Here is a 141,931-nt window from a genome sequence, read left to right on the forward strand (position 1 = left end):
CCGCGCCGCAGACGGCAGCAGCTCCCGCTCCGCCCAAGCCGCCTGACCGCCGGGCCGGGGCGCTAACCGCGGGGCCCGCCAGCCCGCCGGCCGGCCAGCCCAGCCCAGCCCGCCGGCCCGCAGCCCCGCCGCCCGCCGCCCCCCGCCGCCGCCGCGTTGCCAAAACAAACGGGCCGGCCTATTTATTGGCGGCCGGCGAGTCCGGCAGCTCAGAGTCGAGGCGCCGAGGGGGACAGCGCGCCGCCACCAGCCAGGGTCCCGGGCCCGCGCCCCGCAACTGAGTCCCGCCGGCCCTGCGCCGCGCGGCGCAGCCCATGGCGCCCCCAACCGGAGCCCCCCAGAGCCACCCTGCCTCCTGAGCCCTGCAGCACGCCCGACGACCCGCCCACCCATCAGCCCGCCGGGCGCCCTGGCCCGCGGCTCGCAGGGCTACCCGGTCATGTCTCCCGCCCGACTCCGGCCCCGCCTGCGGTTCTGCTTGCTCTTGCTGCTGCTGCTGCTGCTGGTGCCGGCGGCGCGTGGCTGCGGGCCCGGCCGGGTGGTGGGCAGCCGCCGGCGGCCGCCGCGCAAGCTCGTGCCGCTCGCCTACAAGCAGTTCAGCCCCAACGTGCCTGAGAAGACCCTGGGCGCCAGCGGGCGCTATGAAGGCAAGATCGCGCGCAGCTCCGAGCGCTTCAAGGAGCTGACTCCCAACTACAACCCCGACATCATCTTCAAGGACGAGGAGAACACCGGCGCCGACCGCCTCATGACCCAGGTGAGCGCGACCCGCCCCCCAGCGCGCCGCCGCCGAAGCATCGCCACCTGCCCAGCCCTACCCGCCCCCCTGGCACCTTTTCTCGACTGCCCGGCCCGCCCCCTGGCACTTGTTTCTTTCGCTAAGTCTGGCTGCCTCCTACCCGAGATGGACAGGCCAGGGGTGTCCCGGAACCCGCCGGAGTCTGGGAGAAGAGGCTCCCGCTGCCAAGCCCCGCAGCCCCGCAGGTTAGCGGCGGCCCCTCCGCCTCCGGCGTGAATGCTAACGGCTCTGGCGTGAGGCGGCACCCGGAGGTACCTGGACCCGGCTCCTTCCTCTCGCGCCTCCCGGACCCACGCCGACCCTCCCGGCCCACCCGTCCGCGCGGCGGCGCCCCTTTCATTGTGAAGCCCGGTGAGGCGCAGACGCTCCGGGTGCAGAGGCCCCACGCCCGGCAGCCGCGCGCGCTCATGGTTCGCTGCGCTGCCCCCTCCAGGAGTACAGGGGGCGGGTCTGGGATGAAGGCTTCGCAGGGAACGGTTGAGCTAGGAGGCGGAGGTGGAAGCGAGAACAAGCCCGGCAAGCCCCCGTGTCTGAGACGCGCGGCTGCGGTTGAAGTGTGGGCTGCGGGGGCCTTCGGGCCCTGGGACCGAGCTTGGGAGATCCCTGGGCTCGGCGGCCGGGGCGCGAGAATTGGAAGACATGGACTGGGATGCCGGGGGAAGGCAGAGAACAGAGCTAAAGCTAGTTCTTGCGTGCTTGAAACAGGACCAGCGTTCGGGCTGAGCACCGGGGCACAGATTTCCTTCCCCTCATCTGGGTCTGGAAGGGGAGAGACCCACGCCCCATCCTTCTGGGGTCTCCCAGGGCTTCCCCAGCAGGCAGGCTGCGGCTTTCTAGGTCCTTTAGGAAAAGCAGCTAGATCTCCGCCTTCAGTATGCGCCCTGGAGCTGGGGCTGGCCGGCCGGTGTCGGGGCCGAAGGTTGGCTGGTGGCCGGGCCCGGCCGCGGGCGCCGAGGAATGCAGATAAGGATCCGGGCCACAGGCTGGGCAATCATTGACAGCGCGCGCCCCAGCTCTGGACCCAGGGAAGTGGGGGGAGGAGAAAGGGCGGGGAGCATGGGTCCGTGGGGCGGACATTGGTGGGGGGCTAGATGCCTGGCTGGGAGGACTAGGAAGGAGCACGCGGAGCTCCCTCCCCAGTAGGGAGCGCCCCCAGCCAGGCTCAACGCAGGGGAGGACGGGCTGGGCCTTGGGTTGTAGCCGCAGTTGGCTTCTGGGAGGCCGAGTCCAAGGGTCTGGAGGGCCCCGGGCTCCGCGGGTTGGGGGTAGGCTGAGGCTGGGCTGTCCACACTTGGCTGAGGGGACGCACCTCAGAGACACCGACTGGTGGAAGGGCCCCCTCCACCGTATGCTGAGTGCCTGGCCCCTAAGTCCCTACTCCTCCTCCCCTCTTCCCCGTCCCTTCCCCCCCCCCCCCCCCCCCCCGCCACGCAGCTGCAGGGTCGCTTGCTCCTGAGGCCCCAGGCGCTCGGGGAGGCAGCAAGGACAGATAGTTCTTCCCGTCCTTCTCCTTGGGCGCAGCTCTACCCCCCACCCCCAGTGAGGCAGAGCGTGGAGTCAGCTCCTTGATTCAAAGGCTCGGTTTCTGGGGTCCCTTTCCATGTATGGATGGCTCACCAGAGCAGAAGTGCTGAGGACGTTGGGCACAAGGAGCACGTTCCCTTGCTCCTCAATCCCGCGCGCGCGCCCCTTGGGGCGGTAGACGCTTCGCGTTGCCCCCACCGGGCCGGGTCCGGCACTAAGACCTTCACCAGCTTCCTTTGCTTGGCGAGCCCGCCACGTCCCGGGCGCGGGTGCGGGCGGGTTTGGGATCATAAGAAGGTCCAGCGAGAAGGCTCTGAAGCGCCCAAAAGATCCAGGCCGACCCGAGATTCCCCTCCCAACACACCCTCGGTGCAGCTGGGGCGTTCTGCACCTGCCGCGCCTCCGGGGCCCTCAGTCCCCGGGCCTCAGCCCTGAGGCTACGGTGACACCTACTGGGCACCTCGGGCCTTGCACGCCTAGCAGGCCAGCCGCAGGCTGTCGGCTCAGCCACAGTCCGCTCCCTCCTGGCCGCACACGGGTCCTGGTGCCTTGGCGAGGCAGAGGTGTAGGGCCTTCGATAAGTGTAGTCGCTCCTCTAGAGGGACCGGTAACCCGAGCAAAAGAGAGAGCGAGCTCAGGAGGGAAGGAGAACTCCACCTGTCGTGGAAGGGAGCCCAAAGGGTAGTGGCTCCACGCACCTTTTTTGTTTTTTTTTTAATGGGTGCGGTCCAGGTCCTTGGGGCGACCCGAATCCTAGAATGGGAGGGAGCACGTTGGGGCCCTCTGTTCCTAAGGGAGAGGGAGGGGGCGCCCTCCCCGGTTTTCCAACCCCACCCAGTGCAGTAGGAGAGTCCCGAGCGAGGCTGCACCCGCACCCCAGCAAGTTCCTCGCCTTAACTCCTCGCGCTTTCCTCTCATAGCGCTGCAAGGACCGCCTGAACTCGCTGGCCATTTCTGTGATGAACCAGTGGCCCGGCGTGAAGCTGCGGGTGACAGAAGGCTGGGACGAGGACGGCCACCACTCCGAGGAGTCGCTGCACTACGAGGGCCGCGCAGTGGACATCACCACGTCGGACCGCGACCGCAATAAGTACGGGCTGCTGGCTCGTTTGGCGGTGGAAGCCGGCTTCGACTGGGTGTATTACGAATCCAAGGCCCACGTGCATTGCTCCGTCAAGTCCGGTGAGCCGCCGCCAGGGGGCTGGGCCCGGGGCCGGGGCCGCAGGGCGTGGGCAGGCGGCACAGGGCCCACTGGGGCCCAGAAGGTGAAGAGGCTGGGCCGGGGATGGAGGCAGGGAACCCTGGGAAGAGGACGTCGGCGGCGCTCCCCGCTGCTGCTCATGACCGCCTGCTCGTCCCAGGCCTGGTAGTGACAAGGCAGGAGCCTAGGGAGACAGGGCCCTGTCCCTGAGCCCAGGGTGCTGACCTGGCAGTCCACAGCCCAGAGCCTGCAGCAGGAGGTGCAAGACAGAGCAAGCTGAACAGATGGAGGAAGCCAGAACGGCAGAGACGCCTCCCCACCCAGCCGGGTGCAGAAGGAGGCGGTTGTGGGGCCAGGGGCTAGGGTGGGCCAGATCCCAGCATGCCTCACCAGGAGCCTCAGAGGCTCGGACGCAGCTCAGGTCAGGTGCTTTAGGACGCTATGTATGCTCCTCCCGGGGGGCGCAGGCGTCCCCAACCTCTCCCCCAGGGCCCTGAAGCTGGACACTTTGGGGCCAGAAAAAAGAGTGGACTCAATAAAGTGGACTTTCCCAGATTGGCCGCCTTGTTGATCAGAATTGGCTGGAGCTGGGGCTCCTCCCCCACCCCTGAGTCTTGTCAGCGTCCTGGTCACCTACACTGAACCCAGCAATGGATGCTTCCCCTGGTTCCTATGTGACTCTCAGCCTGGTCCCGCCTGGCTTACAGACACTCCTCGCACTGGTGCCATGTAGTAATCACACCCATGCACAGACCCAGCACACTGAACCAGGCCTACTTACTGGTACTCTCCAGCCTCCCTGGGCTCCCAGGGGTGATTCCACACTGACCTGTGGCCACTGACCCTTCCCCTGAGCATGTCCCCACCAACTTCATTTACCTCAAGTCACATCAACACTTCGCCTGCCACATTGACCTCATGCCAGCTCCCAGACTGGCCACAACCATTCATTACTCCTGCCTCCAAACACTGCTCTTGCTTTCACTTGTTAATGCCACTATGGCCTGTCCCCACACAAGGACATTAACTGAAGATGGTGATTGTGTCCACACCACTGACCCACCCCCTGACCTGACCATTCATGCCAAGCTTCCCGGGAGTCTGTTTGTGTCCCACTGGCTGGTCCTCCTTTGGCTTCCATGTAGGATCACAGAAATTGGGGTGTCAGCCTGAGAAGGCAATTTGGGGGGGAGTGTCTGAGCAAGAGGTGAGAAATGATGGGACACCTGGACCCCAGAGGAGCTATGCCATCTCCCCCTCTATGAGGCTGCAGCCTTCCCTGTCCCAAGTCACAGGTGACCACTGCCTGGCTCAGCCCACCATTTGGCCCCAGCGATGCTTCCCAGCATGGTCAGGACATAAGCAGATGAGGGGCTTCACCTGGTCCTCAGGAGGCCTCTTCTTCTCTAACCCAGAGTCTTGGAGCCCCAATATGCTCATCTCATTGGCAAAGGATTAGGGAAGAAGGAAAGCAGAAGGTCAGACTGGGGGTTCAGTGGAGGATATCAGACTGCATGGGAAGTGGGGGGACAGGGGTCAGATATGGTGCCAGGAGAAAGAGGAGCTTTGGTTGGGCCGGGTGCCTGGAGAGGGGTGTTGGGGGGAAGAGAATCCAGGCTCCACAGCAGTAACACCTTCATGTCCCTTCTTCCCACAGAGCACTCTGCTGCAGCCAAGACAGGTGGCTGCTTTCCTGCTGGAGCCCACGTGCGCCTGGAGAGTGGGGCACGCGTGGCCCTGTCAGCTGTGAGGCCAGGAGACCGGGTGCTGGCCATGGGGGAGGACGGGAGCCCCACCTTCAGTGACGTGCTTATTTTCTTGGACCGTGAGCCAGAGCAGCTGAGGGCCTTCCAAGTCATTGAGACCCGTGACCCCCCACGCCGCCTACTGCTCACGCCTGCCCATCTGCTGTTCACCGCCAACAATCACACAGAACCAGCAGCCCACTTCCGGGCCACATTTGCCAGCCAAGTGCAGCCTGGCCAGTATGTGCTGGTGGCCGGGCCACCAGGTCTGCAGCCTGCCCGAGTGGCAGCTGTCTCCACACACGTGGCCCTTGGGGCCTACGCCCCACTCACGAGGCATGGGACACTGGTAGTAGAGGATGTGGTGACCTCCTGCTTTGCAGCCGTGGCTGACCACCACCTGGCTCAGTTGGCCTTTTTGCCGTTACGACTGTTTCACAGCTTGGCATGGGGCAGCCGGACCCTGGGTGAGGGTATGCACTGGTACCCCCAGCTGCTCTACCGCCTGGGGCGACTCTTGCTGGAAGAGGGCAGCTTCCACCCACTGGGCGTGTCTGGGGCAGGGAGCTGAAAGAGTCCCACCACTGCCCTCCCAGAACTGCCATACTGGGTCCAAAGACCTCCCTCCAGGAGGGCGCAGGCCCTGAAAGAGACTGGCGGGGGAAGGCACTGCTCCCACAGCCTCCTTTACCGTGGAGATACACCCTTGAGACTTGACAGGGCAATGCCATTGTCCCCCAGCCCCATCTTGGTTGGTGAAAGAGCTGCAATCCTAGAGGCCTCGATGCTGGCATGGAGGGTGCCAACACAGCCAGCCCTCGCTAGGAGTTTTTATACCCTGCCTTCCCGGATGGAGAGGGCCCATTTCATCTGTCTTAGGCCCCCATAGGTGGGCTTGCACCTCAGTTGATGCTGCTAGATTCCCTTGGAGCCAGCAAGGAGAGCTGGCTGGACTCAATGCTGCCTAGAACTTAGAAGGCCATAGGTGGGGCAGCCAGCCTGGCAATCCTGAAGAATGACCTTCCTGCCTGGCCACACTCCTCGGGACACATCCAGAGACTGTTGCTGTCAGTGGACAGAGTTCTGTGTTCCAGCCAATGTGACCATAGTGCCAGGGACCAGGGGAAGGGGACTAGATGTCCTTCCTGCCCAGGCTGAGCTCCCTTTTCTGCTGAACCATGGCCCCCACCCACTCCTCCGGTCAGTCTCCTCCCCACTTATTTATTGGCGCGGAGGAGGAAGCCCACGGGAGAATTTGGGGGATATTTTGGTCTTTTCTTCCTTTTGTAATAAAAATTATTTAAGTTGTTAGAGTCATAGAGTCCAGAACACCGACTGGGGCCGGTACATGGATAATTTGTCACCGTGGGTGGGCTTGTCAGGGGTTTGCTCCCCTCCTCGGTGAAGCCTAGCTCTCCTTCCCCCAAGATCAAAGCCTCCAGAGTCCCCACCCTCTCTGCAGGTGCTTTCTCACCCAGGAGCTCTGCAAAGTCCCAGCAGAGTTGTGCTCTGTGCCTGGCACGCTGTCACACGCTGACCCCAAAGTGTGACCTAAAAGTGGTTAGACCAGAGAGGTAACTTCAGTGACTAGTCCGTGGTCACTTTACTCATCTAGAACTCACCCCATCCTGCCCAGTCAAGGGGTTTCCCTGGCTGCTCAGTCTTCCTTGGGCCTGGGTTTCTGATTCTTTCCTGTGGGTAATGGACCACAGTATCAAAAGATTCTGTAGAATTAACATCGGTCTGTGGCCCATTCTGACTTCTTGGACAAGTCAGGGGTCCCTAACCTAGCAGTTCTCAGAATCACCTGGGCAGCTTGTTTCAAAGTGATTCCTGGGATTCTGCTTTAATAGGTCCAGAGTGAGGCTCAGGAACTTATGAACACCTCAAACACTGTAGATAGCCTGTGGGTCCCACTTTGAGAGACACTGCTTAGTCTAGAGAAGGCTCAGTTCATGGCCAAGACAGGATGATCCCCTGCTTCTCTTTCTCTTGGCCTCTCCATCCCGAGGCAGGTTTTTCTGTATTTCACCATAGATCCACTGAGGTTCCCAGGCCCAGTGTGTGCTAGAAATGGCTCAATCCAGCTTGCAAGAGGCAGTTGTTAAATTTTCAGGCATTTGCTGAGCCAGTTGACTCATGTTGTTAGCTGAGACTGTTCACACCATGGAAACTGGCAAATGCTACAAATTAGGGGTCCCCCTCACCCTGGACAGCCAGTTCCTAAAGCATTTACCAACATGCCACTGCCCAGACTCTATCCTCTTAGAGAGGTTACCAGGTTGGGAGTGGAGGGGATAACTACTCAGACCCTTTCCTCTATTCTACCTTCCTGGAGGAAAACTCCTGAGGTTTTGTGTCATCTGGGGGAATAGGCCCCCTCAGGCTATAATGATAACAATTACCATTTAGTGGGCTATCAGGTAGTTCTGAGTCAGAATCAACTGGACTGCAACAGGTTTGGTTTGGTTTTTTAACGAGTGCTGGTTTGTCACTTTGTCATACTATGGTGGCTTGTTTGTTGCTATGATGCTGGAAGCTATGCCACTGGAATTTCAAATACCAGCAGAGTCACCCGTGGTAAACAGGTTTTAGTGGAGCTTCCAGACTATGACAGACTAGGAAGAAAGGCCTAGTGATTTACTTCTAAAAGATCAGCCAATGACAAACACTTTGGATCACAAATAAGGGAAACTCTCCATGAGGTGGATTGACACTGTAGCTGCAACAACGGACTCAAGCATACCAATGATCATGAAGATGGTGCGGGACCTGGTAACATTTCATTCTATCACATGTAAGGTCAACTCGACAACTAACAACAATAACTAGTCCCAGGAGCTCTTTTAGGTGCTTTACATATAGTAACCCATTTAATTTTTGTCACTGCATGTGGTATGTACTTTTAATATTACCGTTTTCCAGATGAGAACACAGAAGCACAGGGAGGTTAAGTAACTTGCCCAACATTACACAGCAAGTGACAGAAGCAGGACTGGAACCCATGCAGTCTGGCTCTTGGGTCTACTGTTTTTGCCACAAGGCTTCTACCTTTGCTAAACTTGGGTCCTCCCTGGAAGGCACTCTCAGAACTTCGGGCCCAGAAGTCACCTTCATCAGCATACCCAGAATTGACCCATCTTTCTGGGGCAGACTCACTGACCAGGCTTGCAGGGACCAGAATGTCCAGGTACTAATTTACAGCAAGAAACATAAGGTCAAGGTCAAGATAGTCTTGTTCATTCATTTGCACATTCCCTCCCTGTAGGCAATTCTACCTGGGAGGTCAAATTATACTAACAGTTATTACTGAGCGTGGGTGCATGAAGTAGATGATTTTAGGGTCATGGAACTGAGAGAGAGACAGTGAGTAAGAGATAGAATGAGTGTGTGTCAGAGACAGTGAGGAGAAAAAGTGAGAGAGAGATAGAGAGCAAGCGCCTCTCCCCTGGGAGAGGACTACCTGCCTTTCCTAATGGCAGGTCTGGGCACGCTCTGCCTTGTAGACACAGAGCCATTTGGTGTCCCAGATCTTCCTGTCCTAGACAAACCTTCTTGAGGGACACACTGATTTTTCAGACAGAGAAGCCTGCAAAGACCCAGCAAAAACGTCATTCAAATTCCAATCCAATCATACCCTCAAAAGGCCAACCCCGGGGTAGGTGGTGCCCTGCAGCTTTTCTGGGGATCCTGGACCCATATCTGACAGCGAGACAGTGGGAGTGGGGAGACAAGGAGAGAGAGAGCCTGGAAAATCACCATCCCCCTTTGCGGTGTGATTGGCCCCAATCCCTCCCACTGGAACCAAGTTCTCCCCTCCTCCAACACTGCTGAGGCCGAGGAAGGTCAAGCACTTTGCCCTGGCCCAGGCAGCTGCTGTCCAGTGCCTCCTTTCCTCTCAGGAACAACCAAGCTCCAGCTCCCAAAGCTGCTACATTAACAGAGTAATCTTCAGTCACCCTTCAGTCCATGTTTACTGGGCACCCCTCTGTGTCAGCCACTGTGCCTCGGTGGTGGACAAGAGGCAGTCCTTGTCCTCAATCAACTCCTAGGTGTGTAGGGAACAGTGTAGGGAGACAGGGATGTCCACACCATGTGACAAGTGCTGTGACTGTCATACTCACGGGGGCTGTAGGAGGACCATGGAGGGACTGATGACTAGGAAGACACCCTGCAGACAAGAGTGCTGCAACTAGGGCAAGAAGGCACTTGCTTGGTAGGTACATGGAAGCCGGGAATCCAGGCTGGGGGTTCGGTAAATGCAAAGGCTTGGAGGCTTGAGCAAGCCTTGGGCACTGGGAACCACCACCAGCTCAGCACTGCAAAGCTCTCCAAGGCTGTGGGCTTGGCCAAAGCTGAGGTGGAGAGGTGGGCCGGACTTAGACAACACAGAGCCTGAGTTTTATGCATTTGGACTTTATCCTGAGGGCCTGGGGGAACACCTTCGCCTTTGAGGGCTTGAAGGAAGGGAGGCTCAAGACCAGATCATATTAGAAAGCTCATGGCTGCAGTGTTGGGGACAGACCAGAGGGGGCAGCAGTGTGGGCAGGTAGCCCACTTTGGGGAGGCAAGTTGGTGACTTGCACTGGGAAGGTGGCAGTGGAGCCAGAAAGAAGGTGACAGATCATAGACATGTAGGCAATAGAACCACCAAGACTTGAAGTTAGGCTGGATGAGCAGTGAGGGTAAGGAAAGGGCATGAAATCCAGCTATCATTCCAGCACACTTGACCTTGGCCCTTTTCTGCTCCTGTGCCTGCATCTGTAAGGGTGATCTCCTGGGCTTTCCCACACGAACATCCTCTCTCCTCATTTCGCAAGGCTGGTTCACCTGGGTTCAAGAGACTCTCCAGGCTCCTTTTCTCTCTGCCTAACACTCTGTACCCCTACCCCACTTCAGAAGCACAAGGGGAGAAAACTCAGAGTAGCATCTTGGAGTAAGGTCAAGACCTATGTTTAAGTTCACAGTCTGCAGGGAAAACTGGAGATAGCAAAATCTGGAGGAGCGGGGTCCAAAAGACAAAGTGGGGGAACCTCCTGGCTGTGAGGCTTCCAGATTGCCTCAGATAATTGCTCTCAACCCAAGGAGGCCACTTCATACCACTCCCCTACTTCTCTGTGCCTGGAGCCTCTGGGCAGATATCCTTCTCCAAGCCGTCCTCGAAGTCCTCTCCCTCTTGTTTGGAAACACTCATCATTGCATCCTCTTCCCCCAACACACACACACACACACACACACACACCTGCTGTTTCTCCAGATAGTGAATGGCCTTGTACACACACACACACACACACACACACACACACACACACACCTGCTGTTCTCCAGATAGTGAACGGCCTCGTGTTGGGAGGAGTGAAACGAATGCAACAGTTCTTTAGGCAGTCGAGCCTGCAGCTAGCACATACAGCACCCCCGTGTGGGAACTGGAATAAGGCACCACTCCACTGAAAAAATTAAGCAACAAGTCTGTTCCCCTCAGGGAGATGCAGCTAGAAAAGGTTTTTATTCTCGTTTTCTGCTAGAGAGGGCAGAAGTCCATTTAGGAGAGAGCTTTGCTCAGGTGGTACTTTGGCACAACTTGTAAACCCCGACTCTGACGGCTCTGGCCCTTTGCCTGGTTCAACCGACTTTACCCTGCTGACGGCTGGGAGAAAAACTCGCACCCTGCGACACCGGAGGGAGAGCAAAACGATTCTCCAGGGAGGTGACAGGATGTGAAATGATCCGGGTTTTCCTGGAGGTACCTGGGATCTAGACTTCAGTGGTATGAGTGACTTGGGCAAGGGTGGGTGCTGGATCGGGAGCAGATGCGTTAAGCGGGAAGTGCAGGGTACTCTCAGTGACTGGGAGCAGGTGTGACTGGGGCTACAGGTGCCAGCAGGAAAGATTGTGAAAGGCGGCGAGATGGAAGAGCAGACACTGCGCCCTTAGGCAGGGAAGGAACTGAGGGCTTGGCAGAAAGTTCCCAAGCAAGATGCACCCCAAAAAAGGCCGGACACCAGGAACGGAGGCCTCGGGGGAGAGCACAGTCCAAGCTCCCCACCTCAGGGGATGCCCCTGCCGCGAGGAAACCTTGGCAGAGGTTGGCGGTGGCAGCTCCCCCACCTCCTGCCCTCTGCACCTTCGGCAACTGCACCTCCTGGGACGTGGCCCCACGGCCCACACCCCAGCCAGGCTCTGAAAGCTTCTTTGTTCCAGGGGCCGAGCTGTGGCGGTCCGGATCTGATAACGCCCTGCTGGGCCGATAGCTGCCCCACCCTGCGCACTGAGCCTTCGGAGCCACGCCTGTTGGCTTTGCACGCACGCAGCGTCGCCCCAACTAGGCTTAGAAGCATGGGCTGTCCCTGCAGCCCACTTAAGCCCCTTCTCATCCGTGTGGGGAAGCAGGAAGGAGAATTATTATCCCGATTTCAGGGTTAAACAAACTGAGGCTCCCAGAGGGAAAATGACTTGCCCATGATCATTTCTTCCACAATCAGGGATATCTACTATGTATAGGCCAAGTGTGCTAGGGGTGCTATTTACATTATGTTTTTAAATCCAAAGTAGGAATTACGGTGTTCCTAATTTCTACTTTGCAGATGAAGAAACAGGCCAAGAGAGGTGAAGTCACTTTCCCAAGGTCACACAGGGGCAGAGCCTGGACCAGAACCCAGGTCCCCTGCAGAAGCAATTGGAAGAGATGGGAACAGATGAGTCACCATCCCAAGGGAATGAAAGAGGGCACCCCCCAGCCTCAACCTAAAAGATCTGTTGGGACTGAAGGTGGCCAGGACCCTCCAGAAAAGGTGGTCCTGGAGGAATAATGTCCTAGGTGCTGAGAGCAGACCAAGATATGTGTGTGTGTGTGGTTGTTAAAATACACCCATAAATTCTTTGACACCCGTTCTATGGAGAGCCAGGGTCTTGTTCCCTCCTTCTGAATCTAGTCTGAGGTTAGGTCAGAAAAAGCCATATAGCTTCTGCCTGACTTTCTTGGGTGAAGCCTGACTATCTTGAGACTGCCAGGCTGGCGAGGCTATAGATAGGTGTTTCACTCTATTGCCCAGCCTAGCTCCCAGCCACCAGCCAGCATCAACTGCCAGCCATGCAAGTGCACCATCTTGGACGTCCAGCCCAATAGAGCCTTCAGATGGCTGCAGCCCTGGCCAACATCTGCAACTGCATGACAGACCCCAAGCAAGAACTATCTGGCCAAGCCTTTCCTGAATTCCTGACCTGCAAAATAAGATAGTTGTTTGGAGTAATTTCTTACACAGCAATAGTAACCAGAAAAAAAGGACAAAGAGGTAAAGGGGACTCGTGAAGTCATCTTCTGGGGCTTTCCAGAGGCCTTTAATACAATTTTACACCAAAGGCTTTAAACACTGGGTCATCTGCATGAGGCTGGGGGAGGTATGACACCCCCTCATTCTCTACAGGGGCAACGTGAGAAGACACACTGAAATAGAATAAGTTACGGGCAGCTGGCAATTGGGAGTCCCTGAGTAGTGCAAATGGATAACATGCTCAGCTGCTAACCAAAAGGTTAGAAATTCAAGTCCACCCAGAGGTGCCTCAGAAGAAGGGCCTGCAGATCTACTACCCCAAAATCAGCCAGTGAAAACCCTATGGAGCACAGTGCTACTCTGACACACGTGGGGTCACCATGAGTAGGAGTCTACTGGGGAGGTTGGATGAGCACTTCTCACTAGGCTCAATCAACTGAAATAAAAAATGTTAAGTGTCTGCCCTGGTGGCAGGATCTCTGATGATACCAAACTCTTGCAGGAGCTATGAGCCTTGCAGTGGTTCTAGAAGGAAGGAAGTTCATGGATCTGAGCTAGTGGGCCGCAAGGAGTTATGAACAGCCAAGTGGAAAAAAATGCAACTAGAAGTTTTTAAAACCCAAATGTTAAGTGTTGAAGAAAGTACTTAAAATTTCAGACTAGACCTGGGGAAAGAGCTGGATATTCCTGTGGACAGTTTCTGGCGATATTTTGTCACAGTGCCCTTGCAAGCAAGACTAGCAGGGCCTGGATAAGAAGGTCCATGAAAATGAATCAGAAAACACCTTGTTGCCCTAATAAACTCCAGGCGCATGTGCATCTGGTGTCCGCACACACCTCTGAGCGCTGACTTAAAAAAGTAACCAGGCAGATAATAGGGTTGGGTGTAGCCCAGGGGAGTGGTCAGGAGTGTGGTGGAGAGGTTAGTGTGAGGACAGGTTTCCTGGTTTTGAACTCTTTATCCTAGAAAAGCAAAATCTGGGCATGGTCAAAATCTAATAAAGAGAGGAAAACAGCAAGTTTATAGTGGGGAATCCTGGCAGACACCCCCCAATCAAGTGATCAAGATTAACATCACCAGTTATGTATATTGACATCACATACTCCCTGATAACCACCACCCAACTGTCAGCCTGTTGTACTGTGGTGCTTACATGTTACTGTGATGTTGGAAACTATGCCACTGGTATTTCAAATGCCAGCAGGATCACCCATGGTGGATAGGTATCAGCAGAGCTTTTAGACTAAGATAGACTAGGAAGAAAGACTTGGTGATCTACTTCTGAAAATTAGTCAATGAAAACTTTAAGGTTCACAAGAGAACATTGTCCAAAGCACTTGCTTTGGATACTTCATCAGAAGGGATCTGTCTCTGGAGGAGAACGTCACGTTTAGTGACATGGAGGGCCAGTAAGGGTGAAGGAGGCGCTTGGTGAGATGGATTGGCACAATAGCCACGATGATACTCTCAGACATGCTGGTGATTGTGAGGATGACGAAGGACCGGGCAGCGATTTGTTCTGTTGTATATAAGGTCACCACGTGTAGGAGTTGACGTGATGGCAGCTATCATTCTCACCACCATTACCCTCTGATATGGTGCACATCACCTCTGTGTTCTCCTTCCCAATAATACAAAACCCATTCTAACCATGAAAAACCATGTACAGAAGAGCTATGAAACCCAGATTGAGAAACATTCTACAAAATAACTGGCCAGCCCTGGTGGTGCAGCAGTTAAGTGCTCAGCTGCTAACCAAAAGGTCAATGGTTCAAACCCACCAGCTGCTTCACAAGAGAAAGAAGTCTCTGTACTACCATGGTAATTTTTCTGTACATCTGAAATTAACTCAAATTTGAAAAAATGTGAACAAATCTAATAAAGACAGAACCCCATGGATCAGTCAAAGGTGGGTTCCTTTACCACACCTGAAGTCCAAGCTGACTTCCACATCTAAAAGAGATCAGCTGCACTAAGCCAGCGGTCACGTTATGACATGTTTATCTCAGAGTGGGCCCTGGTTTGAAATGGAAATAAATTGGAAAAGTGTTTGAGGAATTAAATAGAATGGCAAGTCACAGAATAGTGATGTTCTCCATTTATTCAGAACATATAGGGAGCCAGATACTGTGCTAAGTTCTTTACATCTGCCATCTCACTTAAACTTCATAGTCTTTGAGATAGCTGTTAAGTTTTCCCTGGTTACAGATGGGGAGACTGGTCTTATAGACATAAAGGAACAAGACCAGACAGCTAATAATAGCTGGTGGAGCTGGGATTTAAATCCAGTCTACCTGACTCCAGAGGTCTTTCTTACCCTCTCCACTGTACTATCTCTTCAGGTTTGCCCCTCTGTCTTAGATATCTAGTGCTGATATAACGGAAATACCAGAAGTGGGTGGCTTTAACAAACAGAAAATTATTTCTCTCTCTTTAGGAACTAGAAGCCCAAATTCAGGGTGCCAGCTCTAGGGGAAGGCTTCCTCTTTCTGTTGGCTCTGGGGGGAAGACCCTATCTCTTTTCAGGTTGTTTCTTGGTTCCTTGGATATCCCGTGTGGCATGGCATCTTTCTTCCCTCATCTCTGCTTTTTTTGCTGTTTGGTTAATCTACTCTTTTATATCTCAAAAGATTGACTTAAGACACACCCAACACTAATACTGCCTCATTAACATAATGAAGAAACCCTATCCCCAAATGGGATCGTAACCACAGGTATAGTAGCATTTATAACACATATTTTTGGGGGACACAATTCAATCCATAACACCCTCATTCAGTTCATACTTCAGGGTCTCTGGGCTGAGTGGGTGGGGAAAGAGAAGACAGAAGACAGGAGGGGGGGTGGTTTAGGATGGGCTGGTCAGCGGGAGCTGTCCATGGTGCTGGTCACAGAGCAATGGAGCTGGAAAGCATGCAGGAGATGGTGAGGAGGAATCAAGAGGAAGAGAGACTTCAAGTTCTGGAGTGTAATAAATAAATATGTGAGTCGAAATCGAAGTAGCAGGTGAGGTAGGGATTTGTCCTAAGGTTTGACTTACAACCAGTACTCCCAGGATTGCGGTGCTGGTTGTTAAAACCTGGAAATACTTCGGTAAACAGTTGCTGACTGAGCCCTTTACTGCTGTGACTGCTCTCAGTCCCTTACTCCCTGCTGCCCCACTCCTCCAGGCTTCCTCATGATCCTGCAACTAAAGGGTTAATGCCTGGCACAGTGGGGACTTTCAGGACCCTTCTCTGGGTCTGAGACCAGCTAATATCCCTTCTTATTGGTCAGTGCCTCTACCTCACCAGTTATTCAGTACTTTGAATACTACTCCTGTTTGTCCTCAATTTACAGACAAGGAAAGTGAGGTTCTGGGAGGTTTAACAGTTTGACTCAAGTTGTTCAGCTATTAAGTAAATACTAAAACCATGTCTTTGTTTCCTAGAACTGTCATAACAAAATACCACAAACTGGGTGACTTATAAGAACAGAAATTTATTGTGTTACCGTTCTGGAGGCTAAAAGTCCAAATCAGGATATTGATCATGTTGACTCCTGACGGCTCTGAGACAGGAACAGTTCCACATCTCTCTCCTAGCTTCTGGTGATTCTTGGAAATCCCAGACATGTAGATGTATCTTCACATGGTGTCTGCTCCCTATGCATCTCTGTATCTGGTCTCCTCTTTCGTAAGACACTGCTTAAATGGGATTAAGACACACCCTTCTTTGGTATGACCTCATGTTAACCTAAATGGTAACATGTCAAGAGACCTTATTTCCAAACAAGTTCATGTTCACACCTACAGAGGGTTAGGACTTGAACATATATTTTTGGGGGACACAATTCAATCTATAATAAGCCAGGACTTGAACTCAAGTCCTATGAGATCAAACCCCATGCCCTTTTCCCTTTACCTTTCCACTGCTGGCCTGTGTATCTTTCTGCCTTATGGTGGAGACGATGAACACAGAGGAAAAGTTATCTAGGGAGCCTGGGCTGGCACAAGACACTTAGAAAACTCCATAGGGTTCCCAGGCAGGATGTAACCTCTCCTTGAATTTTCTTACCAGATGGCAGTTTACCCCCAACCCCCTGCCATCATTTTCAGGCTGGAGGAGTCACCAATCCCTTGATGCTCCCAATGCCCCCCATAGCTACAGGAGGCCATGAGGCTCCAGCTCGGAGAGTGCCCCATGCCTGTCTCTAGGTCCAGCCCTGAACTACCCCAGTACCCTCTTAGCTGCAGCCTGATCTCACTCTCTACCCCTACCTCAGCAGGCCAGGCTTAGGAGACTTACCCTACTCATCTCTGAGGTCAGGAGTTTCTATGGGGACCCGTGCCTCCTCATTCCCTTCCCCAAATGCATCTTGGATTTCAAAACCAACATTCAAAATGGAGTCAGAGTCTCAAGATGAAGGAAGGTGGAGAGGATGTTCCAAGTGTTGGAGTTAGATTGACTTTCCAAATGGATAGCAGATCACACTACATCTTCTCTTTGTCCATCCCAGAGCAGAAAGGCAGCCTCTATCTTGGAGAAAACAAAGGAGGGGGATGTGAAGAAAATCTTCCCATGTTTCCAGTGTGCAACAAAAACACACAGAGGTGGTGGGAGGAAGAGTGTGCAAAAGACTGAAGGGCTTATTTACTCCCATTTAGGGAGTGATCTTCATGTATGAGTGTGTGTGTGTGTGTGTGAGACTAACATTTATTGAGCCCCTACCACATGCCAAGCACTTCACACATGCTTGATGGCTTGATCCTCACACCCCCCTTTTGATAATTATCCCCAGGTAACAGATAAGAAAACTGAGGTTCGGAGAGGTCATGTGACTTGCCCAAGGTCACACAGCCAGGAAGTGTCAGGGCCAGGATTAACCCCAGGTCTGCCTGATTCCCCAGCCAGAGTCTTCTCTATTCCATAGGTGTATGGAAGTGTAAGAAGATACCCAGAGAAACTGCCTAGAAAAGGATTTTTATGTCTGTGTGTGTGTGCTTATGAGCTGGACTGCTAACTAAAAGGTCAGCAGTTTGAATTCACCAGTCACTTCTTGGAAACCCTATGTGGCAGTTCTACCCTGTCACATAGGGTTGCTATGAGTCAGAATCAACTCAACAGGAATGGGTTTGGTTTTTTTGTTTGTTTGTTTTGGGGTGTGCACGTGTGTGTGTGAGCTGAAGTCCAAATCACTGATTTCCAGGCCATGGGTTTCTGTAACTATCTCTACCCATCCCTCCTCTTCCCTTTCTCCCACATCTTGGTCCTCCTCAATTTCCTGGTTCATCACCCACACTTGTTTACAGCCTTGAACCAAACATCACCCTCTCCTGTTGTCTTCCTTGGGACAATGGAGGACAGGCTCACCAGGACTCAGCACCTGTTCTCTCTCACAAGCTCTGGGTTCCTGAAAGTGAGGACTTCCAAAGCAAACCCAGAATCTTCTTCCCCCTACTCAACTGAATCCCTTGCCATGCCTCTTTCCATGTTGTGCACCACCCTGGGAAAAATCATGTTAGTCTGCCTTGTCAGTCAAAGTCACTAACCAGCAGAGCTCCCAGGGGTAGCCAGAAACCTACAGAAACAGAGCCCAGAGGGGCCCTGCTAAGAGGAGAATCATCTTTCATCATCCCAAGCCCACAATCCACCAAAGTCCAAGAAGATAAGAACTGGAGAGGGAGACTCCCCCAGTGAGAAGGCACAAGGAACGTGGCTGGTAGCATGAGCTTTTCTTCCTCCTTGGGTTTTCTCGCAGATTCGTGGCCACCACAAAATCCTGATCCCAGGGGCCATTGATCCCTATTCTTTCTGGCCGAAGAATGGACAAACAGGTCCCTTTCCTTGTTCCTAAGGTCCAGCTGAATAAGGATGACCCTTTTAAAAAGAACTTAACAAACCCAAGGGAAAGCAAAAAGGAAATCATTATAGAAACTACAAAAAGCATAAAAGTTGTCATGTCCAAAGTACAGGTTTTCAGTTTTAAGAATTCCAGTAAAACCAGTGGAAAACTCACTGAGTTCCACATTCCTTGTACTCCAGGAAAACTCCAGGCATAATGATGCCGACATAACCTAGTGCAACCCCTGGCCTGCCCCTTCCCTCCAGTGCTGCCAGCCTCTGGCCACATGATCTCACAGCCAACTCACGTGACAGTCATCTCCACCCATCTTCCACTTTTCTCGAGTAAACTCCAGCTCTCCTAAAAATATTAGTTTAGACCACAACTACCACAACCTCCACCAGACTGAGCCCAGAACAACTAGATGGTGCTCGGTTATCACCACTGACTACTTTGGCAAGGATCAAAATAGAGGGTCCCGCACAGAGCAGGAAAAAAGTGTAGAACAAAATTCAAATTCACACACACACAAAAAAAGACGAAGTTTGCTGGTCTGACAGAAACCGGAGAAATCTCAAGAATATGGCCCCCGCATACCCTTTTAACTCAGTATTGAAGTCACCCCTGAGGTTCACCCTTCAGTCAAAGATTAGATAGGTCTATAGGGCCAACAATAACACACTTGAGGGATGTGCTTCATAGTTCAATCATGTATGCGAGACTATGGGCACACCAGCCCAAAAGCAAAGACGAGAAGGTAGGAAGGGACGGGAAAACTGAAAGAATGGAAACAGGAAACCTAGGGCGGAGGAGGGGAGAATGTTGACACATCCTGGGTTTGGCAACCAATGTCATGAAACAATTTGTGTTTTAACTATTTAACGAGAAAATAATTTGCTCTGTAAACTTCCACCTAAATCACAATTAAAAAAAATGTTAGACCCATGAGGTCTCTTCCCCTAACCATGTCCCTTTCCCTCCCAAGAGGGACAAGGCTCACTGCGGAGTTCTTGGACGGTGAAACATCTTTTGTTGCCCATGAATGAACTCTGAGACTTTAAGCTTCATCTGCCTAAGGAGACTCTTTTCCCCAGCGCACATACCAACAAGTGAATAAAGAAAACAAAACAAAAACCCGTTGCCATAGAGTCTGACTCATACCGACCCTATAGGACCGAGTTGGACTCCCCAGTGGGGTTTCCAAGGAGCGGGTGGTAGATTTGAACTGCCGATCTTTTGGTTAGCAGCCAAGCTCTTAACCACTGCTCTACCAGGGGTCCAAGTGAACAAAGAGGCTCCCAAAAATCCACATTACGTGTAACAATTCCTTCTTCGTACATTAACCTTCAGAGACATCCAAAAGAGCTTGGTGCTACTAGGGCAGGAGGAAATGGCGAGAGAAAACGGCAAGGACACGTTCTCTTCTATCAGCAAAAGGAATCCATTTGAAATACAACATGCAAATAACAAAGAAAACTATGAGCTGCTTTTAAGTCAATTGCAGTCACGGAGAATGAAGTTTCGGTTGACTTTCTGGTCTTTTGTCACCAGTGCGTGTCGGGAAAGAACACGAACGACTCTCAGTGGGGTCAAGATTGGGGATCGTCACGACAACTAGGGGGCTAGACACAGTTACTATTAGCAAGGAGAGTTAGGGAACAAAAAGTCAAGGTATGCATTCAAGTGGGAGGTGCATTTGTCTTCTCAGAGCCTTGAGTCATTCGGGCTACCGTCGTTGTCCCGGGATACCAGGAGACGCCGTAGTCCGAGCGTCCTGTTCCTATGGAAACGACAACATGGCGGTGGTGTGAGTTTGTCCCAGAGGAGCGGCGCGAGAGGCCAGGGAAGGTATCTGTCCCGGGAGACTGCCTCCTCCGAGAAGTTGTGGCCGGAGGTCCCCACCATGTCCTTTGGACAGCCCCGTGAGCTGAGATTTGGGCTGGGGGGAATCAGACGTGATCCCGAAGAGAGAGTAGGAACAGCGCTGAGCGTATTTTATGTCCCCTTTCATTTTTTTTTTTTTTCATTTTACCTATTTCTTCCTCCTTCGATGCTTTTTTTTTTCGATGCTACGCGACGACCCTCCACTTTTTCCACCGGTCATCTCGGGGACTTTTTAAGCCAGAAAGTAGGCAAATAAAGGAAGCTGCTGACGATGTGGAAACCCTGGTGGCGTAGTGGTTAAGTGCTATGGCTGCTAACCAAGAGGTCAGCAGTTCAAATCCACCAGGCGCTCCTTGGAAACTCTATGGGGGCATTTCTGTCCTATAGGGTCGCTATGAGTTGGAATTGACTTGACAGCAGTGGGTTTTTGGGTGGGCTGATAATATGTATTTTTAAAGTCTCTAGACTAGAAAATTGGATTTTTTTTTTTTAATTCCACTTTCCCAGTCTCTTCACGATGATTGCAGACCAAGTCATTGGAGGAATAGTCCAGGCTAGTGTGGAAATTATGATTGTTAATTATAGTAATAGGTTTGTCTAGTGCGTTCTCAAATTCCCGATTTCATTCCAGCTACACATCAACTTGAGCGATAGTCAAGATACCCCATTATTTTGCAGGGGAGGAGATTGAGGCTTGGCAAGGTTGAGAGGGTTAGCCATCTCAACAGAGTGAGCAGACGCTGAAACCCGGCTTTCCTTGCTCCTGGTCCAGTGCTCACTCCCTTAAGCCCCAGGACCTGAGCTGGACCGGCTCTCTGCCCTTTGGTCTCTCACCTCTTCTCTGCACTCTCTGGAATAGTTTCATGTGTTGACTGGAGACTTCTCAGAGCCCTGAGGGAGGGGCTGTCTGTAGAATCCTCCAAAGTCAGAAATGTTAATAAGACGGGGCAGGACTGCAAGGCCATCGGGTGGCAGAAAAGCAAAGGGACTCTCCTCCCTGTTTCCCACCTGAACATCCCTTTCCCTATCGAAGGTAGGGACCTTGATTGTCTTGTCCAGTGCCTAGCACAGTGCCTGGTGCATAGTAGGCACTCAGTAAATGCTTTGTGAATGAGTGAATATAAGATAACCCCCTCCAGAGGTTTTGGAGACGCTGACAATTTGGAAAAATTGAACCAACAGAATCTTTTGCTTTGCTCTGGATGCGGGGTGCTGAGGGGGCGGAAGAGTGTGTGATGGAAGTGTGTAAATTCCTAAAGGGTGATCATGAAATTGTTTATATATGTATATTTTTCAGACTGCTCAGAATCCTGGGTATGACAATCTGAGTATGTCACAATAAGAAGCTGAATCCCAACTTGAAAAGAGATCATTTTAGGCCAAATAAAAGACAATTCACATCTAATCATAAACTATTGTTAGGATTAAAATACATCTGAAGGCCTTGCAACGTTGCCTGGCAGATGATAAATTCTCAGGAAGTGTCAGTAGAAATTGTTGCCATTTTTGAGATTGTTATTCCAAGAGTTGGGAAAAGATACTGAGTAGTTGAAAAATGGAGCCCTGGTGGTGCAGTGATTAAGAACTCAGGCTGCTGACCAAAAAAGGTTGGCAGTTTGAACCCACCAGCCGCTCCTTGGAAACCCTATGGGACAGCTCTACTCTGTCCTATAGTGCCACTATGAGTCAGAATTGACTTGACAGCACACAACAACAAAAACAACAGTCTGAAAAATATATGTTCAAAAAAGGTATTAGATAGATGTTGTCTAACTTGGTAGCCACTAGACACGTGTGTCGACTGAGCCCTTGAAAGGTGGTAGTCCAAATTGAGAGGTGCTGTAAGTGTAAAATACACACCAGATTTGGAAGACCTAGTCCAACACAAAAGATTGTAAAGTACCTTATTAATAGTTTCTATTCGACGGCACTGGGTTATATTTATTACACATTGAGATGATATTTTGGATCTATTGGGCTAAAGAAAATATGCTATTACAACTGATTTCACCTGTTTCTTTTTACTTTTTTAATGTAGCTAGTAGAAAATTTAAGATTGCATACTTACATTATATTTGCGGGGGGGTGGGGTGGTGGAGCGCTCCTTTATGTAATTTCCTGGATGCTGGCTCCATGTAGAATTGAAAGGGAAATCAGAGCTGAACTTTTCAAGGTGGATCATTGTAGAGGTCTACAAATCAATTGCATATGTTCCTGAGCAGGACTGGCCATTGTTAGAGTGTCTGAGTATGAAAATTGCTGTCCTCTTATGTAGGCTACAAAGCACACCTGGGTATGTGTGCTAAAGGAAACTTGCTAAGGAAGAGGGGATTTGTTGTCCCCTAGAGCAGGCCAAGCACCCTTTTAAGCATTTAGTGAAAGCTGTGGACACCTCTCCGAAAAAGAGCAAACACAACATTTGCACATAATTTCTAGCTACAGTCCATCCATGCCCCTCTAAGCCCCTCTGCTCTAGAGATTGATTCATTCATCCTTTGGTTGGCTGACTCATTATTTCAGTGTATCTTCACTTTGAACCTGGATTACAGATTGTGTAACACTGGAAGAAACCCAGAAGATCAAGAAGTTCATCTGTCTCTTCTTTGCTTCTTGTTACTCTTCTCTCAGGAGGCAAGACACACTTAGAGGAAACAAGTAGAGAGTAAAAAGCAGGCAAAGGTAATACACATGCTTCAATAATACTCACTGGGTGCTTGCTGTGTAATGCCAACTGTAAACATAGAGGGACATGGTTGGGGCGGGGGGGGGCTTTTCCTCAAGTCCCTCTTCCAAGTGCCTTTCCTGAGTGGTGAATTTCCAGATTCCCAGGCAAAGGCCTGGACCTTGTGTTCAGTCTCATTCCTCATAGTGTCACCTCACACTTGTTCCCAGAGCTGGGAGTAGTCTCTATCTTCTATGATAATGATGGCCCTGGTGAGTCTAATCCACCAATGTCTTTTTTTTATGTTTCTTCTGTCTCCAGTCTGGTCTCTTCCCAGCTCCAAACTCAGGCCAGGATCAGGAAGGAACTCCTGGCTTTACCAAAGTGCTCTCATTGAACCTGTGTTCCAGGCGCCTGATGTTCAGTGACATTAGAGACTACACCATGAACTCTGCATCGTGCCTGAGTGCCAGCACAATGGTTGTCCCCACCATCAATGGCAGCAGTGCAGCCATGAGTGCCAGGAGCAGCAGCAATGCCAGTGGCCGCATAAGAACGTGTTCAGGGCAGGTGGAGCAGGGTGCAGCCGGGCTAGGGTGGGGGGATTCTCCTGTATAAGCCTAGCACTAGACCCTGCATAGACTGAGCACCAGGTAGACTGGAATGGCGATAGCAGTGAGGAGCACTGGCAACCCTGGAGGTTAGGGGAACTCTAAGAAGGAGTGATTCAGGGGCTAGTAGGGTAGCCAGTACTTCTCTCTTCCCTTGGAAAGCTCTTCTGGTCTTGACCCCTGGAGAACTTTTATACATGTTGTTTACTTTTTGCAACTCTATGGTTCTCTCTATGTGACAGTGCAGAGGTGAGGGGGTGGTGCATAGATTGACAAGACATGACTTTATGTTTGGTGTTGTGTGTGGGTGTTGGGTACCTCAGTAGGTGTGATGGTGGGTATACTGGCCTCCCTGTGGACTGGGGATCATATTTTGGAGGGCATCTCATCCCTTCATCTGTGCCATTCTGGGCCTGTTTCCTCTCAGATCCATTCTTTGTCCTTCCCTGGCTCTGCTCTGAGCTGGTAGGAGAGTGGGAAGTGGGAAGAAGAGAGAAGCCATTGTATTTCTCTTCCTTCCTCCCTGCTTTTGGCATTGTCTCCCTAGGGGCCACATCTCCTCCATGGCTCCAGCTCCTACCAGACAGGCCCCTGGGCTCTAGAAACCCCACCTCTTCCCTTTACCTCTCTAACCTAGGTGTGGTAGCACCTTCTGGATGTGTTAACTTCTGGGTTACTTCACTAGCCCCTGGTTGTGAAAGTAATTTCCTGCATTAAATTCCCTATTTTATACACCTAGAGTGGCTTCTGTTCTCTTGCTTGAACACTAACTGATGCGCCAACTAAGTTTTTTTTTAATTGTAGTAAAAACATACACAACAAAACCTTCACCAATTCCACAATTTCCACATATACAATTTAGTGACTTTGATTACATTTTTCATGTTGTACAACCTTTGTGAATACTCTTTTCCAAATTACTCTACCACCATTAACATATATATATTTTTTATTAACATAAACTCAAAGCTCCCTAAGCAAAACTCCCCCTCCCTTCCACTCCTGGTACCCACTAATAATCTTCAGTTTCTCTGCGTTTGCTTAATTCATATAAGTGAGATTATACAGCATTTGTCCTTTTGCAACTGATGTATTTCACTCAGCGTAATGTTTTCTGGGTTCATCCATATACACCAACAAAGTTTATTGTAAATTATTCTTTGTCAGCCATGTCACTTCTCCTCCATGGGTAAATCTGGAAAGAAAAACAAAAACTATATTGGCCACTCGTGCTCTCTGTAAGTATGGAAACTGAGAATGTAAGCTGTAAGAGAGAGGGACTTGTCGGCCTTGTTCACCTTTGTAGTCCTAGCACCTAGCACAGTGTCTAGTGCATAATAGGTGGTCCACGGATATTTGTTGAATGAATGAATATATACTTATGTAATATAACAATATAAAAGCAAAAACTGGTCAAGGGTAAAATACAGTGGCAATGAGTTGAACATTCATAGTGATGACAATGGCAGGGAGAGCACCTGCTTCAGTCTTCCCACCACATTACCACCCCAGGGGGATTTTCCATAGTCCTCTCTCGTCAGATAGAGAGGAGTTATCAACTTATGAAACAATCTTCCACAATATACAGGAGCAGTGCTTGAAGTGGCCGCAGAAGACAGGGCATGGGGCAGGGCTTGATCACAGGCAAATTGGCTTCTTCTTCTTTCCCACCAGCCAGCTGAGGGAGGAGAGAGAAATGGTGGAGAATTCCAGCAGTCTGGAAAAGTGCCTGTGATAGACTGCTCTAGCTAGGAGAGGCTCTGCAAAGGAGGAGTAGGATAGGGAAGGAGAGAAGGAGGAGGCAGTACCTGAGGGGAAAGGTATCTGAAGGTACACTGAGGAACAGAAGAGGCCAACCAAGACCACATTTGTGTGCCTGATGGAATTGCTGGATTTGGTGGCCTAAGGGAGGGAATTTAGTTGGAAAACCATTCCAGTGACATTGAAATAGGTAACATCTGACCCCAACGCCTGCATGCTCCAAACCTTCTCTCTCCAGACCACCCCCAGGGGCAAGGGTGGTGTAATTTCTTACTCTTTTTTTCGGGGGGGTGGTGGAGATCTTTGCCAGTTCTCTGAGCCTTTGAATTCTACCCAACTAATGTGTCCTTTCTTCTCCCTCCTTCTCCCTGACAACTGAAGCAACCTTCCACGACCAAGGAGGCTCAGATGTGCTTCCCAAAGAAGCAGGACAAAGTGAAGAGAAGAGTCATCTGGGGGATCGAAGTTGTTGAGGAGCTGCACTGGAAGGGCTGGGAGCTAGGGAAGGAGATGACCAAGAATCTGGCTCTGAAAAACCTATCCTTGAAAATCCAGAAGATCAAGTACAGGTACCAATATGGGGTTGGGGGGTGTGTCAGGGACCCAGTTCCTGAGCTTTCAAGCTCTCAAACCAGGCACTCTTAAAATATCATATAAAGTCACAAGAGTGTTTAAAACATGTGCAGTTTGAAGAATTATAGGAAATGGAACTCATGTGACCAGATTAAAGAATAGATTAATAACTGTGTCTTGAAGCTTATCCCCCCGTTGTATGTACCTCTCCTACTGAAGCCTCTCCCCACCTCTAGAGGTAATCACTATCCTGACTCTTATAATCATTTCCTTGCTTTCGTTAAATAGATTTACCACTTACATTTGTATCCCTAAATGATATAGTTTAATTTTACCTTCTTATGAACTTTATATAAGTGAAACATTATGGTTTTCTTTTGTAATTCATTTTTTTCAACCATGTTATCCATACTACTATAGTTTACTCATTTTATTGCAACAGAGCCCTGGTGGCACAGAGGTTAACAGCTTGACTGCTAACAAAAAGATCGGCAGTTTGAATCCAACAGCTGCTCCTTGGAAACTCTATGGGACAGTTCTACTCTGTCCTATAAGGTTACTATGAGTCGGAATCGACTCAATGACAATGAGTTTGTTTTTTTGGTTTTATAGTATTCCAAAGTATGCCTATACCATAATGTATTTATCAATTCTTGTGATGGTTAAGGTTGTGTGTAAACTTGGCTAGACTATGATTCTCAGTGGTTTGGCAGTTATGATGTAGTTTGGCAGTTATGTATTGATGCAATTTGGCAGTTATGTAATGATGTAGTCATCCTCCATGATGCGATCTGATGTGATTAGCCAATCAGTCGTAAGAGGAGTTTCCTCAGGGGTGTGACCTGCATCCAATATATGTATATGGACGTTCTGGAAAAGCTCACTTGCTTGCTCTGGATCCTTTGTCCAGCTTGTCATCATCTGACCTCTCATTCTTGGGACTTGAGCCAGCAGTCTGCGGTATTACCTGCCAATCTTGGGATTTGTTGGCCTTCACAGCCTGTGAGCCAACAGCCTGCCATCTTACCTGCTGACCTTGGATTCATCAGCCTCCACAGCCCACGAGCCAGCGGCCTGTCTATATATATATACACACACACACACACACACACACACGCACACACATATACATTGGTTTTGCTTCTCTAGAGAACCCAGCCTAAGACATTTGGTACTGAGAGTGGTTCTAGAGAAACAAAATCATAAGGATGAGTTTTCTAAGTTGATTCTTAAGTCTGAATAGTCTTAAAAGTGCTGATGACTCTGCCTACAGTAGTAAAGAGGGCACAGCTAATCCATGGTGTGGATTTGTTAATCCATGAGGTGCCAATAGTAATATGCAAAATATCACTACAAATAGATCAAGCATTGGGGAGAAGTGAGGCTCTGGGTGATCGCATGTTTGATACTTTTCTACAGTTTGGTCAGAATGAGAAGTATTGGGAAGCTGGTTGGTTGGTCCTACTGTCACTAGACAAAGTGGTGAAAGAATGAGATGAGCTCAGGGCTTCAGAGTCACAGCTCAAGTGCCGCATAAAAGACCTGAAAGTTGCCACTTGTGCCCTGAAAGAAAGCCATATTTATTGTAGTAACAGCTGATATTGCTGAAAGCCAAACCCAGAGTCTTATCATAAGAGTGGCTGAATTACAACACCAACTGAATTCCCAACCTCTAATGGTGTCTGAAGTTAAAGTGAGGGTGTTAATTGAAACTTGGGATAGGGACATAAGTACAAAAAATCAGGAATATGGGGACATTGAGCCCCTAAATCCCATTGAATCACTCCAACAGAACCAATCTTCTTACTCTCATTTGAAGACATTACTCTGTTAAACCACCCTCCTCAGTAAAACTATTATATCCCCCACCCTCATCTGATGAGATTAACCCAACTGTGTCTGAGGAAACTTTGTCCGAGATATCACCTGGGGTGGCATCGGAGTGATTGCGTGGGGCATCGCCTCAGGTAGATGCCTTATAAGACATTGCTGAATATTCCCAGGACCCACCCCCATCACCCATTTTGGCTTCTAGACCTGTAACTAGACTTAATTGCCAGCAAGCCCCAAAAGGTGAAGTATAAAGTGTGACTGAGGAGAAGGTATGCTACACTCCAAAAGAACTACTTGACTTTTCCATGTGTACAAACAGAAGCCTGGGGAATGTGTGTGGGAATAGCTATTAAGGGTGTGATATAATGGTGCAAGGAACATAGAGTTGGATCAGTCTGACTTTATTGATACGGATCCACTAAGCACAGATTCTTCATTCAGTGTTTCAGCTGAAGAGGTTAAGAAAGGAACTAATAGTTTATTTGGTTGGTTCACTGAAGGATGGATTACTTGGTGGCCTATACTAAATCAAGCTGAAGTGCCACACCTGCCTTGGTATACTGTGGAAGAAGGAATCCAAAGGCTTAGAGAAATTGGCATGTTAGAGTGGATTTATCAGGTTAGACCCACAGACCCACACATGGAGTGCCCAGAAGACACACCTTTTACAAAAGCCCCAGCATCTTTGAAGACTACCGTAATTGCTATTTTATGTAAGTCATATTTGACAGTGGAAACTGCCCTAACCGAATTAAGACACCTAACTACAATGGGGCTGATTGGACCTCGTGGTGTTAAGGGCCAAGTGGTGGCACTTGGTTGACAAAGACAAGGTGGATGTGGTTCCTATAATGGACAGCAGAGTCAAAGCCATAATCGGAATAGTCTGACTCGTATAGATTTAGGGTATTGGTTACTTAGTCATGGTATCCTAATGTGAAATTTACTAAATATTTACTTGATCTGTAGAAGTGGAAGAATTCTAGGTCAAGTGAACATCAGTCTAACTCGAATTGCCAGAATACAGGGTCACAGCCCCTCAGTCAACTCCCAGACTTGAGCCAGTTTACAGACCCACATCCCTTGAATGAAGGGGAGGCTGGGTTCCTTTGAGGAAGGACCCCACTACACCACCAAAAATTTGTGCAGTTAAAAATCCTCACGAAAGGAGAGACTGGAAGGAGGGAGAGGGCTGACTCATTAGGGGGAGAGTAAGTGGGAGTATGAAGTAAGGTGTATATAAGCTTATATGTGACAGACTGACTTGATTTGCAAACTTTCACTTAAAGCACAATAAAAATTATTTAAAAAAAAATTATGCAGTTAATCTTTCTCCCAGACTTCCCCAGAGGGATCTATGGCCTTTTAGGAGAGTGACTGTTCATTGGGGAAAAGGAAATAACCAGACTTTTGGGAGATTACTAGATACTGGCTCTGAACTGATACTAATTCCAGGAGATCCAAAACGTCACTGCGGCCTACCAGTTAGAGTTGGGGTGTATGGAGGTCAGGTTATTAATGGAGTCTTAGTTCAGGTTCGGTTCATAGTAAGTATAGTGGGTCTTAGGCCGAGTTCTTTAGAGAAGCAAAACCAGTAAAGCATATAAATATATATGTATGTATATATATAGAGAGAGAGAGATTTATGTCAAGGAAATGGCTCATGCGGTTATAGAGGCTGTAATGTCCCAAGTCTGTGGGTCAGAAAAGAGGCTTCTCCTGATTCACATAGCCTCAGGGGCTGATGAACCCAAGATTGGCAGGCCAGAGAGCAGGGCTGTTGCTCACAGACTGTGAAGATTGACAAATCCCAAGACTGGCAGGCAAGACTGCAGGTAAGCTGCTAGCTCAAGTCCCAAGAACTGGAGGTCAGATGAACAGGAGCCAGCTGCAGGATCCTGAACAAGCAAAAGCCCTCGAGCCCTGTGTAAATATCCAACCACACTCAATGCAGGCCACACACCCAAGGAAACTCCCCTTCAACTGATTGGCTACTCACAGCAGATCCCATCATAGGGGTGATCACTTATCAAATCTCAACAGGGAAGTGATTACAACATTATACAACTGCCAAAACACTGAGGATCATGGCTCAGCCAAGTTGACACACAATCTTAACCATCGCAGTCCCCGAACCCATCCTGTAGTGATTTTTCCAGTTCCAGAATGCGTAATTGGAATAGGTATACTGAACAACTGGCAAAACCCCTGCACTGCATCCCTGACAAGTGGAATAAAGGCTATTATGGTAGGAAAAGACAAGCGGAAGCCATTAAAACTTCCCAGACCTAGGAAAATAGTAAATCAAAAGCAATGCTGCATTCCTGGAGGATTATTGCCACCATCAAGGACTTGAAGGATGCAGGGGTACTGGTTCCCAGCACATCCCCCATTCAACTTGCCTACTTGGCCTGTGCCAAAAACAGATGCATCTTGGAGAAAGACAATGGATTATCGAAAACTGACTCCAATTGGAGCTGCTGTTCCAGGTGTGATTTCATTGCTTGAGCAAATTAATACATTTCCTGGTACCTGGTATGCAGCTATTGATCTAGCTAATGCCTTTTTTTTCCATACCTCTTTCAAAAGGCAACCAGAAGCAGTTTGCCTTCAGCTGGCAAGGCCAGCAATACACCTTCACTTTCCTACCTTAGAGGTATATCAACTCTTCAGCCCTATGTCATAATTTAGTCCACAGGGACTACCATCCGTGGACTTACAAGATGCCTTGTCCACTGTCATGGTATCCCAGACAGCATTGCCTCACATCAAGCAACTCATTTCACAGAAAATGAAATGTGTCAATGGGCTCCTGCTCATGGAATTTCATTGGTATTACCATGTCTCCCGCCCCCTTAATATGTGTCTGTCAGTTTGTCGTACTGTGCGGGCTTGCATGTTGCTGTGATGCTGGAGGCTATGCCACCAGTATTCAGATACCAGCAGGGTCACCCCTGGTGGACAGGTTTCAGCTGAGCTTCCAGACTAAAACAGACTAGGAAGAAGGACCTGACAGTCTACTTCTGGAAAAAAAAAAATTATTAGCCAGTGGAAACCTTATGAATAGCAGTGAAACATTGTCTGATATAGTGCCAGAAGATGAGCCCCCCAGGTTGGAAGACACTCAAAAGGTGACTGGGGAAGAGCTGTCTCCTCAAAGTACAGTCAACCTTAATGACTTGGATAGAGTCAAGCTTTCGGGACCTTCATTTGCTGATGTGTCATGACTCGAAATGAGAAGAAACAGCTGCAAACGTCCATTAATAAGTGGAACCTGGAATGTAAAAAGTGTATGAATCTAGGAAAATTGGAAATTGTCAGAAATGAAATGGAATGCATAAATGGATATTCTGGGCATTAGTGAGCTGAAATGGACTGGTATTGGCCATTTTGAATTGGACAATTATATGGTCTACTATGCCAGTAATGACAACTTGAAGAGGAATGGTGTTGCATTCATCGTTAAAAAGAACATTTCAAGATCTCCTGAAGTACAACGCTGTCAGTGATAGGATAATATCCATATGCCTACAAGGATGACCAGTTAATATGACTATTATTCAAATTTATACACCAACCACTAAGGGCATGGATGAAGAAATTGAAGATTTTTACCAGCTTCTGAAGTCTGAAATTGATTGGACATACAACCAGGATGCATTGATAATTATTTATGATTGAAATGCAAAAGTTGGAAACAAAGAAGAAGGTTCCGTAGTTGGAAAATATGGCCTTGGTGATAGAAATTATGTTGGAGATCATATGATAGAATTTTGTAAGACCAATGACTTCTTCATTGCAAATACCTTCTTTCACCAACATAAATGGTGACTATACACATGGACCTTGCCAGATGGAACACACAGGAATCAAATTGACTACATCTGTGGAAAGAGAGGATGGAAAAGCTCAATATCATCAGTCAGAACAAGGCCAGGGGCCAGCTGCAGAAAAGGCCATTAATTACTCATATGCAAGTTCAAGTTGAACCTGAAGAAAATTAGAACAAGTTCATGAGTGCCAAAGTACGACCTTAAGTATATCCCACCTGAATTTAGAGACCATCTCAAGAATAGATTTGACACGTTGAACACTAACGACCAAAGATCAGACGTGTTGTGCAAGGACACCATATATGAAGAAAGCAAGAGGTCATTAAAAAGACAGAAAAGACCAAAATGGATGTCAGAAGAGACTCTGAACTTGCTCTTGAATATCAAGTAGCTAAAGCAAAAGGAAGAAATGATAAAATAAAAGAACTGAATGGAAGATTTCAAAGGGTGGCTTCAGAAGACAAAGTAAACTATTATAATGACTTGGGCAAAGAGAAAACCAAAAGGAAAGAACACTCTCAGAATTTCTCAAGCTAAAAGAACTGAAGAAAAAATTCAAGCCTCGAATTGCAATAGTGAAAGATCCTATGGGGAAAATATTAAATGACGCAGAAAGCATCAAAAGAAGATGGAAGAAATACACAAGGTCATTATACCAAAAATAATTGGTTGGCGCTCAACCATTTCAAGAGGTAGCATACGATCAGGAACTGATGGTACTGAAGGAAGAAGTCCAAGCTGCACTGAAGGCATTGGCAAAAAACAAGGCTCCAGGAATCGACGGACTATCAATTGAGATGTTTCAAGAAACAGATGCAGCGTTGGAAGTGTTCACTCGTCTATGCCAAGAAATTTGGAAGACAGCTACCTGGCCAACCAACTGGAAGAGATCCATATTTAAGCCTATTCCCAAGAAAGGTGATCCAACAGAATGCGGAAATTATTGAACCATATCATTAATATCGCATCCAAGTAAAATTTTGCTGAAGATCATTCAAAAGCAGCTGCAGCAGTATATCTACAGGGAACTGCCAGAAATTCAAGCTGGACTCAGAAGAGGACGTGGAACCAGGGATATTATTGCTGATGTCAGATGGATCCTGGTTGAAAGCAGAGAACAAAGAAAGATGTTTACCTGTGTTTTATTGTCCATGCAAAGGCATTCGACTGCGTGGATCATAACAAATTATGGATAACATTGCCAAGAATGGGAATTCCAGAACGCTTAATTGTGCTCATGAGGAACCTGTACATAAATTAAGAGGCAGTTGTTCAGACAGAACAAGGGGATACTGTGTGGTTTGAAGTCAGGAAAGGTGTGCGTCAGGGTTGTATCCTTTCACCGTACCTATTCAATTTGTATGCTGAGCAAATAATCTGAGAAGCTGGACTATATGAAGAAGAATGGGGCATCAGGATTGGAGGAAGACTCATTAACAACCTTTGTTATGCAGATAACACAACCTTGCTTGCTGAAAGTGAAGAGGGGTTGAAGCGCTTACTGATGAAGATTAAAGAATACAGACTTCAGTATGGATTACACCTCAACATAAATAAAACAAAAATTCTCACAACTGGACCAGCAGGCAACATTATGATAAATGGAGAAAATACTGAAATTGTTAAGGATTTCATTCTACTTGGATCCATGATCAACACCCATGGAATCGAAGGACGAATTGAGTTGGGCAAATCTGCTGCAAAAGACCTCTTTAAAGTGTTGAAAAGCAAAATGTCACCTTGAAGACTAAGGTGTGCCTGACCCAAGCCGTGGTATTTTCAGTCACCTCGTATGCACGGGAAAGCTGGGCAATGAATAAGAAAGACCGAAGAAGAATTGATACCTTTGAATTGTGGTGTTGACAAATCAAAAGAATGAACAAATCTGTCTTGGAAGAAGTACAACCAGAATGCTCCTTAGAAGCAAGGATGGCGATACTACGCCTTACATATTTTGGACATGTTATCAAGAGGGATCAGTCCCTGGAGAAGGACATCATGCTTGGTAAAGTAGAGGGTCAGCAAAAAAGAGGAAGACCCTCAATGAGATGGATTGACACAGTGGCTGCAAGAATGGGCTCAAGCATAACAACGATTGTGAGCATGGTACAGGTTAGGGCAGTGTTTCATTCTGTAGTACCTAGGATTGCTATGAGTTGGAAGTGACTTGATGGCACCTAACAACAGCAACAACACTGTGTTCCGCATCATCCTGAAGCAGCTGGCTTGATAGAATGAATGATGGAATGGCCTTTTGAAGACACAATTATGGTGCCAGTACCTTGCGGGGTTGAGGCAGTGTTCTCAAGGAGACTGTATATGCTCTAAACCTGCATCCAGTATATGCTGCTGTTTCTCCCATAGCTGGGATTCATGGGTCCAGGAATCAAGGGGTGGAAATGGGAGTGGCACGTCTCACTATTGCCCCTAGTGACCCACTTGCAAAATTTTTCCTTTCCCTCCCCATCACCTATGCTCTGAGGGTCTAGAGGTCTTAGTTCCAAGGGTAGGAATGCTCCCACCAGGAGACACAACACTGATTCCATTGAACTGAGAGTTAAGAATGCCACCCAGGCACTTTGGGCCCCTCATGCCTCCAGATCAACAGGGAAAGAAGGAAGTTACTGTATTGGCTGGTGTGATTGATCCTGATTACCAAGAGGACATCAGATATTACATAATGGAGGTAAAGAAGAGTTATGTCTGAAATACAGGAGATCCCTTAGGATGCCCCTTAGTACTGCTATACCCTATGGCTAAAGTCAACGGAAAACTATAGCAACCCAATTCTGACATGACTAGTAATGGCCCAGACCCTTCAGGAATGAAGGCTTGGGTCACCCCACCAGGCAAAGAACCACGACAAGCTGAGGTGCTTGCTGAGGGCAAAGTGAATACAGAATGGGTGGTGGAAGAAGGTAGTTTTAGATACCAGCTACAACCACATGACCAATTGCAGAAATGAACATTTCTTCCTTGTATGTGTGCATCAAATATTTTTGTTTTCTTCACATATAAAATATAAGATGTAAACAGGGCTAGTGCATTTGCAGTTGTTAACTCCTGTTAGTTGTATCATGTTAGGTGCAAGTATGACTTTATACTTGCCTTTATTTAGAGATTGTGTGTGGTTTAGGGAGATGTGTATGGGTGCCAAGTTAACAAGGAGTGGACTGTGATGGCTAAGGTTGTGTGTTAACTTCGCTGGGCCATGATTCTCAGTGATTTGGCAGTTACGATGTAGTTTGGCAGCTATGTAATGATGTAATCATCTCCATGATGAGATCTGCTGCGAGCAGCCCATCAGTTGAAAGGTCGTTTCCTTGGGGTGTGGCCTGTATCCAATATATGTGGACTTTCTGGAAAGGCTCAAGGGCTTTTTCTCACTTTGGATCCTGCATCTGACCTCTGGTTCTTGGGACATGAACTAGCAGCTTACCTGCCAATCTTGAGAGTCATTGGCCTCTACAGCCTGTGAGCCAGAGGCCTGGCATCTGACCTGCAGATCTTGGGTTTATCAGCCCTGCAGCTGGAGAAGGCTCCAGCCTGACTCATGGACTTGGGACTTCCAGCCTCTATAATTGTGTGAGCCATTTCCTTGATATAAAACTTCCTCCCTCCTTCTCTTTCTTCATACACACACACACATATATATTTGTTGTCAGGTGCTGTCGAGTCAGTTCCACCTTACATTAACCCAATGTAAAACAGAGTAAAACACTGCACAGTCCTGTACCATCTGCATGGTTGTTGTTATGCTTGAGCCCATTGTTGGCAGCCAATGTGTCAATCCATCTTGTTGCGGGTCTTCCTCTTTTTTGCAGACCTTCTACTTTACCAAGCATGATGTCTTTCTCCAGGGTCTGATCCCTCCTTATAACATGTCCAAAGCGTGTGAGTGTAGTCTTGCCATCCTTGCTTCTAAGGAGCATTCTGGTTGTACTTCTTCCAAGACATATTCGTTCATTCTTTTGGCACTCCATAGTATATTCAATATTCTTCACCAACACCATAATTCAAAGACGCCAATTCTTCTTTGGTCTTCCTTATTCATTGCCCAGCTTTCGCATGCATATGAGGTGATTGAAAATACCATGGCTTGGGTCAGGTGCACCTTAGTCTTTAAAGTGACATCTTTGCTTTTTAACACTTTAAAGAGGTCTTTTGCAGCAGATTTTCCCAATATAATGCATCATTTGATTTCTTGACTGCTGCTTTCATACATGTTGATTGTGGATCTAAGTAAAATGAAATCCTTGACAACTTCGGTATTTTCTCTGTTTATCATGATGTTGCCTTTTGGTCCAGTTGTTAGAATTTTTGTTTTCTTTATGTTGAGGCATAATCCATACTGAAGGCTGTGTTCTTTGATCTTCATCAATCAGTACTTCAAGTCATCTTCACTTTCGGCAAGCAAGGTTGTATCATCTACATAATGAAGGTTGTTAATGAGTCTTCCTCCAATCCTGATGCCCCATTCTTCGTATAGTCCAGCTTCTCAGATTATTTGCTCAGCATCCAGAATGAACAAGTATGGTATTAGGATACAGCCCTGATGCACACCATTCCTGACTTTAAATCAAGAAGCATCTCCTTGTTCTTTTCCAACAACTGCCTCCTGATCTATGTACAGGTTCCTCATGAGCACAATTAAGTGTTCTGGAATTTCCATTCTTCGCAATGTTATCCATAATTTGTTATGATCCATACAGTCAAATGCCTTTCCATACTCAATAAAACACAGGTAAACATCTTTCTGGTAGTCTCTGCTTTCAGCCAGGATCTATCTGACATCAGCAATGATATCCCTCATTTCACATCTTCTTCTGAATTTGGCTTCAGTTTCTGGCAGTTCCCTGTCCATGTACTGCTGCAACCACTTTTGAATGATCTTCAGCAAAATTTTACTTGCATGTGATATTAATGATATTGTTTGATAATTTCTGCATTTAGTTGGACCACTTTTCTTTGGAATAAGCATAAATATGGATCTCTTCCAGTAGGTTGGCCAGGTAGCTGTCTTTCAAATTTCTTTGTATAGACAATTGTGATGGTTAAGATTGTGTGTCAACTTGGCTGGGCCATGAGTCTCAGTGTTTATATGTGATCACTCCCATAATGGAATCTGCTGTGAGCAGCCAATTAGTTGAAAAGGAGTTTCCTTGTGGGTGTGCCCTGCATCTGAATATAAGCAGACATCCTGGCTTTTTGCTCACTCTGGATCCTGTGGCTGCCTCCTGTTCACCTGACCTCTGGTTCTTGGGACCTGAGCTATCAGCTTATCTGCTGATCTTGGGATTTGTAGATCTTCACAACCTATGAATGGGAGCCCTGCTCTCTGACATGCCAATCTTGGGCTTGCCAGCCCCCTGTGGTTGTGAATCGAGAGAAGCCTCTATCCTGATCCACAGACTTGGGACATTCCAGCCTCTATAATTGCATGAGCTGTTTCCTTGATATAAATTTCTCTCTATGTATATTTATATGCTTTACTGGTTTTGTTTCTCTAGAGAACCCAGCCTAAGACAACAAGTGAGCACCTATCTCTGATAGCTTTCCACTTCAGGATAGATCTTGAAATGTTCTTTTTGACGATGAATCCACGCCATTCCTCTTCCATTTGTCATTCCTGGCATAGTAGACCTATGATTGTCCAACTCAAAATGGCCAATACCAGTCCATTTCAGCTCACTAATGCCTAGGATATCAGTGTTTATGCTTTTCATTTCATTTTTGATGACTTTCAATTTTCCTAGATTCATACTTTGTACATTTCATGTTCAGATTATTAATGGATGTTTCCAGCTGTTTCTTCTCATTTTGAGTCTTGACACATCAGCAAATGAAGGTCCTGAAAGCTTGACTCCATTCACGTTGTTAAGGGCAACTCTATTTTGAGGAGGCAGCTCTTCGCTGGTCATATTTTGAGTGCCTTCCAGCCTGAGGGGCTCATCTTCCGGCACTATATCAAAGTTCCACTGCTATTCAAAAGATTTTCACTGGCTAATTTTTTTCAGAAGTAGACTGTCAGGTCCTTCTTCCTAGTCTGTTTTAGCCTGTCCACCATGAGTGACCCTGCTGGTATTTAATACCGGTGGCATAGCTTCCAACATCACAGCAACGTGCAAGCTCCCACAGTACGACAAACTGACAGATGCAGTATATATATATATATATGTGTATATATATGTATATTAGCATCACCGTTTTGTGTGTGTGTGTGTGTGCGTGCACTTTAGGTGAAAGTTTACAGAGCAAATTAGTTTCTTATTAAAGAATTAATACACAAAATTTTTGTGACCTTGGTTGTCAGCCCAGCGTTGGGTCAACACTCTCCCTTCTTGACCTCAGGTTCCCCATTTCCATTCATCCAGTTTTACTGTCCCTTCCTGCCTTCTTGTGCTTTTGGGTTGGTATGCCCATTTTGTCTTGTATACATGGTTGAACTATGTGTGTTATTGTTTGTCTTATAGGGCTGTCTAATCTTTGGCTGAAGGGTGAACTTCAGGAGTGACTTTAGTACTAAGTTAAAAGGATGCCTGGGGGCTCACTAGTTTTGCTTCTCTAGTGAACCCAGCCTAAGACACTTGCCTTACTGCACTTCCTTTGAGTAGGAAAGTGTTGAACTGAAGTGATTTCTAGAAGACATCTTGTTTTGTCCATGCTCTCAAAGTGAAAAATCTCAACATTTCGCCATTAAATTATGTTTCCTGTAGGTTTTTAAAAATATAGATTTTACTCATCAGGTTAAGAAAATTCCTTTCTATTCCTAGTTTGCTGAGAGTTTTTCTCATGAATAGATGTTGGAGCTTATTTTTCCTTATCTATTGAGATGATAATTTGATTTTCTCTTTTAATTGGTTAATAACAGTAGTACAGAATAGAATTGCCTCATAGGGTTTCCAAGGAGCAACTGGTGGATTTGAACTGCTGACCTTTTGGTTAGCAGCTGTAGCTCTTAACCACTGTACCACCAAACCAAAAAAAAAAAAAAAACCCACTGCCATCAAGTCGATTCCGACTCATAATGACCCTATAGGACAGAGCAGACCTGCCCAATAGAGTTTCCAAGGAGCACCTGGCAGATTCGAACTGCTGACCCCTTGGTTAGCAGTCGTAGCACTTAACCACTATGCTACCAGGGTTTCCGCTCTCACCTTAATGAGACAACACACTCCTTCTCTCCACCCTCTATTTCCATGTCCATTCAGATAACTTCTGTTCCCCTCAACCTTCACACCTTCCCTCCAGACAGGAGCTGCACACATAGTCTCATGTGTCTACTTGATACAAGAAGCCCACTCCTCACCAGTGTCCTTTTCTGTCTTATAGTCCAGTCCAATCCCTGTCTGAAGAGTTGGCTTTGGGAATGGTCGCTGTCTTGGGCTAACAGAAGAAGATCTGGAAACCATGACCTCTGGGGTCCTTCTAGTCTCAGTCAGACCATTAAGTCTGGTCTTTTTACAAGAATCTGAGGTCTGCATCCTACTGCTCTCCTGCTCCTTCAGGGATTCTCTGTTGTGTTCCCCGTCATGGCAGTCATCAGTTGTAGCCAGGCACCATCTAGTTCTTCTGGTCTCAGGCTGATGTAGTCTCTGATTTACGTGGCCCATTCTGATTCTTGGGCTCATACTTACCTTGCGTCTTTGGTGTTCTTCATTCTCCTTTGCTCCACGTGGGCTGAGACCAATTGATGCATCTTAGATGGCCCCTTCCTAGTGTTTAAGACCCCAGACACCACTCTCCAAAATGGGATGCAGAATGTTTTCTTAATAGGTATTATTATGCCAATTGACCTAGATGTACCCTGGAACTATAGTCCCCAAACCTCTGCTCCTGCTACGCTGGCCTTGGAACCGTTCAGTTTATTCAGGAAACTTCTTTGCTTTTGGTTTAGTCCAGTTGTGCTGACCTCTCCTGTATTGTGTATTGTCCTTCTCTTTACCTGAATTAGTTCTTGTCTACTATCTATATTAATTGATTTTCTGTGTTAAATCAACCAGGTGTTCCTGGAATAAATCCTACTTGGATACCATTTTTGGGTATCCTTTCTATATATTGCTGAATTCTTTTTGCTAATATTTGCTTATAAGTGAGATTAGTTTGTAATCTGGCTTTCTTTTCCTGCCTCTGCCAGTTTTTGGTAACAACATTATGATGGTTTCATAGAATAAGTTGGGGAGTATTCTACATTTTATATTATCTGGAAGAGTTTAAGACTGTAATTATTTTTTCCTCAAATGCTTGTAGGACTTGCTATGAAGCCATCTGGCATAGCGTTTTCTTTGTGGGAAGTTTTTTTTTAATGATCTATTCAATTTCTCTGATGAATTTAGATATTAGATAGAGTAACTATCAAGCTTAAAGGATCCCTGGTGGCACAATGGTTAAGTGCTCAGCTGCTAATGGAAAGGTTGGTGGTTTGTACCCACTAGCAGACCTGCAGGAGAAAAGACCAGGCGATCTGCTTTCATAAGGATCACAGGCTAGAAAATTCTATGTGGCAGTTCTACCCTATCATATAGGGTTGCTATGAATCAGAATTGACTCGACAGCACACAACAAACAACAACAGCCATCAAACTTATTGTATAATTCTTGAGTGAGTCTTGGTAAGTAAGTTGTATTTCCGTAGGAATCTGATTATTTCATTGAAATGTTAACATTTGTTGGTATAGAGTTCTTGAAAATGTTGTTGTTAGGTGCTGTCAAGTCAGTTCTGACTCATAGCGACCCTGTGTACAATAGAAGGAAACACTGCCTGGTCTTGCATCATCCTCACAATCATTGCTATTTTTGAGCCCATTGTTGCAGCCACTGTGTCAATCCATCTCCTCTTTTTCAATGACCCTCTCTACCTTACCAAGCATGAAGTCCTTCTCCAGGGACTGGTCCCTCCTGATAACGTGTCCAAAGTACTTCAGACTAAGTCTCTCCATTTTCTCTTCCAAGGAGCACTCTGGATGTATTTCTTCCAAGACAGACTTGTTTGTTTTCTGGCAGCCCATGGTATGTTCAATATTCTTTTCCAAAACAAAATTCAAAGACATCGATTCTTCAGTCTTCCTTTTTCGTTGTCCAGCTTTCACATACATATGAGGTGATTAAAAATATCATGGTTTGGGTCAGGTGCACCTTAGTCCTCAGTGTGACATCTTTGCTTTTCAACACTTTAAAGAGATCTTTTGCAGCAGGTTTTCCCAGTACGATACATCATTTGATTTCCTGACCTTTTCTTTTGCTACCATGTGCGTTAATTGTGGATCCAAGTAAAATGAAATCCTTGACCACTTTAGTATTTTCTCCATTTATCATGATGTTGCTTATTGGTCCAGTTTTGAGAATTTTTGTTTTCTTTATGTTGAGTTGCAATCCATACTGAAGGCTGTGGTCTTTGACCTTCATCAGTAGGTGTTTTGAGTCCTCTTCATTTTCAGCATGCAGGGTTGTGCCATCTGCATATCACAGGTCGTTAATGAGTTTTCCACCAATCCTGATGCCATGTTCTTCTTTGTATAATCCATATTCTCAGATTATTTGCTCAGCATACAGATTGAATAAGTATGGTGAAAGGATACAACTCTGGTGCACACCTTTCCGGACTTTAAACCATGCAGTATCCCCTTGTTGTGTTCAAATGACTGCCTCTTCATGATGTACAGGTTCCTCATGAGCACAGTTAAATGTTCTGGAATTCCCCATTCTTCACAAGCTGTCCATAATTTGTTATGATCCATGCAGTCAAATGCCTTTACATAGTCAATAAAACACAGGTAAACATCTTTCTGGTATTCTCTCTTTCAGTCAGGATCCATCTGACATCAGCAGTGATATCCCTCATTCCACGTCCTCTTCTGAATCCAGCTTGAATTTCTGGCAGTTCCCTGTCTGTGTACTGCTGTAACTAAATGATCTTCAGCAGTATTTCACTTGCATATGATATTAATGATATTATTTGATAATTTCTGCATTCCGATGGATCACCATTCTTTAGAATGAGCACCAGTATGGGTCTTTTCCAGCCAGTTGGCCATATTTCTTGGCATAGATGGATGAGTACCTCCAGCACTGCATCCATTTGTTGAAACATCTCAATTGGTATTCCATCAATTCCGGGAGACTTGTTTTTCATCAATGCCTTTGGTGTAGCTTAGACTTTTTCCTTCAATACCATGGGTTCTTGATCAGTGCTACTTCCTGAAATGGTTGAATGTCAACCAATTATTTTTGGTACAGGGACTCTTTGTATTCCTTCCATCTTCTTTGGACGCTTCCTGCGTCATTCAGTATTTTGACCATAGAATCCTTCAAAATTGCAACTCGAGGGTTGAATTTTTTCTTCAGCTCTTTCAGCTTGAGAAATGCTGAGTGTGTTCTTCTTTTTTGGTTCTCTAACTTCAGATCTTTGCACATTTCACTGTAATACTTTTGTCTTCTCGAGGCACCCTTTAAAATCTTCTGTTCAGCTCTTTTACGTCATCATTTCTTCTATTTGCTGTAGCTAGTCTATGTTCAAGAGCAAGTTTTAGAGTCTCTTTTGACATCCATTTTGGTCTTTTCTTTCTTCCCTGTCTTTTTAATGACCATTCGATTTCTTCATGTATGATTTCCTTGATGTCATCCTGCAACTCATCTGGTCTTCAGTCATTAATGTTGAATTCATCTAATCTGTTCTTGAGATGGTCTCCAAATTCAGATTGGATATACTCAAGGTCGTATTTTAGCTCTTGTGGGCTTGTTTTAATTTTCTTCAGGTTCAGCTTGAACTTGCATATGAGCAATTGATGGCCTGTTCTGCAGTCTGGCCTTGTTCTGTCTGATGATATTGAGCTTTTCCATCATCTCTTTCCGCAGATGTAGTCAATTTGATCTCTGTGTTTTCCGGTGAGGTCCATGTGTATAGTTGCCATTTATGTTGTTGAAAAAATATTTTTGCAATGAATAAGTTGTTGGTCCTACAAAATTCTATTATGCTACCTCCAGTGGCATTTCTATCACCAAGGCTGTTTTCCAACTACTGATCCTTCTTCTTTGTTTCCAACTTTCACATTCCCATCACCAGTAACTATCAATGCATCTTGATTGCATGTTTGATCAATTTCAGACTGCAGAAGTTGGTAAAAGTCTTCAGTTTCCTCATCTTTGGCATTAGTGGTTGGTGCTTAAATCACATTAACTGGTCTTCCTTGTAGGCCTATGAATATTATCTTATGAATGCAACACCACTCCTCTTCAATTTCCCTTTCTCAGCATAGTAGACTATATGATTGTCTGATTCAAGATGGTCAATACCCATTTATTTCAGCTCACTAATGCTTAGGATATTAATCTTCGTGCATTCCATTTCATTTTTGACAGCTTCCAATTTTCCTAGACTCATACTTTGTACATTCTTTTCATTTTGAGTCGTGCCACATCAGCAAATGAAGGTCTTGAAAGCTTGACTCCATTCCATGTCATTAAGGTTGACTCTACTTAGAGGAGGCAGCTCTTCCTCAGTCGTATTTTGAGTGTCTTCCTACCTGAGAGGCTCATATTCCGGCACTATATCAGACAATGTTCCACTGCTATTGATAAGGATTTCACCAGCCAATTTTTTCAGAAGAGACCATCAGTTCCGTCTTCCTAGTCTGTCTTAGTCTGGAAGCTCCACTGAAACCTGTCCACCATGGGTGACCCTGCTGGTATTTGTAATACTGGTGGCACAGCTTCCAGCATCACAGCAACATGCAAGCAACCACAGTATGACAAACTGACAGACACATGGTGGGTTGTTGATAATATCCTCTTATTATTAACATTTTTTAAAGTCTGAAGCGTCTTGAGTTGTAACTCACCCTGGGACTGTACAGCTCTGCTGAGGTCTTTGCTTGGAAAGGCATCCCCAGCACCTCCATCCTTAGGCTTGGCTTCCCCCAGTTAAGTGCTCAGGGATTTTGTTAAATCAAGGCAGCCCTTTTCCATCCCTGTCCCCCCCCACCCCCGACTACCATGCTGAACAGAGATACAAGTTTTGTTGCTTAGCACTAGATCCTTTTGTTTAGTGCTCTGATATCCTGGAGTGAGGTCTGAGAGAAAAGCAGAGGTCAAAGGGGGCCCAAGGAGTCCTGGTAGCCCAATAGTTAAATGCTCAGCTGCTAATCAAAAGGTTGGCAGTTCAAACCTACCCAGCAGCTCCTCAGGAGAGAGACCTAGCAATCTGCTTCCTTAAAGATTATAGCCACTATGAGTTGCGATGAACTCAATGGCACTGAACAAAACAACAGAGGGGGCCCAGTGAAACAGGAGGAGGGAGACAGGTCCCCTCTAACTGGCCCCCTATGACTCCCCCCTGTGACATCACCAGGGTCCCTTCCTCCATGGACCCCAGGACTCATGCCCTGCCAGCTCTCTAGGGCCTCCCTTAATCTTTCTTCTGCCTCTGGTTTCCTCAGCCCTGCTCCTGAAGTACTTCTCCCCCGGCTCTCTCCTGCAGGCCTCCCAAGACAAAGTTCTTCTTCACGGTTATCCCTCAGCCTATCTTACTGAGCCCAGGTATCACCTTCACTCTCCCCATCTTCTTCCGGCCTCTGGAGGAGGTAAGGTCCACCACAGCAAGAAGAGGGTGGGGAGGGACACAAGAACTGTGACCTTGGAACAAGAGACCCGGCAGAGCAGCAGGCCTTTTAAGTAGGCCCCACACCCCCACTCATTCTGCTGGCTATGGCAAGACACCAGCTTGGGAAGCCCTGGAAGGGGGCTCAGACCCTAATCTCATTGGAGAGAGGGGTGTTTCCAGTTGATATGGGGGAGGGTGGGTAAAGGCTGTGATACTGTATTGGCCACCAGAAAGCCCTAGATGCCTTGGCCTCTTTCTGTTCCCAAAAAGTTACCCCCAAATACTTTTTTACCCACAAAGGAGGCCCCACGTCTTTGAGACCAAGATAGTATTGGAGACTGAGAGAGTGGGTACCGTCCAGCCCAGCCCCTCAGTCATTGAGTTGAGGGGTGGCTGAGGACTGGGGTCGGGTGTGTGTTCCCTGATCAGTGCCTTCCTCTGCCCCTCCCTGCCCCTGACACTGCAGAAGGAGTACAAGGACCAGTTGTGGTTTGAAAAAGCAGAGGGGATGTTCTGTGTGGACCTGAGGGCCCTGCTGCCTTGCCACAAGCTGATCTGTCCACCATCCCTGCAGCTGCCCATGTGTGCCGTGGGAGACACGGCCGAGGCCTGGTTCTGCCTGGACAATGTGGGGTGAGGGAAGAGGCAGAGGCTCCAGTGAAGAGGGTGTCTGGGAGCAGGAGAGACTGGCATATCCTGGAGTGGGAGGAGTACAGGGAGGACTGCCCCGCCTCTCTGCCTTTCTAAAGCAGGGGCAGTATCAGAATGAGCCCAGGAGCTTTGACCTGCCCCCCGCTTCCCCTCCCCCAGGGACCTGTCCACCTTCTTCACCTGGGAGTTCTCCAGCCCATTCCAGATGCTGCCCACCACGGGGCTGCTGGAGCCAGGCCAGGCCTGCCGGATCAAGGTGACCTTCCAGCCACTTATGGCTGTCATCCATGAGGTGCAGGCCACATGCTGGTACGGGGACAGCACCAAGCAGAAGAATAGCATACAGCTGCAGGCTGTGGGTGAGGCCCCACCCTCACCCATCTCCAAGCTCTGTGGTACCTCCCTGGGTCTCAAAGCTTCAGTGGGCTCCCCACTACCTGCCCTGGCCCCCAGGGGACCTCCCCCAGCCTCCTGCCCTCCCCTCAGTCCTGCCGAGTTTGCCTTCCTTGGGATTGCAGACCAGTTTTTCCCTGGGGACATTTGCCTTCTTGGAGGGGCTCCCCCGATGGGGTCACAAAGGCCATGGCAGGTCCCCCCAAGAATCCTTGTATCTGCCCCAGCCAAGTGTGCCCAGCTGCTGGTGAACATAAAGCAGAAGCGGCCCGAGGATCAGGACGCTGAGGGCTGCCAGAAGGTGCTGTACTTTGGCTCTGTCGCTGTGGGCTGCACCGCTGAGAGGCAGATCAAGCTGTATAACCCTTCTGTGGTATGAGCCCTGGGGAGGAAGCAGGGCCCAGGATTCAGGAACCACAGGGCCGGTTGCCCCTCTTTCTCCTCACACCTGCAGCCCCACGCCTCCCCTAGTCCATGTCTGTGAACTCCCCTCTCCACTCGGCTGGGGGCTCAGCTGGGGTATCCTCTAAGCCACAGAAAACCTCAAGAGCCTCCCAAGAGGACCACCACTAGCCTTTATGGGGCCTTTGCAATAAGAAGAAAAAGGTGCATCTCTGGGTGGTCCAGGTCTCCGAGTGGCACAAAGGATTTGTGCTCGGCTCCTAACCTAAAAGTTGGCTGTTTGAACCTACTCAGTGGCACTGAAAAAGAAGGGCCATACGATCTGCTTCCATAAAGATTACAGCCAAGAAAACCCTGTGGAGCTCAGCTCTACTCTGCAACACATGGGGTCGCTATGAGTTGGAACTGACTCTGCAGGCGATGGATTTGGTTCTTTTTGTTTTCTGGGTGGTTGCAGGGCAGGGCACGTGTCTTGGCCCCTTCCTCCCTCCAGGTAGAGGTAGCTCACAGCCTGACAAGGGGGCACAGGCTAGACACCAGCTGCCCATGCCCCCTTGACTGGGGAGTGGTGGAGGAGCAAGGCCGAGGGGGAGGGGCTCCCCTGGGGCAGAACCAGGTATGGGACAGTAGAGGTGCCAATCCAAGGCCAGTGAAGAAGACAAGGCATGGTGCCCACTCCCCTGTATTTGAACCTTCTGGGGCTGTCTCCTGGGTACAGTTCACAGACTGCCCCACCCTGTGACCTGACTCCTCCCTGGTGCCCCACCTGGCCCCACAGGTGAGCGCCCCTTTCCGGATCGAAGTGGGCCCAGACAGTCTGGTCAAAGACCAGGCCTTCTCATGCCGCACAGCCCATGGCATCGTGCCCCCAGGAGAAAGGAAATGTGTGTCTGTGTTCTTCCACCCCGAGACCCTGGACGTCAGAACTATGGACTACGTTGCCATCACGCCCTCTGGATGTGCCTCCCAAACTCTGCTCAAAGTTGTTGGTTTCTGTAGAGGTACTGGCACCCTTAGGATGCTGTACTCCCCAGAGACAAAAGTAGCCTACCCTTAGGATTCTGAAATCTCCTGGCCCGCTTTTATTTTTTGTTTGTGGGTTTCTAAGAGCTCTTTGCATGTTGCTCTGCAGTCTGGGTGTCTGCTGCCCCCTGGTGGGCTCAATGAGGAATCACTGGACACCTGAGATTCTGGCGCTGCCGTCACCCCTGGTGATGCTAAAGTTCTGCTCCAGCTGCTGGGGCTCTGGTCGCTCCAGCTGCTGGGGCTCTGGTCTTTCCAGCCTGGCCTTCCATCTCCAGCAGGGGCTCTTCCTGAGATATCCTTGGGGAGTGGGACACCCGAGCTCTACCCAGGTGGCAGACCCACTCACAGGGCCCCGTCTCCCATGCCAGGTCCAGCTGTGTCCCTGCAGCATGACTGCATCAACTTCAGCTGGATCACCCTAGGGGCACACGCTGAGAAGCCCCTGTGGATTGAGAACAGGGAAGACTGCACGGCCTACTTCCAGTTTGCCATTGACTGCCAGGAGAGCGTCTTCAGCATCAGGCCTGCCTTCGGGACCCTGGCAGGCAAGGCCCGCATGACCCTGCACTGCACCTTCCAGCCCACTCACCCCATCATCTACTTCCGGAAGGTGGCCTGTCTCATCCACCACCAGGTGAGTGGTGGAGGAGCAAGGCCGAGGGGGAGGAGCTCCCCTGGGGCAGAACCAGGTATGGGACAGTAGAGGTGCCAATCCAAGGCCAGTGAAGAAGACAAGGCATGGTGCCCACTCCCCTGTATTTGAACCTTCTGGGGCTGTCTGCCTGAGCATTTCCTCTTCCAGGGGCACATGAGGGCTCACTCTGAGCCGGTGAGGGTACCAATCTTGTCTTGACTGCTGCGGGGCCAGGGATGTTTCTGCTGCTGCTATTGGGGTGGGGAGTGTGAGGTTTGGGCTTTACCCCACAAAGGATGTGCTGGCAGAGGGCTTTGACATTAGGACTTCAACCCAGGTCCCTAAGGTTGTACAAGCTGTGCCCTGACCACAGAATCTGGCCAGGGGCGTGGTTGGGGGCTGAAATCCAGCTCATGCTCTACCCCCGCTTGGTGTGCCCAGGCATGGGGCTGCATCTGCCTGCTCAGAGGAGGGGGGGTTTCCTAACGCTTATGAAGATGCAGCATGGCTAGGCAGGCTCTGAGTGGCAGGAAGGACACAGAGCAGAGGGAAGGCCCGATGAAGTTGCCCCCATCCCTCACTCTCTCCTCCCCTAGGGAAGGCCTGAGTTCTGCATTCTCAGGCCTCTTGTCTGGCAGTAGGATGGGCAGTAGAATGCCCAGGAGGAGGGGGGAGAGTGCACCACGGCTGAGTGCCCTAGAGGGCTGGGCGCTGTTCTAGGTCCTGAGCTTCCCCGGCTCCTGTGGTCTCCCTGGGCCGAGCAGCTGTTGGGATACTCACTCAGCCTGCCACCCTGTAGTTTCCACCCTGCCGCCTCTGTCACACTGTCCACCCCCTTCTGTCCTTATTTCTACCACCAGCACCCCTGTTGCCCCCCACCCCTCCCATGCCCTGTCTATCACAACATTGCAGGACCCGGTGTTCCTGGATCTGCTGGGGACCTGCCACTCAGACAACGCCAAGCCAGCCATCCTGAGACCCCAGCACCTGACTTGGTACCGCACACACCTGGCACGGGGCCTGACGCTGTACCCTCCAGACATCCTGGGCGCTATGTTGAAGGAGAAGAAGCTGAAGCAGGATAAGAATGGGGCCCTCATGATCCCCAGCGAGGTATGGGTGGACTTTCCAGAGCCCCCTGGGGGCAGGCTCCCTCCCCTCCCTAGGTTCATGCCCCCTTCTGTCTGTAGCATCCCTAGGGTGGTCCTTGCTCCCAGAGCCCGGCAGACGCCATTAGTAGTCGATGGTGACCTGTGTGGAGCTCCTTCAGCCTTTTCCAGAAAGGAGTGTGCAGAAAAGGGGCAGCGGCAGTGAGGAATGGTGGGTGGGCCCCAGCCCCCCACCGTCTCTCTCCACGCAGGACCTGGAGGACAAACCACCCCAGCGGTACCCTACCATCCCTCCCATGACTGAGTTCTTCTGTGACGGCACCAGCGACATGGCCATCTTCCCCCCACCCGTCAGCATAGAGCCCGTTGAGGTGGACTTTGGTGCCTGTCCCAGGCCTGAGATCCCCAGCCCTGTCCCCCTGTGCCTGATGAACCACACCAAGGGCAAGATCACTGTGGTTTGGACACACAGGCCGGGCTGTCCCTTCTGGGTGAGCCCGGTCACCTGCGATGTGCCCCCACTCAAGTCCACTGCCCTGCGCCTGCACTTCCTGCCACCACACCCCAATGGCCTGTACGAAGTGGAGCTGGAAGCCTTTGCTGTCTATAAGGTGTTTGCACCTAGAGGGGAGTGGGTTCGCCTGCCCTGGGCCCTGATGTCAGATGGGGTGGGAGGTAGATGCTGTGAGGACCCAGCTGCTCCGTGCCAGGTTTTTCTCACTCCCCTTGTCTTCTTCCAGACATGTGGCCTTTCTTGGCCAAGGGGTTTCTTGGCCCATCTGACTATGTCTCATTCGTATGTGCCCTCCCATCCACTCCAAAGGGGGAACTCAGCTGGATCAAATTTGGTACACAGGGAATGGCCAAATTTGGCACAAAGATTAAAGTGCAATAAAAATTATTAAAAAAGAAAATTGGCACAAAGGGAGGGGCGCACAGGCTCCCTGGGGCTTCCAGCTGGCTTATCCTCTAGTCCCTGAGGTAGGAAGAGTGGTCCCTCCAAAGGAGCTGTGGCTTTCGTGAGCAAGAGCCAGGTCCTGGGGAACATTGTAGAGGAGGGGCTCCTATGGGGCACATAGGCTGCCCCCAGCCCTGCACGGCCTCTTAGTCTGAGATGTGAGTCTCTACCTTTCTCCTGCCCCATTCCCAGTTGTTTTGTGCCATCCGTATATGACACAGTAGAACTGCCCTATAGGGTCTTCTAGGCTGTAATCTGTATGGGAGTAGATCCCCTGGTCTTTTCTCTCGAGGAGCTGCTGGTGGGTTGGAATTTCCAACCTTTCAGTTAGCAACCGAGTGCTTAACTGTTGTGCTACCAGGGCTCCTTCATCCCCGGTCACTCCTGCCCTTTCTCTTCCTTCTCGTTTCTGCCCACCTGCTGTTGTTCTTTCTCAGTGGCAGGGGGAGGTGCTAGGACAGAGAGAAGAGTAGAACCATGCAGTCAAGATCAAGAGTTACTTACCAGCTATGTGACCCTGGGCAAGTTATTCAATGTCTCTGAGCCCTGGTCTTTCCCTCTGTAAACATGGGGTCATATCCAAAATTTGGGGGAAGTTTCATAACCTTTCATCACCTCTGTTCTAACATCTTTGTAGCTGGAGGTGTGTAGGAATAAGGCTTGGGGACACCTGGGCTTATGGAAGCTGAGTGTGTCAGATTTTGGGGTTATAGACTCTAGACCTGTGCTGTCCCAGACAGCAGCCAGCAGCCACATGTGGCTACTGAGCGCTTGAAATGCCACTGGTCTAAAACTGAGAAGCGCTGTAAGTGTAAAATAGACCCTGAATTTCGAAGACCTAGTACAAAAAGAAGAATGCAGAATATCCCCTACCCAAGTTTTACGTAATGATTGCATGTTAAAACGATAAAGATTTTTGGATCCATTGGGTTAAATAAACACATTATTAAAATTAATTTCACATATTTTACTGTGGCTACTGGAAGGTTTACAGTTACACTGATGGCTGGCACCATGGCCCGCATTATATTTCTGTTGGACAGTGCTTCTGTAGACACATTGCTAGTGGATGAATGCCGCTTTCAGGTCCACCCTTCTGGCCCAGCCCCACCCTCCTCCAGGGATTGATGGGAGCATTAAAGAGAGCGTTTGCCTAGTGCCTCTGGGCCTGGCACACGCATGAGGGCTGTGTTAGGCCGTTGTTCTCCATGCCCTCTTCCCAGGGAGAGCCTTCCCGACTGTGCCCAGTGTGGGACTCCTGCAGAATGGGGGCAGGGTGGGTGCCACCAGGGCTGGACCCAGGACTCTATGCTTTCTCCATGGCTCTGACCCCCAGGTCCTGCAGAATTACAGTAACATTGAGGAGAACTGCACGGTGTGCCCTTCCTGGTGTCTGACTCTGCGGGCACGAGGCCACAGCTACTATCCTGCCTTCGAGCACCACATCCCCCAGTACTCCCTGGATGCCCCCAAGGTGAGCAGGGCCCCACTGCAGAAGGAGGTAGAGCCAGAGAGCCGCCTTCCACCTTGGCCTACAGATTCCCTTCCTCCCCCATCCCCCAGCCTCAGAAACATATCCCCACATGTTCCCTGGCCATCCCTTCCTCCCCCAGCCAGCCCCTGGGCTCTGGGCCAGCCCAGGACTCTTTCCTGGGACAGACTCTGGGGCTGGGAGAAGACATGAAGGGCCCAGCAATCTCGGGCCGGGACAGCCGGCTCCTCGCTGCTCCATCTGAAACACTCATCTGGCCTTCTTGTACTGAAGTTTAAAACTCTCCAGCACCTTCATGGGCCTGTGCCATTTACTGGGCGCCTGGTACCCCAGGGCCTGGACTAGGCCCTAGGGAGACAACACCCACACCAGGAGTCTTGCCCTTGGGAGCGCCCAGCCCTGCGGCGAGGCAGCGCTGGCCCTTGGCTTAGGTCCCTTCCTAGGGAGTCGTAACTCCCAGGTCTCTCCCAAGGGTCTCTGGAGGCCCCATCTGACCCTAGAAGCAGGGTAACATAAAAACCAAAAAACCAAACCCGTTGCTGTAGAGTTGATTCTGACTCACAGGGATCCTGTAGGACAGAGTAGAATTGCCCCATAGAGTTTCCAAGGAACAGCTGGTGGATTTGAACTGCGGACCTTTTGGTTAGCAGCTGAGCTCTTAACCACTGCATCACCAGGGCTCACGGCTCCCCCCACCAGCCATATTTCTGCCCTGAAATCCAAACCTATACCATCCACAAGGGTTGCCCCCCCACCTGCTGACTGCAAGGTCCTGAGGTGTCTCCTGGCCAACTCCTCCACCCTCTTCAGGGCCTTGATGCAGCGTCTGGGCCACGTGGCTCCCAGGCTGACCCATGCGTGCACGAGGCTGCTCCAGCTGGTTGGGAACTTAGGTTAGGAGGTGCGGCTTGTGCTTTGTAGCCTATTCAACTCTAGCCAAGTGCTGGTGCACCCTTCATGCTTAAAGCGAGTATTTGGGTGCTGGGATTGCAGGGGTTTTCCTTTCTCAAAGTGGGGCTCTCCTCGTCTACCTTAATCAGAATCATCTAGGAGCTGCTTACCCCAGAGCTTCTGGACCAGGATCTCTGAAAACGGGTCCTCCAAAGGGTGATTAGAGTATGCTCTAAGATGAAAAAAGCTTCTAGTCCAATGTTAAGGAGGGGCCTTAGAGGCCTGAGTGTCCCAGGGGCCTGTTTCTGTGGCCACCCTGTCTTGTCTCCCTGTCTGAAGGTCTCTGGAGAACAGAAGCATTCCTGGGTGCCAGGGTGCAGCCTCCCTCAATTCCTCACTCCCAGGGTGTTGAGTGGGAGGCATGGAACCATCTAGGATCTCCGTGGAGACAGCCCCACCCAGGTCCACAGACACTTCCTGGGGGGAGCAGAGATATGAGCAGAAGTCCATCTCTGCTCTTCTCTCCCACCCCTAGCTATTTCCTGCTGTGTCTTCTGGGGAGCCCTCCTACCGCAGCCTGCTCCTCCTCAACAAAGGTCCCATGCTGATGACCTTCAACCTGGCCCCCAAAAGCAGCTCAGACATCATCCTGCGACCCAGCTCTGGCCTCGTGGCCCCTGGAGCCCACCAGATCCTCCTTATCTGCACCTACCCCAAGGGTAACTCCTGGAAGCAGCACCTTTTCTACCTGCAGTTCAATTTCTGCCCCCAGTATATCAAGGTAGGGAGTTGGGTCCTTGGGAGTGGGGCTCCCTTTTCAAAGCCACTTTCTAGAGCTGGCCTCACAGGCTCTCCTAAAGGAGCCAAAGGGCCACTCCCACTCCAGGAAGAGAACCCCCAGCCACATCTGGGAACAGCTCTCCCATAGGTCAGGGCCCTACCTGTCCACCTCTTGGGACCTGGGACCAGAAAAAAGGGATGCAGGGGCCCCCAATGGAAGGAGCTGGGGGGGGCCAACAAAAAGCTCGTACCTGTGGTTGGTGGAAGGTTGTTTAGGCAGCTAGGGCCAGGCCAGGGATAGGACCTGGGGTGCCAGATCTCGCCCCATAAAGTGGTCACTATGTCCTTTCTTAGTCCTTGGGTTCTTTTCAAGAATCATCCCCTGGGTCAGTCGCTACCCACTCTGCCTTCAACAGAAGCTGTCCATGCCCAGGCTGGAGGAGAGCCTTCTGGTGCCCACCATGGGTTCATGAGTGTTTGGGGGGAGTCAAGGCTGCAGGGTGAGGTCGGGGCACCACCACCCGCTTCCCTTGCCTCAGGAGGTGAGCATGCAGAGCCGCGAGGAGCCATTGCAGCTGAAGCTGGACACCTGTAAGAGTGTCTTCTTCAAGCCCACCTGGGTGGGCTGCTCCTCCACCAGCCCCTTCCCCCTGCGCAACCCCTCTCGTCTGCCCCTGGAGTTTGAGTGGAGGGTCTCTGAGCAGCACCGCAAGATGCTGGCTGTCCAGCCTGCCCGGGGACTCATCCAGCCCAATGAGAACATTGTGAGTGCCCTTCCCCACAGCTAGGGGCTGGGGAAAAGGGTGCCTACCAGGGACCAGGCATGGTATGTGCACCCTCCCATTCAATCCACAGTCCCTGCCCCACAATCTTATGAGTAGGTGTTATAATTACCATCATCATCGCCCCTATTTTACAAAGAAGAATTGAGACTTGTAGAGAAAGAGCCAAATACTAAGATCCTAAGTTAGGAGGTACAGAGCTGGGACTTGGACCCAGCCTTCTGACTCCAGGGCCCCTGGGTATGTCCATTCTTGATCCATCATCCCCAAAGCTATGAGGTCATGGGGTGGATGGCTAGGAGCAGCTGGCTTTGGAGCCAAATGTTGGCTGTGGGGCGAGGAACAGGGCTCCCAGAGGCCACAGCGGAAGTCTTAAAAGGGATTGGAGTTTGGCCACAAGATAGCAGACCTGACCTACGGCCTTATAGACTAGTTGGAGAGGCCAAACCTGGGACAAGAACCACCACACAAGGTGTCTGTAAGAGCCCAGGGAGCAGGTGCTGGGGAGGCAAGAGGTGACACAGACTCTGAGTCAGCCTCGGAGGGTCTACACCCCAGCTCCAACCCTCACCCTAGGCAAGTTAGCCCACTTCTCTGAGTCTCCAGTGTCTCATCAGAAAACAAAGCATGGGAACCATAGTGCTTACCTCATGGGGATATAAGGTTGTGGGGCTTAGGGAGCTAGCATGATATACAGTAAAGTGCCTGGAGCGGGGTAAATAGAAAGGGGCTCGATCCCCTGCAGTGGGACCGCAGAGGGTCAGGAGCCTGGGCTAGGCTTCCAGGAGACACCCATTCAAGGAGCGTCTTTGTGACCCTAGACCCTGACATGGACCTTCAGCCCTTTGGAGGAGACCAAGTACCTGTTCCGAGTGGGGATGTGGGTCTGGGAAGCTGGCCTGCCACCAAACACCAAACTCCCTGTCACCACCCACTACATGCTGCGGCTGGTGGGCGTGGGCATCACCAGCAGCCTTTCAGTGAGTGGGAGAGCCCTGGTGGGTTGGTGGGGAAGAGGATGGGCCCAGGGCACATGTGGGAGGGAGGACCCCTGGGTGCCTGACTCCAAGAGGGCCTGGGGTGGGAGCCAGACCCCTGCACCTGCCCTGCTCTGAGGCCTCCCACCCCAGGGGCTGACTCTGGCCCCCAGGCGAAGGAGCAGGAGCTGGACTTTGGGAACGTGCTGGTGAACAGCAAGCAGTCCAGGTTTCTGGTGCTCCTGAACAATGGCAACTGTGCCCTCTACTACCACCTGTTCCTGGAGCAGTCCAGCCCTGAGGTCGTCAACAATGACCCCCTCGGTACTCAGGCTTGGGCTGGGGCGGGTAGAGGCAGGGTGGACACAGGTTAAGACTAGGGTTTGGCGTGAGGCAGGGCAGGGTTTAAGACCTGGTGCTTCTGCTTCCTAGATATATGGCATCGGGCAGGTGACTCTCCTTTCTGGGTCTCAGCTTCCTCATCTGTGAAATGCGGCTGCTGGCGGCACCTATTTTACAGGCTGCTACCTTTCGTTGGTGGTATTAGGTGGAGGAAGGAAACCCTGGTAGCATAGTGATTAAGAGCTACGGCTGCTAATCAAAAAGGTCAGCAGTTCGAATCCACCAGGCGCTCCTTGGAAACCACATGGGGCAGTTCTACTCTGTCCTATAGGGTCGCTGTGAGTCGGACTTGACGGCAACGGGTTTTTGATTTGGTAGGTGGAGGAAAGTGCTTATCAAGTAACAATGACATTGAGAAGTGTGGTTCCTCTGTCTTGGGCTGGAGGAGGGACTCTGTTCCCCGTGTCCTGGCTCAGGGCCTGTCTTCAGCCAGTTCTCTGCTGGCCCAGGGGAGGATGTAGAGGAAGAAACAGGAGAAGAAGCTGGGCCTCCCCTATACTGGGGACCTCCTTTGCCCCCTGACTCTCCCCACTCCCCAACCCCGGGTCATCCCTGAGCAGATCTGCAGCTGGAACGGACAGAGGGGTGCATGCCACCCCGTTCCCAAGACAACATCAGCCTGATTGCCTACCCCAAGCACCAGGCCCGGTACTCCTGGACCATCAGCTACTCGCTCCTCTCCCACAGAGGTACCTGGGCCACCTCACCTGGCGTACAGAGACAGTAGCAGGGGAGAGCAAGAGGGAGGGGGAGTGCTGTGTGAGGTGGGGTGGGGGTGCTGAGGGTCAAGACGGCACTAGCAGAGTGGGTGGGAGTGTGCGAGGGTGCACCCTGCATGTCTGGTGCGTGTGCCACACACACCATGTCTGTCCGTGGGAGTGTCTCTGTGTGTGCCTGATCTGTGGAGGGCTCATGGTAAAGGGCTAGGGGCTGCCCTATTGATTTATTGTGTGATTTTAGACAAGCCTTCAGCCTCCCCTCTGTAAAATGGCATTGTTTGGAGCCTGCTGGTGGTTGGCAGCAGCCTGTCCTCTGCTGCCAGGGCGGAACAGACCCAGAGTTAAGGGTGTGGACTCTGGAGCCAGGCTATCTGGAATTGGATCCTGGCTCCAGTGCTTATTAGCTATGTAACCTCAGCAAATTATTTTGCCTCTGTGCATCTCAGTTTCCTCATCTGGAAAAGGGGGCTAATAATAGCACAGGACCAGGCCGTGTTTTGTTGTGTAATACATAGGGTCACTATGAGTCGGAACCGACTCAATGGCACCTAACAACAACAACAATAGCACGCAGGCAACAAAAAGGAATGAAGTATTGATACATGCCACAACATGCCTGAACCCTGAAAACATTATCCTAAGTGAAAGAAGCCAGACACAAAAGGCCATGTATTGTATGATACCATTTATATGAAATGTTCAGAAAAGGCAAATCTGTAGAAACAGAAAGTAATGAGCGGTCCCCAGGGCCTGGGAGGAGGGAGGAGTGGGGAACGACAGCTAATGGATATGAGGTTTCTTTTTGGGGTGATGAAAACAGACTCAGATTAGATGGCGGTAATGGTTGCTCAACTCTGAGAATGTACTAAAAATCACTGAATTGTACGATTCGATTGATGCGTTTTATGGCATGTAAATTATGCCTCAATGAAGCTGTAATTTAAAAAATTAGTTTGAGAAAAATAGCAGTGCCCATTAAATGCAGTAACATGAGTAAAGCACTGAGGGCAATGCCTGACATGTAGAAAGTTCCAGACCTGGGTTGGCTGTGGTTGGAGATGCTCCAGAGCCCCAGAGACATCTGCTGCTCCTGGCTGGGGTCTGGGAGCAGTTTGCCCAGGGGTCTGGCACCCTCAGCCGGCATGTCCCCCCAGGGCTAGAAGATGAGTGCACGTCTCTTTTCCACACCCCCTCCCCAGATAATAAGGCTGGGGAGAAGCAGGAGCTGTGTCGCATTTCCCTGGTGGCCGTGTACCCCCTACTCTCTATCCTGGACATCTGTGCCATGGGCAGTGCCGAGGGCATCTCTCGGAAGCACCTGTGGCACCTCTTCTCCCTGGACATGCTCAACAGTTACTTGGAGCGCAACCCCACCCCCTGGGAGCTCACCTACAAGGTGCCCACGCGGCACAGGTGAGCTGGGCCTGGACGAATGGCGGGGCCTATCTGAAGGTGTTCTTGCCGCTTTCTGTCTGCACTCCCAGCCCCCCACCCTGTCCAAGCAGTAGCTCCCCATCTCTTTGGAGAGGAGGGAACTCCAGACTCCTGCCCATCCCTGAAGGGTTTGGCTTGGGATCTGATATGGTGACCCACCCCTGTCCCCTGAAGTCCCAGATTCTCCAATTCCCACCTGTATGGGTGGGTACTCAAGCCAGCCAGGCCTGGGAGACCCCACTCTGAACCCATCCATCCCTGCTCACTGGCTGCCTCGGAATCTGTTTCTCTGCTTTGTTTAAACAGCACGAGCCAGATCCCCCCCATCTTCACCCCTTTGAAGCTGGATTTCAATTTTGGAGCCGCGCCACTCGAAGCCCCACCCTCTGTGGTGCTCCTGGCCCTGAAGAACAGCGGGCTGGTGCCCCTGGACTGGTATGGCTGCCCGAAGGGGATCCGGGGGGCCAGAGAGACAGGTGCCTGGAGGCTGGGAGGGTGGAAAGCTGCCTTCTCTTGCTAGTGGTAGACATGGCTGTCTGATGTCTCCTACTGACGGGACTGGGGAGGCCAGTTGTGGGCTGGGGTCACCGAGCAGGGAAGCTCTGAACAGCTGTTTTCTCGGGGCCTGGGACCTGTCACTGGCTGAGATGTGTCCATAGGCCCAGAAGAGCCGGAATCGCCCTTCTAAGGGCATAGTCACCTTAATCACTCTATGAGTAAGACGTACTCCTTGAGCATTTGCAACAGGCCAGGCCCTGTGCTTCGCAAGGCTTTTCTCCTCCAATCCTCTGAAAATCCTCCTCTCCTGACCCTTTCGTAGACAGGGACACTGAGGGTCAGCGAGATCAAGGACTCAGCCAAGTCCTCAAAGCTATTAGTGGGCTGAAACCAGTTGCCATCGAGTCGTTTCTGGCTCATGGTGACCCCATATGTGTCAGAGTAGAACTGTGATCTGTAGGGTTTTCAATCGCTGATTTTTTGGAAGTAGATAGTCAGACCTTTCTTCCAAGGTGCCTCTGGGTGGACTCAAACCGCCAGCCTTCCCACTAGTTAACCATTTGCCCCACCCAGAGACTCTTCCAGGTTCAAACCCAGATTTGTCCCATTCTACAGCCCCCTAAAGGAGCTCTGGTGGCACAGTGGTTAAGCACTCAGCTGCTAACCAGAAGATCAGCAATTCGAACCCACCAGCTACTCCACGGGAGGAAGATATGGCAGTCTGTTTCCATAAAGATTTGCAGCCTTGGAAACCCTATGGGACAGTTCTACTCTGTCCTACAGGGTCATTATGGGTTGGAATTGACTCAACAGCAAAGGGTTTTTATTTGTTTGTTTTGAGCTCTTAAACCAGTTAGCCAGCAAGGAAGGGTCAGGTTGCTCCTGTGTACCTGGTGCTGTGCTAGGTGCTAGGCCCGACGCTGAGTCTCAGTTCAGTGGGAGCCAGGCCTGGAATGGAGAGTGGAGGGTCTGGGTAGGGGCATAGGCAGGGATCTGCTGCCCCGGAGCCAGTTTCAGTGGACGTGCCACAGAGGGGCCACAGCAGAGCAAAGCCGAGCAGGGCTGTAGGAAGAAGGGTCCCGGCCGGCCAGATTGACCCCTGGTTGCCCCCGGACAGGCTCCACCTCTCCAGCCTGGAAACCTGATCCACCAGCTGGCCTGTCCTGCCCTCAACTTCCCTCCCACTGCTTGTGCCCAGTAAACATCCTGCTCAACGCCAGGGTATTTTGTTGTCCTTCCTCCCTGCTTCCACCACGTGCCTTGGTTTCCTAGTAAACTTTCTTTTGGTGACTTCCAACTTTGCTTGACTCAACAGAGGTGAAAAAGAAGTGTCCTTGCCTGGGTCAGGCTGGGAGAGGGAGTCAAGAGCCCCACCTGAGCATGGCAGGAGTGGACGAGAGTGAGAATATGCGGCGGGGGGGAACCCCTGTCATCTCAGAAGTCTTCCTGCCGGAAGAGAGTCTTGAGGTGTGCAGCGGTGAAGGTGGGGCGGGGGCTGGATCCTCAAGTATCCAGTGGTGGCCTTCTTTCTCTCTGAATTGTTCCGCCGCTCCCTATGGTGGAGAGACATGGGAAAGCTGGCTCCTGCCCGGGAAGAGCGGGACTGTGAGTAACGAGGGTTCCCACCCTAAATAACTGAGGAGCTTGGCAGAGCTGTTGGCCCTGCGCTCTGGCTCTGCCATTAACTGGGGCTCTTGGAATGGGCTGGGAGCCAGGCCCTGTGGGGCTAGGGGGAGGAGGGACAGGCACAGCGCTGTGTCCTGGAACAGTATGGGGTGTTCTGGTGGGCTGCGGCTCTGGTCACTCTGTGGAGAGGGTCCAGGCATGGGACACTGAGGTGGGAGGAGACCTGGGCAGCGTGCCAGCTGAGCTGGTGCATTGGTCAGGAGCTGATCTGAGGCACAGGGAGGCTGTCCGTGCTGCTTCCAGGATTTTGAGCACAGGGAGCCTTCCTTGGAAAGCTGGCCTATCCTAGGTTTTTGTGTTGTTGTTTTCTTTCAATTTCTTAGAAGGCTATTTTTGAAAATCTAACCTGCCTCTGCTGATCTCATAAAGAACAGACCGAGGGATTTGTTCCTGCCAAGGCCAGCAAGAAAAGGGGAGGGTGGACTTGGTCTTGAGGCACAGCAGGCAGGACGGAGTGAGAACCTCAAGGGGCTGGGGGTGTGGGGATATAGAGAGCCACACAGCTGCCCCACGCCCTCCTGGCCACCTCCTTCCAAAGTCTCTGCTCTGCTCAGGCCAGGCTGATGCAGGGCCTTGCATTAAGTTAATGTCATTTGTTCACTTGTTCACTCATTGATTTACTGGACAGACCTTTACTGGGTGCTTTCTAGGTGCAGACCGCGGGCCAGGCCCTCAGAATAGAAACATGGATGAGCCTCAATCCCTGCCCCCCAGGTCTCTCTGGGGCGGGGACGTATCTGTTGAGGAAGTGCTGGAGGCGGGCACATGGGAAGGGCTTCCTGGAGAAAGCTGCAACAGAGCTCCACCTGCAGTGGTGCTGCCTGGTGAAGGCTGGGCTGTGAGGCTGGGCAGGCCCTTGCTGACGGAGGGCCTGGCACATGCACAGTAACAGAGAAGGGCCAGAGAGGCTGAGCATCAAGAGAGAGGGCAGCTAGGAAGGAGGCAGCGGCCAGGCCAGGCTTGTTGCTGTTGTTAGTTGCCATCCAGTTGATTCTGACTCATGGCGACCCTATGTGTTACAGAGTAGAACTGCTCCATAGAGTTTTCTTGGCTGAAATCTTAATGGAAGCAGATCACCAAGTCTTTTCTTCTGCAGTGCTGCTGGGTGGGTTCAAACCGCCAACCTTCAGGTTGGCAATCCAGTGCAAAATACTTGCACCACCTAGGGACCTCCAGACCAGGCAAACCAAAACCAAACTCATTGCCATTGAGTTAATTCCAACTCATAGCTACCCTACAGGACAGAGTAGAACTGCTCCGTAAGGTGTCCAAGGCTGTAACCTTTACTGAAGCAGGCTGCCACATCTTTCTCCCATAGAGTGGCTGGTGGGTTCGAACCACCAACCTCTTGGTTAGCAGCCAAGCACTTAACCACTGTGCCACCAGGGCTCCTTCCAGGCCAGGCAGGGCCTTGGAATCCTCCTGAGAGTTTGCACTTTTTCCTGAGTGCATTGGTGGAATTTAAGGTGGGAATGGGGAGCAAAGGCATGATCTACTTTCAAGACCTGTCACTCTGGGCACTGTGGGAGGAGGGACTAGCAGTAGCCAAGGCTTGAGGCAAGAGGACTGGTTGGGAGGCTACTGCAGGCATCCAGTGGGTAACAGGAAGCTCACACCAGAGGACTGGCAGGGAAGAGGGGATGGAGAATTATTTAGGAGGGAGAAGGTGCAGAAGATGAGGGCAAAGGAGCCATTGAAACTATCTGGAGGACCCCAAAGTAGCAAGATCTTCAATTATGCCACCGATCAATATGCCCCATTAGAAGTACAAAAGTCGTGTATTCACTGTGTCACAAGTCACATGATACAGGAGTGACGGAAGAAAAGTGAGAAGCTCACCAGCTTCTTCGCCAGGTTCAGGCTGCTGGGGTGACCAGGATTGGACGTATGGTTTCCATACCCTTCTCGGCACCCATACGAAACACAGACTCACTTACAGGGTTATTTTTTTCCTCTTTCATTTTTTTTTTTTTATAGTTATAGCACAATACTATACATATTACTTCTTGCAAAACATTTTCACTCCAACATTCTATCAATAACATTCTCTTCAGATCGCTACAGATCAATACACGTAGACCTAACTTATTCTTTTTTTATTGTGGCAAAATACATATAAAACATTTGCTATTTCAACCACTTTTATGTATACAATTCAGTGACATTATATTCATTATATTGTACTACCAACACCACTCTCCACTTCCAAATTTTCCAACACCCTTAGCAGAAACCGAGTGCTCCCTCCTACCTGTCCCTGGTAACCACTAACAAACTTTCATCTCTAGGCATTTGCTTCTTCTAGATATGTCATATAAATGAGACCATACGATATTTGTCCTGTTGTGTCTGAACTTACTTCACTCGGTGTAATATCTTCAAGGTTCATCCACATTGTAGCATGTATCAGGACTTAATTTCTCTATGTGCTGAATAATATTCCATTGTATGTATATACCACATTTTGTTTACCCAAATGTCTGTTGAGGGACACTTGAATTGTTTCCACCTAATTAATTCTTTTTAATAGTTGCATAGTAGTCCATAATATAAAGGAACCCTGGTGTTAAGCACTCAGCTGCTGACTGAAAGGTTGGGAGTTTGAACCCAGCCAGTGGCTCTGTGGAAGACCTGGCGATCCATTCCTTAAAAATGTATTATTATTATTATTAGGTGCTGTTGAGTCACTTCCAACTCATAGCAACCCTTTGTGCAACACAACGATACACCGCCTTGTCCTGCACCATCCTCACGATCGTTACGCTTGAGCCCGTGGTGACAGCCGCCATGTTAGTCCGTCTCGTTGAGGGTCTTCCTTCCTTTTGTTGACCCTCTACTTCACCACCGTAAAGACTAAATCCTAGGAAATCCATAGGGCAGTTCTACTCTGTCACGTGAGGTCGAAATGAATCAGAATTGACTCAACAGCACCTAACAACAACAACAGCCCCTAATGTGGACGGACCTTAAGTTATTTATCTACCGCTTAATTGGCAGACATTATTTGTTTCCAGTTTTTTTTTTTTTTTGGTCACTACAAAGAAAGTTGTAATAAACATCCATATGTGTGTGTGTGTGTGTGTGTATGCACGTACACACGTGCATTTATTCCTCCAAGTTAGTTCCCCAAAGTGGGAATTCTGAGTCAAAATACACATGCATCTTTTATTTTAACTAATGCTGCCCAAATTCTTCCCAAAAGGTCATAGTAGTTCCCTCTGTCCCTGGCTATGATTGAGGGCATCTGTCCCCTCTAAATTCACCAGCCCTGGAGAGAAATATTTTTCACTTTTCAGAGGTGAAAAAATGTAAGATTAATTCCTCGTGGGAGTTTGAGTTTGCGTTTCCGTGACTCCTGGTAGGCTCTTCAGAGGTTTGTTGGCTGTTTCTGTTTCCTCTTCTGGATGCTGCTCGTTCATACCCCTGCCCAGTTTGCTGGGCCGGCTCTCTGATAGTGAAGGGATTCAACATAGTGGCCCCTTTGTCCCTTGTTTTGTCAGCTATTTAGAGTGCAATACCTACAGTTTGAGGCATTGCAGGATCATCAATTACACGCAGTGAAGCAGCGGCGGTTCAGGGGTAGACTTCTCACCCTCCATGCGGGAGACCCGGGTGTCGATTCCCAGCCGATGCACCTCATGCGTGGCTAACACTCCTCTGTCGTTGGTGTGTTGCTATGATGCTGAACAGCTTTCAGTGGAGCTTCCAGACTAAGATGGACTAGGAAGAAAGGCCTGGTGATCTTCTGAAAATTAGCCAATGGAAACCCTGTGGATGACAACAGTCTGCTCTGCAGCCGATCATGGAGATGGCGCAGGACTGGGCAGCATTCTGTTGTGTTATGCATGGGGTTACCACGAGTAAGAAGCTGACCTGACAGCAGTTCACCAGAACAACAACAATTGTTCGCACAGCCCTGCTTCTATTTCAAGAGTGCCAGCGTGCTGGAGTGCCTGTTCTCCATCCCTGTGCCCAAACCGGCCTGGATACCCTACCTCTCAGGGACCCCTTAGTTAGGGCTGCTGGCATTTCTTGAAGCCTCAGTTGACCCCTTCCTAAGAGCTTGGGCACAGAAACCCCTCCAGGGTTAGTGGCCAGCTCAGAGTAACCCACATACGTCAGTGACCGTCTTAACCCCTGGCACCCACAATGAGAACCCCAGCCTTCACTTCCCGTCTGTCTCCACAGCCCTGCTTCTGTTCACAGGTTTGGGGACCAAAATGAAATGAGAATTTACGAAAGCCTTGTTTTCTCAGCTGTGCATAGGAAGCTTGCCGATGGAGGAGTGGAGTAGGGGAGGCTGGAAGAGGCCTCTTCTGTCCCACCCAGGGCTCGGAGCTCCGCTGCTATTCTGACTGATAGATCTTTGCATGTTTTCACTCCCCTGCTCCCCACCCCTCTCCCAGGGCCTTCCTATTTCCAAGTGACCAGCAGATCGGCCTGGAGCTGTGGGCAGAGCAAGCAGAGTTTAACTGCACTGAACTGCACCAGATGCGCGCACAGGACAATCGCCTCTTCTCCATCAACCCCAAGGCCGGGAGCCTGAGTCCTGGGCAGGAGCAGGTGGTGGAGTTCAAATACAGGTGCTCTCCTCAGCCCCTGCCCTGCACTTCCAGTCCTTGAGACCCCCTTTCCCCTGCAGGACTGTGGGACCCCAGTGTACCCTAGTGGTCATCACCCTGGGAGGACCTCACCTTCCTACCTGCAGGGGACCTCCAGGCCTAGTTTAATCCCCCCCTTGCCTGACCCCAGCTCAAGGTCTCCACACGCTCCTAGGGACTAGCCTGCTCCAAGCCACAAGTGTGCCGTCTCCATGCATCCCCCCACTTGTCCCAGGCTCAAGAACTCACCCCTGGACTTGTCTCCTCCCTTCCAGTCACCTGTTCATTGGCACTGATCGCCTCCCGGTGCTCTTCAAGGTGTCCCATGGCCGAGAGATCCTGGTGAGGCCCCAGCACCCTGGCCCTGTCCTGGGTCTCAGGCTGGAGGAGAATGGGCTCTCTGGACAGCAGGGAGTGGTGCCTTTCCGGGAGCTGGGGTCCAGATCTCTCTGCGGGAGCATCACTTCCTCCCAGGCCAGGATTCTACTCATGGGACTTTGTGTTTCCAGCTTAATTTCATAGGTGTGACAGTGGAGCCAGAGCAGAAGTATGTGCATTTCACCTCCACTAGCCACCAGTTTGTCCCTGTCCCCATTGGCAACACATTGCCCCCATGGCAGGTCAGTGGTGTGCGTCATCCTGGTCACCAAAAAGGCTGAGCATTGATGTCTGTATATCTGGGTCAGCCCTTGACAAGGTGGCAGAGACCCTGCTCTCCAGAAGCTTCCACTCTAAGAGGTGGGGCTGGAGGGTCAAACCACAAGACTGGACAGATGGGAGAGACCCAAGGTGAGAGACCTTAGTCCCTGGTGCCTGGTGCTAAGCCCTTTTGCCAGACCTAGTTTCCACGTAAAAGTTGGGGTTTCTTTTCTCTACAGCCTGGTTCTACAAACTTCTCTGACCATGAACCACACTAAAATATTTTAAATTATGCCCCAATATATAACTACGCATACAACCAAAGCAAAAGTATCACAATACTTAAGCTGTTACTGTTAGTTGCTGTTAAGTCTATTCCAACTCCTGATGACCCCATGAGTTAGAGTAGAACTGCTCCCTATGGTTTTCTTGGCTGTAATCTTAAGAAGCAGATCACCAGGCCTTTTCCTCCATGGTACCACTGGGTGGGTTCAAACCTCTTTAGGTTAGCCATTGAACTCAAACCATTTGTGCCACCTTATATTAAGGACCTTATACTTAGCTATTACATGCAAACTACTCTGATATTTTCCTTTTTTTAATTTTATTATGTCCCATTTTTTTAAATGCTGGACATCACCCACTAAATTGATCCCATGACCCACTCACTAATAGGTTTCAGTCACAGACTGAAAAAACACTGCTCCAAGAAGGACACCTTTCTACAGTGAGAAGAGCTGGATTGTGACTCCTGGGGAAACTATAGAGCCTAATTGTTTATTAACTGGAGGAAATCAGGTTCCTTTGCTCTGAAAAATGTACATTGGAAATCTCTGAGAGAGGGGCATAGTATTTTCCCAAACATTTCACAGCTGTGAAAATTCTGCCCATTGAGAAGCCCATGTGTTTCTGGGTAGGGCCTCTGGCCATTCAGCCTAGAGGCAGAAAAATGGGTTTTCTCATCCTGAGTCAGGGGTGGGGCCCTAGCCCTGAGCTATATTCACTTCCCTATACCACCCTCTACCCTGCTGGCTTCCTAGCAGCCCCATCTGAGGCTGGGCACCACCAGGTCTGCAGAAGTCCACACTCTAAAAAAGGAAGGCAAAGACTCTTGTGGCCTCCACGAGCTTTCCAACGAGACCTGATCACTTCCCTGTGGCCCTCAGAGTAGGCAAAGGGAAGTGTCCCAGACTTGGAGTCAAGAGACCCAGTTGTGTCTCCGCCGCAACTTCACCATGGTGGCCAACCTTCCTCTTTCATTCTTGAGATAACAAAAGATAATGATCATCTGGGCCTTTGAGAGGGCAGAGGAGGTAGAGAAGGGAACAGATTTAATATACATCTTGGAAGCTGAATCACTGGGAGTTGCTGGGCATTGAATATGGGAAGAAAAAGGGAGAAGGCATATTGAACATATTGGATTTGTGTTTTGAGCTACTGAGGATATGTGGTGTCATTTGCTGAGAGGAGAAAAACGGAAGGAAGAATAGGTTTTAAAGGGAAGAGTTTGGTTTTGACTAAGAATGAGATGCCTATGAGATAATCAAGATGGGTTGTCAAGTATAATTGGATAGCAGGTCTGGAGCTCAGAGGGGTGGTCCAGCCCAGAGAAATACAATCTGCATACCCTGGAGTGAGCATTGAGAGAGATGAAAAGAGGGTCCAGGACTAAGTCCTGACAAACTCTTTATTCTCTCTGGCTTCCGTTGTATCATCTATAAAATGAGGGATTGGCCCAGAAGACCTCTGGTTTCTTCCAGGACATTCTGTGGTTCCCAACCTTTGGACTTAGTTCTTGGGGACTTCAGACCTTCCTTCTGCCCACTTACCTGCCTTTGAGCAGGACTGCCTCTAATGGCAGCCATGACAAGTGGCAACCTCATTGGTGAGAAGAAGGAGAGTCTAAAGTAATGAAGGGTCTGGATGATTTGTGCATGGACATTTCCCTAAATCCCAACACTAGGAACACAAGCATGAGGTCCTTGTGTAGCTTGACAAAGGTGAGTTGAGAGTAAATAAAGTGTTCCTTTACAAATAGGATTACAGATTGTCCTAAAATGTCACAGGCTGAAAGTAGTTTCAAAAAAGGTTTACATACTCCTGGGGTGATCGAGCCATGAGGGAAATCAAGGGGACTTAGGGGAGCCCTGAAACTCTAAGGGTGACATTATGGAGATCAACCTGTCCTCCTGCAATGGACACAGAACCCCAGGTGTTCTGAATTGCAGTCCTGAGCCAGTGTGGAGAGCTCCCCATTCCTGCCCCCTGCAGATTTACGAGCTGTACAATGGGGGCTCTGTGCCTGTGATGTACGAGATTCAGACCAACGTCCTGTCACAGATTCAGAAACACAACTTTAATCACCCCATCTTCAGCTGCCTCAACCCCGAAGGGGAAATCCAACCGGGCACAACCGCTCAGATCTTGTGGATCTTCTCACCCATCGAGGCCAAGACCTACACGGTGAGCAGCAGCCTGGAATAATATGGGGTGGGGAATGGGCATTGGCTCCCTCAGGAGGCCTTGCTCTGACCAATCCTCACTCCCGCCCTGCTTATTTCCCAGGTGGACGTGCCCATACACATCCTGGGATGGAACTCAGCCCTCATCCGCTTCCAGGGAGTGGGCTATGACCCGCATGTCATGGGGGACACAGCCCCATTCCACAACATCTCCTCTTTGGACAACAGCTCAATACACTTCAGGCTGATGGTTCCTGGACAGGTGGGAGAAAGGGAACTGGGAAGGCCTGAGGCCTTAGAGGAGATTACGAGGGCCAACAGTGGGCAGTGCAGACAGAGGGCTGGGGCAGCTGGAAGATGGAGTTGAGAAGGAAGGACGACAGAGGTGAGGCCTGGAACCAGTGTTCTCCAGATTTAGAAGGGAGCATCAGCTCCAGGTGAGGCTTACCCTGCCACCTAGTGCTCACAGATGTTCTTGCTGATGCCATTCTATTTACTAGAGGGCCCTCCATCCTGCCCCTGTTTATGGGTATTAGGATGGGGCTATTGGAAGGGGTAGAAACTTCCCATTTTAGAACTATAGGGTACTACATTCATACATAACAGTCCCTCCCCTTAACCTGGATGGATTTTGCTGAAAGACATCTAGGGTCAGTAAGACTAAGACTACCTTTTATTCACACATTCCTCACTGTAGGGAGGTTTAATGCATTCATCCATCCACTTACCCATCTGTGCATTCATTCAACAGCCTATTGATCCATATACCCATGCAGCCATCTATCAGTCCACTTCTTCATCCATCCATCCATGCACCCATCCATCCAGTCATTATCTACCCATACATCCACATGTCCACCCATCCACTCAGATGCTAGTTGGACTCCTATTCTGGGATGAGTACTGTGTAGGTCCTGGGGACAGAGAAGAGCCTGACAAATCCACTTCCCTGGAGGTACTCAGGGTCTAGGCAAAGCAAAAAGGGCCCTTCTGTGTGGTCTCATTCTTCCCAGACGCCCCTACAATACAGCTCCTATTCTGTGCCCAATGAAGAAGCCAAAAACTTTCAGTGATTGGGCTACTGTTTTTTAACTATCCCTCAGAGACACTTAATGTATGCTGGTTTAGTTCTGTCTTCTCTAAGCTAACTCAGATTCAGCTCTTTCAAACCTATTTTAATGGTTAAAAGCACAGGCTCTAGAGTGAGATTGTCTGGGTTTATATCAGTTGTGTATGTGAGAGATCTTTAGCAAATTACTCATGCTCCCTGAACTGCAGTGGCACGTCTGTAAAATGGGGAAAATAGTAGCACCTATATCATAGGGCCATCATGAAGATCAGATGCACGCAGAGCACGTAACATGGTAAGGCAATTAACATGGTACCTGGCCTGTCGAAAGACTCAGTTACTGGTAGCAGCTGCTATGGTTATTATTTCTTTCCCTCCCAAAGTTGCTGTTGTGCTGTCTCCATCAACAGACTGTCTTCCTGTCTCAATCTCATATCTCCCTGGGAAACATCCCTGTGCAGAGCAAGTGTAGCCGCTTGCTGTTCCTCAACAATATCTCCAAGAATGAGACAATTGTCTTTGCCTGGCAACCAAAGCCTCTAGACTTTGGGGAGGTGAGCATCCCCTGTGCTCACAGAATCAGAACCTTCAGCAGAGCCCAAGACCCATCCTGTCCAGTCCCATCTCATTCTACCCCACCCCACTCACTTTACCCTATCCCATCCCATTTCATCCCACTTCACCCCATCCTGTTCCACTCCACCTCATTCCACTCCACCCTCCCACCATTCTCCTCATTCCATCCCACCCCACCCCATCCCATCCCATTCTACCTCCTCTCATCCCTATGAAATTCCAAAGAACCTTTCCCCAAATCAACAGGTGTCTGTGAGTCCCATGGTAGGGGAGGTGGCTCCTGAAGAGACGGTCCCATTCGTGGTGACCCTGAAGGCTTCAGTGCATGCCAGCTTCTACAGTTTGGAGCTGGTATGCAAGGTAAGGACCAGTCCCAGAGAAAAGGTGGGATGTCCTGTTCTTCCTCTACTGGAGGGTGAGGTGGACTCTGAGATCCCCAGATCCCTAGAGAGAGGTAGGGGCCAGCCACTGGAAGGGTGGAGGCCCATAGCACAAGCCCAGGGCAAGACCTGGCTGCAGACCCTCCAGACCTTGGTCTTCTCCTTGTCATGGGCCACAGGTGTACCGGCAGCAACTCCTGAGGCGGTATCATAAGGAACTGCAGGAGTGGAAGGAAGAGAAGGCACGGCAGGAAGTGGAGTTCACCATCACTGATACAAAAGTGAAGGTGAGGAGGGCTGAGTGGCCCTGGGACACCACAGATCTTTCTGAATGGCCTTATTAGAGGGGAAAGAGGTGTGGTCCGAGCCAGTTTTGCATGCAAAACTGGCTGATCCACCATAAGAGATGAAATTAAACCCATTAGGCTAAACATAACATGTTCACAGCTATCCCATGAGACTTTCCAGGTAGAGGAGGCTGGCTGACCATCCCTTCTTTCATGTAACAGTATTTAATGAGTGCTTACTATGTGCTAGGCACTGAAGACCCAGGGGAAACAAAGCAGAACTCACCTTCTGATAGAATAGTGCAGCATAATGGTTTTGGGTGCAGGCTCTGGAGACAGACCACCTGGTTTTGATTCCTGGCTTTGACAACTTCTAGCTCTGTGACCTCGGCCAAGTCATTTAACCTCTCAGTTCCCTCAACCATAAGTTGGGGTACTATAACATCTGGGATTGTCTTGAAGATAATCCAGAGGTGGGGTATAGAAGAAACATTGGCCATGACCATGAGTTGCTGATTGTTGAAACCAGGTGATGGCTAATGGAGGATTCTTTGTAGCATTCTCTCCACTTTTGTGTACTTTTGAAATTTTCCATATTAAAAAGGTTAAAATATACCTAAAATGCAAGTAGAATATTATCTGCTTTGTACGGTTGTTGTTAGGATTAAATGATTTAATATATGGAACATCCGTAAAACTGCCTAGCACCCAGGAAGCTCTCACTAAACATGGGCTGTTAGTATTTCTGGGGGGAGAATGATAATAAACACGAGACAAACTTCCATCTTAGTTCTTACCTGAATTGATTCACCCTGGTCACCCCTGTGTTCACTACACTGTACCCCCAGGGAGACACTGTTCCCCTCTGAGGCTCTGGCTTAACATGAATGCAAGTTACTTCTTGGGGCACAGGAGAAAGGATTTCTGCATTAAGTCTTAATAAGGGAAGGTGTTTCCTTATCTCACCAAACCACGGAGCACCAGGCACAAGAACCAAGACCCCTGGGGCAGCCTACAAGTGTTAGGTAGCATCTCTTTGTCTTCTCATCTTTGGGGTAACCAGATTTTCCTTGCCTGCAGGCAAAATGTAAAGGGCTGCCTTCCAGCCCAGCACGTCCCTAGGGAAGGTTCCGGAGTAGGGTGTGATTGGGAGCTGGGCAGGACCAAGAGGACACAGCAGGGTCTGGCATTGACTTCAGGCCCTCCATGCGTCAGCAAGAGGGGTGGGAAGCGGGGAGTTTCTTTGGGGTCTCTTGTCATCCTAAACAGGGGTCTGTCTGCTTTCACAGAGAAGGGTATACTGCACAGCCTGTGCACCAGTGAGGAAGTACAAGGTGAGGCCATAAGCCCCAGGCCCATCTCCTCGGGATAACTTGGGAGGGTCCTTGCTCTCTCCCAGAGATACCTTCATCCCCTGGCTCAGCCTCCTAAAACGGAGGGACAAGTGTGCCAATGGGTGGGGCCAAACCCCTATGTGGTTCAAGAGGCCTGGTTGGGGGGCTAAGCCACGTGACCAATGGATGATGGGAATGCAGCCTCTAAACACTTGTAATCCATGCCTCCCCCTTTCCAAAGACACTGCCCCCCATCAAGAACCAGCAGTCTTTCAACCGGCCTGCCAGCTGGAACCTGCAGATCCCAAAGGAGGAGTCATCCTGGCCATGCCCCAAGCCGCCGCTGCCAGGCATACTCTGCTTGGGCCTCACTGCCCGCACCCATGCCACCGACTACTTCCTGGCCAACTTCTTCTCAGAGTTTCCCTGCCACTTCTTGCACCGGTGAACTCTCAGGGAGGCAGGAGTCTCCTTCCTCTACTCTCTTGCCCCCTCCCCTGCTCCAGAAGTCGGGCTGCCCAGACCCAGAGCTTGGCTAGGGGCTGAAGCAAGTGCAGAGGCGGTGGGACTCATTGGGCACTGCTGGCCCAAGATGCCTCATTATTGCTTAGGCCCTTACAAGAAGAGGGGTAAAGCAGCCAGAGCCCCCTGGGGAACCCACTTAGGCCTCCCTGTCTCTCCTTGTTCCTTCCTTTTCTAACTTAAAGCCTTTCTAGGTCCTGTACTTCCTCTGAGTATTGGGTTTGGTTCCCCCTGCAGTACCACCACATTTGGCTTAAGGCTGAGAATGTGCAGTTCTAACAAGTTCCCTGCTAAGAATCTGCATTTCTAAAAAATTCCCTGGAATTTATACGTAAGAATCACCTAGGGATCTTGTTAAAATGTAGATTCTGATTCAGTATATCTGGGGTGGAAATACAAATTCTCAGCAGGGAAATTGTTAGAAATGCAAATTCTCAGCAGGAGATCCAACAGTTCAAAGCCCTGAACTCATCTATGTCCTCATGCCTGGGCAGCCACCACCATTGCTTACGCCCCCAAACCCAGCGTAGTGGCTTGCCCAGGCCCACTCAAAATGCCATGGCCTGCCCCAGGGAACTGCCCAAGAAGAAGCCCCCTGGGGAGAAGCCAGAGATTTCTGAGGAAGAATCCACTTACAACAAGTGGACCTCTGTCTCCAAGGAGGAGAAGCTGCTCTTGATTGACTGTCTCACCGCTATCATCAGGTAACCGCTCACTTCCTGTGCCCTTGCCCTAACCCATTTCTCCAGCTCATCCAACCAATTCTGGGTCTATCCACAGCCCCTGAAGTCTCCGCCCTTCTTTTTCTTAGAAATAGAGCTTCCTTAGAAGATCCCTTCAGTGGTAGTCCTAGGACTCCCAGGATGGCACAGCTACACTGGAGCTGGCTAGAGGGATCCTCAGGGTTGGGTCCTAAGTTCTGCCCCATCTATGGCTGGTAGATGAGGTTTGGAGTGCACTGTCTCCCCAGGGTTTCTGACCTTCATCAGTATAAATCTGACCTCCTGGCTCCTCCTCCACCACATAATGTTCACCTCCAAGAATTCATGGCACCCAAAGATGCCTTCCTCTGAAGAAGGATGGGAAGGGTAACTGGCCAAGGGTTCCCCTCCTCCACCTAGCACCTGCTTGTGGACACAGTAGGCAAGAGCTGCCCTTTGGGAATCCTCATGCCAGGGCCCCCAGGGGTCTTTGAGACCCCTCAGCAAGGACCCTCTTCTCCCTGCCACCCAGGGGCCTGTTGGAGGATGAGAACTTCCATGAGGCTGTGAATCAAAGTCTGGTGGAGCAGGTGCCTTACTTCTCCCAGTTCTGGAATGAGCAGTCAGCCAAGTTCATGGCCAAGAAGAGCAGCCTACACTTAGTGCCAGTCCTGTCTCCACCTCCCAAAATCAGGGAGGAAGGGAAAGGCAAGGAGGAGGAGGAGGAGTTCAAACCAACTTTGAGGAAGAGGCAATCGGGAGAAGAGGAGGAGCAAGAGGAAGAGGAGGAGGAGGAACAAGAGGAGGAAGAAGAGGAGGAGGAGGAAATGGAAGAGGAAGAAACAGAAGAGGAAGGGGAGATGGGCAAAGAGGAAGCAGAGGAGGAGGAGATGGAGGAGAAGGAGGAGAAGCCGGCCTGGCTAGGGATGGAGCCTGTGATGCAGACCAGGTCCCAAGAATCCCTGCAATGGCAGTGGCAGCAGCAGCTGAAGGTCATGATGAAGGAGGAGCTGGAGCGAGATGAGAAGGAGGCCATCAGTCGGTAAGCAGCTGGGCCCAGGTGAGGGTTGGGAGAGGGCTGTGTGCACAAGGCCCCAGGATGCCATGGTAAGCTGGGTGGGTTTCTACCAGGTGTGCATCTCTTCCCAACTCAGTGTTCAGTGATACCAGCTTGGTAGCTTAAGGCCTTGGTGGGAGTATTTACGGAATGGTTAAACGGCAAGCCTGAACTTTTACATTTTGTGATTTTTCTTTTTCCTCCTCACAGAGTGGTTAGCACCTTTTAAATGGGTTACTACAGCCAGGAGAGAAGTAGGGTGTCTTCCTGCAGGCCTGCTCTGTGGATGCTTTTTGTCCTTGTCTGGATTTCCTAGGCCCCACTCAATCCCTTTTGCATTCTCACACCGCTCACTGCCTTTCCCCAAACCTGGCTCTGGGATGCGGAGTAGGATTGCCTGGATTCGAAGCCCACTACTTCTACCAGCAGAGTGCCTTTTGGCCTCTTAGCCTGTCTTAGCCACGCTTTGAGTGCCCCATAGCGCTGGGGGAAAGGATGGTGAAATGAGAATCCAAGTAAAGCACATGGCGCACTGTACCGCGCAGACAGAGAGAGAAGAAGGGCGCGAGGACGGTGCCCGTATTGACACTGCTGCCCCTCCCCACTCCATACGCAGGCTCCCGGCCTTCGCCAACCTGCAAGAAGCGCTGCTGGAGAACATGATCCAGAACATCCTGGTGGAAGCAAGCCGCGGGGAGGTGGTGCTTACCTCGCGGCCGCGCGTCATCACCCTGCCGCCGCTCGGCGTGCCCAGGTGGGGGCGCCCGGGCCAGGCGACTCTCGGGTGGCAGGGGAGGGCAGGCTCGGCCCGCAGCCCCATCCTTACCCGGGGCTTCCTATCTTCTAGGATAGTGACCTCGGACCCGCTGCCACAGACACCCTCAGTGCAGCGGCAGCAAATGGAGGCGCCCCGCCTGGCAATGCCGCACGCCACTGACTCTTCCAAGACGCCGAACCCCAGCCCCTCGGACCTGCCGCCCTAGCCTCGTCACCGCCCCCTCCCCGCCCCAGTAAAGCATCTAGCCTTTTTTTTACGTCGCCCTTGACTTTATTTCCCTGGTGCGGGGTTGGTGGGGGGAACTCGCGCGCGCGCTCTGAGAGGGACAGATGGTGCGGACGGCCGGGGTGGCCCACAACGGCCCGGCGGGACTGGGAGCCAGGGGGATGCGCCTCAACGCTCCACCCCGCAGCAGGCAAGAGTTCTTGGGGCTCTGGCCCGACGCGGGACTCCGTCTGGCCAGTGGAGGGCGCTCCTGCCCGGGCTTGACTGGCCTTGGCCTCAGCGTGCACCGGTGAGCACGAACTGAGCTGCAGGTGGCAGCGATGTGGAGTGGCGACCCCTACCCTCTCCCCGCAGCGCCAGCCCCGAGGCTAGGTGCCCCCCACGCCAGCCCTTTCTCTCGGCTCTCTATACTCTCAGCTGAGAGGTCGGGAAACCCAGACACGTCTCCGAGGGCCAGGAACTAGGCGCTAGGGTCCGTTTCGAGGCCACCGCCAGACAGCGGGCCACAAACCCTACCAAGCGACTCCCATGGTGAACCCGAATCCGCAGACCAGGGGCTTTACCGCGTTCCCCGGGATACCCACCTCCCGGCTACCCCCAGCCTCCACCCGGCACCCTCCGTCCTCCACTGCTCAACTCCTCCCCGCCAGAGGCAGGTGGGTGGAAAAGTGACATCTGGTGTTGTTCCAGAGGCGCCCAGGTCTCCAGCACCCCCTCACACTCCCTCCCCCTCCAAGGCCTCGGAGGAGCTCCGGCCTCTGAGCGAGGCGGGGCGGGGAGAGGAGCGGGGCGGGGGGGCTGGCGCTCCGCCTCCACTGAGTCAATATTTGCCCTGAGCAAACGGGCGCCTGGACAGGTGTGAGTGTGTGTGCGCGCGCGTCTAGGGGCGGGGGCTGGCGGGCCGTATAAGAGCGCGCTGAGCCCTGGCAGCGGCACAAGCTCCGGGGCGGGGGCCAGGGACGAAGCCAACCAGGGCCCGGCCGGGCGGAGGGGCAGGGAAGCAGGTGGAGGGTGGACAGGAGGGAGGGGCGGGCCGGGCGAGCACCTGTGGTGGCCGCCTCGACCGCCGACGTGTCAGCCGCAGATGCGCGCAGGTGAGGGCGGCGGACAGCGGAGAGCCGGGCGGCACTGCGCTCGGGGAAGACGAGGACCAGGCGATCACCGAGGCCCAAAGCCCGGCCCCGGGCCCTCCGCTCCCGCCCCGCGACGAGCCCCTCGCACAAACCGGACCTGAGCGTTTTGTTCGTTCGGCTCGCGTGAGGCAGGGGCGGCCTCTCAACACCCGCCCGGGGGCCTGGCCGGATCGTCACACAGGCACCTGCTGCCGCTGCCGCCGCCATACGGGTCGCAGAGGCGGGTGCGCCGCTCCCCGGGGAGATCCGGCTCCCATCCGGCCCCACCCGCACTGCCCGGCCCTGCCCGCAGCTCCTGGGCTGCCGGGCCGATTCCGGGTAATCCAGGCCAGCAGGCTCCACCAGGCAGGGGAAGGGGCTGTGGTGTGGAAACCCAGAATCTAGTCCCAGAGACTTCTGTGGCCTTGGGCAAGTCATTTCCCGGCCTTTCCTCTGCTTTCCATTTGCACAATGAGGGCTTGACCTGGCCTCCGAGAGGGCCTCCCCAGCCTCATATCCTGGTTCCTGGGCTACTAGCAATTCCTGTGGGCTCCTGACCCTGGGAAGATGGGTGCCCGCAAGGTGCCCATCAAAACCTGTGAGGTGTGGAAAATCTGGGTGGGGGGAGCCAAGATGGAGACCTAAATCCGTGCCTACAGATAGGGGCAGGATGCTTTGGTGCTGACACCCTGAGATTTCAGTCTTCTCATGTCTGAGACAGACAGACAGACTAAGATGGACTAACTGGCAAGGCAGCCCTTGCCTGATGAGACCCAGCATGCACCACCTCCCCCAAGCTTCGGAATCCCCGTCCTCTCATTTTAGTCAACTGGGAGTGGGGCTGGATCTCTGGTGCCCTGGATCATTAGCCACAACCCAGAACAGGAACAGACCATCCCCCCTTTCCGGTTACACCAAGTGCTAAAGTCAAGGGGGGTGGGAGGGAAGGCAGAGATGGCCTGGACCCCTGACCTCCTGCTTGGAGAGCCCAGAACTGAGGGCTCCACATGAGGCCTGGGGTCAGCCTGAGCACCCAGCTGAGTCTCTGCACTGTGACTCCAGGTGCCTTCCATCCTCCTCCCCACAATACCAGAGAGAGGGGCCAGTGGAGGGTGGGACTGGAAGGCAGACTCCTTGGATAGCAAGCAATACAGAGCTTCTTTCCCTGAGCCTGAGGAAGCATGCGGGAAGTACTGCACCCGACACACCTAGGCAGAGAAACCCCCAGGAAGAGAGAAACCAGGGCCAGGAGTCACTAGTCCCTTCCAGCTCCAAATTGGATGTTTCTGGAGGTGCTGGCTTGTGCCCTCCACCAGCACCCACTCCACACTGAAACCCCCTACCCAACTACCCACAGGTCTCACAGGCTCTGCTGAGTGCTTGGCACAGAGAAAAGGAGGGGGAGGGGTGAGATGGCTCTGCCAGATCCCAGGCAGGCCTGGGAGGGTGGACTGTAGCTGGGCTCTGTGTGGAGCAGCCCTGAGGGGAGGGGGACCCATGGGCTGGGAGCAGAAGCCCCAGCCCGGCCTCCTGACCAGGCCTCTGACCAGCCTTTGCTCCTTTTTTGGCACTGGATGGTTTGCCTGTAGGGGCCTCGCTTGGGGCTGGCACGTCTTCCCTGTGTCTTTGAGGGCTTCTCCTCTCCTCGCCCCATCATGGAAGGGGGCCAGAGCTCCCCTCTGGCTGGGATTCCAGACCCTGACGCTGCACAATAAAGAGGTCACCCCTACAATGGCACCTTCCTCCACCACTACCACCATACACAGAAGAATGAAACCTCTCAAGTGGGCCGGAATCTGCCCCAGTGACAGAGTCACTGCCCTTCCCCCAGGGCCTAATTTCCTCCAGACCTGCACCCCCACCCATCCCCAAGGCCCGCATTTCCTGACTGTGACCAGGGATCTGGCCTCATCCAGGTCCCTCCTCCCCTGCCTGGCTGGGGCGGAGTCTCCAGGCGCCAGGCAGGCCTGCAGGTGCGGGGCTGAGGGGGGTTCAGCAGCTGGTGTGCGAGGCGGTCCCCTCCCCCTCCTGCTCGAAGCCAGAGCCTGCTTCCTGTCATCCCTGTCAGCAGCGCCCTGGGTGGGGGAGGGGACAGGTAGTGGAGGAAGGGGAAAAAGGGACCCAGCAATTGGTGGAGGGGTGGTGGGACTGGGAAACTGCCGAGGACAAACGGAAAGCGGAGAAGGATGAGAAAGAGAACACAGGACAAACGGACAGACAGAGTGCAGCCTGGAAGGGTAGAAGAACCACAGGGGAGGTTTCAGGGCTCAGAGTGTCTGCAGTCCCCCAGAGGGTGAGAGCAACAGACAGAGAGAGACAGACAGGCACAGCACAAAGTGACTGGCAACCAGAGAGAAACCAGAGAAGAGGGACAGACAGAGAGACACTGAGAGACAATGTTGACTTAGTGAGAGATGTACACTTCAGAGATGGAAGGATTCGAAGATGTGGGGATAGGGTTTGGGGCAATCAGAGGTGGAGGCACAGCTGTGGGGAGGAGGGACCAGGCTATGTGAAATTAGCCCTTGTCCTACCCCACGTTAAACCAGCTGCCTTCGAGTTGATTCTGACTCATGGTGACCCCACGTGTTTCAGAGTAGAAATGCTCCATAGGGTTTTCATGGCTGTGACCTTTCTGAAGCAAATCACCAGGCCTTTCTTCTGAGGTACCTCTAAGTTGATTCAAACCACCAACCTTTCTGCTAGTAGCCCAGTGCTTAGCTTTTGCACCACCCAGAAAGCCCTCATCGGGACAGAGAAATTACCCCCAACAGAGGAGAAAGGAGCAGCAGCTAGGTGGGCTGTAAATGGGGACAGCCAGGCTGGGGGTGGGGGTGATGCCCTCATCTTGAGAGGTCCATCTTCCCCCATTAAAGTATAAAAGATGAAGAGGGGAGAGACTTAGGCCTGGAGTCCTCCTGCCTCTGGCCAGAGACGGGGCTGTGAGCAGGAGGGTGCATGGACCTGACTCCATCACACCCCCTTTCTCTCCTTGCCACAGCTGGACACACCGCCATTCACCTTGCTGATTCTGGCCCAGCCTTGGGACTTCTGGGCTTGGAGACTGCCCAGGGTCTGGGTTCAGGTGGGAGGATCTGGGAGCAGAGGCACCATGGGGGGGAGGGGGCTCATACCCAGGTGTTAATCCCCACCCAGCCAAGGCAGTCCAGTCTGGGAGCCTGGCTGACCTTCTTGGAGATTAGTCCCCATGGTGACTGTGACAACTCGCCCCCTCACTCTGGCTGGGTGGAGGGGGGGTGGAAGGCAGAGGCTGGGGTGGGGTGAGGAGGGAAACTTCCTGAGGCATCACAGGAGTTAGGGCTGGGAGGGCCCTCAGGATCAGCAGCCAAGTTGGTTTCCAGGTAGAAACTGAGGCCCCAAGATGGGGAATGACTGGCCAAAGCCATACATGGGGCCAGAGAAAGCACAGGACCCTATGTCAGCTACCGGCTCCACTCACAAGGGTTCTTTCCAGGAGAGCAGAGGCCTGAACAAGAATAAAGGAAATTGGGATGCCCCCTACTGGCCTCCCTGACCCTCACAAACTGAGATCATGAGAAGAGTGGCTTGAATGGGGTAAAGGAAGGTGCCACATCCTGAGTGCTAGGCTGATTTTCCCAGGGCCAGGTATGGGAAGGGGATGCAGGAGCCATACTTGCTGCCCTGATGACTTCCCCCAACCAGGTCCAGCCCCAGGTGGGGGGCGAGGGAGAAACAAGCAACAAAGCCAGTTGTAACCACAACCACAGTAATAGCTAATATTTATTGGGTTCATACTGCAGGGTAGTTCTGCGCTTTACATGCTTTTAAATCTTCATAACAGCTCTATCATCATCATCACCATCGTCTTCATCATCATTATTCCCATTTTACAAAGGGGAAAACTGAGAAGTACAACACAAGTTTATCTAACTTATAAGCAGAGAAACTTGGATTTGAACCCAGGCTGTGTGTCTTCAGAGCCCACACTTTAACCCCTCAGTGTCTGTATGATGGTGGTTGGGTGACTGAGACAAGGTCCCTCTATGTAACCGTGGAGTAGGTATGAGTGTGTGTGAGAGCATACATGCTTGAGTCCAACACCCAGCACAGCACCTGGCGCAAGATACCTGTAAAAAAAAAAAAAAAAATACTGCCCTCAAATCGATTCTGACTCACAGTGACCCACAGGACAGAGTAGAGCTGCCCCATAGGGTTTCCAAGGAGCGGCTGGTGGATTTGAACTGCTGACCTTTTGATTCACAGCCAAGTTCTTAACCACTATGCCACCAGAGCTCCTGGCACAGGATACATCTTATGAAATACTTGGACAATAAGCCAAGGAACAAATGTCTGCCCATAAATGAATGTGACTGTTGAGGTGTCTATGGAATCCTAGAATGAGACCGTTCCCATGGGCTACATGTGGGATCACACCCATGTGCCTGCATCTGGGTGGATGGCTCTGTCTCCATCTGACCTTGAACATGCTGCCCTGTGTGAGGCCCTGGCTCTGGGTCTTGGTGAATGGGATGTGAGGAAAGCTGCCTCCCATCTCCCAGGATAGGGGGGCCAGTTCTCCATCTCCACTGAGGGGCAACAGAGAGGGGCTCTGTTTACACTGGGAGAGGACAATGGGTCTGTTGGGTGGGGCTCCTGGCCCTCTCAGGATCCACCTCTTTGGGCCCAGCTGTCGGACCCTGCCAGAGGGAGCTGGGCTGGTCTCTGCACCCGCGTTATCTTTGTTTCCCGGGAGACCAGACCTGCACAGCCCCAGGGAAGGTGCTCATCTGCTTGTTCCCGACTCCAGACCTGGATGGGGGTGGGGAGCAGAGGAGTAGCCCTGGAAAGGAGGGGTCAATGATGGTGCCAGGGTGGGGAGCTGAGACCAGGTGGGGGAGGACACCATTCACAGAATTTGCATTTTCAGTCACCAAAGCCCTGAATGATTTTCCAGTGAAATGAGGGGTGAGGGGTGGGGGCAGGCTGACTTGAGGAGAGGACGTTGGCCCCGCTAAGCTGTCCAGCAGTGCTGAGAAGTGGGCCATTTTCAAAATGGGGCTCTATATGAGAGAACCTGGGCTTCTCAGGGCCTTCTTCTGGGATGGAGACATGGATAGGAGCTCAGGGTTGGGTCTGAGGGCTTCTTTGCAGGATCCATGTGTCTCCATGTGGATTGGGAGTCTGGGTGGAATCTGAGGGCTTCACCGAGGGAACTCAGGATTGCGTCTAAGGGCTTCTCTCTAGGATCTTATGGTAACGGCTTGGGATGGGTGTTTTGGTAGAATCTTTGAGGGGAACCCTAAGGATTTCTCTGTGCGGCCCAAAGATCCATAAATGACATGGAGGCCTGGATAGGTCTAGGGGGTGGGTTCTTGGAGGGTGATGAGAACCCTATGTAATTGTGACGTCTCTTTAAGGTGTAGAGCTCGGCATTCTGTTTTTTGTTTTGATTTTTTTTTTTTTGTCTACCTAACTCCCCCCTCCAAGCCCAAGGGCTGAGCTGTGGGTGTGGAGGGGGTAGGAGTGAGGGTGCTGAGCTGGCAAACAAAGCCACCTGTGCGTCCACCCTTCAGGAAGCTGCAAGCACAACCAATCTAGGAAAACAAACAGGGACAGCTGCTGGGGGCTGGAAGGGAGCTAGGGGGTGGCTGGGGGGAGGTTGGGGGCCAGTGCTGGACCAGCCTGGTGGGGAGAGGAGGAAACTGGAAGGGGGTCCACAGTACAGGAGAGGGGTAGCAATGGAGTCCCACTCTGGCACACCAGGCAGGCCCCCAAGAGCCCCTTCCTTGTCCCTTCCCCTCAGAGGCTCCTTCTTCCTCTCAGTGACTGTGAGGCCCAATGCCAGGGAGGGGTCTTTGGGCATGTGGGGATCCTGAGAGAACAGGTTTTCTGGGCAAGTGGCTATTGGCAACGTGGGTGAGCATGCCCACTTCTGAGAGAGCTGGTGCTACGGCTAAAAGCCATGGACTGACCAGGTGGGGTGGGGGTGATGGAACCTACGCGCCATCCTCCCCATGAGGAAATTGAGGTGCAAAGGGGAGAGGCTGGTTAGTGCCACCCAGCTACTTAATGCAGAACCAAGATCGGCGCTTCCGACTGGAAGAGGAGCGGTGGCCCTTCTCACACATGTTTCCACCCCAGATCCCGACGGACTCCTAATTCCAGCCTAGAGCTCAGCTCTTCTACACCCCCACCCCGAAAATACACACACCCTTCTGCAGAATACTCTCCCCTGACCAACATCTAGACTGGAAACTGCCCCCACATCCTCCCAGGTGGTGCTCTGACTTCAGAGGCAGGCCCAGACTCCACCCGACCCCAGGCCGGAGCAAACAGCGTCCAGCCTCGGACAGACACCCTCGTACACTCCGGACTGGTACACAGCCCCGGCGTCACGGACCAGCGCGGACGCACAACCTGACGCACTCGCCGCCAGCCACCCACCACGCGGCCCCTCCGGACCTCAACCTCCCACCAATTCGCCCTCTACCCCGCCCCCGCCGCTCCAGCTTTCCGGCCAGCGCGGCCCGCCCGCGCCCCCTGGTGGCCAAATCCAGAATTTCCGGGGGAGAAAAAAGACCCGATTTCTCAGCCCCATCCCTTCCTGCTGCCATAACTATGACTTGTGAAACTGAAGATGAGGGAAGGGCCAGGACACCAGGGCTCCAGGGCTGGCTCTTGCCCCTTCTGTAGTTTGGATTTCCTCTTTGTGAGATATGGAGAAATTATTGTGTTTGTTCAATCCCTCCTTAGTGCAGGGACTCAGGGGACCCGTCATGGTCCTGTTCCCAGCCCCAATTATGTCTGGCTGTGGTCATCCCTGCTCTGACCCAAGTCCTTCCAGCTTGAACTTTACTCCCACCCCATGCCCAGTTCTAGGAGCTGTACCCCTGGCACCTTTACACATATGAGCCTCAACAGCAATTCCTCAGTGAAAGAGACAAGCAAGGCAGGCTCTGGCTGCCCCCAGGGCCCGTTCTCAGCATCCCAGAACTTTAGGGGTGGGCATGTTGGTAGGATGGGCAAACTATTACTCTCCACCCCATCAGAGAACTTCCTCTACAGCCCTCTTCCCCCTGGACGTTGACCCCACACCCGTGTCCACTCATTCACTCCAGAAGTTTTATTGAGTGCCTATTATGTGTCCACCTCTGCTCTAGGCTTGAGGACAACAGCTAAGAACAAGACAGACACACCCCTGCCCCCTTGAATGGAGCTTACACTCTATTAAGAGAGGCACTCAGCACACCAATCAATGAAAGATGATAAAGACAACTTTACAGAGTGATAAACGGTATAAAGAAGCCAGGTGATGCGATGGAGAGCAAGAATGACAGGGTCGGTCTCCCCAGAGAGGTAACAAAGAAGGTGCCAGCCATGCAAGATCTTGCAACTCAGGCATTCCAGGTAAAGTGAACGGCATATGCAAAGGTTCTGCGGTGGGGATGAGCTTGGCACGTTGAGAGAAAGGAAAGAAGGCCAGTGTAGCCAGACCTCCACCAGCTGCCTGTAGCTCCATCTGGCCTGCTTGAACATTTTGTCCCTGGAGGTTGAATGAGCTAGTGTTGAGAGCACTGGCTTTGGAGTCCAAAGGTCCAAATTCTAATCTCACTCTGACGCTGTGAGGTTGGACAAGGCCCTCACCTCCTTGAGCCTCAGTTTCCACATCTGCACATGTAAACCGACCTCATAGGGCTGTTTTAAAAGTCTATAAAAGAAGCACTTGGCTCGTGGTAGCACCAACAATCTTAGTTCCCTTTGCATTCACCCCTCACACTTCAGCTGATATCCCTGATTAAGAAGGACTCTTTATTTTTCTAGAAGCTTTTGTTTCCCGTTGACAGGACAGCAGGTAGGAAATTCTGCTGCAAGTTGCCAGGAAATTTCCTCTCTGGAGCTTCCTTTGGGAGTTTCGAATTTTTCCCCTGCCCTTCCCCCTACTATGTCTGGTACTGGAATGGGGGAGGGGGTTAAGAGCCTGGGACCTTCAGTCAAACAGAAGCCCTGGGTCACATCTCAGCTGGGCCCTCTAGGTCTCTGCTTCATCATCTGTGAAATACAGGCTAATAACAGCACTTACCTCACCGGATGGGTATGAGAATTACATGACACCACGCACGTGAAAGCGGGGAGCAGACAACCTGGCCTACACACACACAAAAAAAACAAGGCGCTCAATAATCAGCTGCTGGTTCTCGGGTGGTCATTGAACAGGAGCCATGTGGGAAGCTTGGAAGCAGACCGGGGTTAGGCAGCCCTAAGGTTGAATTGTCCTTCTTACCTACCTTAGCGAGCTACTCGCCCTGATTACTATTATTCCTAAACGTTTTATAACCCTGCACCCTCGTGTTCCCTGGGTTCAGCGCCGCCTTGCGGCGAGTTCTGGTCACTGCCTCAGCCTGGCCTCAGCGCAGCCAGAGAAAACTCCCGGAGAGCAGGGCCGGGTCTGGGAACTCAAGCTTGGAAGAAAAGGGGCTGCGATGGCCGAGTCCTCCAGGGCAAAGAGGACTGAGGGGCGGGCAGAGACTCGTTTGCCGAGCGCCTCTTCTCCCTCCACCCTTGCTTCGCCCAGAAGAGAGGCCTCGACCTAAGACAGAAGAAGGGGAGGGATTTCGATGCTGGAAAGAAATTTCGCGCTGCGAAGCAGGAACCCACGGCCTTAGCCGGGGCCCTGGGGCGGCCAGGTACCTCCAGCACGGAGGACTAAAGAGGGTGCGTTCTGCCCGGAGGCCGCTGTGCCCTGCCTGGCTCAGGCCGGAAAGAAAGAAAGCGCGGAGTCAGCCCCAGTTGCTGCGGGCGCGGGCCAAGCGCCTCAGCACTTTCCATTGTGATCCCCTCCAGGCCCGGCTCCCGGAGTACCCCCAAGCTGACCACGGCCTGCCGGCTGACTCAGCCGCCCCCACCCCAGTCGGAGACCGTGAGGGCGGGAGCGAGCTCTGTGTATAAAGCCCCTCGCGCCCAGCCCGCGCGCAGCCTCTCCATCTTCCTTCCGCGCAGCGCTCACCACCGGGTGACTACCCAGCCCCGGACAGGGACAGCCGCTCGAAGCCCATTCAGCTCGAGCCCCAGGGGCCTTCACCACCACCCAGGTTGGGCTGTCCGGGCCAGGGAGGGGGCCTGCGCCGCACTGAGTGTGGCATCCTGCCCCTACTGCCCGCAGCAGCATGGACCCCACGCCCGCGTGCCTCATGCTCTGGGACGGCGAGGATTTCCAGGGCCGCCACTGCCGGCTGCTGAACGCCTGCGCCAACATCAGTGAGCGCAGCGGCTTGCGCAGGGTGCGCTCGGTGAAGGTGGAAAGCGGCGCGTGAGTGATGACCCGGGGCCGCGGCTAGGCCGCGGCTGGGGAGCAGGAGCCCTGGGCTCCCGAGGCACAAGCCCAGAGCCTGGGACCTCAGCCCCCAGCCCTCCTGCCCTCGGACCCTGAGTCCTCGACCTGAGAGAGACCCACCAACAAGGCAAACCCCACGGTTTCCCCCAAGATTCCTCTTACCCTGCAAAGCAAATCATGGGAAGGAAAGTGTGTCCTCGTGTGAGCTAAAGGGTTAGAGGCGAGTAACGCCCCCTTGCAGAGCTCAGTGGGGAAGGTCGAGAACCCGCGGGGCTTCCAGTGTACTTATATCCTTCCCAAAGTTTTTCCCTGTGCACTTAGATGGCTCTGGGCTTCGTTTAACAAAAGAAGCCAAGCCCCTTCCACGCGCCCCGCTCTGATCTTCTAGAGCCCAGCCTGGGGCCCCGGGGAGAGTTGAGGCTGTAGCTGCTACCGCAGGTGGGGAGGCCGGGAAGCCCCACTCTGCCTGCGCTTAAGTCCTTGAGGTTCTTGGTTGGTTGAACTGCAAACCTGAAAATTGCCTCCAAACTGAGACCCTCGAGCAGAAAGCCTGGGCCCCTCAGACCTCGGATAGCAGTCGGTCCGGGTTTTCACCCTTCAGATTGGCTGGATCTGCCATGTGGTGGGTGTGTCAAGGAAAAGGGCCTGGGGTTGGGGAAAAAAAGACGGGTTTCTGGGCCTTTTCAATCACAGCAAGCAAGCAGGAGGCAGGGAAAGATTAAGTCTGAGACAGGTCTCTCCCAGCTCCTCTTCTCCTTCCCCAGCTGGGTGGGCTTCGAGTACCCCGACTTCCAGGGACAACAGTTCATCCTGGAGAAGGGTGACTACCCTCGCTGGAACGCCTGGAGTGGCAGCAGCAGCGTCCACAGCAACCAGCTGCTGTCCTTCCAGCCGGTGCTGGGCGCGGTGAGCATGCCCACTCCCCCTCCTTCTCCGTCTCCTAGTTGCAGGCCCTGGCCTCATCAACGCCTATGGGAAGGTAGCCTACCCCCTCCACAGTGTTGTAAACACAACTTCTAGACGGGTGGTAGTGGCATCGCATCTCAGAACTAGCGGGGACTCAGAAGGTTGGGATGGTGGAGTAGCTGAGGCAGCCAGGAATCAGCACCACGGACAGCGATGAGACCAAGTCTGTTTTGAAGCAGTAGGGGCCCCTCACATTCAGTCCTCCACATATGTGGAGCCTCTGTCCTCACCTACTCCTGTGAGGTGGGATGACTGCTATTAGCCCAATAAACAGATGTGGAAATGGGGCTCAGAGGGGTAAAGCGACTTGCCCACAGTCACTTGGATTAACATGGATATGAGACTAGAACTCAGTGTAGAGATCAAGGTTGAGAAGAGGTTGGGTCTCAGCGTTTGTGTGTGTATATATGTGGGGGGAGGAGGCAGGGTTGATAATGAATCAAGACACTGGAGAGGAGGATTGCACTTCCCATTTGTGCTGACCTAGCTATAGTACTGGTGAGGTCTGGGGCTGGAAGGTGGAGGGCAGAGAGCAGGTGCTGACCCAGCCTAGTTTCTCCATTCCAGGAGGCCAAGAAGCCCTTTAGGGGGAAGGGCCAGGAGTTGGGGAGCCCAAGACCTGATGCTGATGCCCTGGCCTGTCTGTTCTGACCCTGCCATCCAGTCCCCTTTAGCTGGGCCCTGCCCCATGAGAGGGCAAGTCCAGAGTGCCAGGCAAGGGGTTAGCTAATCGATGGGGCCCTTAGGGGGCCTGTCTTTGTTGGTGGGCCAGATTCTCTCAGGTCCTCTTATTTTCCCCCTGAAAAACAGATGCCCTCCATCCCCAACCTAGGGTGATCTCTGGGAATCCCCCAGTCTCATCACCTCAGCCCAAAGCCACAGTAGAGGCCAGGTGAGGGACCTCTGAGCATTTCAGCTTACCAGGGAGCTAACAGAGTGAACATAGGGAACATATATGGGATCTAAGTGGCTGAACAGCTTGGATTGGACAGTGGGTTGGGGGAATGGGGCTGAGGATGAGGCCATTCACACTGCTTGGGAGTCCTGACCCCTCCCACCTTTCTGTGCTTCAGAACCACAGTGACAGCCATGTGACACTGTTTGAGGGGGAGAACTTCCAGGGCTGCAGATTTGAACTCAGTGATGACTACCCATCCCTGTCTGCCATGGGCTGGGCCAGCAAGGATGTGGGTTCCCTCAGAGTCAGTTCTGGAGCGTAAGTCCTGGGACTGGAATAAGGGACATGGCAAGAAGAGCAGAGAGGCAATGGGGACCAGGGAGGTGGGTGGGGAAAGGTGATGTGGGGGAGACATGGGAGTTGGGGGCAAGGGGGGAATGAAATGATGGAGACTGGGACAGAAAGAGAAGAGATAGGAGAATGGGAAAGAGGAGCAATGTGGAGCTAGAGGGAGGGTTTGAAAACATGGGTGAGGCAATGGGAGGTGGGGACAGCAGACAAGAGAAAGAAGGTAATAGGAAGACTGGGAACAGTAGGTAAAGCAAGGAGGGATCTACATCCAGAAAGCTGAAGCAATGGTGTTGGAGCTGGGGGTAGGGAGGTGAGAAAAGCAGAGTACTAGTGGAATATTTAGGTGGAGGTGGGAGAGATGCCAGGCAGGGCAGGACCTACTCACCACCCCTGTGAACTCACTGACCTAGGTGGGTGGCCTACCAGTACCCAGGCTACCGGGGCTACCAGTATGTCTTGGAGCGGGACCGGCACAGCGGGGAGTTCCGGACCTACAGCAAGTTTGGCACTCAGGCCCACACCGGGCAGCTGCAGTCCATTCGAAGAGTCCAGCACTAGGCTCTGTGGCACCAGACACCTTCACAGAGGACTCAATAAAGCCTCCTGAATCTGCCTGCCCCTCTTGCCTCCTTGGTGCTTTGCTTTATGATCTCCATCCTCATCCCTGCCAACTCTCCCCTCCCCTCAGGCTCCAGGACCCTTGACTATGGAGTGTAAACTGGCTTAGGATTTATGTGGGCAGCCTCTGATGGGGCTGAGAGGAAGCCACTGGTAAGAATCTTGGGGATCCTGTTAAACATGACCAATCTCACACGTTTTTGTCTCCTTGGTAAAGACCCATCAGCTTGGGCCAGGAGTATGGCTAGCCCAGATGGCACCTTTGCCTGCAGAGGTGTGGGGCTTTGCTGATGTCTGGGGCTTTTAGCCTCCACTTAGCTTTTTTTTTTTTTAGCTTGGATTTGGGGTCAGGAGCCCTGTGTTCAAGTGCTGACTTTATCACCAATTAAGTGAGTGATCTCATCAAGATTTCTCCCTCCCTGAGTCCCAGTTTCTTCACTGGTGAGGTGCATGAAGAATGAAGGGTATTAGGGAGATCAAATGCGACAGGAGCATGGACTGTAGAGTCCACCCAGGTGTAAAGCAGAATTCATTAACCACCTGGAGTTCCATCCCTTGACCCCCAACCCTGAGATTCATGAGGGGAGGCAAGGGAAGGAGTGTCCTGCATCCGCTGCCTTAATGCTTTTCCATAACACCAGCAAGCATTTTCAGGGCTTTCTCTTTGAATCCTCACAAGGATCCTGTGAGACCATCAAGGCAGGAATGAATAACCACATTTTGGAGGTGAGGGAATTATGGCTCAAGGATGCTATGCGATTGGGCCCCAGGTGTTCTGACTTCTGGGCCAGGGCTCTTTTCAAGAGATCAGCTACTTGACTTTACAGATGGGCCCCTGGAGACTGCCCAGCCACAGACCTGACTGCTCTCCAACACCATCTTGCCTCCCCTTGGCTGGGGCAGTGATGGGGCCACCCCTTTACATTGATAGGTCCACTGTTGGGGGCTTGCAAATGAAAGATTCCCTGAAGGACAGGATGAAGGGGGTCCCAGGGCCTTGAGAGGCCCTTCTTACGTGGGGGTGGGGATAACTATCATTCACTGGACCACAGAGAGGGCTGAAAAGAAATCACACTGGTGCCAGGGATTCTGATGGCCGCTACTACGCTCACCCGTACCTGCTCTAGAACCCAGGCTCACTGATGTGAGTGACTGAGGGTGGCTTCTCCAGCTCACCAGTCCTCTGAAGAGTGAGGAGGGACAGAAAGAGTGAAGAGAGGGTTGTTTGGATCAGCTGAAAGGGGAATATGAAAATGTTTTTTTAAATGCTGGAGCTCAGTACCATGTAAGGGACTGTTATTATTCAAACAAGGGGTCTGAGGTCTGGGCTCAGAGAGAGGAAGTCTCCTCCTTAGAAGGCCTTGGGAAGCAAGGGGACCTCCCATCTGCTCTGCCCCTCACACCCTGTTCCTCTATGAGGCAGAGATTCTATAAAGCTCGGACTGGAGGAAAGAGGACCATAGAAAGAGGTGCAGGCTTCCTTTGGCTGGGTGGGGAACCAGAATGAAGAAAAGGCTGAAAATGTTGTGGGAATTAGAGAGGAACCCAACAGAGCCTCTACACAGGCTTAAGGATGTTCTGCCCTGCTCACCAGTATTGGCCCAGGGTGTGTGTGGAGGTTGAAACCTCCGGCTGTGGGGCTGTGTCCACCCCACCCAGAGGAGCCTGGGGTTCCTCCCTGGTCACAGGCCCCTGCTTATCCCCTTGGGGGATGGTAATAGTAACAATAGCTAAGACATATAGAGCTTGTTCTGCACACTCCACATGTGTTATATAAACCTCATAATCCTATATGGTATGTACTATGATCCCTATTTACAGATGAAAAAACTGAGGTACAGAGGTTAGGTAACTTCCCTCAAAGTCATACAGCCAGGGATGTGGGGGAGTTAGGAGTTGAACCCAGAACCCAGACAAACTGACTTCAGGCTATCTCCCCCCTGTTTGCTTTGGCGGCCAAACTGAGGGTAAAAGGAGCTCTGGCATTCACTCTCAGCTGAGCTGTTCTCCCCCTAGCAGATACTGTAGCCACTGGGAAGAGTCAGCAAGAGGGCTTCAGAATCTGGTGTGTGACCCTGAACAGGGCCTCCACCTCTCCGGGCCTCAGTTTCCAGCACCTGTACAAGGAGGGCAGGGGGAGAAGGTGGTGGGGAGCTGATCCCTGCTGCAGCCTTTGATGCTCTAGGATCTTCTAGATTTTTCAGACACAGGGTTCAGCAGGCAGAAGCCAGGACCAGCCTGAGAGCTTTCACTCCCCTGCCCCTCCTATTCAGAGCAGGCAGAACAACAAGGAACCTGCCCAGTTTGGTTGGAAGGTGTTATAGATTGAATTATGTCCCCCCCCCCCCAAAATACGTGTTGTAAATCCTAACCTTTATACCTGTGGTTATAATCCTATCTGGGAATGGGTTGTCTTTGTTATGTTAATGAGGCAGGATTAATGTAGGGTGTATCTTGAGTCAATTTCTTTTGAGGCATAAAGGAGATTAAACAAGCGAGCAGAGCAGAGATGGGGGAGGAGAGATGCCAAGCCACATGAAGATTGCCCAGGAGCAGAAGCTTAGCAGAGACAAGGACCTTCCTTCAGAGCCGGCAGAGAGAGAGAGCCTTCTTCACCTAGAGCTCGCACCTTGAATTTAGAACTTTAAGCCTCCTAAACTGTGAGAAAATAAACTTCTGTTTGTTAAAGCCATCCACTTGTGGTATTTCTCTTTCAGCACCACCAGATAAGTAAGATAGAAGAGGATGGAGGGGAAGGTGCTCTGGACTCGTCCCATTGATCTCTACCCAGGCCACACTCAAAGCCTGAGGGAATGAAGGAGGTTAGCTCCATCTGGTGGTCCAGGACCCAGGTGGGATGGGAGGACCCCAAATGCAAACTCTCTCCCTGAACCCCACCCCTTCAGCACCTGAGCACCCATGATGAGGCCCTGGCAGGAAACCTATTTGCACTGTTGATCCTTTTCCCACTCAAGGTAGGATTTCTGGGCAGACCCTACTCTGAGCGTCTCTCCCTTCTGCCTTAACCTCCCGCTCAGAACACTAAGTGCGTGACCCCCAGTGCCCGCTCCCATTATCACAGGTCCTACCTCCTGCTCTTGTTGCCTGTCAGCAGTGACTTTTTGGGGAAGTGGCAAAATGTACAAGGGCACAAAGAAGAGGCATAGGAACCTGGGACCCACCGTCAAGGTCCTGAGTTTTGTCCCCAGGGAGCATCCCAACTTCTGGTCTTTGCTCCCAACAGATTCCACATCCACATTCTGAAGCCCCCATCCCTATCTTTTCAGGATCCTCTGGGTCCTGGAATCTCCCACTTTGCCCCAGACACTGCCTGCCACACTCCTTCCTGGCTCTGTGGGACCCCGGAGTCTCATGCAGTGGGAGAGAAGGGCCTTGAGCTTACTGATTCGGACAGTAGCCAAAGGTGATGCACGGTTGCAAAGGGTGGGCTCCTGGCCCAGGGTCCCATCTTCAGCCACATCCTCCTTGGCCTGCCTCTCTAGAACCTGGAACCCCCACAGGTACCCAGAGACTCTAGGCCACTTGGAATCACAATCAGCATCTTTGCTTGAGTTAGGAAAAGAGGCCCCTTTCTCCAGGTGGGTTTCAGTCTGCACTGCTCCCTGGGTAGGGGCTTGTACGGTCCACAACCTGCACAACTGAATGGAGCAGGCAGGTCTTAGCCCCTCTACACCTGCTGGAGCAAGATGCCAATTGCACCCTGGCTCAGAGAGAATCCGGACAGGGCCGAGGCTCGGGGAGGTGGGGGGGTAGTAGGCTGGGATGGGATGGTAGGATGGGAGGGCAAGAGTTGTAGGACTGAAAGAATCAGAAAGGGAAGGGGAGTGGGAAGAATGAGAGAGAAGACTGGAGGGGAGATGATAGTAGGAGAGAGAGGGGGCAGAGATGAGACAGAAGAGGAAGGAGAGACCTAGAGAGCGACAGGGGTGTGGGGGGGAGAGACCCACAGGAAGTGGTGGGGGAGACGCCCCCGCGCCAGGCCTGAGGCCTAGGGGCCGTGAAAAGGCAGGAAATAGGGCAAAAGCCAAAGAGAGGCAGAGAAGGGGATCGGGTCTCTAGGGAAGAGCAGAGAGTGGGAGATGAAGGGGGGAGAGAAGGTGCAAGGGGAGGACGGAGATAAAGGGACCAACGGCTGCTGCCTGGCCGGGAACGCAGCGACAGGCGAGAGAGAGGGAAGGGAAGCGGAAATTTAAAAGTGAAGATGCAGATAACGCAGCCTGGAGACGGGAACCCGGGTGGGAGGAGGAGAAAGGGGGAGGGAGTGAGGCGGGAGGGGGCGGGGACCGGCGGGCAGGAGGCTCTGGGGAAGCGGCTGTGTCCACGGGGGTCCGAGGTGGAGCCCGGCACCTGCGCCCCATCACTGTTTGCGGATAGTCAGGGTGGCGGAAAAGCATAGGCGCTCGCGGCCGCTGTCGGAGCGTGCGCCCGGGCCCACCCCCCGCGCTCTCCCGACAGCAGGGCGCGGGGGGCTGCCGGGTGCGCTTGGCTGCCACGCAGCGCGCTGGAGACTTTATTGCGATGGGCCGATAAGGGGGGCGGGGGCGGGTCCGGGGGGCCCAGGCGGCTGCGCTTTAATTAAAACGGAAATTGCGGCCCCTGCCCGTGCGGGGGCCGGAGGGTTCCAAGCAGGCGGGTAGCTGGGAGCGTCGCTCCAGGACCCCCCACCCCTGCCACACCCAGGCTGCCCCCTCCCGCCAGGCCCCGCCGGACCCTGCGCCGTCTTTTCCTCCCCATCACCCGCGGCTGCCTCTGGCGGGGATCTGTGCCCCGGAGCGCCGAAGCCTGACGCGCTCCCCGCCCCTCGTACCCCCCCCCCACCTCCCACCGCCCAGTCCCCGGTGGAGATGAGACAGAGCGGCGCCTCCCAGCCCCTGCTGATCAACATGTACCTGCCAGGTACCAGGGACCAGCCGGGGGCTGGAGGCACCAGGACCCAGGGCGGGAAATCTGGGCTCGGGCAAGAGACCGGGATGCCGGAGACCTAGGGAAGGGGGCGCGGTCGAGAGACTCTGGCTGGGCTACCGGGAGGGCTGAGCATTGCGGGGTGGCGTGGGGTGGGGTGGGGAGAACCTTAAAGGTAGACGGGGAGCTTTGGGGTTTCGCTGTGGGAGCTAGAGGACTCGAACCGGGCAGATTGATAGCCTAGGAGGTTGAGGACGCGGTCCCAGGGGCCCGAAAGAGCCTGGTCTCGGGAATAGGGGTTGTTGGCGTGGTGATGGCCTCTGTGCGCTAGCGGTGCCAAGAGACTGTAGTCCGCCGAGCGTCGCCCCTGAGCCCTCACCTCTCCTCACCTCCATGCTCCGAGCGTCCCCACAGGCCCGGCCCTCTAGGAGCCCTCTTCTTCTCCCCGATGGGCTACCAGTGCTCCAGCTCGTCTGGCTCACCCCTGCTCCGCTTTATAAGGCTCCCGCTGGCCCATTCTGAAAGCGGATTTCCTTTTTCCTGGACGCGTTTCCTGACTTGGGCGCTACGAGGGGCTCCGCGCCGCCGCGCGCGCCAGGGCCGGGCTCGGGGAGGAGGAGCCGGGCAGCCGGGGCCCCCCGCCGTGCGCCGCGGAACCACGACTCCCCCTGGAGCCTCGGCCCGAGGCCCTTTCTGCCAAGCCTACAACCTCCGCCCTTGACCATGGCCCGTCTGACTGCTTTATCTTGCTGCTGCAGATCCGGTCGGAGACGGTCTTTTCAAGGAAGGGAAGAGCCCGGGCTGGGGGCCGCTGAGCCCCGCAGTGCAGAAAGGTGAGCTGGCTAGAGCAGTGGGCGGGCCGCGCGAGGACAGTGGGTTGTCGGCCGGGCACAGACCCCAAAAGGAAGTCACCACCGCCACCAGACAGAGGGTGGGAGCAACTTACAAGCCGGGCTCTGGGAAGAGAAGGGTCCGGACCTGATTGCAGGGAAGACCTGGGGGACATTCACTTGACCACCCCTGCTTCTTCCGAGTCCCTGGGCTGGACTTGTAGGCGAGGGACAAATGGTGAGGATTTTGGCCCTGAGCCTTTCTTTGCTGAGTATGGTTTTCCTGGCCTTCGGGGTTGGGTTGGGTGCTTGGCGTCCTTTCCTACCAGCAGCAGGCGCGGAAGGTCGCCGCATGGAGGGGGGGGGGTGGAGCAAAGAGACCGGGAGAATTACTCCCTGACCACAGCCGGGCAAGGCACCACTGGAACAGGGGCGGGTGCCTCCTGCCTCACCTGCCTGCGCTGAGCAAGTCTCTGCGGGCCAAGTCTAGTCTGGCAGTTGTAGTCGATTCCCAGGTTTGCCGCGGGTTGCTGAATCCTGCCGGCTTTGCCCTGTCACAGCAGGCCAGCTGGCCCTCCGGGCAGTGCCTCCCATAGACTCCACCACAGCCAGTACCCTGGATCCCATCAAGTTACAGTAACCACCCAAATAAGGTTGGCAACTCCTTTACCCAAATGGAACAGGACACCCAGTGGGAACCGGTTCCCAAGCCTCTGATGTTGCTCCCCTGTCAGCGCCAGGCACACATTTTTACCCCAAACTTCCCTGCTTCTGACCCTAAAACTACAGTCACGACCCAGAGGCAGCTTCTTGCTGAGCTGGCATAGGGTATTTTGGATCGAGGCTATGGTGGAGGGCAGTGTCTGGGTTCTGAGCAAGTCGTTCAAAAGGAAAGGGATTCATCTGTCTCTATCTGAAGCAATAATCAGCTTCGAGGGAAATTCGTTTTATTCTTAATGGGGGTGGGGGGAGTGTGTCAAGATTTTTCTCCATTTGTCTGATTGAGGCGCCAAGAGAGGGGGGCGGGAGTTCTGGGGTCCCACGCTCTCGCTATCCGCCTTCAGTAACCCGGAGCTCCGGACGGGGCTGGAGCCTGGAGACCTGCCCAGGCGGGATGAGACAGGGGGTCAGGGCCATCAGCTTCCCATCTCATCCAGGTCCTCAGGGAACCATGGCACCTTCGTGCACCGGGAGTCCCACCTGTTCCGAAATAGGGCCAAATAGTGTCAGGAGCTCTGCGCACCTGACCGAGGCGAGGGTGCGGAGCCGGCTGAGACTCCATCCCTCCTCTCTCGTATGGAGGCCACTGTCCCTTGCCTGTCTGACGCAAGGAAGCCAGCCGGCACCCCTTCTCCACCTCAGGAGGGACAGTCCATCTGTGTGCCTTTGGGGAAAGGGGACTGGGCAGTCCTGCCGCCTCTTGACCCTTCCCGTCTGGGTCTCTAGCCGTGGTCCACCTGGGATGGCGGAGTCACCCGCCCAGGACCGTTCTTGCGGTTGTTCAGGAGTTGCCTTGAATAAGGGCTTCCGGCCGCGGGGGCAAGTAGAGGCTGCAATCCGGAAAGCCATGCGCCTTTGTTAGCCTCTGTCTCTGCGCCGAGGAGGCGACGCTTCCCTGCCTAATTCTCACAAAGCTGTGCGCTTGCCGGGCTGAGTCCTTTTCAGGGAGAGCGGTGTTTCCATTGTGCAAAAACGCTGTCGGGGCTGGAGACGGCTCCGCGGACCTGCCCCTCACTGGCAGGTCGCTCCGGTAGCGCGCAGCTGTCCAGCTGGACCCGCGCGCTCCCTCACCGACGCCGGCTCCAGGTGGGCCGGGTTGGCCTCCAATCCCACCTCCTCCCCCAGCTCCCGCCTTCCCTACTGCACAAGGCTGACCGCCCTCCTCCCCGCAGGCAGCGGGCAGATCCAGCTGTGGCAGTTTCTGCTGGAGTTGCTGGCCGACCGCGCAAACGCCGGCTGCATCGCGTGGGAGGGCGGCCACGGTGAGTTCAAGCTCACTGACCCGGACGAGGTGGCGCGGCGCTGGGGCGAGCGCAAGAGCAAGCCCAACATGAACTACGACAAGCTAAGCCGCGCGCTGCGCTACTACTACGACAAAAATATCATGAGCAAGGTGCATGGCAAGCGCTATGCCTACCGCTTCGACTTTCAGGGCCTGGCGCAGGCCTGCCAGCCACCGCCCGCGCACGCCCACGCTGCTGCTGCCGCGGCCGCGGCCGCTGCAGCCGCCCAGGACGGCGCGCTCTACAAGCTGCCTGCCGGCCTAGCCCCGCTGCCGTTCCCCGGCCTCTCCAAACTCAACCTCATGGCCGCCTCGGCCGGCGTCGCGCCGGCGGGCTTCTCCTACTGGCCCGGCCCGGGCCCTGCCGCCACCGCTGCCGCCACCGCCGCACTCTACCCTAGCCCGGGTTTGCAGCCCCCGCCCGGGCCCTTCGGTGCCGTGGCCGCTGCCTCGCACTTGGGAGGCCATTACCACTAGACGGGGCAGCCGGGTGCCGCGCGGCCTCGCCTGGAGGCCCAGGGTCTTGCCCAATCCCATCCATGTCCCGGAGAGGGGATCTAGAACCTCCCCCAACGCTCTTTTAACCCTACATTTTACTCCACCCGTTGCAGCCAGCCTGGGAGGAGGGCCTGAAGCCTCCTCAACCTCCCTTCAATTCTAGATTTGCACCCACCTCACATTGGGTCACCATGAGTGAGAATAACTCAATAGCAACGGGTTTGGTGGAGCCTGGGTGTCACAAGCTGTTTGACATCTGTTGCTAACTATGGAACCCACGCAGAGGCTCAGCGGAAGAAAAGTCTTGGCGATCTGCTTCTATAAAGATTACAGCCAAGAAAACCCTGTGGAGCAGTTCTACTCTGTAACACCTGGGGCGACTCAGTGGCAGCTAAACAACACTCCCCAAACTGGGGGGGGGGGGGGAGGCGACTGGCCTCCTGGCTTTCTTTAACCTTCATCCTCTTCCAGGTCACCAGACCCTCAACGGGGTTCCCAGCCTCCTCTGTCATTCTCTCTCCTCTGCCTACACTTTGGCCTGGCTCCTGGAAGCTCCCTCCAGGCCGACCCCTCTCTTTGGAATTCCATATATATCTCTCCGGCACGGAACTGTACCTATCCCAGCACCGGGAAGCTCTCACAGTCCACCTTCTCCTCCCCGGGCCTGAGTGGGTTTAGTAAGGCCTTTCCCCGCCCCCGCCAACCCACACACAGCTGGTAGTTGCAGGCCCCCTTCCTTCTGCCCCGTCCTCTTGTAGGGCAGCCCAGTGTCTTTCTGTTCCCTTCCTGCCCCATTAAAGCTCTCGCGCTCCCCGCTGCCTCCTCTCTCTGTTCCCTGCGCCGCCTTTTTTTTTTTTTTTTTTGGCTGAGGGGGCGGCAGCAAGGGAGAGGATCAGGCCAGGCCTGAGGAGAAAGAGTCGCCAAAGAAGAGCTGGAGAGAATGGGGGCGAAGCAGGCTTGGGTGCTGCTGGACAGGAGCGAGGAATTCCTGGTGGGTGGGCTCAGTCCCGCGCTCTCCGTAGCCCTCTTTGCCCAGCCTTTCACCCACACTTCACCTCACCAATTGCTACATCGTCCTAACGTGCACGCACATCTCACCTTCATCCCGTTTTATCCCGTCCTTACAACTGTTCCTCACCCCATCCCAACCTCCATCCCACCTCGTCTCATCTTCATCCCATCTCAACCTTCGTTCACCCCATTTCACCCTCTTCCCACCTCATTCCCTTCCTCACCTTTGCTCCCCTCGCCACCTGCCCTTCCCTCCCTATCCCACTGTCACCCCGACTTTCTCTCACCCTCGCTCACAACCTGACCTCTTCCTCTAGTTACTATCTTTCCTCCGGATCTGCCTCATTTGCAGGTGTACCCGGGTCCCCGCCCCGCGCCTGCAGCGGCTTGGGGTTGCACCCTTCTTTTTGCGGGTGGCGCGCGCCCTCTGCTGGTTGGAGGAGTGTGAGCCAAGGCCAGGATGGGAAGGCCCCACGTGCGGTTTGGTGGCGCCTCAGGAGCCTTCCCCGACCGCTGACCGACCACCTCTGGGGAGTCCGGCCACGGGAAGTCTGCGACGTGGGCTAAGTGGGTCATTATCCTGGCTGGGCCCTTTCCCTCGCCATCTGGGCGGGGTCTTTTCCAAAACCTTTTCTTAAGCCTGCTGGCAGGAAAACTGCCTTAAACGCGTTCCCTTAGACGGGAACAACACGGAGGAAGGTGACTGACGTGCAAGGCGGACTAGGGGCTGCAGACTGGGAAAAGCCCCTTGTTCCCAACCTTGTGGTCCTTGTGTTTCTTTCCCAAGTGCATGTCTCTTCTTAAACCAAGGGTTTCTGACTGATAGGTGGGAGGATGCCCTGGGCCCTGTGGGCAGGAACCGGAAATGCAGGTGGAAGCTAGAACAGTTCCCGTCACGTGGGAAGAGCCTTAGTACCCCTTCCCAAGGCGGGTGATGAATTCGCCCAGGGGAAGATTCTTTTTTCTTTTCATTTTATTTTTATTTTCCGTTTTATTTTCCCTGGTTTTCCAAGTAACACATACTCAGCATAGAAAACTAGGAAAGCACACACTTAAGGTGTCCATTAAGTATTTGTTGGATGAAAAGCAGAATGAAGCAGCGGGGAGAGAAAAACAGCTATAGTCCATTACAGAGGCCACTATTGATAACTCTTCATCACTAGCTCCTTCCTTTTCTCCACGTCTTTTAAACTTCACTGGTACCCTTCTCTGGTTATCTAACATTCCAGTATAAGCATGTTCTCTGTCATTCTGCTGTCCCTATGGGCCTGATGCCATGGGAGGGCTCATGTGTTCCCCTGAGTGAGCAGCTGAGCCAGAGGAGGAGTCTGGCCTGGTGAGGGCCTCAGTTACTTGAACACAGAGGCAAAGGACAGGCTTGCATTTTTGCAGGGGGCAGGAAGCTGGGGTGGGAGGATACATTGGGAAGACAGAGCAGAATCCAGGAGGATCTGGGCAGCTAAGAATTGTGATCTGCATGTAATAGGCAAGATTTCCTGGCAAGGAATGTGAGACCCTGCCTTTGGATCTATCTTTAAAGGAAAGACAGAATGCCAGAGTGTGTGAGGTGGGAAGGGTGGGGCTCAGCAGAGCCCATGTGTAAATTAGTGGTGCACTAGTTTTTTTTTTTTTAGTCAGCAATGTTAAATTTCAACCTGTAGGGTGCAAAGGCTGAAAAATCATCATGATCTAGGGATGTGTTGATGGAGGTATAGCACCTAGAATGAAGGAAAGAATCCACTTGTTTTAATAATTTCACTCCCAGAACATGACGCACAGTGCTAGGTAACACTTTCGGGAGAAGAACATACAGAGTAGTGCACCCAGGAAGTGAAAAGGAGAGATGTTGGAAAACCAACAACATTGGGAGACACAGTCTAGAAAACCAGACTGGAGAAAGGGGCCTGGGAGCCACCCTCCAGTGTCAAAGGGCTGTCCTGGGGCAGAGGACCTGGGTGTGTGTGACTAAGGACGGTACTGGGACACATGGTTAGAAGCTATAGTAAAACAAAACCTTGTGACCCAGAGCAAGCCAGTGGAGAGGTCTCTGACCTTGATACTCTTGGAATTCTGTGAGTCCTATGAGTAAAGGGGGATCTCAGGCATTCAGACGGCAGAGGGAGGCATTGTTAGAGTAGGGATCTTCTTACCTGCAAAGTCACATCCTGCCTCTCTATTCTTTCCTGCATGTACAGCCAGTTGGAGAAGCTAAGATGCAGAACTAGGAACCAGAGACCTGAGTTACAGTCCCTGCTAGGCAACTACTTAACTGACCTTCAGACAATCACATCTCTTCTCTGAGATCCCATTATCATCTCATTAAAATAATGAGGCTGGACCAGAGATTTGCGAAATCTGCTCTGTGGAACCCCAGGGGTTACCCAGGTTCTCTCTGTTCCAAGGCACAACAGTTGGAAAACATTTGCCCAAGATGGTCTTTAAGGCCAAAATCAGCCCCAGGATTGGATTGTTATCCTCTTTGCCAGGCTCTCTCGGCTCTAGTAGCTTCCCTGCCTGTGTGACATCTCCAAGCTCTAGGTTACTGTGAGGTTACTGTTAGGTTACTAACTCCATCCAAACCCTGATGGAGTCACACTCTTAGCCACACTCAGCTTCCCGATGATCCAGATCTCTTTTCACTGACCCTAAACCCCTTGGTCCTTGGCCCTTAAATGCATTGATCACACCATGACTTCGCTCTCCCAATCCAGGGTTCAGCCCTATTCCCTGAAATTCTGACCTTTCCCTCTATTTCCTCATTAGGTCACTGGTGAAAATGTGGCTCATCCTTTCATGTGTTTGCACTACAGAGTTACAAACACTTTCACATCCATTGTTTTATTAATCCCCTCCAAGGTCAAGGGCACAGGTTGCTTGTCTGCTTGTTGTTGTTATTAGGTGCCATCCAGTCGGTTCCAACTCATAGCAATCCTAAGTACAACAGAACAAACAAAGCCCAGCCCTGCACCATCCTCACAATCATTGTTATGCTTATGCCCATTTTTGCAGCCACTGTGTCAATCCATCTTATTGAGGGTCTTCCTCTTTTTCATTGATCCTCTACTTTACCAAGCATGATATCCTTTTCCAGGGATTGATCCCTCTCCATAACATGTCCAACATATGTGAGATGTAGTCTTGCCATCTTTGCTTCTAAGAAGCATTCTGGCTGTACTTTTTCCAAGACAGGTTCGTTCGTTCTTTTGGCAGTCTGTGGTATATTCAGTATTCTTCTCCAACACCACAATTCAAAGGCATCAGTTCTTCAATCTTGTTTATTCATTGTCCAGTTTTCACATGCATATGAGGCAATTGAAAATACCATGGCTTGGGTCGGGGGCACCTTAGTCTTCAAGGTGACATCTTTGCTTTTCAACACTTTAAAGAAGTCTTTGCAGCAGATTTGCTCAATGCAATGCATCTTTTGATTTCTTGTGTACTTGGAGGAAAGTACACTGAGGCCCAAGATGTTAAGTGACTTGGCCAAAGTTTCAGGGATTGTTTTAGGACCTGTGTCTTCTGGCTCCTCACCCAGACATGGTTCCACAGCCAGGAACTAACTTTCCAACCCTCCTTGCCTCTTGGTTTTTGCCAATGGAAATTCATGTTGCTTCCAGGTCAAGGCATTTAGAAGCGGGTGTGCTTTCTCCATGCTCTCTTGTTTCTTTTCTGCTATCTGGATTCAGAGAAAGACACACCCTAAGAGATGGAATAGCTACAAAATGGAAGGGTCCTGGTCTCTAAAACATGTGGAGGGAACTTGCCCATCAACATGCATCAGGCTAGTATGTGAAACTGGACATTTTCTTGTTATAGTAACTAACATAATCATAACTAATGCTGAGGCACAGAGAGGTTAAGTAAGTTCTCTAAAGTTACATAGTGAGAAAGGGCAGAGGAGGATCTGAACCCAGGCAGTCTAGTTTCAGAGACAATGAGTTCTCTTAACTACCAAGGGTGTGAAAGAGCTTTATATACTAAAGCTTCCTAGAAGTAATAATGAGAGCTAGAGCTTACTGAACACTTATATGCCAGCACTATTCAAAGACCTTTATATTTATTTATTTTTAAACAATATTTTTTATTGTATTTTAAATGAAGTTTTACAAAGCAAATTAGTTTCTCATTAAATAATTAATACACATTTGTTTTGTGACATTGGTTGCCACCCCCACAACATGTCAACACTCTCCCCTTTTCAACCTTGGGTTTCCCATGACCAGCTTTCCTGTTCCCTCCTGCCTTCTTGTCCTTGCCCTTAGGCTGATGTGCCCATTTAGTCTTGTTCTGTTTTATGGGGCTATCTAATCTCTGGCTGAAGGGTGACCCTGAGGAGTGACTTCAGTACTGAGTTAAAAGGGAATCCAGGGACCATACTCTCACGTTTTCTCCAGTCTCTGTCAGACCAGTAAGCCTGGTCTTTTTGTGTGTGTGTGTGAGTTAGAATTTTGTTTTACAATTTTCTCCAGTTCTGTCTGGAACCCTCTATTGTGATCCCCTTCAGAGCAGTGGGTGGTGGTAGCTGGGCACTATCTATTTGTGCTGGATTCAGTCTGGTGAAGGCTGTGATACTTATGGTCTGTTAGTCCTTTGGACTAATCTTTCCCGTGTGTCTTTGGTTTTGTTCATTCTTTCTTGCTCCAGATGGGGTGAGACCAGTGGAGTACCTTAGACGGCCACTTATAAGTTTTTAAGACCCCAGATGCTACTCACCAAAGCAGGATGTGGAATATTTTCTTTATAAACTATGTTATGGCAATTGAGCTAGCTGTTCCCTGAGACCATGGTCCCCACCCCTCAGCCCAGTGGTTCAGTCCCTCAGGAAGTATGGATGTGTCTATGAAGCATCCATGACCTTGCCTTGGACAAGTTGTGCTGGCTTCCCCCAGTATTGTGTGTTGTCTTACCCTTCACAGAATTACCACTTATCTATTGTCTATTTAGTATTTTTCTGTCCCCACCCTCCCCTCCTTTGTAACCATCAAAGATTATTTCTTTTTGTGTGGAGCTTTACATTTATTTAATTCTACAACCCTCTAGAGTTGGTTCTAGTATTATGCCCATTCTGTAGTGAAGAAAACTGAGGCATAAAAAATGTTAAATTACTTACCTTGGATAGCAGAGCAGCTAAGTGGTAGAGATGTGATTCAAACCCTGGCAGCCCAGCTGTATCTCCCTTCCTCGCCCCTTATTCCTGTGATCATCTCTTATGGAGGAAAGAGCAGATTCAGTGATTCTGAGAGGCACAGGAAGTGGCAGAACTCTATACCCAAACCCCAGCCTCACCCCAGGACAGGTTCCCAATTCCAGCACTCACCATGGGGTCCCAGGGTAATAAGTATTTCAAAATGCATTCAACACCAGACCAATAAGAGTAGAAATGCATTTTGGAAATATTGTGGCCCACTGTGACCCTTGCACTTTTCTTAAATGACATGATGGAGTATAAAGAGCCCACATGGACATGGTTTATACCTCACCTCTGCCTACTCCCTGTGTGACTGAGAAGGCTATTACTTTCTCTGAGCTTCAGTGACCTCAGCCGTAAGATGGAGACACTGACTACACCCAACTCTTTGGTTTGCTGGACAGAGTATGTGCATAAAGGGCCCAGCACAGGGCTGCTCCATAAGCATCATTGCCCCCAACATCAATCAGCCCAGAAGCATAGCCTTGCCCTGCAAGCTCACACCATTTCCCACCAGTCTACCACTCCAGTTCCACACCCCAGTTCTCCCTCCATGCATCAGAGAAGCTCCTTCTTTGAGTTCCTTCCTGCGGGGCGGGGGGCGGGGAACGGATAGTGGAGGGGTCAAGCGTGGAGGGAGTACCTAAAGAAGCCTGGAAGGCTAGGCCCTGAGCATCAGGTTCCTTTTTCTGGAAGAGGAGGCCAAGTTGCTTAGCAACACAGCTGGAGGTTGTCAGGGAGGCTCCAGGCAGTGCTGTCCTTTTTATCCTGCGTAATGGAGACCTGGGACAATGCTAGATGAGGAGATGAATGGGGAAGTGGAAAGGGTTCTGAACTCTGATGGTAACCTCTAGGCCTCATCTTCCTTTCCTATGATTACCATCCCAACCCCTCCAGCCCTTTCCCCTTGGGTATTTTTACCTTTGACACACAGAGGCAGAGAGACATGTTCCAGAGCCTACCTTGAGCACACATCCATGCAATGACCACCTCTGTGACTATGTGTAGAAGGGTCAGACACAGGCCCATCTTACATTTGTGCTGTGTTTTACACCTTTCCAAGCACATTCATAGACACAATTTCATTGATACTCACAATGACCTCTGATCATGGGATGGTTATTTTTTCTGTATGACAGTTGAGGGAGAAAAATGTCCCAAGGCCCCACAGTGAGGAAATAGCACTCATATTTGCTGCAAATCTCAGGGTATGTCCACTACACCCTGTGACGCGGATGTTAGTACAGGCATGGGCACACACATGTGAGTATACGAGCTCATTTCCTCACAAACAAGACTTGAGGGTTCTTAGGGCCTAGTGTCCCAAGATGTCCAAGATTAGCCTCTCCCCACCCCTGGTCACAAACTAGGTGAGTTGTGGAGGTGAGGTTCAGCTATTCTTCCCTGCTGGCTGGAGGGATCCCTGGAGTGAGATGTAGGGGGACTTGGTCCCCGGACATAGACTTAAGAATGCTGCTCTGCTGGGCCAGGCTGTCACAAGTGTCTATACACTAGCAGCTGAAGCAAGTCCCCTGGCTGGCATTCCAGAGAGAGGCACGTGGGCCTCACTGGGGCCAAGGCCTGGCAGAAAGGAGTAAACACATGTCACCCAGGTCACAGAATAACCCAAGGGAGGCCTGGGCCTCTAGGGTTCCTAACTGCCTCAGGTGCCTGGTCAGAGCAGTCCAGGGTCCCATTCTGAACTCTCTTAATCCCTCGTCAGTATTTATTAATAATGTTGGCTACCATAGCAATAGTTGTCACTGCAACGACAGTAATGTCTTTCCTATCACAGTCATTTGCTAGACACAGCAAGTCAGAGATCGTTGTTTCCATCTGATAGATGAGAAAACTCAAATTTGGAGAGGTTGTCTTAGATCAGCAGCTAATAAATGGCAGAGTAGGGATCAAACTTCTGACTCTTAGTCTTTTGTTCTATACATCATATCATCCTTCCTTTAAATGTCAGGTGGGAGAAAGGAGTCCCATAGGAGCAGACAACCACCTCCTCTTCTCTCCCCAAATTGCACATGCCCAGGACTACGCAAACCAACATGGCTCAGCTGGTGTTCCACATAGGACTGGTGATTTGGATAATTATTCCAAATTAAGTTTTATCAATTTCCAAAATGTGATTTGAGATGACTTACTATATACTAATTTACACAAAACAGAATACTCGATTTCAAAAAAGACTGATCAAAAAGCAGCTGGTGAAATATGAGAAGAATTTCCATGGAAATCAGGGACAAGGCGAAGATGACTTTTCTAGCCCTTCGAACCTTGTCATCACTGTTACCACTGAACATTATACTAGAGGTCTTTGTCAATGCAATAGGACAAGAAAAATAAATATATTATTGTATGTACAAATATTGGAAAGGAAGATATAAAACGTCCTCATTTGCAGACAATATGACTGCCTACCTAGAAAATCCAAGAGATTCAAGTGAAAAACAACTAGAACTAATGAAATTCCAGTAAGATACAAGACCAACAGACAAAAATCTATGGTTTTCCTATGTTGTTGTTGCTGTTAGGTGTTGTGGAGTCAGTTCTGACTCATAGCGACCCCATGTGACAGAGTAGAACTTCCCCATAGGGTTTTCTAGAGTGTAATCTTCCCAGAAGCAGATCGCCAGGTCTTTCTCCAGCAGAGCCACTGGGTGGGTTCTGACCGTCAACCTTTCAGTTAGCAATCAAGGGCTTAACTGTTTGCGCCATCGGTGCTCCTGGGTTTCTCTATAGCCTTGTAATTTGTTTTTTGTTTTTGTTTTTGTGTGTAATAATAAGAAAAATAATTAGGAATAAGACAATTACAATAACAATAAAAATATGCTTCTGGATCAATCCAATGAAAGATATGGAAAATATAAAATGGATAAAAGTATAAATCTTCGTTAAGGAACATTAAAAAAAAAAAAAGGCCCAAATAAATGGAAAGACCTAGCATGTTCCTGGATGGAAAGAGTAAATATCGAAAAATTGCCACATTTCTTCAAATTGATCTATAAAATTGATACAGTCTCCATTCAAGTCCCAGAGGAATTTTATGGAGCTTGACAGGCTTGGTTCTGAAGTTCTTCTGGACTATGATTAAGAATAGTCAAGACAATTTCAGCAAAAGAACAATAAGCATACTACAAAGCTACAGTTATTACAGGTGTGGTTTGGCACAGCAGTAGTCAAGTAGACCAATGGAACCAAGTAGAGCCTTAAAACAGACCTATCGTATATATGGTAATTCAATAAATTATAAAGATGGCATTCACTGGAGGAAATGGTAAACTCTTCAAAAGTCTGAGACAACTTTCTATTAATTGGGGGAAAGCATTAGTTATACCTTCACTATTCATCACGTACAAAACTCAGTTCCAAAATAGATTAAACAGTGAAATAAAAACACTATAAAAACACCAGAATAAATTTAAAAAATTTTTTTAAATCTTGCAAAACAAAAAACCTTCCAAACCAGCGTTAAACAAGAACATCTGGGAGTTCGTTGCCATAGTTGTGTCCTGAAGATCTATATTTAGTTATACACTTATTGGCAACCAAAGAAAAACATCATGACTGTCACATTTTTTAGTTCACTTATTCATTTAACATTCATTGAGAGCCTACTATGTGCTAGGCACTGTGCTAGTTTTCATTGTTTAAATAAAGGGTATAAACAATATCAAGAGACAATTTTCCCCTGGCTTGGTTATCTGGATAAGGGACACTGAGTCTTCCTTGACAGTTAAACAAAAGATAGAGATCCTTTCTTTAAATGGTCTCAGGTGGATCCTGATAAGGTGTGTGCCCGTGTGCCCATCCTGTGTGTATATGTTCACTCTGCGTGTGCTGTATGTGTGCACACACATGCTGGCCAGGCTAGAGAGCTGTCCCGTCTCCCTTGTTCAGCCAGGGACACTCTTAAACACCCAAGAATTTGGAAACAGCTTGAGGAAGGTTTAAGGAGCAAAGAGACTTGGGAGACGTGTGACAGGGGAGGAGGGTAGGGCCGTAGATTGGTGTTTCTCCACTTCCAGATTTAGATGAGCAGACACACTGCCCAGCCTCACTTTTTTTCCTCCTCCTCCCTCCCTCTCTTTTTTTGTTGCCTCCCTTCCTCCCACTCTCCCTTCCTTGATAATTTTTCTTCTTTGGTTTGCAACCAACCAGAAAACTTAGGAAAATACTAAGAGGAGAGTAAAAATGATCATTCAAAACCCTGCCACTTAGAGTAACAACCATTAAAATTTTAAAACGTCTTTTCAAAAGCCTCTACCCCACATGCACATGCATGTGCACACACACACTCATTTAATATATATTTATTGACTGCCTCCTGTGTGCCCAGGTCCCTGAATGGTACAAAGGGTTTACACTCAACTACTAGCCTAAAGGTTGGTGGTTTGAACCCACCCAGCAACACTGCAAAAGAAAGACCTGGTGATTGGCTTCTTTGAAGATTGCAGCCAAGAAAACCCTGTGGAGTAGTTCAACCTTGTGACACATGGAGTCTCCATGAGTCGGAATTGACTTGACAGCAACCTTTTTTTTTTTTTTTTGTCACTGTGTGTCCAGCACTGTGTTAAGGACTGGGGAATATACCAATGAACAAGATAGACATTTTCTTGAGAAGATACACAATAAATGCTATGAAGAAAATAAATCAGGGATATATGATGGAGGGTGACAGTAAGGCAGGCTTAGATGATGAAGGGATCAGGGAGGAGGTGGCTATTAAGTCAAGATCTGAATAACAAGAAGGGGCCAGCTGTTCAAAGACATCTATCTCTCTCTACCTTTTACATAAATGGAACCATATTATGCTGCTTTTAACCTTCTATTTTCACAATGTCATGGTCGTTTTTTCATGTCACTAAGTATAGATTGATGCATCATTTTTAATGACCTAAAATATCCCAGTAAATATTAATTTGTCATAATTTACTTAGTCTCCTACTGATGTTCATTCAAGCCGTATCTAACTTCTCATTATAAACAATGTTATCATAAGCATTCTTGTGTCAGGTATCTTTGCCCACTTATCTCCTTAGGGTAAATTTCTGGAAATGTGGAAACTGGATCAAAGAGCATAATGCTTTTCACATTTTGATCCAGAGCCAAACAGCTCTCCAAAAAGACTGAACCAACATGCAAGAGAGGCTCTTTTCCCCATGTTTTCACCACCTTTGGAATTTTCCATTTTATCGTCTTTGTCAGTGTAAGAGGTGAAATATCTCATTATTGCTTTGACTTAGCTCTTTGGTCAGTTGTGAAGTTAAGTATCTTTTCCTGTGTTTATTGATAATTTACGTTTCTTTTGTGAATTACTTCTGCACATTTTTAGCTATTTTTCTATTGAAAAGTATATTGTGTGGCATATATATTTTCTCAATCTGCTATATGACTTTCAAGCTTATGTATGGTAGTTTTTCTTCTCTCTCTTTCTCTGACATTCAGAAGTTTCAAATTTTATGGAGTCAGAGGAATCAATCTTTTCCTTTAAGGTCTTAAAAGATGTTCTCCACCCATCTCAAAATGGAAATAACAATAATAAAAAATTACACATATTTCCTTCAAGTATGTTTATTCAATATTTGACTACAGGCATATATTAAAAAAAATTTAGTGACTGTTTTCTAATTATACAAACAATACACTAATACATTCTCAATGTAAAAAATGAAACTCCACAGTTAAGGTGAATTTCCCCTAGACAACGTCCCTCCAATCCCAGTTCCTTCCCAGAAGTCACTTATTAAGAGTGATGTGTATCTTTCTTTGCTATCCATACCCAAAAATAAATTATAGTTTAGTTTGATGTGTTTTGCTTTTGTATAAATGACATTCTACTTTATCTATTGTTATTCAACTTTTAACTATATGCTTTGGATATTTCATCCCAGTACATATAATCCAACTCATTCTTTTTTACTAAATACTTCAGTACCCAATAATGGATGAATAGAAGTTTATTTAATCCCTAACCTACTGTGGGTATTTTGGTTGATTCCAATTTTTTTTCTCTCCAAACGAGAAGACAATAAAAAATCTCTGTCTCATCTCTGTGCATGTGTTTAGGTATTTCTTCAGGGTCAATACCAGAAATTGGACTTCCTGAGTAAAAAGGCACGTACATTTAAAATTTTAATAGATACTTTCAAGTTGCCCCCTTTTCTAAGGCTTTTATAGGTTTTTTTTTTTCCTGCTTTATTTAAACCTTTGATCAATTTGGAATTTATTCTGGAGTAAAAAATGAGGAATGATTGTTTTTTTTTCTCCTTATGAATAACTAACCAATTGTCTCTAAACTATTTACTGACTAATCTATCTTTTCTCAATAGATTTGAGATGGGGCCTTTATCATATATTAAATCCTCATGTATGCCAGAGTTTAGCTTTGGATTATCTATTCTGTTTTACAGATACGTCTATTCCTGTATTTGGGTGATATATTTTAGCTACTTTAGCTCTGTGATACATTTTAATATCTGGCATGGCAAACCCTCCATCATTACTCTTCTCTCTTAGGCTGTTCTTGGTGTTTTTGTTTTTCTGGGATAATATGTAAGATATATTTTTAAAGGAGTAATATATATAAAGGTTGTAATGTAAAGAAATACCTTTTTTCCCGGTATTTATACTGTTTATTATTACCCCCCTTCCTTTTAGGTTATCATATATAAAAATGCACACAGAGAGACTAATTTTATGATTTATGGGCTTGACACTAAATATCAATCACAGGAAACTGTGACTAAGGGGAGTGGAAAGAAAAGGGGGAAATACCTTAAGAGAGAGGAGGAACTACTGTGGGCAATTTCTTCCAACAGAAAAAAAAAAAAACTTTTTGAGAACAGCTCACTGCTAAAGAGACAGTTGGAAGAATCCAGGAAAAAAACATAAAACCCCCAAACTGGATTGGGAGGTTTTAAAGTAGAAATGAAGATGTTAAACCTGATTACTGAGAAAAAAAAGGGTTGGGTGGGAAAGTCAACCATCTCACCTAGAAGTGCAAAAGAGGCACCCACCTCTAAAAACCTCATCAATGTATTAAACTAAAGTCAGAGGAACTTGAGCGCAGAGATTGCCCTGCCGTTACCTTATCGTGTACTTAGTCTTTCATTACACTGAGGTAAACAATTTTCTGTCCCTCCTCTACACATCTAGCCATGTGGGCATAAATGACCTCCTTTGGAGGATGCGTGGCAAGGTGCTGAGAGGGAAGGTAACAGCCTTAAACAGGTCTTTAAAGTGTTCATTCCTGCTGTCTTGAGGCCACTGGCAGAAAATGTCCTCTGTGGTGTATAAAAGGAGCCCTGGTGGCACAATGGTTAATCATTCAGCTGCTAACTGAAAGGTTGGCAGTCTGACCCCACCCAAGGACTCTGCAGAAGCAAGATGGTACCAAACAACAACAATGTGGTATATCAAGGGCTCAGGAGTACCACTCAAAGGGGGCTACGTGAAAAAAGTCAGGTCTCCACACCGGCTGCCAGCTGTCCCTGGTGCTGGTGGTTTGGCTGAGGTGCTGCTTTGGCAGTCTCTTGTAGAAATCGTCTGGAGGTACCCATCGGGGCGCCTGAGGCTGGGTTCCAGTGGATAGAGGCCATAGGACAGATGTCCTCCTGGATCCTGCCAGATGCTCTGATTGCTGGGCACCCTGCCTGGCAGGCAAAGCAGTTGCTATGACAACTCCCCAGCCCACATCGGTGATTTTTTTTTTTTTTTATTTCTCCTTTCTCATTTAGAAAACCCTGGTGGCGTAGTCGTTAAGTGCTACAGCTGCTAACCAAAAGGCCGGCGGTTCGAATCCACCAGGCGTTCCTCGGAAACCCCATGGGGCAGTTCTCTTCTGTCCTATGGGGTCGCTATGATTCGGAATGGACTGGACGGCAACGGGTTTAGCCCCCTCCCCCCGCCCCAGTTAGTACCGAGGTATTTCAGGGACAGGCGAGCACGGTTCTCGAGACAGAATGTCCTCTGCTTCAGGAAGGGGGGGGCAGGGGCGAGAGGACTGGAATTGTGTGTATGTTATGATTGAATGAACCTTCATCAATGTAAATGCGTATGTGTTTATTTTGAGTTAGAATGTGTGCATTTGGTTGTGTGTCAGTGTATCAGCATGTTCACCGTTTAGCCACCTATCTGCTTTCAGGCTTCCCTCTCCTCTCCCCTTCCCCCGTGCTGGGAGATTCGCCCCAGCCCTTTTCCAGGAGAAGTGCTGAGTCATGGCTCCAGCTGGGTTTCCTTCTCCCTTCCCCCAGCTTCATCCTTTCTTTAGGCCACCCCTCACCTCTGCTGGGCTCTCTCAAGAAGCTCTCTGGGACCGCTTCACCACCACCCTCCTCAGCCCCACTCACTTCCCCCAGGTTCACTGCTGAGCACCTCACTGTTTCTCCCCCGCCTTCTCAGAAGATAGTTCTCAGCCCTTCTCCTCGGGCTGGGTACCCCCAGAAGCACGAGTCTGACCAAGTTTGACCCAGGAGGCTAATTCTTCCATGTTTTCATGCTGATCCCCCTCCAGTCCTCACCTCTAATCGGATCAGGGCAGTCTCATGCCTTGGGGCATGCAAGGAAACTGAGATTTAATTTGACACCACTCACGGAGACTTTTCTTATTCTAGGTCTCTAAACTCCAGACCACAGGATCCTGGAGGCTAGTGTGTGTGTCTGTGTGTGTCTGTGTGTGTGTGTGCGCGCGCGCGCGAATACGCGGAGGCCTCCAAGGGGCAGGATATTTTAGAATCTCTGCAGGCTCCCGGGTTTCTTTCCCACTCCCTTTGGGCCCCTCTAACCCAGAAATTCTAACCAGGTAGTTAGTCTTGCTAACTAGCTCCAAATAAAGCGGACTAGGATTGCTTTCCCAGCAAGAGGTGGAGGAGTGAAGAGGAAGCCCCGCCCGCTCAGCTCAGTCTGGTTACTATGGCGACAGCCGCGGAGTGACCCGAGTGCTCTTCCCCTCCCTCCTCCCAAACCAAAAGAGATGACGGCACCGCGCTGACTGCGCCAAATTCCAGCCAATGGGCGGTTGTTTCCGCCTCCCTTCCGCCAGCTCCATCCTCCCCCATGCCACTCCCCCACCTTCCCTCCGCCAGCAACTCGATTCACAAATCTGGACTGGGGATTTCTGGCTCCAGGCCGGGTGCAAGGACGCTGGGCCCAGGCGTGGGGAGAGTCGAGTCCTGTCCTCTTAAGAAGGCAAGTGGGAGCTGACATTCCTGGGTTCTCCGGCCAAGTCCTGTGACTCCCGGCCAGAATAAATCCCTCCCCATTTCCAAATTATCCGGAAGACCCGCTTGAGGAAGAGTCCGAAACTCACGCTGCCCCTACAAGCCCCCGCCCAGCCGGAGGGAGACCGTCAGCACCACGGACAGCGACTCCAGGCCTTGTGTCTGCAGGCCCCGGCTGGCTCTCTCCCCGGACCCTCGAGGCCCAGGCGTCCATCAAGGCCGGAGACGCGAGCACCCTGCTCGAGCCAGTCCTCCCTGGCCAATGAAACAGTGAAAGGAGCTCTTAGGCATGTGGCTAAGAAGACAGTGGGAACAGAGCAGGGATCTCAGACTAAATAGCTTGTTTCTCCTCTTCTTCAATCCCAGAGAATGTTTTTCTCCCTGCTGCCTTCCTTCTCCCTGGGGGTACAGGGGCAGGGGATGAGTCTCAAGCAGGGATGGACCTCCCACGACTGTCCCGAGTGGGTGTGTGGCCAAAGCAGCCCAGTCAAGGAGTGTGGGGCTGAAGGTGGTGGCAATCAGGCCCTACCTAAGAGTGATAAGCAGGCTTAGGCCTGACTGGACTTCCGGATATATGGTGGGGAGAGGGAAGGAAGAGAAAAGCAACAATGATGACTAGCTAGTTCTGCCTCAATGGGCCCCACCACAGAAAGGAAACAACTTCTATCCTCATCACTCAGTCCCTAAGCAGCCTGGGCATTAATGAGTGTCTAGGTCAGACAAGATGGAGGTGGAGGGATTTAGCTTTATCATCAAGCCGCAACCTTAGGCGACCTCACTTTACTCTGATAAATGGAAGCCTTGGGGAGGAGTGCGGAAGTAAAGAGTATCAGCTCTCAGAGACTCGACCTTCCTTGCTAGGCCTCTGTCTATTGCTCTCCTGTCCCGCTCCCTCCCTCCTGGGGCCCAAAGAAAGGCCGGCGCAGAACCATCTGCAGGCGCTTCCAGCGCTTTATAGTTCCCTCTGGGACAGACGGACAGACAGACAGACAGTGCGGCCCGCGCCGTCGGCCCGCATCATTGGCACCTTGGACACGGCCCCAGGCCCAACCCAGCCCCTAGTCCCTTTCCGGGAGGATTCCAGTCCGGCCCCCGCTCAGCACCTCGGACAGCTCCCGGTCCAACCCTCCCCTCCCCCTCCCTCTGAAACAATCAAATAAATTAAAAAGGGGAAAAAACGAAGGATAAATTAGAGAGGCGCCCCTCCCCCAGGGTGAGAAGAGTTTTCTTTCTCCTCCCACCCTTCCACTGAGGCGCCGCCGCCGCCGCCGCCCCCGGGGTGGCCTTCCAGATTGATTTTGCCCCAAACCTCAGCCTTCTGAAGCCGGTATTCCCGGCATGCAACATGTAGGAAAAGGTGGGAAGAGGAGGTGAGAGCAGGGCGAGGGACCATCCTGGCGGGTGTCTGGGGGCCCAGGCTGCAGCTGCTCGCCGCACCTCAGTCGGTCCAAATTAAGAACTGACGTTCACTTTGTGTGGGGGTGGGTATGTGGACTCAGTGGGGGTGGGGGTGGGAGAAATGGAGGATGACACTGGTGGAGGAAGGAAGGAAGACAGGAGAGGAGATGGTGACACATGATAGGAGAGGAGGAAAAGCGAACAAGAGGGGCAGATGCCGAGACAGGTGCAGGAGGAGAAACGGGGGCAATAGGAGACAGGCAGGCAGAGAGCAAGAGCTAGAAACATACACACCCCAGTGACAGAACATGGAAAGGCAGAGGGGAGATGGGGAGGCAGACAGGAGCAGTGATAAAGGTGCAGGATGGAGGTGAGAAAATGGGCAAAACCAAGGCGAGATGGACCAACAGACACGCACAGCAGGGAAGGGGGCTCCAGGTAGAACTGGGGAGACGGGGCGCATGCAGAAAGGGTGAGGCTGGGGGTCCCCTTCCTGCGCTCATCTCCCCTTCTTCCCAGCAAATCCAGACGCGGCAGTCTGGCGTTTGGGCCTCCAGCTTCCCCTGCGGGTCAGGGGCGGCTCCTTCTCGGCCTGGCGGCGCGGAGCAGCGGTATCAGCGGCGGTGGCAGCGGCGGCGGCGTGATGGTCCCCGGGGCTCCGAGTGTGTGTCGGGGGCTGAGGCGGGGGGCGGGCGCGGCCCTGGGCGTCCCTAGCGGTCCAGGTTCATAGTCCAGTGCTTAGCTCCCGCCGCGCAGCTGTCCCTGGCGGCCGAGGCGGCGGCGGGGGCGGCCCCGCTCGGGAGACCTCCGGCGCCGCCGGCGGCGGCCTCGCCCTCGTTCTTGAGGTCTTGGAAGACCTGCGTGAAGAAATGGGGGTCGGCATTGAGCCGCAGCATCTGTGGGCTGAGCCGCTGGATGAGGCGCAGGCAGCGCTGCCAGAAACGCTCCTTGTCGGGCTCCACAAGGAAGGGCTTCAGCGGGTAGGAGATCTCGTTGCCCATGTAGGAGTAGGCGAGGTAGAGGCAGGTGAGGAAGGCTGCCTGCAGCTCGGCGGCCGACGCCAGCTCGTCCCCGCGCAGCGACTCGCGGCACAGCAGGTACACGAACACCAGGTTGGCGGGTGTAATGAAGGCCTGGTCTTGCCAGCCTTGCAGTAGCAGCGAGCGGTCCACGCCGCGGAACCAGCCCACCAGCTCGCCCGGGCTCAGCTCCTTGAGGCGGTAGCAGCGCCGGCACACGAAGTCGCCCAGACAGCGCAGCAGCTCGCCGGTGGACGCCTGGACGATGACCCGCCGCGGCGAGCCACCTGGCACCGGAGGCGCGGCCTGCGGGGCAGGGGGCGGCGGCGGGGGTGGTGGCTTTCCCTCGCCGGAGCCCGGCGGCGCGGCGGCCGCGCTGCCCGCTGACGACGGCTCGCAGACAGCGGCGGCGGCTGCCGGCACGGTGGGCACGGGCACCGCCAGTGGCTTGGCGGCGCCGCCGTCGGAGGGGTCCCGGCCCTTGCGGAGGAGGTTCTCGCGGTTGCGCTGCTGGACCAGGGGGTCGGGGCCGGTGGACGCCGGCTTGGGCGTCACCTTCTTGCTGCCTTTCTTCTTCTTGGCGGACGCGGCCACCAGGCGCTTCCAGGTGAGCGCGGAGATGAGCACAGACGGACGTTTGAGCCGGCTCTCGCCTTTACCGCTCTTGCCGGCGGGCGGCGCGCCGTAGCCCCCCAGCGCCTCGTCGCCCGCGGGCGGCGCTTTCTTCTTCTCCTCCGGCAGCCCGCCGTGCCTCCGGCCCTTGGCCGAGGAGGCTGGGGACAGGGACAGCACCGTGCCCATCGTGCAGCGTGGGCCGGCTCCGGGTCCCGGCGGGAACCGCTGCTGCTGCAGCCCGCGGGGACCCGGCGGTGGGGGGCCTGGCCCCGGCCGGGGCGCGGGGACTGGCGGGGAGGCGGTGCTCGGTTGCGCGGCGGCGGCGGCTGGAGACTGAGCTGCGCCAGCTGCAGCGCGGGCCCCACCCCGGGGCCCTGCCCTCGCCGCGCCGCGCCCGCCTCACGCAGCCAATCCACGCCCGAGCTGCCCTTGTGACCGGCAGCTCCTCTGACCAATCGAGTCCTTCAAGCCCACCTCAGGTCCCGCCCCACCCCCGCCCCCGGTCTCGGGTCCTTTTCCTTCACCCGGGAAGGGGAAAGGGGGAAAAGGTGGCCGTTGCTCGAGAGTCGCCTCCTCAGGTCAGAGCTGGGGAGGGGGCGGCTGTTCCCCTTCTCCCCTCCAGGTTCTACGGCCCTGGGTCGCTGTAACCCAGACGCCTTGGGAATATCCTCCCCCTTTTTGTGTGTGTGTTTGAGGGGCAGCCTGGGCAGGGATCGCCCTCATCCGGGCTCCCCGTCCCCGGCTGGGTGGCTCGGTACTGGCTTCTCCAGTGTGGCCGCCAGGCCTCTTCGCTCTGCCTCCTTTTCCCCACGAGGCCGCTATGGCGCGGGCGCATTCTGGGAGGGGGTGCTGGCGGGCTGGGGACCTTCCTGCAGGTCACGCCTCTCAACCCTGGGGCTCTCGCTCTGGGGGCAGCAAGACCCTCAGATGTTGCCTGAGGCCACGGTTTGCTGGCCTGATTCCCTGCAGCTGAGCCTGGCGGGCGCGACGCTGGGCTCTAGTCACGCGGCGGCTCCTCTTGAGCTCTGGGTTTTCACCCCCACCCCACGCACCCTGATCCCACACTTGGATTGGTGATATACATGGTTGGTCCTTGCGGAAATAGCAATCAGTTCTCCCCAAGGTCGGGCCATATAGGGGGCCTCCTGTGTAGAGGGAGGCCCAAGAGGCTTGACCCAACCTGCACCCCAGCACTGAGTCCAGGTTGAGGACGGTTTTCATCATTAGTGCTTCCTGCTGCTCCGGCCCCAGGTGTCCTCACTCCCAGCTGCAAGCAGTTAGCCTGGGCCCTGCCCACCTCTCTCTCTGGGTCTGTCTGTTTCCTCTGCAGCCCCTGCAAGACTTTTTCCCGGGATTTTGGGCTCCCCTAGCCTGACTGCACGTCCTCAGGCCCAGCCAGTTCTGGACCTGTTCTATTTGCTTTATAGGACTGTATCCACCTTCCATAGGGTCTGCTCTCTGTGGCTCCCCCAGGGCAGGGATCTTCTGGCTTCTTAAGAGTGGGTCTTGGAAATGGGTTGGGTTTGATGAGGAGAGAAGCCCCTGCCTAACAGATTCAGCAAAAGCCTGAGAACCACCCCAGTTCGCCTCCAGGTTCTCAGACCGCCAACAAGACTCCAAGGAGTAACTGTGACCAGGGTTGGTGCATATCCAAAAAACCATCGCTGTCGAGTCCGACTCATAGTCGTGATCCTATAGGACAGAGTAGAATTGCCCCATAGAATTTCCAAGGAGTACCTGGTGGATTCAAACTACTCACCTTTTGGTTAGCAGCTGTAGCACTTAACCACTACACCACCAGGGTTTCCACATAAAAAATATGTGTTTGCATTTCGTTCCAGATAGGCTGTTCCAGAATCCCTTTGGGTTGTAGCTCCAGCTGCCAGAGGCATAAGATTTCTTAGCTGCCCTGCAGCCTACCTCCCTGCACCTCCCCCGCAAGCCAGTGGTCTGGCTTTGTCTTGATTCCCCTCCACTTTACAACCTACATTTGTACTTACTCCCTGACTCAGTGCATAATGTGCACTTTCTCAACAGGGTCTCTCATGCTCCCTTGGGTCTGATCTTTATTCTCGAGCAACCCAAGCTGACCTGCCCAACCTTTCATTCTCCCTATAGTTGGAGAAAATATTCCCTCTTTTCAGCTCCTGTAATTACCCCACTTCCTCCTATAAGACCTTCTGAGTCAGCCTTTATCTGACACCCAAGGAACAGCCAGCTTACCGGTAGTTAAGGACAAGCCCCATGGAGACTGAGTTGTGCTGGCAGAAACACCAGGCACGTGGACCTGAATGGCACGTGGGTTCTCCCAGCTCTGCTCCTGGGAGTCCCTCATTGACATAAGGCCTATTGCTAGTGTCATTTAGGACAAGATCTATGCCTCATCCACAGATGCCACCACCATGATGGGCCATCGATCACCTCCTGCTGTCCTCTTAATCAGAATGAAGACTATCACCCTCTGCTCAGGAGTCCCAAACCAGGTGCCTCAAAGGGGCTCACTTCCCCTTCTCACTTTTCATCCCACCCTGCCTTGCCTTCCTCTCTGGTTCACATGCTGCCTTCTCTGCTGGTCTGGTTATCCCCCTTAAGTCTCCAAAATTTCACCCCTAGGCCAGAACCCACCCTCAGATCACTACCCTGACTTTTGTCAAGTTCTTGACCTCCCACCTCCTCCAAGAAGACTTTTGAATTGATTGGAAGGGACCTAAGGCTCTTTCCAACATTGGCCTTTCCAACTACTGACCCCAGCAGCAGTAGCTGCGTAACTTGGTAAGTGCTGGATTCTGGGTCCCAGTTCAAGATGTGCAAGAGAAATATGAGTGGAATTTTAAAGGGCAGACAATCAAACAAATCCATAAAGAGTGACAGCATTTCTGTCATATACCTGCCAGAGGCGTTACGGAGTGAGATGGGGGGATGTTGTATTTTCTGCAACGAGGGTGATAACCACAGTGACACCAGAAGGACTACCTGGAGGAGGTGGGCTTTACAGAAGGGCAGCGACTTCCCCACCACATCTTCAAGATACTTTTCTGGTTGGGTTATGCTTAGGTCTATATAATATGATTAATTCATCTGTGTTAGTGTCCGTATGTTGCTTCTTGTCTGTCCATTTGCCACATGCCCCTCTGGGAGTGTGCTGGCTATATTAGACCCCGGTATATAAGAAACCCCCTAAGGCCAAACACGTCTCCTTGTCTGTCTCTGTCACCCTGTAAGGTACCTAGAACAGTGCTTTGTGTAGATAAGTGGTTATTCCTGGAGGAATTTTAAGGCAAGAACTGTAGGCCTAAATGAATAACTGGAGGACCTAGCCAAGGTTTTAATTCATGTAGCCTTAATGATTAGGGTCACCACCAATCTCACCTTAGAGATGGGCCCTTCACTGACCCACCTAAGAAGATGACTTCATCTTTAAGGGAACATCTCTAGGCAATGCTGCCCAGGCTCTTCCTCTGAGTCTAGGAGGTCCCTGGGTGGCGCAAACTGTTTGCGCTTAGCTACTAACTGAAGGTTGGTTGTTCAAACCCACCCAGCTGCACCACAGAAAAAAGTCCTGGTGATCTGCTTCCATAAAGATTAAAAAAAAAAAAAACATTGCTCTCAAGTTGATTCTGACCCATAGTGCCCCAATATGCCTCGGAGTAGAACTATACTCCACAGAAGCAGAGTGCTAAGCTTTTCTTCCATGGTGCCACTGGATGGATTCGAACTGCCAACCTTTGGTTAATAGCTGAGAGCAAATCCTTTTTGCCACCCCCGGATCACTTCCATAAAGATTACAGCCACCAAAAGCCTGTGGAGTAGTTCTACTCTGTAACACAGGGGGTCACCATAAGTTGGAATTGACTCCCCCCCCTCACCCCACCCTGAATGCAGGAGGCAGACAGGAGTTCTAGCCCACAGCTTAGCAGCTGTATGACCTTGGGAATGTCATTTCAGCTCTCTGGGCCTCTGTTTCTTCATATTTAAAATAAAAGGATTCTATATATTTTACTTTTAAATATCAAAAAAGCAAAAACCAAACTCGTTGCCCTCGAGTCAATTCCGACTCATAGCAATCCTATAGGACGGGGTAGAATTGCCTCATAGTGTTTCCAAGGAGCTCCTGGTGGCTTCGAACTGCTGACATTTTAGTTAGCAGCTGTTGCTTTTAACCACTGTACCACCAGGGCTTCCACTTTTAATATCGGGCCCCCAAAAATTAATATTTAAAGAATAAGGTAACTTTTTGGGGATTGGACTAAAAGATGATTCCCAAAGGCCCTGTCAGTTCTGCAGTTCTGACTCTTATTCTTATATCCATCCTATGAGTTTGCTTCTTTCTAACCTGTTGTCTGGTTCTCCCTATTCTGTTTCTGTTGGATGGGCTCAGGCTCTGTGTGCACAGCATCCATGTGAGCCTGCACTTCTATAGTTCAGCCCAGGAGATGAAGAGGAGGGGAGCTCGGATCTCAACACATGTATCTCCCTAGATCCCTCCGAGCTTTAGAGGGGCCCCTGAAAGCTGATGAGGCAAAGAAGAGGAGGCTAAGACCACTGAGGCCCGTGGTTCCCCCATAACCATCAGGGCTGGAGGTCGTAGAACCAAGATCATTGCACTCCAATGTCTCCAAGGGGCCCCTACAAAGAGACTGATGACAATGCAGGTTCCTAACGGAGACCAAGCCCTCATACCTGAATGCCTGGACCCTGCTGCCCCAGGCTCCCTCATTGATCCAATCCCCCTCCCCATGGCCTCAGCTGAGGCATGGCCCGCGGAGGGCATGACCACCCTTCTTTCCCTTTCCTGAGGACCTTACTCTAAGGGAGGCAGGGGTGGGGAAGAGGAGTAAGGTTCTGAGGAGGCAGTAATGGTGGAGAGTGGAAAAGGGGGTGAGAAGAGAGATGAACCTGAACCAGGTGCTGCTATCTGCCTGGAAGGGACCCCACATTCTCTTGTTTTTCCCACTCCAGTGGGTGCCATGCTAGAAGGACTTAACCAAGTAGCCCAAACATAGGTTCTTTAGAACAGAGAATAGGGCTGGAAGCACAGATGAGAAATGTGGTGCTCTGGGCTAGGGAGAAATGGGACCAGCGCTGAGATGCTGAAGGGCCCAGGATGAAGGCAGCAGGAAAAGATAGTGGGGACTCCTTTTCCTTGGACTAAGCCTTGCTTCCTTCCTCTATGGAAGGGGGAGCTGTGGTCTCCCTTCTAGGTTACCAGCTCCCCACCTGCTCTGCTGCCCAGAAGTTCCAAGCCAGCCCTCTCCCTCCCCATCCTCATCCCTGGATCTTCTTTCTCCCACTCCCTGGCTCCTGCCTCCACCTCCCTTTGTTGCCCCCTAAGAACAGTTCTCCCAGTCTTCTATGCACCCTCCAATAGCTTTACTTCTCAGTTCACCTGCTCCTGCCTTCACCAAGCCCCTTTTATTCCTCCTCCCTCTGGCCCTCACCCCCACTGGTCTCCTCCCTGCCCCCGCAGGCACCCAGCATAGCACTCCAGATGTAGGAGCAGATCAAGAAGGGCGGGGGTGGTGGCTGTTGCTTTTCTGGGATATTCTTAGCCTGTCTGGGGGCTGAAGCTGGAATCAGCGTTTCCATCTCAACCAGGCAGGTGGCTACAGAGAAGATGCCGCTGTGACTGGGTCTCCGCCTAGTTCCATGTCCTTGCCCCTGTCCCTGCCCTCCTCTCTGTCCCAAGTCTGCTCTGTGTGCATAGATTCTCTGTGAGTCCTGCCTTCCCATCCCAGTGTCCTAGGACAGGAGGCCCCCTCTGCCCCTGGCCTAACCACTGTGAGGTCTGAAAATCCCACTCTGAGAGGCAATGGGGGAACAAGAAGGATCTGCAAGAACTCTAGCCCAGGTGTGCCCTGGATCCACACAGAGCCTTCTCCAACGACAGAATGGTACTTGGTCCCTAGGCTACAGCCACATCCATGAGAGCCTTTCTTATTTTGATTTACAGGAGTCACTCAGGGATTCCTGAAGTTCTGGGAGCTGTCTCCTGGGAGAGGCTGAGCCCTAAGGTTGAGTCCTCCTTTGGGACCAAACAAGGGGCTCACTGGCCCAGATTCCTTTCAGCAGAGGGAGGGGCCAGGAAGGAATCAGACTCATTCATAAATAGCACAGAACATTTTTGTTGCCTTAAAAGAGTTGGTACAGGGATTCATATGTGGGCTCTGGAGTCACCCGGTCTGGGTTCAAATTTGATCCACTTAAAAGCCGGAGGATTTTGAACAAGATTCTTAATTCCTCTGAGGTCTATAAAAGTGGACCATTGGAGGGTTGTTGTGAAATTGTCCTTAATCTGACAATGCTTGACAGTTTTTGTGTATTACATGTTCATGGTGCTTGGTGTTCAAAAAAATGTTTCTTGTTGCAAATTATGTTGTCATTATTTTTACTGAGTAGAGAAGTTTGCTCGACCTGCCCCATTAGCTTCCCCCCTCCTTTGAACATTCTTCATTAAAGGGCCAGGGTGGTACGATCATTTCTTTTTGTTTTGTTTATGAGACTTGAATTTGAAACTATCCTTTCGTGATGTGCCAGGCATCGTACTGGCCCTACATTCTGACTGTACTCTTATGGGACATACTTGAGCTACTCATCCCATACCCTGCCGCTTCCCAAAAGATCCAGAGACTCCATGTAGGGTCAGTTCTGCTTTTTCTAAGCTTTGAGAAAATGTTCTGGAGAATTATAAAATCTATATTGAGAAATACTATTTAAGAAGCTGTCACTTACAAGGTACTGGTATAGGTCCTGGGAATAGTGAAGCAGATGAGGTAGGGCCCAGCCTTTAAAGAACACACAAATAGCTGACAGAGAGATGAAAAATAATAATAAATAGTAGTAAAATGATTAGTGCCCTCTACTCTGTTACAGATTGATGGACTTTGATGACTCGGGCTGATCCTGCCCACCCCCTTCGGCCTTCCACCATTTCAACACAGTCAGACCCTGGCTGATCCATCTCCCACCTAAGTTCTTGTGACTAAGCAACCACTGGGCAGGGAGTTAAAATCAATTTTTAACTGAGGTCTAGTTCTCCTGATACTGTGTCCTCTCCAGGCCATAGCCTATCCTGGCCTACCCCAAGGTGTGATGATGATAAGCACCTTTCTCAAGGTAGGGCCAGGCCTCAGCAACAACTAAGACTCCTGCCCTCTGAGCATGATGAGGGTTAATGAGTAACTCCTTTCGTGAAGAGCCCTGGTGGGCCTGCTTACTTATCCAACATCTTAGTCAGATAGAAGCCACATACGTTTACCTCCTATTTGTCCAGGGTTAGGGACAGGTCGGGACTGTGCTTTGAAACAGGTTCACAATTTACATTTCCTCTCTCTGGTTTTAAAATGTAAAGACAATTTTTTGTTTTGACCTCCTTTGAGAAAAAAGACGCTCCTAATTTTAAAAATTGGGTCCTTGGGTGGTGCAAATAACCACTCAGTTACTCACCAAAAGTTTGGAGGTTTGAGTCTACCCAGGGGTGCCTCAGAGGAAAGGCTTGGTTGTCTACTTTTGAAAAATCAACCATTTAAAAGTCTATGGAGCACAGTTCCACTCTGACACACATGAGGTCACCATGAGTCAGAATCGACTCCACAATTGGATTTTTTTTTTTTTAAATAGAAGGTAAACTGAAGTGACTCCTCTCTGACTAAGATGTTGGACAAATAAGCATTAGAGTCCCATATATACTGATCTTTTATTCTGAGTAGAGAGCAGAAGGGGGTAAAGTGGTTGTCCATTAAGTTGATGGTTCCTAAACTACTCTGCCAGTGGAACCCCCTGGGGGAACTTTGTGAAAATACAATTTTCTGGCTCTAGATCAGACCTGTGGAATCATAACCACCTCAGGTAAGGCTCAAGGTAGAATCACTGTACGAACAACTAAAGAGGGAGAAGAACACTCTGGAAGGTGACTGGAACCCACCTGTTCTGTCTGTAGACCACCTCTGTTGCTGTCGCCAGCTAAGTATCCAGTCCCCACCCCACCCCCCCAGTAAGAATCCCCTGCTTTGCCTTTGGGGAACCACTTCTCTAACACTCTCAAGCCATGTGATTTACATGGGGCTAACTCCTCCCTGGGAGCCCTGGAGGCGTAGTAGTTAACAGCTATGGCTACTAACCAAAAAGGTCAGCAGTTTGAATCTATCAGACGCTCCTTGGAAACTCCATGGGGCAGTTCTACTCTGTCCTATAGGGTCAGTATCAGTTGGAATCAACTTGACAGCAACGGGTTTGATTTTTGCTTTTTTTTTTTTTTTTAAACTCCTCCCTGAGTTCCCAAGTAATGTAAATCAAAAGGTTGGAAGTTCTAGTCTACCCAGAGGTACCTTGGAAGAAAGCCTTGGTGAACTATGTCCAGAAAATTCAGCCATTGAAAATCCTATGGAGCACAGTTCTAATATGGACACACATGGGGTCACCATGAGTCAAAATTGACTTGATGGCAACTGGTTTTCTAACCCCTCCCTAGACCCCATGAGTGAATTCAAGACATGGATCTGGCCAGCCACTGTCTCGGTCACAATGGTTCAGGGATGTGCTGGTGACCCAAGCCAGCTCGAGACTTAATTCTTGGAGTTTTACTAGAAGAATTGGGAAAGGATGCTTTCCTTACTCTGAGGTGGCTAAACTGGTGGAATGAAAGCCTTGAGCTGCTGGTGACTCTTGCCTCCACATGGGCAGAGGCCATCTGAGCTAATGCAAGGGAAGCAGAGCCAACCGGTGGAGAGACAGATTCTTGACATACTTTTAGTCCCTGGATCCAGCTGGACCTGATGCAGTTCTGTGAGCCAATGCACTTTCCCTTCCCCTTTTTTCTAATCATAAGGTGATTTGAGTTGCAAATCTAACACATGTAAGCAAAAAATATCTCGACTAATAAAACTTCCTGCCTGTAAATGTTACTTCCTGAAATTTGGCTCTAACTCCCGAGAAGTACATGTTTGATCTTAGTTACTAGAAGGGTGGTCCGTTATATCCTGTTTTCAGTGTGTGTCTGAGTCTGGAGGGGGCAACCGTTGATCACAGGCTGGGGTCCAGACCCAAGGCCTATTTCTTGCCGCATTCCTCCAACCTCCTTGTTCAAACCATAGGTGGTGATTGGAGTTCTTCACCAGGTCCCAGAGACCTTTCTTGTAAGTAGAAGCCTTGGGACAGCAAAGTCACTTCCTTGAAGCCTGCACAATTGTCAAGTCTTCTTTCTGGGCTGCTGCCAGGTTGCATTCCTTGGGTATCAGCTTCCTGCTCAAATAAGAAATTTGATGCTTCACCCTCCATCATGCTTCTGAATCAATTTTGCCCCCGACCAGTGTAAGAGGCAGCCGTGGCCACACAGAACCATTTATCATCAGAGCCCTTAGCACCTTGTCTCTGGGGAGCGAGTTGGTGAGCTTTAGCTGCCCCAGGGTTCTTGTTGTCCAGGACTTGGGGACTCCTTGTCTGGCTGGCCTCAGAGCTCTCAGGGCAATGGCTGAGGCTCTAATCATGCCCAAATTTTCCAGTTATAACATTGTTCACATCTGTCTTTTTTTTTTTTAACTCCAAAGTGATTTACTTTCATGTAGTTTGTGGATTATTCTGGAGTATTTTCCTGTCTCACTCTGTGGTCCAACTATACAATCTTGGTGGTGATCCAGTGGGTACTTGGGCCCAAACTAAACCAAACTCACTGCCATCAAGTCAATTCCAACTCATAGCAACTCATAAGACAGAGTAGAACTGCCCCATAAGGTTTCCAAGGCTGTAATCTTTATGGAAGCAGACTGCCATATCTTTCTTCCTTGGCTGGTGGGTTCGAACTGCCAACATTTTAGTTAGCAGCTGAGCATGTAACCTCAGCACCACCAGACCTCAATGGGTACTTGGGCACCCGTTCATAATTCATTTGTCCATTCATACACTAATTTGCTCTCAACACAAATTTCAATGTGCAAGACATTTTCTTTCAAAATATTTCATTTAGCTAAATCTGACTTCTAGCCTCATCGGAAACCCTGATGGTTTAGTGGTTAATAGCTACAGCTGCTAACCAAAAGGTCAGCAGTTCGAATCCACCAGGAACTCCCTGGAAACCCTATGGGGCAGTTCTCCTCTGTTCTACCGGGTTGCTATGTATTAGAATTGACTCGGTGGCAATGGGTTTGTTTTTTTGTTTTTGTTGTTGTTGTTGTTTTCTAGCCTCATCCTGCTGGGATAGAGGAGAATTCAATCTTAGTTGTGGAGACTCCCTCCTCCTCCTAAAGTTTATACAGTGTTACAGAAAATGTAGGAAAATCTCTATCTTTAAACCAGCACAGTCTTTCTTTCTTTCCTTTGTGTCTGTGTTTTTTGTTTGTTTTTCTTTTTTAAATTATACTTTAGACAAAGGTTTACAGAGCATATTAGTTTCTCATTAAACGATTAATACACATATTGTTTTGTGACATTGGTTTCCAACCCCATGGCATGTCAACACCCTCCCCTTCTCAACCTTGGGTTCCCCATTATCAGCTTTCCTGTCCCCTCCTACCTTCTCATCCTTGCCCTTGGGCTGGTGTGCCCATTTACTCTGTTTTGTTTTATGGGCCTATCTAATCTTTGGCTGAAGGGCGAACCTCAGGAGTGATTTCATTACTAAGCTATAATGGCGTCTGGGGGCCATACTCGCAGGGCTCCTTCCAGTCTCTGTCAGACCAGTAAGTCTGGTCTTTTTTTTTTTTTTTGCCAGCACAGTCATTTCAATGAACTCCTTGTCCAAGCCCACAGGTCCTCAAAGCCTGGCATCACTATTTCTAGACTGTGATTGAGGGTCGGGAATCTTTAAAAAGATTAAGAAATAAAACAACACACCCCCCACCTAGTTTAAGTAATAAAATATTACCTACGCAGTTCAATTCCTCTTGTATTCTCTTCCCCGATAGCATTTTCCGCCCTAACCCTGCCCCCTATGGGAATAACCAGTATTCTAAATTTGGTGTTTACCTTTCCATATATTTTTTAATTCTCTTACCACAACTGTAGGTATCCTGTCTGAACAACTACATATGTGTGTGTGTTTTCTATTGCTGCATAACAAGTTACCACAAACTTATAAAATTAGTGGCTTAAAACTTAATACCCATTTGTTCACTCACAGTTCTGTAGGTCGATGTCTGGTGGGCTTGGCTGGGTTCTCTGCTTAGGATATTAAAAGGCCAAAATCAAGGGCTGGGCTCTTATCTGGAGCCTCTGGAGAAGAGTCCACTTGCACGTTCATTCAGGTTGTTGGCAGAATTCAGTTCCTGTGGTTGTAGGACTGAGGTTTCCTTGTTGGTTTTCAGCCGGAGGGAGGCCTCTCTCAGCTCTTGGAAGCTGCCCACATCCTTTGCCATGTGGCCTCCTCCATCTCAAAACCAGCACAAGTGTGCCAAATTCTTCTCACATTTGGAATGTCTCTGACTTCTACGTCTGAGATAAGCCAGAAAAATCTTTTTGCTTTTAAAGGGAAAACCATGTGATTAGGTTCTGGATAGTTTCCCTATCATAAGGTCAACTTGTTGGTAACCTTGCTTACATCTGCAAAATCTTTTTTGCCATACAGTATAACATAATCATAGGAGAAACACCAGAGAAGTATCATGGGAGCCATCTTAGAATTCTGCCTGTCATTATATTAAAAAACCCACTGCTGTCAAGTCATTATATATCTATATTTAATCATCTACGGAGTCCCTGGGTGGTACAAATATTAAGTGCTCAGCTGCTAACCAAGAGGTTGGCAGTTTGAATCTACCCAGAGGTGCTTTGGAAGAAAGACCTGGTGACTTACTTCTGAAAAATCAGATCTTGATAACCCTGTGGAACATAGTTCTGCTCTGAAGTATACGGGGTTGCCATGAGTCTGAATTAACTTGATGGCAACTTTTTTTTTTTTTTTTTGTATCATCTATATCTATACCCAAAAAAACCCCAAACCAGGTGCCATCAAGTCGACTCTGTGCTTAACATTTCAGGACTGCTATAGTTGCATCCAGTTTCCCTCTATCTTGTTACTTCACCATCCTCAATATATGGCTTCCTTCTCATGGTCTAGGAGGGCTCCTCCAGCTCCCATCATCATGTCTGTATTCTAACAGTGAAAAGGGAATGTGGGAAATATCACCATGCCCTTACTTCTGCTCACAGCTCATTGGCCAGAACTTAGTCACATGGGCAAACCTATATGCAGACGGGTCTGGGAAACAGTTTTTAATTGGGTGGCCATGTGCTCAGTTAGAATGCTGAGGTTTTCCAGCTGGAGGAGAAAAGGGAAAAATGGATATTGGGAGACAATGAACACTCTGCCAGTTTTCCATTGCTCTTACAAAAATATTTTACATGATCTCTAAGGCTTTGTCTTGCTTGACCCCTGCTTGGTGCTCCAGCCTCACATCCCAGCATTCTCCTTACTCCCTGCCCTCCAAACACGCTGGCCCTCTTTCGATTCCTTGAATGTTCCATGCTCCTTCCCACCCCAGGGCCTTTGCGTAAACTGTTCTGTCTGCCTGGAATGCTCTTCTCCCATATCACCTAGTTAACTCCCATTCATTCTTCAGATGTCAGCTCCAAGTCATTTCCTCAGGCAGGTCTTCCCTGATCCTCATTAAGAAGTAGGTGTTTTTCTTTTCTTTTTTATTTTTATTGAAAATATATGCAGCCAAACATACACCCAATCAACAATTTCTACATGTTTAACTCAGTAACATTGGTTAGATTCTTTATGTTGTGCCATCATTCTTGCTATCTCTTCCCAAATTATTTTACCACCATTAACTTAGATTTGCTGACCCTGAAACTGCTCATCTGTGCTTTAGAGTTGATGTTGTCAGTTTAATCTCACCTATATAATTCTTTAAAAGTCCGTATTGCTCAAGGTAAACTTTCTTTACTAATTGAACTAAGCTGTTGTTTGGCTTAAAGATGACTTCAGGGGATAGCTTCAGTTCAAAGTTTAAAGATTATTTTAGGGCAATAGATTTGGTGGTTCCTTCCGTCTCAGTGGTCCAGGAAATCTGGATTCTATAAGAATTTGAAATTCTGTTCCACATTTTTCTTGCTTTTGATCATGATCCATCTGTTGAATCCTTGATCAAAACATTCAGTAACGATAGCCGGGCACCATCCAGTTCTTCTTGTCTCATGGAGAAGGAGGCAGTTCATGGAGGCAATTAGACCTTCAGCCTACTTCCTCCTCTGATTTCTGGGTCTCCTTCTTCCTCTGCTACTCCAGGAAAATAGAGACAAATTGTTGTATTTGGAATGGCCTCTCTCAAGCTTTTAAGACCCCAGGCACTATTCAATGAACTAGGAAGTAGAACAGAAATTTTAAAAACATTATCATGCCAATTAACTAGACTGTCCCACAAAACCATGATAAAATAGGTTATTTTTCTGAACCACTCTTAACCATCATGTATGTACCTTTCCTTTCTAAGACTTAGCTCAGTTATAATTATACATCTATTTGATAATTATTTAATCACCATCTCCTCTAGACTGTAAGAAGAGCAAAGGTCATTTTAGTTTTGCTCACTATTGTATTCCTAGCACCTAACACAGTATAAGGGACAAATATCTGTTTTTCTTGAATGAATGGGACAGAATGGAACACTGCCCAGTCCTGTGCCATCCTCACAATCACTGCTGTTTGAGCCCATTGTTGCAGCCACTGTGTCAATCCATCTCGCTGAGGGTCTTCCTCTATTTTGCTGACCCTCTACTTTACCAAGCATGATGTCCTTTTCTAGGAACTGATCCCTCCTGACAACATATCCAAAGTAAGTGAGATGAAGTCTCTCCATCCAAGCTTCTAAGGAGCATTCCGGTTGTACTTCTTCCAAGACAGGTTTGTTCGTTCTTCTGGCAGTCCATGGCATATTCAATAATCTTCTCCAACACCATAATTCAAATGCATACATTCTTATTTGGTCTTCCTTATTCATTGTTCGGCTTTTCCATGGGGCTTGGGTCAGGTGAATACTAGTCCTCAAGGTGACATCTTTTCTTTTTAACACTTAAAAGAGGTCATTTGCTGAAGATTTCACAATGCACTACGTTGTTCGATTTCTAGACTGCTATTTCCATGGGTGTTGATTGTATATCCAAGTAAAACGAAATCTTTGACAATTTCAATCTTTTGTCCATTTATCATGATGTTGCTTATTAGTCCAGTTGTGAATATTTTTGTTTTCTTTATTTTAAGGTGTAATCCATACTGAAAGCTGTAGTCTTTGATCTTCATCAGTAAGTGCTTCAAGTCCTCTTCACTTTCAGGAAGCAAGGTTGTATCATCTGCATGTCGCAGGTTGTTGATGAGTCTTCTTCCAATCCTGATGCCATGTTCTTCTTCATATAGTCCAGCTTCTCAGATTATTTGCTCAGCATATAGATTGAACAACATATAGATTAAACATTGATATCCTAGGCATTAGAAAGCTGAAATGTACTGGTCGTGGCCATTTTGAATCAGAAAATCATATGGTATACAATGCCAGGAATGATAAAATGAAGAGGAATGGTATTGCATTCATAATCAAAAAGAACATTTCAAGATCTATCCTGAAGTACAACACTGTCAGGAATAGGATAATATCCATAGGCCTAAAAAGAAGACCAGTTAATATGATCAGCATTCAAATTTACACACCAACCACTAATGCCAACTTTGAGGAAACTGAAGATTTTTACCAGCTTCTGCAGTCTGAAACTGATCAAACATGCAATCAAGATGTATTCATAATTACTGGTGATTGGAATGAAAAAGTTGAAAACACAGAAGAAGGAACAAAGATGAAAAATACGGCCTGGTGATAGAAACTACACTGGAGATCACATGATAGAAGTTTGCAGGACCAATGACTTATTCATTGCATATACGGTTTTTCCACCAACATAAACCATGACTATACGCATGGACCTTGCCAGATGTAATACGCAGGAATCAAATCAACTACCTCTGTGGAAAAAGTCAATGGAAAAGCTCAATATCACCAGTCAGAACAACGCCGGGGCTAATCACAAAACAGTCCATCGATTGGTCATATGCAAGTTCAAGTTGAAGCTGAAGAAAATTAGAGTAAGTCCAGAAGAGCCAAAATATGACCTTGTGTATATCCCACCTGAATTTAGAGACCGCCTCAAGAATAGGTTGGACTCATTAAACACTAATGACTGAAGACCAGATGAGTTGTGGAATGACATCAAGGAAATCATACATGAAGAAAGCAAGAGGTCATTAAAAAGACAGGAAAGAAAGAAAAGACCAAAATAGATGTCAGAAGAGACTCTGAAACTTGCTCTTGAACGTAGGGCAGCTAAAGTGAATGGAAGAAATACACAGCAAAACATGTATCAATTCAACAGTTTCTGCATGTACCATTTAGTGACATTGATTGAATTATTTGAGTTGTGCAACCGTTCTCACCCTCCTTTTCTGACCTATTCGTATTCTGAGTGCCTTCCAACCTGAGGGACTCATCTGGCCCTATATCAGACAATGTTCCACTGCTATCCATGAGGTTTTCATTGGCCAATTTTTTCAGACATAGATCACCAGGTTCTTCTTCCCGGTCTTAATCTAGAAGCTCCACTGAAATCTGTCCACCCTAAGTGACCCCGTTTGGTAATTGGAATACTGGTGGCATAACTTCCAGTATCACAGCAACACACAAGCCAAGAGGGCAATGTAATGGATGCTAGCATTAAGTCTTATAATGTGGAATTCTAATAACCCATTCTCTATCTGCAGGACAGAGGAGTGGTGGTGGGTCTGTCTTGTGGCTGGAGAATGGGTTATTAGAATTCCATATTATAAGGCTTGGTTCTGGCATCCATTACATTGCCCTCTTGCTTCGTGATTGCAAATAGATTCTGCTAGGCTTTTAGCTTGTTGCTCTGATGAGGTTATATATATATATAAATAAAAAAGTGAGGCGGTCGAATCCTGCCAAATTGCATCTCTGCACAGAAAACCCCCACAGCTGCATAGAGTAGATGGCTGGCATCCAGAGCTCAGAATACCTGGCAAGGAAAGCACTTGGGAATGCCCACTAGAGTTAAAATGGGGTAAAACTGGAGAATTTATGCAAGTCAAAGACTTAACTCTCTCTTCCACACTATTCTGTGTCCAATACAAAGACCTCCTCAGACCTTAGAGTTATGTATTTGTATGTTTTTGGCTACAACTCACAGAAGACTCCTTTTCAGCTGGCTTAAACAATGAGCTTCTTGTCACACAAGAGTCACACTAAGAGTCTGAAGGTAGGGCAGCCCAGGTTTCTTTAATTCAGCAATTCAGATACTTCATGTTGTTATATTTGTTAGTTGCTGCCAGTCAATTCTGACTCATGGAGACTATCCTATCATCTAGTGTTCCTATAACAGAAATATCACAAGTGAATGGCTTTAACAAAGAGGAATTTATTTTCTCACAGTAGTAGTAGGCTAGAAGTCCAAATTCAGGGTGTCAGCTCCAAAGGAATGCTTTCTCTCTCTCTCTGCTTTGGAGGAAGGCTGTTGTCATCAATCTTCCCCTGGACTAGGAGCTTCTCTGAGCAAGAACCCTGGGTCCAAAGGATGTGCTGTGTTCCTGGCACTGCTTTCTTGCTGGTATAAGATCTCCAACTCTCTACTTGCCTCCCTTTCCTTTTATCTCTTGTAAGATAAAAGGCGGTGCAGGCCACACCCAAGGGAAACTCCCTTTACATTGGATTCAGGATTGACCTGAGCAAGGGTGTTACATCCCACCCTAATCCTCTTTAACCACAGGCAGAGATTATGATTTATAACACACAGGAAAATCACAAAGTGGGGGACAACCACACAATACTGGGAACCATGTACTAACCAAGTTGACACATATTTTGGGGGGACACAATTCAAACCATGACAGAGACCCAAAGTGTACAGAGCAGAACTGCTCCATAGAGTTTTCAAGGCTATGAACTTTCTGAAGCAGATCACCAGGCCTGTCCTCTGAGGTGCCTGTAGGTGGATTTGAACTGACAACCTGTAGGCTAGCAGTCAAGCGCTTACCCATTTGTACCATCCCGGGAGTCCATGTCAGAATAGGGGAATTAAATTCTTTCTATCCTGATTTTACACCAGTGGTTCTGCCCTTGATTTTTTCATTCGATAATATATCCTGGAAATCATCCCAAACAGAACATACAGAGCTACCTAATTCTTTGTTTCCTTTTTAGCCTGGATAAAAAAATATCCCATTTTAAAGAAACACACTTCACTTAACCAATCCTTTCTTGATGAGCGTTTAGTTTCCAATCTTTATTACAAACAACAATGTGATGAATACATTCACATAAGTTATTTCACATGTGAGTGAGTGCATCTGAAGATAAATTCCTAGAAGTGAAAGTGCTGAGTCACGAGCTGTGTGCATTTGTAATCTTGACAGACATTGCCACATAGGGTCATACTGATTTATACTCCCTCAAAAAGTGGGCAGGGCTTCAAACCTTTTGAACCGTTTCACTTCAACAGAGTGGAAAAAAGCATAGTAGATGTCTGAGTAATTTCTGCAGAGAGAAACAGTAGGTGGGTTGCTTATCAACCCAGTCATTTTAACTGGTACCAACACAAGTCTCAATCTTCCTTTTATTTTTATTTTTTTATTGTACTTTAGGTGAAAGTTTACAGCTCAGATTAATCTCTCATACAAAATTTTATACACATATTGTCATGTGACACTAGTTGCAATTCCTACAATGTGACAGCACACTCCCCCTTTCCACCCCGCGTTTCCCATGTCCATCCAACCAGCTCCTGTCCCTTCCTGCCTTCTCATCCTGCCTCCAGACAGGAGCTGCTCCTTTGGTCTTGTGTATCTGCTTGGACTAAGAAGCACACTCTTCATGAATATTATTTTGTGTTTTATAGTCCAGTCTAATCTTTGTCTGAAGAGTGGCTTTTTAGGAATGGTTTTAGTTCTGGGTTAACATAGCATCTGGGTCAATCTTCCTTTTCAATAACTCAGTTAATCCCTGTGGACTCCCCCACCAGCCCCTGCCATTGTCTGAGGTGCCAGGCTGCCCATGCTAAGTCCAGATTTCAAAACACCACCCATATCTTGGCCAACCTGTCCACAAACTACCCCTCTTTAGATGTCTTTTTCTCCCACCTCCACTTGGCAATCTCCTAGCCTCCCTCAGACCCAATCTAAAGTCCCCTCCTCCATCAAACATCTGACATCCCCAGGTAGACTTAGTCACTCTTCTGCTCCCACTGAATTTTGTTCACACCTTAATCATAGCACAAATCACCTGTGATATGATTATCCGTTTACCTGTCTGTCTCCTACACTGCACTCCTCAAGGACAGAAGCCTCATCTTGTTCATCTTTGGGCCACACCTCCGAACATGGCCGTGGCACATAAAGGATCTGCAGTAGAGGCTTGCTGAAACAAAATGAAGCAAGGGCACACAGATTTGTAGTACCTGGTGGCAAAATCCAAGAGTATTTGTCTTTTTCCTTTTCTGGTGGTGTTGATGAGAGGATAAAAAATATAGATACTTCTGAGTATTTCTTTATTCTTATTTCTGTCCCATTCCTTCTCCTGGAATATCTAACCTGCTGTTTACGTTCTCAGAGCCTAGAACAGTGCCAGGCAGACTATAAGCATTTCACAAATAATTGTTGAATGAATGGGCATCTGATTAGCAGGAGCAACACCAATGCGGCTGGGACTTTTTTGCCTACTCGACATGGCCAGGGATTAATGTCAAGTCTTTCTACAAGCTTCAGGCTTGGTTCATCAAGTGTCAGTTTTGTATACTTGGGTTTTATTTTACCTCAAATTAGTGGATGTAAACATACTTAGAACAGTGCCAGGCATTTAGTAAATACTCAATAAGAGCTAAATATTATTTTTATTATTATTCTCACTAGTCCCAGAACACTCCCATCAGTTTACCGCCCGCCCCCCCATGCTGGGTCTCTTCACCTCCCTCTGTACCAGAGGATGTGGCCTTCGTTCCTGGAAAGCATCCAGTAAAGAGGACAGGCTTCACAATTTATCATGGGACTTTAGACAAGTTACTTAATCTTGCAGTGCCTGCTTCCTCATTTAGAAAATGGACATTATATTAATACCTACTTCTCTGGATTGTTACACACATAAATGAGACAGTCCATGGCCACTGTTTAGCACCATGCAGGGCACAGAGTAAGCATTCAGTTATCATTATCATCATCATCACAGATGTTGGCAGCCTTTAGCTCCTCTTTCTGGGAGGGTCATTCCCACAGCTGCTCCTATGTGAAGGTGACTATTTAGCTGGTTCTGAAGTTCAGAGCAGGGCTTTGACATTCAGATTTGAACCCTTGCTGAGAATTTGCACTTCTAACAAGTTCCCAGGAATTTATACCTAAGAATCACCTGGGGATTTTGTTAAAATGCAGATTCTGATTCAGTATATCTGGGTGGAAATGCAAATTCTCAGCAGGGACTTGTTAGAAATGCAAATTCCCAGCAGGGATTAGAACTTGAACAAACTGGTTCGAAGCCCTGACTCAGAGCATCACCAAGAGGCTTGTCTTAACCACATGTCGATGAAGTTCTTGTTTTCCCTTCCATGGCCTCCTGCCTGGATTATCTGAGATATTATTGAACTCCCACAAAAATATTTGCACTCCCAAAATATGATCTCAGAACCATTCTTGAGACCTGAAACTAGGCTGTGGGAACTTAGAAGCAGAAAATACAGAGTAGCCCACTCTCTCTGGCCATATCGCTGCTCAGTGTCCAGTATTTGGCTCACACATCATCCTGCCAGGTGTCTCAATTACCTAGGTAGTGCAAATGGTTAATTAATGTTCTCAGCTGCTAACCAAAGGTTGGATGTTCAAATCCACTGACATGTGCCTAGGAAGAAAGACCTGGAGATCTACTTAAAAAAAATCAGCCATTGAAAACCCTGTGGAGCACAGTTCTACTCTGACATGCATGGGGTCACCATGAGTTGGCGCTGACTCAATGGCTACTGATTTGTTTTTTGTTTATTTCCCATAAACTCACTCGTAACTTTGCCCTGTGAACTGTCAGGAAAAAATGAGGTCACCACTGACTTGGAGACTCTATCATCTTACCTTCACCTGGAAGCCTTTATCTAAAGTGGCAACTGTATACCTTCTCCTTACCCAGTTAGTTTTTGCATGTTACTCAGTTTTACAAAACAAAGCAATATATGGTAGATGAATATAGAGGTGTTAGAAATGATAAAGAAAACTCGTAGTTGCTGTTGAGTCGATTCCGGCTCATGGTGACCCCATGTGCGCAGAGTAGAACCTCTCCATAGGGTTTTCAAGGCTGTGACCTTTTTGAAGCAGATCACCAGGCAGGCCTGTCTCCGGAGGTGCCTCTTAATAGCTTCAAACTGCCATCCTTTTGACTAGTAGTCAAGCACTTAACTGTTGGTGCCACCCTGGGGATGACTAACATAGAAGACAGGGTAGAGGTTACCTTTGTGGAAGGAGAAAGGGGGATATAATTGTGGAAGGGGCCACAGGGGGTATATGAGACCCTGATAATATTCTGTTTCTTAACCTGAGTAGCAGGTACATGGATGTTCATTGAACTGTTAATCTTTAAACTGTACATATACATTCAATACAGTTATGTGTACATGATGCATTTCATAATTTAAAAAAAGAAAGAAAAAATCTGAAAGAAAGACAACTGAATCTGTTAACCAGAAAGAACATATCAATGTCAAATTCCTATTTTTGGCTCACATTATTCAGCATCCAGAAGGATAATCTCAACAATTATTCAGTAGATCAGAGTATTTAATTTACGAACTGTGCAGTTAATTCATGCTCAAAACTAAACATTCTAAGCTTCTTTCCTGAGAATATCTTCCAGACCAAGGTTATCTATCTAATTATTTTAGGGTACAGAATTTCCTGGGGAATCTTGGCCCTGCTTGTAGGGCTCCTGCAGCAAAGGTGAGATAACCGCACATTGGCCCAGAATACAAATCAACTCTTTTGCTTTCACCTTAAAATTAACTCTGTCATCTTCAAGACTCATATCTCAAGCAAAAGACACTCTCGTTGGCCGGTAACAGGAAATAACACTCCCTTGGCACCAGGGTTCTCAATTTTGAATTATTTCCTAAACATACCTATCAAAAGCTTTGTCTAAACAAATTATTTGTCCCCCTGACAAAGGCTTTGAATGCATGGTGTGATAGCCCCTTCCTAAGGCAGTTTCTGAGATACATATATCTCCATGCTGTTATCACTATATGACCTTGACCTCCACTCCTTAACCACAGCTATTAAACCAGGATTGGGCACCTACCTCATGGATAAACAACCTAAAAATTGGGCCAGTGGCCTATGCATGTTTGTTAAATGAATGAGTAAATGGATGACTATGAGGTGGCCACTATCTACTTCTGTCTGTATGCATTTGTTTGTTCTAGATATGTCTTGTAAGTGGGATCATACACTATTTTCCTTTTTTCATCTAACGTATTTCACTTAGCATAATGTTTTCAAGGTTCATCTATGTCATAACATGTATTAGAACTTCATTTCTCTATATTGCTGTGTAACATTCCACTGTATGTATATACCACATTTTATTTATTCATTCATCCATTGATGGACGCTTGGGTTGTTTCCCCTTTTTGGCTATTGCAAATAATGCTGCAGTGAACACTGGTGTACAAGTATCTGTTTGAGTCCCTGCTGTCAATTATTTTGAGTTTATACCTAGGAGTGAAATTGCTGGGTCATATGGTAATTCTAGAGTCCCTGGGTGGTGCAAAGAGTTAACTTATTCAGCTGCTAACTAAAAGGTTGGATGATCAAGTCTACCTGAAAGAAAGTCCTGGACGTCTACTTCTGAAAAAAATCAGCTACTGAAAACCCCATGGAGCACAATTCTACTCTGACATACACAGGGTTGCCATGAGTTGGAATTGGCTTGACAGCAACTGGTGAGTGGTTAATGACTAATGATGTTGAATATCTTTTCATGTGCTTATTGGCCATTCATATATCCTCTTTGGAGAAATGTCTATTCAAGTTCTTTGCCCATTTTTTAATTGGGCTGTTTGTCTTTTCATTCTTGAACTATAGCTCTTTATGTATTCTGGATATTAAATGCTTATCCCATGTAAGGCTCCCAGATATTTCTCCCTTTCTGTAGGTTGTCTTTTCATTTTCTTGATAATGTCTCTTGATGCACAAAAAAACTTCTTAATTTTGATAAAGTCAAATTTATCTATTTTGTCTTTTGTTGCTCAAATTTTTGGTGTCATATTTAAGAATCCATGGTTGAAAACTAGGTCTCAAAGCATTACCCCTATGTTTTATGGTTTTAGATTTTATATTTAGGTCATTGATCCATTTTTAGTTAATTTTCATATACAGTGTGAGATATGGGTCTAACTTCTTTCTTCTGCATGTGGAAATCCAGTTATCCCAGCACCATTTGTTGAAAAGACTATTCTTTCCCCCACCAAATGGACTTGGCCACCCTTTGACACCTGCTACAGGAGTCACAGAAGCTCACAGAAGGGACACTTAATCTAGACTTGAGGTACCAGGGAAAGCCTGGAGGATATAATCCTAAAGCTGAGCTCTTTAGTGGAAATAAGGGTGATCCAGAAAAGGATGTGTCCAAAGAGGGAGAACAGCATATCCAAAGACGGATTTGAACATGAAGTGAGAAGGGACAAGAGATGAAAATAGAGTTAAGCAAGGACTAGGTCCTAGGGGACTTTTAAAGCCATAGTAGGTGCTAGGAGTTTATCCTGAGGGAAATAGGGGGCCAATGAAGGATTTTAAGCACGGAAGAAACACTGTAGTAATATCATTTTGGCTGCAGTATGGATAACAGATTAGAGGGCAACACAAGAGGTAAAGGTAGGAGTTAAATTAAAGGCTAAATCCATGATAGGGGCTTGCCATACTGTGGTGGTAGCAGTGGGATAGAAAAAAAGTAGATAGATATGAGATAGCCAAGGACAGAGTCGCCAGAACTAGGGATTCATTAGGTTTTAAATGTGGGAGAGTAGCGAGCCCTGGCGTTCTACCCAGCTCCCCTCAGGTTCTTTTTACCATTTCTGAGTGCCTGTCCCCAGCTTGGGTCCCCAGCTTCTCTGCACTTGTGCTTCCAAAGGCCTGCACCTGCTTCTCTCTTCAGATGCTTGCACTCTGGAGCCAGGCAAAGAGCTGGAAGTGCCTGGGAGCTTACAACCTAAGGCCAAGGGGTGGGCTCTAGTTCATTACTGTACTGTAGCAAGTCAGGCTGTTATGGATTGAATTATGTCCCACCAAAACTGTTTCAACTTGGTTAGGCCATGATTCCCAGTATTCTGTGGTTGTCCTCCATTTTGTGATTGTAATTTCATGTTAAAGAGGACTAAGGTGGGATTGTAACACCCTTACCAGCTCACATCCCTGATCCAATGGGGTGTGGCCTGCACCACCTTTTATCTCTCAAGAGATAAAAGGAAAAGGAAGAAAGCAGGAGTTGGGGACTTCATACCACCGAGAAAGCGGTGCTGGGAGAAGAGTGCGTCCTTTAGACCTGAGGTTCCTGTGCTGAGATGCTCCCAGGCCAAGGGAAGGCTGATGACAAGGACCTTCCTCTGGAACTGACAGACAGAGAAAACGTTCCCCGGGAACTGACGCCCTGAATTCGGACTTCTAGCCTACTGGACTGTGAGAGAATAAACTTTTCTTTGTTAAAGCCATCCACTTATGGTATTTCTGTTATAGCAGCACTAAATGATTAAGACACAGACCTAGGTCAGAAAAGCTCCAATAGTTCCCCCGTGGGATCAGGCTAAAGTACCTCCATGGGGCTTTGCCCAAAATCACACCAAAAGTCACTCCCTTGTCTGCTTTTTCCGCCTACACTGTTCTGCTTTTCCCGCTTCCTTCCTGGCCTCTCCTAGAAGCACTTCCTTCATACATCACTCGCACTCAAATTTTCATCTCCGAGTCTGCTTCTGAGGAACCCGATTTAAGCCAGGCAATGATCAGATTTCAAGTTTGGGGCAATAGCTTGAGACAGAGAAGCACATGTAGGGTTAGGATTGGGGATGGAAAAAGATGTCAGCTGTGGCCATGTTGCATTTTAGGTGTCTATAGAACATTCTATTGAAAGCATCTAGTAAGCAGTTGGATATGCAGGTGTGAAGCTTAGGAGGACCATCTGGATAGGAAGCAGATTTGAGAGCTGTTAGCTTAAAGATGGTAATTAAAGCTTTAGGAGTGGAGGCAAAGAGAGTGTGGTGAGAAGAGAGAAGGGCCTACGCCTGCTGGATGGGTCAAAGAAGGGGAACTAGCAGAGCCAACTGAGGAGCAGCCAGAGAGACAGGAGGAGGAGCCGGAGAGTGGGGGTTGTCAGGCCATATGAAGAATGTTTCACACAGCGAAAGGTCCAAAGAGTCAAATCAGCATTTATTCATGCAACAGTTCTGAGCACCTACTACATGGCAGGCACTGTGCTAGGGGCTAGGGGCATAATGGGAAAAGAAAAAGCAGACTTGGATCCTGCCGTCATGGAATTTGCTGTCTAAAGGGAAAGACAACCAAATAAATCTCACCAATAAATTTGTAATTATAAAGATGGACTGCAATCTTCACTGAGGAAGTGACATTCGAGCTAGATCAAGAGGGAGAGGGAGTAGATATGACACCAAAAGCACAAGAAAAATAGATAATTTCGACATCACTACAATGAAAAATTTCTGTGGTTCAAAGGACACCATCAAAAAAGTGAAAAGACGGTCAACATCAAAAGTCATTAGGAAAATTCTGATCTAAACCACATGAGATACGACTTCACACTCACCAGGATAGCTGTAATAAAAACTAAATAAACAGAAAATAACAAGTGTCAGGGAAGATTTGGAGAAATTGAAACCCTCAAATATTGCTTGTGGGAATGTAAAATGATACAGCTGCTGTCGAAACAGTCTGGCAGTTGCTAAAAAAGTTAAACATTGAGCTACAATATGACCTAGAAATTCCACTCTTAGGTATATACCCAAGAGAACTGAAAATATATGTTTATACAAAAACTTGTACATGAATGTTCACAATAGTGTTATTCACAACAGGCAAAAGTGGAAACAACCTAAATGTCCATCAACTGGAAAACTGAAAAACAAAATGTAGTATATCCATACAATGAAATAACCAGCCATAAAAAAGAAGGAAGTACTGATACACGTTACAACATGAACGGCTGGATCTTGATGGCATTGTGCTAAGGGAAAGAAACCAGACACAAAAGGCGACATACTGTATGATTCCATTTATACTGAAATGTCCAGAATTGACAAATCTATAGAGACAGAAACTAGATTGGCTGCCTAAGCCTAGGGGGTTGGGAGGAAAAGGCGAGGTGATTGCTAATAGGTACAGAGTTTCTTTCTGAGGTGATAAAAATGTCCTAAAACTGATTGTGGTGGTGGTTGCAGAACTCTGAATACTAAAACCCCAAAATAAACCACTTCGAATGGTGTTATGAATTGAATTGTTTCCCCCCAAAAAATGTGTCAACTTGGCTAGGTGATGATTCTCAGTATTATGTAATTATCATCTATTCTGTAATCTGATGTAATTATCCCATATGTTGTAAAACCTAACCTCTATGATGTTAATGAGGCAGGATTAGAGGCAATTATGTTAATGAGACAGGATACAATCTGCAGGATTAGGTTATACCTTAAATCAATCTCTTTTGAGATATAAAAGAGATTAAACAAACAAGCAGAGATCAGAGGGACCTCCTACCACCAAGAAAGAAGAGCTGGGAGTAGAGTGTGTCCTTTGGACCTGGGGTCCCTGCACTGAGAACCTTCTAGACCCAGGGGAAGATTAATGCCAAGACACATGGAGATCTCCAAGGAATGCCGGGCCCACAGATGTTGAAAGGAGACAAAGACCTTCCCTCAGAGCCAACGGAGACAGAAGGCCTTCCTCTAGGGCTGGCACCCTGAATTCAGACTTCAAGCATCCTAAACTGTGAGAAAATAAACTTTGTTTGTGAAAGCCATTCGCTTGTGGTATTTCTATTATAGCAGCACTAGATAACTAAGACAAATGGGTAGATTTCATGGTATGTAAATAAAGCTGTCATGGATCAATAAAGCTGTTATATTTTAAAATGCAATAAATAAATAAAATCCAAACTCCTTACCCTTTAAAAAAAAAAAAAAGTCAGGAAAGGAGAACAGTCCACCAATTGAAAAAGAAAGAAGAAAGAAAGAAAAATCACCAGAATGTGAGCTCTACAATGGCAAGGATTTTTTCCTGTTTTGTTCAATGCTGTATACCCAGCACCTAAAACAATTTTTGGCAAATAGTAGGTGCTATGTATAAAAAATACATATACAGAGAGAGAGAGGGAGAAAATTGGTGAAGGGTCATGTGCAAAAGCCCTGTATCAGGAAAGAGCATGGCCCATTGGAGAAATGAAAGATCAGAGTGACAGGACTGGGGTCCTGACTGCAGAGCAGAGATTCGGGTCTTAATCCTTAAAGCAATGGGGAGGCACTGAAGGACTTTAAGTGGGGGTGGATCAGACTTTCATTTGAAAGATCACTGGCATCAGGGAGAGAGACTAGTCAATTAAGATAAAGATTGAAAATTTGGATTTAGCAGCAAAGAATTTGCTAGTAACCTTGGGTAAAGTCAGTCCAGGTGGAGAGATGGGGTGACAGATTTTGGGAATTGGAAAGGAAGTAAAGCTGGCAAAATCATTCTATACTTGGTAAGGCCTCTCACTATTCCAAGTCTCCAGGGAAACAGACCAGAAATACACTTGGCTTGAGAAATAACAAAAGACATGTGTCCATGCATATTCACACAGCATGTTCACCAGTTGATTGTGTTTCTATTCAAGGATGCCACACTTCTCATCCTGACGGAGGGAGGGCCCCCATGCTGGCCTTCTTTCACCTCTGGGGGAAGAATGAGTGGAAAGACACAGAGTAGGCTACCACCACCTGAGATCTGGGGACAATTTAGAAACACAAAGTGTTCCCTTTCAGCTTTACTAGGTCTCTGATCTGAGCTGTGTAGAACCCAGAACCCCAAAACAGGCCAAGTAGACACACTCAAGACCACTCACTAAAGATGATGAAATGTTTTTGGAATAGGGCACTTGCCTCCTGGTGTAATTAAATGTCTGAATGGAAAACCAAAAGAGTTGGGTTCTAGTTCCACCAGTAACAGTAGCAAAGCTATGGGCAAGCAACTTCACCCCTCTGGGCTTCTATTGGGTCATCTCTAAAATTAAGAGAACAAATACATGTTCTGCTCTGATCAGAGCTGTCAACAAGAAATGACAGCTGTGTATTGCGGATCTAGGATTTTGTGGGGACTGAAGCTTATATAAAGTCATGGGACTCCCCTAAGAATATAAAATTATAAATACAAAATTGGGTACAAATGTGAAAATACATTCATGAGAAAAGAAACTACAATAAATTTTAGAATATTCAAAGCTGATAATATAAACATCATGAAATTTAAAAAAAAAAATTTTTTTTTTTTTACATTAACTGCCTGTCTTGTTACACATAGATTTACCACAATAAAAAAACAATTAGCTGCCTGGCATACCACCACACACTTTTTCACTACGTTTTTTGACTTCATGTCCTTTAATTGCCTCTTCAATGACAACAAGTTTGTAATATTTTCCATAAAGAGAATAGAAAGATCATTCAGCCTTTGCTCTCGCATGGGTGACCAAAATTTATTCTTTATTACTGCTACTGCAGAAAAGACTCGGTTTCCCAAGTCACTGTTTTAAGATGGTTGTCAAATTTGGGAACATCTCTATCAAGCTTACTTTCTTTATGACCTGGAAGATTTTAAGGAATCTCATATTTTTGGGGGCAGTGACTCCCTCATACTTCTGGTGCTGGATGTCCTAGGGCCAAATGTTCTCTGACACCTTCAGATCACCACACTTGTGATTCAGCACAGCGGAGGTTAGGGGTATTCCTAGAAGCCATTCCTACACTGAGAAGACTAGCAATAACCTCAGGATATTCTTGAACCATATATCTCACTAAATGACAAAAGAAGTCCTTGTTTTTGTCAGTTGCCTTTGAGTGGATGCCAACTCATGGCAACCCTGTGTGTACAGAGTAGAACTGCTCCACAGGGATTTCAGGGCTGTGGCCTTCCAGAAGCAGATTGCCAAGCCTTACTTCTGAGGTGCCTCTGGGTGGATGTGAACCACCAGCGTTTTGGTTAGTAGTATAGCACTCAACTATTTGCGACACTCAAGCAGTCCAAAGTGATCCTTGAGCAACTTGCTTAACCTTTCTGAGGCTCATACTCTTCAAGTGATAGACGGGGATAATAATACTTCATAGCTGATTGTTT

General features: G+C 49.8%; 4 protein-coding genes across 4 annotated transcripts; 3 read left to right on the top strand and 1 right to left on the bottom strand.

The window, feature by feature from the left end:
- Nucleotides 1-439: 439 nt before the first annotated feature.
- On the top strand, nucleotides 440-5,840 carry IHH (Indian hedgehog signaling molecule). The gene is made up of 3 exons (XM_010586368.2): nucleotides 440-757; nucleotides 3,244-3,505; nucleotides 5,182-5,840. The coding sequence occupies exons 1-3, from the start codon at nucleotides 440-442 to the stop codon at nucleotides 5,838-5,840; spliced, it is 1,239 nt and encodes a 412-aa protein (XP_010584670.2).
- Nucleotides 5,841-20,160: 14,320 nt separating this feature from the next.
- On the top strand, nucleotides 20,161-73,564 carry CFAP65 (cilia and flagella associated protein 65). Its single transcript, XM_003405894.2, has 33 exons — nucleotides 20,161-20,171; nucleotides 23,321-23,445; nucleotides 25,659-25,851; nucleotides 43,997-44,099; nucleotides 44,586-44,752; nucleotides 44,930-45,129; nucleotides 45,391-45,536; nucleotides 46,344-46,566; nucleotides 46,960-47,225; nucleotides 48,138-48,338; nucleotides 48,586-48,945; nucleotides 50,629-50,766; nucleotides 52,211-52,456; nucleotides 52,995-53,219; nucleotides 54,059-54,217; nucleotides 54,388-54,538; nucleotides 55,177-55,305; nucleotides 56,535-56,748; nucleotides 57,076-57,204; nucleotides 63,360-63,536; nucleotides 63,830-63,896; nucleotides 64,064-64,174; nucleotides 66,465-66,656; nucleotides 66,759-66,917; nucleotides 68,135-68,278; nucleotides 68,547-68,660; nucleotides 68,860-68,967; nucleotides 70,257-70,301; nucleotides 70,543-70,745; nucleotides 71,396-71,527; nucleotides 72,057-72,566; nucleotides 73,198-73,335; nucleotides 73,429-73,564. Exons 1-33 carry the CDS (start codon nucleotides 20,161-20,163, stop codon nucleotides 73,562-73,564), a joined length of 5,622 nt encoding a protein of 1,873 aa, XP_003405942.2.
- A 17,976-nt stretch (nucleotides 73,565-91,540) lies between these two features.
- On the top strand, nucleotides 91,541-95,074 carry FEV (FEV transcription factor, ETS family member). Its single transcript, XM_064287419.1, has 3 exons — nucleotides 91,541-91,759; nucleotides 92,524-92,598; nucleotides 94,488-95,074. The coding sequence occupies exons 1-3, from the start codon at nucleotides 91,708-91,710 to the stop codon at nucleotides 95,072-95,074; spliced, it is 714 nt and encodes a 237-aa protein (XP_064143489.1). The 5' UTR covers nucleotides 91,541-91,707.
- A 17,555-nt stretch (nucleotides 95,075-112,629) lies between these two features.
- CDK5R2 (cyclin dependent kinase 5 regulatory subunit 2) lies at nucleotides 112,630-113,739 on the bottom strand. The gene has a single exon (XM_010586370.3). It carries the CDS (start codon nucleotides 113,737-113,739, stop codon nucleotides 112,630-112,632), a length of 1,110 nt encoding a protein of 369 aa, XP_010584672.2.
- Between the last annotated feature and the right edge of the window lie 28,192 nt (nucleotides 113,740-141,931).

This window comes from Loxodonta africana, chromosome 6 (assembly GCF_030014295.1).
Source record: "Loxodonta africana isolate mLoxAfr1 chromosome 6, mLoxAfr1.hap2, whole genome shotgun sequence".
Classification (NCBI taxonomy): Eukaryota; Metazoa; Chordata; class Mammalia; order Proboscidea; family Elephantidae; genus Loxodonta; species Loxodonta africana.

What these genes read in the sequence shown, in the direction of transcription:
- IHH (XM_010586368.2), top strand. Translation starts at nt 440, where the DNA reads ATGTCTCCCGCCCGACTCCGGCCCCGCCTGCGGTTCTGCTTGCTCTTG. An exon ending in CCGACCGCCTCATGACCCAG is followed by an intron (nt 758 to 3,243) that starts GTGAGCGCGACC and finishes TTCCTCTCATAG; the next exon opens with CGCTGCAAGGACCGCCTGAA. An exon ending in GCATTGCTCCGTCAAGTCCG is followed by an intron (nt 3,506 to 5,181) that starts GTGAGCCGCCGC and finishes TTCTTCCCACAG; the next exon opens with AGCACTCTGCTGCAGCCAAG.
- CFAP65 (XM_003405894.2), top strand. An exon ending in GCATCACCAGCAGCCTTTCA is followed by an intron (nt 54,218 to 54,387) that starts GTGAGTGGGAGA and finishes TCTGGCCCCCAG; the next exon opens with GCGAAGGAGCAGGAGCTGGA. An exon ending in GGGCTGGTGCCCCTGGACTG is followed by an intron (nt 57,205 to 63,359) that starts GTATGGCTGCCC and finishes CCCCTCTCCCAG; the next exon opens with GGCCTTCCTATTTCCAAGTG.
- FEV (XM_064287419.1), top strand. Translation starts at nt 91,708, where the DNA reads ATGAGACAGAGCGGCGCCTCCCAGCCCCTGCTGATCAACATGTACCTG. An exon ending in GATCAACATGTACCTGCCAG is followed by an intron (nt 91,760 to 92,523) that starts GTACCAGGGACC and finishes TTGCTGCTGCAG; the next exon opens with ATCCGGTCGGAGACGGTCTT. An exon ending in GAGCCCCGCAGTGCAGAAAG is followed by an intron (nt 92,599 to 94,487) that starts GTGAGCTGGCTA and finishes TCCTCCCCGCAG; the next exon opens with GCAGCGGGCAGATCCAGCTG.
- CDK5R2 (XM_010586370.3), bottom strand. Translation starts at nt 113,739, where the DNA reads ATGGGCACGGTGCTGTCCCTGTCCCCAGCCTCCTCGGCCAAGGGCCGG.